Source organism: Canis lupus, chromosome 12 (assembly GCF_011100685.1).
Source record: "Canis lupus familiaris isolate Mischka breed German Shepherd chromosome 12, alternate assembly UU_Cfam_GSD_1.0, whole genome shotgun sequence".
Lineage (NCBI taxonomy): Eukaryota > Metazoa > Chordata > Mammalia > Carnivora > Canidae > Canis > Canis lupus.
In genome coordinates this window covers 12,697,223-12,836,130 of record NC_049233.1, presented here as the reverse complement: position 1 = coordinate 12,836,130, position 138,908 = coordinate 12,697,223, and the positions used below count along the sequence as shown (strand labels likewise).

At 51.1% G+C, this 138,908-nt stretch overlaps 5 protein-coding genes and 2 long non-coding RNA genes across 14 annotated transcripts; 3 read left to right on the top strand and 4 right to left on the bottom strand.

The window, feature by feature from the left end:
• Window positions 1-1,965: 1,965 nt before the first annotated feature.
• Window positions 1,966-8,525, bottom strand: SLC29A1 (solute carrier family 29 member 1 (Augustine blood group)). The gene is given in 12 exon segments (NM_001003367.1): window positions 1,966-2,678; window positions 3,016-3,215; window positions 3,606-3,691; window positions 3,952-4,060; window positions 4,274-4,371; window positions 5,024-5,102; window positions 5,234-5,331; window positions 5,431-5,565; window positions 5,873-6,012; window positions 6,127-6,329; window positions 6,448-6,529; window positions 8,466-8,525. Coding segments are annotated over 12 exon segments (1,371 nt in total). The 5' UTR covers window positions 8,495-8,525; the 3' UTR covers window positions 1,966-2,566.
• Window positions 8,526-16,497: 7,972 nt separating this feature from the next.
• Window positions 16,498-20,088, bottom strand: MYMX (myomixer, myoblast fusion factor). 4 transcript variants are annotated; one of them, XM_038553333.1, is made up of 2 exons: window positions 19,274-20,088; window positions 16,498-17,303 (listed from the first exon to the last, which is right to left on the bottom strand). In XM_038553333.1, the coding sequence occupies exon 2, from the start codon at window positions 17,247-17,249 to the stop codon at window positions 16,995-16,997; it is 255 nt and encodes an 84-aa protein (XP_038409261.1). In that variant the 5' UTR covers window positions 17,250-17,303; window positions 19,274-20,088; the 3' UTR covers window positions 16,498-16,994. The 4 variants fall into 4 exon arrangements, with proteins under 4 accessions (XP_038409261.1, XP_038409260.1, XP_038409262.1 ...); XM_038553332.1 differs by having other exon boundaries at window positions 19,349-20,077; XM_038553334.1 differs by lacking the exon at window positions 19,274-20,088 and adding an exon at window positions 17,769-18,071.
• A 9,799-nt stretch (window positions 20,089-29,887) lies between these two features.
• LOC119874169 lies at window positions 29,888-39,962 on the top strand. The gene is made up of 3 exons (XR_005367756.1): window positions 29,888-29,931; window positions 37,776-37,878; window positions 39,561-39,962. It is a non-coding gene; the product is annotated as an uncharacterized LOC119874169 (long non-coding RNA).
• A 7,100-nt stretch (window positions 39,963-47,062) lies between these two features.
• Window positions 47,063-65,634, bottom strand: CAPN11 (calpain 11). Its single transcript, XM_038554191.1, has 22 exons — window positions 65,553-65,634; window positions 58,950-59,200; window positions 58,505-58,574; window positions 56,390-56,508; window positions 55,304-55,437; window positions 54,949-55,117; window positions 53,121-53,204; window positions 52,943-53,028; window positions 52,642-52,716; window positions 52,307-52,467; window positions 51,987-52,165; window positions 50,572-50,583; window positions 50,094-50,305; window positions 49,852-49,891; window positions 49,685-49,753; window positions 49,545-49,602; window positions 49,342-49,406; window positions 49,011-49,079; window positions 48,514-48,592; window positions 48,307-48,423; window positions 47,614-47,672; window positions 47,063-47,501 (listed from the first exon to the last, which is right to left on the bottom strand). The coding sequence occupies exons 1-22, from the start codon at window positions 65,566-65,568 to the stop codon at window positions 47,475-47,477; spliced, it is 2,151 nt and encodes a 716-aa protein (XP_038410119.1). The 5' UTR covers window positions 65,569-65,634; the 3' UTR covers window positions 47,063-47,474.
• A 5,428-nt stretch (window positions 65,635-71,062) lies between these two features.
• On the bottom strand, window positions 71,063-96,204 carry TMEM63B (transmembrane protein 63B). Of its 3 annotated transcripts, none has more exons than XM_038554186.1 (24): window positions 96,073-96,204; window positions 89,070-89,252; window positions 88,706-88,785; window positions 88,414-88,455; window positions 87,368-87,458; window positions 85,894-85,931; window positions 84,841-84,983; window positions 84,680-84,731; window positions 84,107-84,215; window positions 83,098-83,168; window positions 79,702-79,782; window positions 79,121-79,244; window positions 78,425-78,558; window positions 78,141-78,278; window positions 77,880-78,033; window positions 76,615-76,721; window positions 76,282-76,368; window positions 76,018-76,083; window positions 74,634-74,796; window positions 73,960-74,065; window positions 72,804-72,971; window positions 72,385-72,500; window positions 72,123-72,203; window positions 71,063-71,866 (listed from the first exon to the last, which is right to left on the bottom strand). In XM_038554186.1, exons 2-24 carry the CDS (start codon window positions 89,226-89,228, stop codon window positions 71,675-71,677), a joined length of 2,502 nt encoding a protein of 833 aa, XP_038410114.1. In that variant the 5' UTR covers window positions 89,229-89,252; window positions 96,073-96,204; the 3' UTR covers window positions 71,063-71,674. The 3 variants fall into 3 exon arrangements, with proteins under 3 accessions (XP_038410114.1, XP_038410113.1, XP_038410115.1); XM_038554185.1 differs by lacking the exon at window positions 96,073-96,204 and adding an exon at window positions 95,320-95,433; XM_038554187.1 differs by lacking the exons at window positions 88,414-88,455; window positions 96,073-96,204 and adding an exon at window positions 95,320-95,433.
• On the top strand, window positions 94,674-108,608 carry MRPL14 (mitochondrial ribosomal protein L14). Of its 3 annotated transcripts, none has more exons than XM_038554189.1 (3): window positions 94,674-94,838; window positions 106,084-106,162; window positions 108,127-108,608. In XM_038554189.1, exons 2-3 carry the CDS (start codon window positions 106,092-106,094, stop codon window positions 108,491-108,493), a joined length of 438 nt encoding a protein of 145 aa, XP_038410117.1. In that variant the 5' UTR covers window positions 94,674-94,838; window positions 106,084-106,091; the 3' UTR covers window positions 108,494-108,608. The 3 variants fall into 3 exon arrangements, with proteins under 3 accessions (XP_038410117.1, XP_038410118.1, XP_038410116.1); XM_038554190.1 differs by lacking the exon at window positions 94,674-94,838 and adding an exon at window positions 95,582-95,664; XM_038554188.1 differs by lacking the exon at window positions 94,674-94,838 and adding an exon at window positions 97,117-97,184.
• A 10,253-nt stretch (window positions 108,609-118,861) lies between these two features.
• LOC111098266 lies at window positions 118,862-124,086 on the top strand. The gene is made up of 3 exons (XR_005367755.1): window positions 118,862-119,646; window positions 121,657-121,797; window positions 122,633-124,086. It is a non-coding gene; the product is annotated as an uncharacterized LOC111098266 (long non-coding RNA).
• The last annotated feature ends 14,822 nt before the right edge of the window (window positions 124,087-138,908 follow it).

Below are 138,908 nucleotides of genomic sequence, written 5' to 3'. Positions count from 1 at the left end.
GGAGCCTGCTTCTCCTCCCTCTGCCTATGTCTCTGCCTCTCTCTTTGTGTCTCTTTTGGATAAATAAAATATATATTCTTAATTTTATTTATTCACGAGAGACACACATACACACACACACAGAGGCAGAGACACAGAGGGAGAAGCAAGCTCCATGCAGGGAGCCTGATGTGGGACTCGATCCCAGAACCCCAGCATCGGGCCCTGGGCTGAAGGCAACTAAACCGCTGAGCCACCCGGGCTGCCCAAATAAATAAAATCTTTAAAAAATTTTTTTTAAAAATGTAGACCTTATCTTGCAAAACAGGAGTTCTGTTTAAGTAGCTGGAGTACAGTTACGAGCATGATAAAACTTAGGTCACAAAGCTATCAAATCTGAGGTGCAGAAGGGGAAGGAATTGCATAAACTAGCTGTCCTTGCTGGCAGTGGTGGGAGATCAGGAAATGCTTGGAATACTCTGGAGAGAGACCAATGTAACACTAAGTTTGGTTCTGGATTATTCTGTGGCCATGTGTGGGATGGACTGAGGGCATCTGGGCTGGAGTCCTGAAAGAGCAGAAGGCAGTGGAGGGACCCAGGGAAGACACAGGGTCCCTGAAGGGATCTTGGTGCCAAGGAGCCCAGTAGGACTCTCAGGTTGGGGATGCGTGGGTGGCTCAGTGGTTGATCATCTGCCCTTGGTTCGGGGTGTGATCCTGGGGTCCTGGGATCGAGTCCTGCACCAGACTCCCTGCAGGGAGCCTGCTTCTCCGTCTGCCTATGTCTGCCTCTGCCTCATAAAATCTTAAAAAAAAAAACAGACTCTCAGGTTGGGGTAGCACAGGAAAGTTAAGAAGGGCTGAGGGAGAGAAGACAAAGAGCACAGGTTTGTTTCAGCCTCGTTGCCAAAGGGCACTGCAAACACTGGAACTTCAGGGAACCCTGCTTTTGAATCCGACAGGAAAGGAGTACCTCATTTTTCCACCGACCTCAGGTATATACCTTGGTTTGACAGGTACCCCTGCAGTACACAGACTCCAGTTCTCCATATAATGATAATTTAACTCCCCCCTGAGAACTTCAGAGCTCTTCAAGTAGCCTTAAAAATGTGCTAAGAGCCCTTAATGAGGCCTGAAACCTTCAATTAAATTAAACTGAGAAACAAAAGCCCTGACAGAGGTGCCAATTTGTAGCTATCTGCTGGTCAGGGATTAGTGAGCCGTCTGGGCTGTAGCCAGGGTCAGTATGTATGTGTGTGTGTGTGTGTGTGTGTGTGTGTGTCCACTCTGGCCAGCACTCTGGTCCCACTTTCAGGAAGAGTCAATTTTTTAAGAAGGGGGGGTCCAGTGGTACGGCTCCCTCCAAACTATAGAAATGATCCCTGAAAGTATAGTCTTTGGTACGGCTCCCTCCAGAGCCACTCTGAGAGTCCCACACCATCCCACCCCTCCCTAGGTGAGCTGAAGAAGGAAAGGGGAGGGCCCAGTTCCAATGCAAGGACACATGGGCGCTGTGAATACCAGGCAGGGGACAACCCTGGAGGTGTGGGAGTGCAGCCAGGGAAGGGGACTGGGGGGAGGAGGGCAGACCAGCTTTTGTAGGTTTATCCCTGAGGCTGAGGGGTGAGGGGTGACGACAGGTGGAGAAGGTGGCAGTGAAGACAAAAGAAAGATGGGGCTCTACCCCCAGTCCTGTGAAATAAGGAATAGAGCAGCAAAGAAAAATGGCCTTTTATCAGGCTCAGCCAGCGGTCTGGGCATCCTGGCTCCAGGCCTGTCCCTCCTCTGTGGCCCCAGCAGGGGGCACTGCAGCCCCTCTGAGGCTAAGAGGACTAACTGCCCCCACCCCCCATCTTTGGACCCAGGCCCAGGGCTGGCGGAGGCTCAGCTGGGTCATGCTCATCCCCCAGATTCAGGCTGCCATCCCGATGCCCTCGATCTCGAGGGTGTGGAGCTGTGGCTGGAGGACACAAGGAGCCGCGGAGAAAAAAAAAAAGATTTATTTTATCAGAGAGCCTCCAAAGGCACCTGGTTTCTGTTGAATATAAAAAAGGGCAGTAAAATGGCAACTGTACAGGTTGTGTGATTGGTAGGAACAAGGCAAGGGGGAGCAGGAGAGGGACATGGAGATGTGGGGGCAGGAGGTACATGGGGAGAAGGCGGGGTGGAAATATCAGATCGGACCTTAGACAAACAGTCCTGGCCCCTAGCCACCCCTGGTATATATACGCAGATGAACAGACAGACAGACAGACACACACACACATATACACACTCTTTCTCTCTGAGCCCAGAAGCTTCTGCTGCCCTGCTCAAGCAGGGATCCTTCAGAGCCAAGGGGGTTGGGGGGTTGAGCAGATGCAGAGCCCACATGCCCTCCCCCTTGATTCTGACCCTCAGGCCCACAATGTCCCCACTGTCCATCCATAGAGGCTCCCTCCTCAGGGCCTGGACACCTGGGCCCAGAACAGGCCGTGAGAAAGCAGAAGCTGGCTAAAAGAGAAAACCTCAGACCACCCTAGCCCATCCCTGAAGAAGAAAGGGGGCAGGAGCAGGTGGTCAGTGCAGTCCTTCTATCCATCCATGGTCACACAATTGACCGGCACAGGAAGGAGAAGACAGCTCCCAGTGCCAGGCCCAGAGACAGAAAGAAGGCCATGATGGCTCCAGCTGTCTCTGCCTCGGCTGGCTTCACTTTCCTAAAGGCGGGAGGGCAAGGCTTCCTTAGAATGGCCCCTACCCCGGCCCCACCTGGAGCATCTGTGATGGGCCGACAGCCGAGCACAGAATTTTGCTGACAGCCATCCTACTTCCCCACCCACCCCCACCCGATCTGGGGGTTTCCCTCCCGGGGGACTATGTCCCCAGGGCTGTCGCCCGTCTTCCTGCATCTCCATCTAGGAGTCTGGGTGCCCCATTCTCCACCACGACTCCTTCACCTCCATGCCCCTGCAGGATCGGGGAGTCTCTCCTTCCACTGGGCGCCCACCACTGGAGCTCTAGACCCTGCCTAGTGCCACCCAGGTCTCCACTCACTTGGGCCCGAAGCACATGCAGAGACTGGCGAGGTAGCCATTGGAGAAGGCGAAGGCGGCCATGAAGATGATGAACCAGGCGTCGTGCTCAAAGACCACAGCCAGGTGGCGGCGGGGCTGGACATTGCACAGCAGCAGCAGAGGCACGAACAACATCCGGGCAAGCACCAGGCTTGGCAGCCAGTGGCTGTCCTTCCCAGGCTACGGAGAGCCAGGGGGTGTATCAGCCTGGGCTGCCCTGTCCTCCTCCACTGGGGCCCCTCACGATGGGAACTGAATCTGGTTACCCCTAGGACATACTGACTGTGAGGGAGCCTCCTCGAGCCTTCTGGAGTGCTAGAAATGTTCTGTATCTCAACCTGGGTGATGATTATATAGGGATGTGCACGCACCTGTGTGTGTGTCTATGCAAGTGTGTGTGGACATTAAGCTGTACATGTAAGACTTGTACAATTTAACTATACGTAGATTTTGTCTTGTTTTGAATAAATCATGGTCCCCTTACCACCATACTTTCTGATTTCCTTTCTGGGGTTCTCAGGCTGAACTCGACCCTCTCACGGGGGCTGGGTGCCCCCATCCCCCACTTACCCATGTAAATATAGCTGTGAGGCTACGGCCCAGCCAGTCAAAGACATTGAAAGTCAAGAAACAAGACACAGGAATGAAGTACTTTCCTGGAAGAAGAGCAGATTTGGGGGGTGGTTATTAGGGCCAGAGAGACAGATTTAGCGACCCTAACCAACCCTCCTGTTGGAGGATGCCTGGACTGTTTCCCCAGCTATAAAATGGAGAAGATGCTTTCCAGCCCAGGGAAGGGCAAATGGGCCAGGAGAGTTGAGTTAGGGAGATAGAAGCCCAAGTTCCCTCTTCCCCCACCCCCAAACCCGCTCTAGCACTGGTCTGTCCCCATCCTGGGAACCCACAGTGTCCTCACCCCAGGCACTGTTGCCCGCAATGGTGGACTGGACCTCAGCGGTTACGGCGGGAAACACTCCAATGGTGACCGTGAAGATGAAGCAGACGGAGAGAGCCGGGACTAAGATCTGGAGAAAAGGATCCAGGACCGTGTCTTCATGGCAGCTGTGCATTAAAAAGCCCAGAATCCCCACCCCCAACAGACAGACACACACACAGGAGAATCCAGGAGAGGTCTCGGGTAGGAAAGGGAGCAGATGGACAGTACACGGGTTGGGAGGGGCACAAGTAGGAGAAAAAGAGGGTAAGGGGCAGAGAGCAGAACACCGTGCCCCACGTACATTTCTGAGGATGGCTCGGATAGAGTGGCTTTGCTGGGTGGGCTGAGAGTTGGGGGCTGGAACTCTGGATTCCTCTTTGTTTCCCACTGGCTCCTCTCCTGGAGGGTGGGGGATGACAGGTTGTGGAAGCATCAAGTTGTGGGTAGGTCAGAACAAAAGGAGGCCACGCCAACATTCCCTGAAAGAGCTGGGGCTAGTTGGGGGTGAACCACCCTGACCCGGGGCACAGCCATACCCTAACAGCCAGCCCAGATCTGCAAATCCCACAGCACAAGTCCCAGGAGCCCTCACCTCTCCCAAGAGCTTCACGTCCTATTATAAGGATCTGAAATTGCTTCCCATGCCACTCAGACATTCAAGGGCATCCAGAATCTCCCATTTCATTTTCTCCAGCCTTTGTTTTGTATTGTTCTCATCACAGCCCCCAGTCCCTCAGGCTTCTGGCTACCAGCAAATTTGGCACGTTCATTCTTGTGCCCTGTGTGCATGCTGCCCCCTGCTGGGCAGGCCACCCTCCACCCCAGCTTCTGCAGGCCTAGTCTGACCTTTATCTTTTTTTTTTTTTTTTTTAAAGATTTAACGTATTTATTCCTGAGACACAGAGAGAGAGAGGCAGACACACAAGCAGAGGGAGAAGCCGACTCCCCATGGGGAGCCTAAAGTGACACCCAATCCCAGGACCCCGGGATCAGGCTCCGAGCCGAAGGCAGCCGCTCCACCACTGAGCCACCCAGGCGCCCCAAGTCTGACCTTTATTAATGAGGTCCAACTTGGTCTCCTGCTCCCCAGGCCCTTCGAACTTGAACTGCTGGTAGTAGCGGTAGAACTCCTACCAAGTGCAGAACACAGGGGAGGTGGATTCAGAGGTGGAAGCTCCAGACCTCGTTTGGGTTCTCAAAACACCAGTGGTCTGGAGCCAGGGACCCTCCACCCCACATCCGGCTTTCTCCATTTGCTTACCAGTCGGGGCAGGACCAGGTAACAGATGATGGTCAAAACAATAACCCCACAGGCTGTGATAAAATAGCCGAAGGCACTTTCTGATAGCTCTGAGCCACCTGTGTGGAGCGGCGGTCAGAGGTCAGAGACTGGCATCGCCCCCTGCCCGCCCGCCCCCAGCCGGCAGGCACAGCAGGCACACAGGCTGCATTACTTACTGGCGATGGCGCAGATCATGGCCGCGGAGGCGAAGAAGCCTGCCAGGCCCTGGCCACTCATGATGGGGGCAGTGTAGCTGGTGGGCAGGAGGCCAGCCAGACCAAACAGGCTGCCCTGCAGGATGGCACCGAATGCTGGTGGCACAAGGTGGGCATCAGCAGGAGAGAGGGAGCAAAGTGGGACTTGCTTCCACTGGGGGTGGCTTGGGGGCCCGTGGGAAAACAGGTCCAGGGAGTCTTGCCATCAGATGGCCCTCTCTGCCCTGACTCCTGGCCCGGGCCCCTGTCTGCTCAGGCCTCTTGAGCCCTGACCATCTGCAGCATCCATTTCCACCACGGGGAGGAATGGGCTCCTTTCCTGGCTGACTGTGGGTCTGAAAGAAGGGGTGGGGGGGCGATGTGGGAAGATCTCTGGCCCAGGTCTCCTCCCAGCCCTGCTCACAGTTAATGAGAACGATCTTGACCATGGTGATGATGAAGAAGGGCACAGCATCCAGTTGCACCTTCACCAGGATAGCAGTGATCAGGAACACCAACAGGATGGCTATCAGGCTGCCCAGGATCCGAACGGACTGGGGGATCCTGCCAAGAGAGGCCGGGAGGCCGAGGCAGCAGAGGGAGGGGCGGTGAGGTGTGGGTGGGGGGCGGCTCAGCCCAGGGAGAGCGAGGGGTCAGGCCAGGGGCCTGGGCGCTCACCTCTGATGCAGGAAAGAGTTAAGGCAGGTGAAGACCAGCAGGGGTAGCATGGCACATAAGGTCATGACATTATTGAAGATGGCGCTGAGAGAGTTCCGCTCTGGGGAGGGCGCTGTGGGGGTGGCTGAGGGCTGGGTGTCCTTGCTCAGCTCAGCAGTGACCAAGGACATATTCTGGGACTCGTCCAGGCGGTTTGTGAAATACTGTGGGATTGCAAACAGAAGCCTTGAGACTTCTCTCCCGGTGCTCCCAAGTACACATCCAGGCCCTGTGTACCCTGGGGACATGGCCCTTGGGAGCCCAGTCCCCCCTAAGTCTCACCTGGGTGGCTGTCATGAAAAAATTCCATGGGAGCAGCGTCCCCAGACCCAGCATGAAGAAGATAAGCCAGACAGCTTTGTACCTGAGGATGGGAGAGGGAAGAGGGGCCAAGTGACCCTCTGTCCCACCCTCCTTCCCAGATCAAACCTAAATTAAGCTCCTCTGGCTCCCCAACTTGTGGGCTCTCCAGGTGTCCCAGGGCACAGGCATCTGTGTTTATGTCCATGGGCCCCAGTTCTCCGATGGGTATATATGGAAAGGGAAGCGTCCTGGGATAGGGGCCAGGGCACGGACAAGTCCACAGGGGGCAGGGGACCAGGAACACAGGACTGAAAGGCCTGGCCAACAGGACCTTGGTTCTCAGCCCCGAAGACTCGGGGGACCCTGCAGGCTTGGGAACCAGTGTGACCCACACATCCGGAGGTGGTTTGGGAAATCCTGCTAAAGGCTGGGGGTAGGCGGGTGAGCAAGAAAGCAAACAGCAAGTGTCTTCCACCCCCACCGGGCAGGATGGAAGTGATTATGCCGTCTGGGCAGGGACTATGTGGCTCCCCAAAGAGGATTTTGAGGTCAAGAAACTCCCAGACCATTCTGGACCTGGTGGGACAGAAGGGTGGGGTGACTCGGGGTGGCTGGGAAGTGAGAGAGCTGTTTTTAACGCCGGCCCAGACAAAACTAGCTTTGTAGGTCACACTGCGTAGCATAGGTCAGGAGGTATGGGGCCATCAGACGTCATGTGGGCCACAGAGAGTAAATAAGTGCCACCTCAGCCGGTAGGGGCATTGCCCCCAGTCCTGCACCTCAGGGCCTGTCTGGGATGGGCCCTTCCTCCCCACCCCCCTGGTCTCCAGATGTGTCCACCATAGCCTCCGGGCAGCCAATGCTTGCTTTCTTCAGACTGGCAGGGACAAAGCCTGAGGCAAGGAAGAAACAGGCCTGGCCGGCCTGGCCTTTCAAGCGGCCTGGCCTTTCAAGCAGGGAGGCCTGAACCACTGCAACTACAGCTCCCACCCCCACCCCAACTCTCAACTTTGAGGAACACAGCTAAGAGCTTGATCCAGAGGCCCAGAATGAAGGGAGAAACTCCTGGCCAAGGCTGCCCAGAACAGATGGTCAGAGTAGGGCTGGGTGAGGGCACCAAGGTGTATAGAGATGGGAGAGGGTCGACGGAACTGCTGTGGGGAGGGGAGGCCAGGCTCTGACAGGCCGGGCAGCCGGGAAATGGAGGAGACAGGGAGGGAACCAAGCTACGGCCTATACTCACTTTGTCTCCTAAAATTCCCTCCAGTCCAAACAAACCCCACCTGGATTTCACAGGCAGGGAAATGGTCCCAGCATGACTAAACTAAGTGCCTGAGGTCACACAGCCAGAAGTGGCCTAAATCTGGACTTCTGGCACAGGGGAACTGGATGGGCAGGGGTGAGGGGATGGGGTTGGATTTTGGACCACAGGCATGGCTTCATCATCAACTTGGGTCCCAGACTCCTTGGAGGGCTTACACGGAGTCAGGGCCTCTCCCGCCGCCAAACACATATGCACAATCATGGTAGTGGGTCTAACTTATAGGCTCCGGGGGCGGCGGAGTGAGAGGAAGGTCAGCTCAAGGACCAGGGTGGGCCAGGGTGATCTGAGGCAGAGGCTCGAGGCCAGGCCTGACAGAGAGGGCAGTTTTGCCAGATGTGCTCTGGAACGAGGGGTGCCGCCAAATATTTCCCCAGAGTGATGGGAGGAGCTGGAAGCTGCTAGCTGGCTGGAGAGCAACAGTGGAAACACTGAGAGGCCAGGGCAGGGCTGCCACCGCCCACCCATCCTGGCCCTCCCCACAGGCACCCCTGTTAAGGTACACAGGGCCCCCGCCCATTAGGCAGACCTGACTCATAGCTACTTTTCTGGGAGGCCAGTCAGCAGTGGAAACCCCAAATTCCAAAGGACACCGCACCCAGCCCCTTGGAGACCCATTTCCGCTCCCCTGGATCTGCTGCCCAGGATCCTCCTCCCCCCCACACCTCCCCCCTACCTGTCCTGAGGCTGGTGACTGGTTGTCATGGTGACAGCGTTCTCGGTCTTGCCCGGTTGAGAGCTCCCTCCTTCTGGCGCTGGCTGGGGGCAGAAGCAGTGAGAGGCCACGTCTTGGCCCTGCTTCCCCATAGGCCTCTTTAGGCTCTTGTAGGGGCAGGCGGCAGGCAGGGCACACAGATTGGGCAAGCTGAAGAGTCCAAAAGGACCCCCTCCTGGCCCTGCCCTGTAGGACTGACTGCTCGATCTGACCCCTGTGGCCAGTGCTCTTGGGCCCCCTGGCTGCTCCGGCTCTACCTGGCTCCCAGCCTGGCCACCGCTATTTTTATCCGGCCGCCGAAGCAGTTTGTAAGCTGGGAAACAGGAGAGTGGCGAGCAGGAGAGGAGGAGGAGGAGGAAGTATGAGCCAGGGAGGGAAAGACTGGCAGAGAAGAAAAAGAAGAGGATGAGAGAGGTCAGGGACTGAAACGATAATAGGAGGGAAGGAGGGACAGGAGGAGGAAAAACAGGAGTCAGAGCTAAGAGGGCGAGGGGAGGGGAGGAGGGAGGGCACAAAACAAACAGATTCTCAGCAGCAGCAGCAGCAGCAGCAGCAGCAGAACCACAGGGAAGAGGACTGAAGCCAGAGATGTCCCTCAACCTCCCCGCCTGCCGCCACCCAGGTCCCTCTCTGCGAGTCTGACCTCCACACCCTCTGGGGGGGCCTCCGCACTCATGCCAAGAGTGGGGCTCTGGGGAGCCTGTCCCCTCCTGGAGGCACCCCAGATTCCAGCCTCCCTGTGGCATTTTAACCTACCTTTCCAGTCACTGCCCAGGGATTTCCTAGTTCCTGGCCAGTTTTCTAGGAAAACACTTAACCATGATGTGGGGACACAGTCCTTCCCATAACTAAGCATGCCCCTCCCCCTAATCTCCAGCCCTGGCCCCAGGGTCACCCCATCCCCCCTTGGTTCCTCTCTGACTCACTCCCAGGCCCCTGTCCTCTTCCCCTTTCTGTGAACAGACTTGGAGAGAAGACTGGAGGAGCAGAGGCACAGGCCAGGCCTGACCTAAAGCTCCCAGCCTCCCTGCTCAGTATCCCCCTCCTGCTTCCCGCTCGTGCTGGGGAGGCATCCTGGCACCAGATGAAACAGCCTTCCCTTTGGATAGCATGGAAAGCCAGGCAGGCGTGTGCTGGCGCATCCCCCACGTGCGGGTCTAGCTCTGAAGCCAGGTCTGCTGTTTGGGGTGAGCACTGGTTTCCCCACCCACCTGGGCCTGGGCCTGGGCCAATACTCACCGGATGCCCAGACTTGCCAGCAGAAGGGTCCGAGCAGAGGGGGCCTGGGCAGTCTCTGGGAGGTGGTCCTAGCTGAGGCTCTGGCAGCAAGCCTTGTCCATGGGCTCCCCCTGGGTAAGGGCGCGGAATGAAGAAAGTGGTACAGGGCGTCGTCTGGGGAGAGAATCCCGCGGGCCTTGCAGTGGGAGGGATCGGCCCCATTCGGAGAAGCCTCTTTTGCACGCGCACAATCAGAAGATAAAAACCGGGAGATAGGGGTGCCTAGATGACTCAGTCAGTTAAGTGTCTGCCTTGGGGTCCTGATTCTGGGGTCCTGGGATCAGCCCGCTTGGAGTGGGGGGTCCCTGCTTCTTCTGCCTGCCACTCCCCACTGCTTGTGCCCTAGTACTTGAGAGCTCACTGCTCTCTCAAATAAATAGATAAAATCTTAAAAAAGAAAAAAAAAAAAAAAAAACGGGAGATAAGAGACCCAGCAGTCTCAGCAGGGGAGCTGAGGAGGCAGGGCAAGTCACAGGTACAACCATTGCTCCAGGTCCCAGCCTGAGACGGGGTGATACATCAGGGCCCTCCAACACCCTCAGTGGCCTTTTCTACTCCTCCCCATAATTCCTCTCAACCCCTCCCTGGGTAAATTCCAGACTCTCCAAAGTCCTCCCTCAGCACCCTCCCCCGCCCGCCAGCCCACACTTGGGTTGCAAGGCAGGGGACAGGAGGAGCACAACTACACACCTCCAGATGGAGGCAGAGGGCTTCTTCCATTCATCTTTTCAAAAACTATTTACTGAGGATCTCTGTTCTAGGCACTGGGGGCTGGTGGTGAATGAGTTTTTCTGTTTTCAAGAAGGATGGGAGCAAGAGGGCTCTACCTCGGTGGGGTGCAGGATGGGAGGCAGTGGGGGATAGGCAAAGAAGGCTCAGGACTCAGATATTCTATTAGGTAGCAGGGAAGGGGAACTCCCAGCTTCACACCTCAGCACATCCCGTGCTCCACCCCCACCCCCCCCCACCTCCACAGGCAAGATTCCTGGCAGTGAAAGAACTGGTATTGCTTCAACCCAGATGGGAGCTGGGGTGGAGAGACTAAAGTATCTTCCCTTCCTTAGTAAAATCTGCCTTAGGCTCAAGAAAGTATTCATTTCTGCCCTCTCCCCCAGCTATACTCCCACGTTCTATTCTGGCTGCAGCAGTCCCCGCCTCAGTCCTGAGCACAGTTCAACTGGGGGCAGGGGGCTCCCTCTGCCCATATCCTGACTTTCAGCCGGCCGCTCAGGTATTTTGTCCTTGCCTGCCTTTGCCCGGCAGCAACCAGGGATTTGGCACCATCAGCTCAGAGCATCTGGTGCCCCTCAAGGTATGCCCTGGCCTGCCAGGATGCAGCCCTGAAAATAACCATCAGATCCAGCACCTCCTCACCTCCAGGCCCCCAGCACCTCCCATGCATCCGAGCTTCTAGACACACCTTGGGGGTAGCATCAAATTCTCTACTCCCTGGGATTGCATGTGGGGCCAGCCACTATCTGCAGATAGTCCCTCTTGCCCTCACAACGGCTCATAAGCTAGTACTAAATTGTCTCCATTGAACAGACCGGCAGGGCTGACAGCTGAGGTTCAGAGATGTTGAGTCACTTGTCTAAGATCACAGGGCTACCGAATGGGTGCGCTGGAATTCCAACTCAATGTGCAGCTTATTCTAACCACCTTTGGGGGTGGGAAGGTAGGTCTAAATGCTGCTTCTCAGCTAGCCCCGTAACTGGGAGATGAGGCAAAAAATAAGGTGGAGGATGAGGTCATCTGCAGCCTGACAAGAGCTTCAGGTGTAAGGTAACCCCCCCCCCCCAAATTACATACACATCCTGACACTGACAGCTCAACAGGCAGGAGGACAAATGGGAACCTACCGAGAGGAAAGGGCAAGGGGCGGCCCCGAGAAGAGTGAAGGGCAAGGCTGAGAGCAGGCTGGACCCACCACTGCTCTCCCTCGGGAAGGAAACCAGGGCTTCTGGGTTAAGGTAGGGTCTCCTCTGGGAGTAAATAAGGATGCGCCCAGAAGGGGAGGCCAGCACCACGAGTTCGGCCAAAACCCAGGCGGAGGTGAAAGGGCCGCCGGCTTCACCTCCGAGCCGCGCGCCCTCGTCCCCAGTCCCCCCGCCCTGCGCAGTCCCCGGCGCGGCCCCTCCGCTGCGACACGGAGATTACCCATCTACTCGCCCGCCCCTCGCGGAGGTCAGCGCGGCGACAGCCGGTTTCGGGCCCGGGAGCCAGGCCGCCCACGCCCCGCTCGGGTCGCGATTTCCGCAGAGTCCCCACGCGCCCCGGGCCCGGCGCGCCACGTGCAGCGCGGCCCCGCACGCTCGGCGCGGGGGCAGCGGGGCCCCCATGCGGCGCTCCCTGTGCGCGCCGCCCAGCCGCAGGCCCGACCTCCCCGCCCTCCTGGCGGCGGGAAGGGGCGCCCTCCAAGCCCGCGCCCGCGCCTCCCCGGGCAGCACCTGCTGGGAAGGCGTCCTCCCGCGCCCAGATCCGCGCGCCCACTCGGCAGCTTCCCGCGCCCGCCGAAGCCCATTCAAACCCGCCCTCCGCTGGGCCCGCCCCGGCCGGCGTCCGCAGCCCGCTCCCCCCCCCACCGCCCGCGTCCGCTTCCCCCCCGCCCACGCCGCCCGCGCCCCGCCCCAGCTGCCCCCCCACCCCGGGCCCGCGCAGCTCCGGATGCGAGCCCCCCTCTCCGCGGGCCGCGGCGTCCGCCCCCCCCCACGCCTCGCGTTATTTCTGAAGCCGGGACCCCTGCGCGCTGCCGCGCCAAGCCCTGCTCGGTTAACGAGCACCCGGGGCTTGGAGGGGCGGGCCCACTGGCGGCCCTCGTCCCCTCCGCGCAGGGCTCCGGAAACCCCTCCAGAACTCGTCTCCGGGCTCTCTCGGCAGCAAACCTTCTGCTCAGACTGGTCAGGACGCCCTCCCGTCCATATGTCCACAGTCCCTCCCAGATACTCCGGTGTCACTCTCCCAGCTCCCTCCACCCACGCCACGTTTTCCAACGCTGCACCTTCTTCCTTTCTAGCGCCCGCTCCCTTTTCACTGCCACCTTCTGCTCCTCGCACCTCTTCTCTGCTCCCCCAACCCTCAAGCCGAGGGACCCCTCGGTATAATCCGTATAATCAGTGACCTGAGTCGTGAGTTTTCCCGCCTCCAGCACACACAGACCCGCACACCCGCGCACAAACAACCCCCCACCCTCAACTGGGACTTGGGGGCGGGGGATGTGTGTCTGGGACGGGTGGATGGGGTAGAGGCACAGGTCTGGAGGCCCCTCAGGATTCACTCTTTCTAAATCCGTAACTTTGGAAAAGCTAAGGAACAGCCGGAGAAGAAGAAGAAGAGAAGAAGCCCCAAACAGCCTTATATCCTGAATGAATCCTATTGTCCTGATACTCCGAGGCAGAGGCCAAGCCTTGCTGAGCCCCACATCCTCTACGGGCTGAGGAGGAAGGGGGTGGGCATGCCTTGGGGTGGTCAGCCCTTCTTGCACCTCCAGCGGAGGGGGAGTGATTCCCTTCCTTTTCTCTGGCCAGTAAATTAGGGGGAGGGAAAAATCAGAGCCCCTTGAGCAGCTCTCAGTGCTGGAGGACAATCCGAGGGCTGGAGAGGGGTGAAGGAGGAAGGTCCAATCCAGCGCACCCCTGCTCCCACCACCCAACAGACCTGTCCCTAGGGAGAAGCTATGGATGCCAATTAACAATTAGGGATATGGGACGCCTGGTGGCTCAGCGGTTGAGCTTCTGCCTTCCACTCAGGGCATGATCCCTGGATCCAGGATCCAGTATTGAGACCCACATGGGGCTCCTTGGGGGAGCCTGCTTCTCCCTCTGCCTGTTTCTCTCTCTCTCACTCTATCTCTCATGAATAAATAAATAAAATCATTTTAAACAAAACACAATTAGGGGTACTACCATTATGAAGATGAGGCAAAGTCGCATCTTCTTGCCAGGGAACAGACTGGACCCTGAAGGGAAAAGTAGCTTTTCTATTTAGGATCCATGAATTGTCCCCAAGCTACTCCAGAAGGGGTGTTCTCAGCCTTCCCGCTCTTCCCACAGAGACATGACACACCATCATCCCTCAGCCTTAACCAAACAGAGGGCAGGAAGGGGGAATGGGTGGTATTTTCTTAGGCACTGCCCCATGACTTGAGGACAGCTTCATGTCTGGGTCTTCCCACCCCCATTCCCATCCTGTGTTTGTCCAGTCTCTCTGTCTTCCTCTCCCAGCCCTCCTCTCCCCTCTCCCTTGTACCCTGTCTCTCTCCCTACCTTCATTTCCCATCTTTGGGCCTGTGGGGGTGGCAGGCCTTAGTGGTCAGAGAGATTGCCAGGCCTGGCCAGGCTGGTGACCAGAGGCTGTAGTTGTGTGCAGAGGGGGCTGGAAGTGGAAAGAAACTGGAGGGAAGTGGTGAGGGTCCCAGGCCAGACAGGGGAAGGCTGTTTCCTCTCCCCCACCCCCCACTGAGGCCTGGCCTGCTCAGCCGATGGCAACAGCCAGGACTGTTATTGCTGGAGAGAAGCCCATCTGGCATTCACTCTGCCTGGGCCCCCAGCCAGCATCCACGCCCCTTCAGAGCCCTTTCCTGACCAGAGAGGGTTGCTGGGTGCCAGGGCCCTCTGCTGGACAGCCTCAAGGCCTCGACTCACAATCACAGGTGGGGAGTCTGGCCGGGCTCAGCCAGTCCTGCCACCCTCTGCCCAGTCTTCTGTCTTTCTCCCTCAGGTCCTTAGCACAGGAATAGGGTAAAAAGGGCTGATCCAGCTGCACCTCCTCCTACCCCATCCCCCATGCTACAGGAGACTCCCTGTTCTAGGCCTCAGGCCTGCCCCACCACCTCACGTACGTTTCACTTTTCCCAGCTTATGTCCATCTGTGTTTGTTCTGTGTTTGCTTGGCTTGGCTGTTTGTCGCCAGCACCTGTCTCATGATTGTGCGTTCTCAGTTGCATTACTGTGTCCATGGCTTTTTGGCAGGGCTGGGACTGCGGACAGGCCAATGAGGCGCTCTCCTGAGGAGCACATTTTAAGGGAGTGGCAAAAAATTCAGGAGTCATGATACATAATATTTTACTGCGATATTTTTAAAAAAATCAAAGTTAGCACAAAAAAATATGATGAACAAAACCTCAATATTTAAAATAAAGACGAGATCCAGCCCTCCATAACCAGACTCATCTCACTTCCCTCATTTTCTTAGTGGGTATGTCCTTGAGGGTGAGAACGAGAGTCAGAGTTCAAGATTTGAGGTCGACTACCTCTGGCCTTGGTCTTCCCAGCCCTAACTTCTCAGACCTCTCCCCCTAGCCTTGCTCAGGGCAGGTCTGCGAGCCTGGGGGCATTCTGCAGAAGGCTGGGGTGGCGCAGCGGGGGCGGGGGTGGGGGAGGGTGGCCTTCAAAGTCCCGGAAGCGCATCCCCCTCGGTGGGGAACGGCAGATCCCGACCGCGGGTATTGCACCCCCCTCCGGCCGCCCAACTAGGGCCCTAACCCCGCGTCTCGCGACCCGGCCCGCGGGGCGCTCGGGCACCGCGCAGACTCCGCCCCACCGCCCAGCGGCCCGCCTCCGCTCCCCGCGCACCTGCCGGGGTTGCAGTTGGGGGACGAAAATCCCCGGGCTGGCAGGCGTCCGGTTCCGGGCGGCCTCCTCCCCTCGAGGCTGAGGCCGCGGCCCGAGCTCGCAGCCCGCGCCGGGTCGGACCGGTCTCGGCCGCGGGCGGGAGAGGGGTTGCGACCGGCTCCGCGGGCGCCCGCCCCGCGCTCGACCTGCTCGGTCCCGCCCCGCGCCGTTCCGCGGCGAGGAGCGCTTCGGGAGGCCGGCGGCAGGCGAGGCCGGGCTCCGACGGGAGAAGAGGTGCCCGTGACCCCAGAGGGGGACGGGGCTGGGGGACCCCGCGCTCCAGCCGCCTTCGCTTCGCCCCTTCCCCCAGGTGGCCTTCCCGAGAGGGGCGAGCACGTGTGCTGACTTTTGAGGACGCCGGGAGGAAGCAGATGGTGCCCGGGGGGGCGGGGCGGGGTTCTGGCCGCAAGCCCCGCGGGGCGGGGGCGCACAGCTCCGGCCTCCTCTCTAACCCCCGGGTGGGGGCCGGATCCCTCCTGGTCCCCCTCTGAACCTACGGCCCCTGGAGGGAGGGCTATTGCTTGGGAACAATAAGCAAATTATCCGGAGGCTGAATGCAAATGAACCTGACAACTCATTTGACCCCTCAGGGGATGCTCTTTGAGGCGGCGGAAATACTGAGGTGAATGCCTCTGGTCACTTCCAGCCCCACCCCGCCTAGATCTCGGCGGGGGGGGGGGGGACACAGTGCCCCTCGGGGGAAGCATTTCTGCATTGCTCCCCAGGCTGGCGGCCCGCAGGGTCCCTTAGCAAGCCAACCTCCTTCTTCCCACACCACGGGGTGAGAAGAGTTCCAGCCTGGCTCTAGGGCGTGTTTCCCCCTACCTTGAGCTAGCCAGCCCAAAAGGGACCCAAGACGGCTGGGTCACAGTGGGACATACTGCCTGAAGTCACACAAGAGAAACCATCTCCAGGAGATGAGGACTGCTGGACGATGGAATAGGAAGCAGAAGGAAGCTTCAAGTGGCTTCCCCACCCCACCCCCACCCTTATCCCCGCCCCAGCCCCAGCCCCCTCCCCCTGGTCAGGTTAGTTAGTCTGTGTCGCTCTGCTCAGGAGTGTAGGAGCTGCGTGGGTGACACGACTTTCAGTGGCATCCGGAGAACTCAAATCAACAAACGTTTATTGAGCACCTGATGCATGCCAGGTTTTGGGCCAAGACTGACTCCCTGGGAACCAAGGTCCTATTATTTTAAGTTAAATCCTGAGTCTGGAGACAGACCGTCGGGGTTAAAAATCTTGCCTTTCAGAGAAATTGTCAGTTACCCCTGGGTAAGCAGTGTCCCTCATTGGACCTCATGTCACCATTCGAGCATGGGAGAGGAGAGTCACTTCCTTGCCCCCAACTTAGACCCAGATGTGATTAGGAAAGGTGTCTTGGCAGGAATTCAGAGAGGGGTAATGATCAGTTTTCTGCTGGGTGCTGGGCATCTTCCAGGCATTCCTGCTGGGAGTGGGGAGGCATTCCCAGTCAGACCCTTGTACTGGGTCCCCCACCGTGTTTTCTGCACAGGGGACAGGCTGCACTCAGTGATGGTGCCAGGACTGTCTTACTCCAAAAGAAAGGCTTTTGATGATACTGCCAGTAGCAGGAATCGTAGCCTCATTTGGGGGGAGCTAGCCTCTCCTTCCTCTCCTGGCCAGCCACTCTGGAGGCCTCCTCGGCGTCCGGCGGATGTCTCTGGCTGAGGATGAACAACAGACAGCCCAGCAAAGCCTCTCGAACCTCCTGCGAGCCTAGGCGGCGGGCCAGTCCACGCAGCAGGGGCAGGAGGTGCCGCCGGGCCAGGCGGGCAGCAGGCAGCAGCAGGCGAGACACCAGCGTTCGCAGCAGCAGTGGGAGCAGTGGAGCAGGCATGGCTGTGAAGGCAATCCAGGCTGTAGGCTTGCCCCTTTCCTGCTCCCTCCTCACCTGGCAAAAAAAAAAAAAAGGGATAGGCAGACTCCTCTCCACTTCAGTTTCTACACTTATGTTCCCCCCACCTCAATTCGTGGGTCATTTTTGCTTTCCAGAAGCCCTTGCTCTTGGCAAGGTAGCTGGGGCAGGAGGATTCTTATCACATGGAACCAAAGCATGAGTAGAGCTGGGCTAAGACCTACAGGTTGCCCCTCTGAGCCCCCGGGGCTCCTGGTGTTCCCTAGATCACCCCTCCTTTAGCCAGGCCCCCCCACCCCCCACCCCCACCCCCCCCCACCCCCGCCACATACACTTCATGCACACCCTCAATCTCCTTGGCAGTCCCCAACTCTTCTCACCCCAGCAGAAGTTCTTCCCCAGGCAATCGTAAGTTTTCTTCTGAGGCCCCTTGGTCCACCCTGACCCGATACTTCCGACCCTCCCAATCCCCCACACCCACCCATCAGCAGCAGCTCTCACCAGTTGGAACTGTTGCTCAGAATCAGTCTCTGGAGGAATTTGCCTACAAGGGCACAGCCTCCCCAGACACTCCACCACTGCCCCACTAAGCCCAGCCCCGCCCTAGGACAGCTTGCCTGGGTGGAGGGAGCGATGAAGAGGCAGCTGTGTTCTGGCACCTGGTGCATTGAGGGGAGGGGGCAGCTGGGCTGGAAGAGGTGGGAGGAACATATGCAGGAATTGTCCCTGCTGAGTGTAGACCTCAGAGTTGGAACCCAGACTGCGCTTTCTTTCTTTTTTTTTTTTTTTATGATAGTCACAGAGAGAGAGAGAGAGAGGCAGAGACATAGGCAGAGGGAGAAGCAGGCTCCAAGCACCGGGAGCCCGACGTGGGATTCGATCCCGGTCTCCAGGATCACGCCCTGGGCCAAAGGCAGGCGCCAAACCGCTGCGCCACCCAGGGATCCCCCAGACTGCGGTTTCTAATAGTGGGACCTTAGGCACATTGATCCTACGGGTCTCCAGTCCTATCCTCTGTTAGCTCAGTAACTGGGAGTAACTGGGAGGGGTAACCGGAATGGAATGATGTGAGACCCCCACTTGCCGGAACCTCAGCAGCGGGAAGGCTGCAGCCTAGACACACCACGCACACCAGCAGAGTGTGGCCCACTCGGGAAGAATAGGATCTGGGCAAGCACTGGTGGGCCGTCTCCCAGGGACAGAGGAGAGGGGTCACAGTCCATCTGACACCTGGGCCCAGTTGGACACAGCTGGGTGGCACTCCCACTCAGGGCAGGAAGAGAGATAGCCACTTTAGGACCATCTTTACCCACCTTTGCCCCAAGATTAAATGAAGTTCCACAGGGGTGCCTGGGTGGCCTGGTCCATTACATGCCTGGCTTCTGCCTTCCACTCAGGTCATGATCCCAGGGTCCTGGAATCTCGCCGGCATGGGGCTCCCTGCTACCCTGGGAGTCTGTTTCTCCCTCTCCCTCTGCCACTTCCTCCCCCATTCTTGCTCTCTTTCTCAAATAAATAAATAATCTTTAAAAATAAGTAAATAAATGAAGTTCCATGAGATAGCCTGACAAAGGGACAGCCTGGGTTTGTTTTGTTTTTAAATGCCTCATCCTCCTACTTCCTAAAATGGGGCTACTTTTTGTCTTCTGGGACTCAGAAGAGATAAGGGCCATGAAAGTATCTTGTAAACTCCAGGGCCTCTAGAATATCATCTGTCCTCATTCCCCCGCCCCCCCCAGCCTCCCTTGGTACCATCACCATTTCTAAAACCATCAAAGACCTTGAAGAAAGGAAATGTAAATATCAAAAAGGCCTGTCCCACTTCTGCCTGGAGGAAGCAGAGGAGAGGAGCTAGAGCACAGATTTATAGACATAGTCTTCGTCTTTTTCCGGGTACTTCCAGAGGAGATGTGTTGGCTGTGGGCCATCCCTGGGCCATGGACAGAACCCATAATGAGTCCACACAGGTGCCAATCCTGTGAATTTATGATCTTACTAGTTCTTACCTCCACTCTGCAGGAGAGACGTTATTATAACCATTGTAAAGATGAGGAAACCAAGGTTCAGAGTGGTTAACTTACCCAGAGTCATACAGCAGATAAATGGTCTGATCTTCCCCCAGACCTGTCCCCTCCCTCGGGCCTTCCCATCTCTGTAAGTGGCAACTGCCACTTTCTAGTTCCTCTGGCCAAAATCTTAGACGTTCTCTTGACTTCTCTCTTCCCATCACAGTTCACTACCCATATTAGTAAATGCCAGTAGCCCTACTTTCAACATATTCAGAATCTCACCACCTCACTGATGTCGCCATGACTACCCTTGTGTGAGCATTCATCATCTCTCACCTGAATTATTGTAGTAGCCTGCTAACTAGTGTCCTGTTTCTGTTTTTTTTCCACAGTGACCAGAATGATCTTTATAAAACATGAATCAGATCCTGTCTTCTTTCTGTACAAACTGCCCAGTGGCTCCCATCTCACTCAGAATTAAAGCTAAAGGCTTTCATTGTGATCTACAAGGCCTTGGGTGGTCTGATCTTCCCTAGCCTATTGACTCAACTTCTCTCCTTGTCTGCCATTCTGCTCTAGCCACACCGGCTTCCTTGCTTATCCTTAACTATGCCAGACATATTTTATGCCTCAGGGCCTTTGCACCTACTGTTGCTCCTTCACATAAGGCTCTTTCTCCAGGTATCCACCTGGCTCTCTCTCTCACCTCCTTCAAGTCTTTGCTCCTATGTTACCTATCCATCCTATTTAAAAGTACACTCCTCCAGGGGATTCCTGGGTGGCTCAGAGGTTTAGCACCTGCCTTTGGCCCAAGGCGTGATCCTGGAGTCCCAGGATTGAGTCCCACATTGGGCTCCCGGCACGGAGCCTGCTTCTCCCTCTGCCTGTGTCTCTGCCTCTCTCTCTCTCTGTGTCTCTCATGAATAGGTAAATAAAATTAAAAAAAAAAAAAAGTACACTCCTCCATCTTCTCTCTATCTAACCTTTGTTTTACTTGTCTCCACAGTAAATCATTATCTGACATGCTATATAATTTATTTTACTTCCTTGTTGATTATCGGCCACCCCTCCAAGAATGGAGGGACTAAACTCTATTTTGTCTGCTGCTGTGTCCTCAGTGCTTGGCAATAAACAATGCAAGTATAAATCAATAGAGGTTCTGTGCTGGGACCCAAACTCAGGTCTGCTTGTCCAGACCCTTGTGCTGCAGAGCCCCAGAGCTCCATTGATCTGAATATACACCCCAGTTGCCATGAACAACTGGAGAGAGCCTTTTGGAGAGGGGGAACTGATCCCATGAACCCAAGGGAGAAGAAATCAGACCTCAATGGTTCCCTCTGGGACCCTCTGAAAAGCGTAGTTTTAGGGTACCCTGTAGTCTCAACCAAGCACTGGCCCACATAAACTACTGCTGTGACCTCAAGTAAGTCACACGGCTCTCCAATCTCAGTTTCCACAGCTGCAAGATCCTTGGACCCTGGACCTGGAGCCAGACACCTGCCCCCATCCTCCATCCCCATCCCCCATCCCCTCTCACCATTCACCACTGAGCAGAGTGAGGGTTTCCAGAGCAAGCAAGGGAAACAGGCTGTTGTAACAATGGGAAACCCCAGAAGGGGGGTGAGAAGGGAGGTGAAGAGGGGAAGCAGTTGCCAGAAGGACCTGGGTCTAGTCATAGTTTACTCTCTACTCCCTTTATCCACTCTGATATTAACTTCCCTGTCCACCTCCTTCCCACTTTCACCTGGATTAATCCTTCCCTACACCCATCAGCCTGCCCCATTTTATCCAAGGTAGAAAACCAAGGGCTCTGCTAAGGATTTCCTCAGCCTTTCCTGGAAAGATTACCATCCTCTCTGGCAAAAGGGCTACACGGAACAATTCCTTCTAGTTCCTGATTTAGCCTGTGTAATGGATCCTGCCTGTACCACCACCCTGACCTCTACCCTTCACCCTCTGCTGCTGGGGATAGGCCAGCAACTTTGAGGAAATTGGCTAAACCTCCTGTTCCTTAAAGTTAATTAAAAAAAAAAAAAAAAGGGATCTGAGTGCCAATTTGTGAAGCTGAGGACTGTGGACTGGACAGTAAGTGAGCCCTGGAGTCCTCCTCCCTGGTCCTCTTCCCAGACTTTCAGGGCCTTCCAGAAGCATTATGGAGAGCACCACCCCTCCACCTCACCCCTGCAATAGGCATCAATTAATTGGACCATTCATGTCAACAACAAGCACTGAAGTGCAAGCAACTGTATGCCAGGCCTGTGCAAGGCAGTGGGACACAGGACAGACACACTCAACAGATAAGGTGATAGACAGGCAGCCGGTAGACCAAGGATGAGGGTGGGGTGAGAGTTGCAATATAGCTGAAGGTTTCTGTTGTTGTTGTTTTTTATTTTTTTAAAAGATTTTATTTATTTATTCATGAGAGACACAGAGGGAGAGAGAGAGGCAGGGACACAGGCAGAATGAGAAGCAGGCTTCATGAGGGGAGCCTGACATGGGACTCCAGGATCATGCCCTGGGCCAAAGGCAAGCACTCCTGAGCCACCCAGGCGTCCCTGTTTTGTTTGTTTGTTTGTTTGTTTGTTTTTAAAGTAATCTCTACAGGGCAGCCCCAGTGGTTCAGCGGTTTAGCGCTGCCTTCAGCCCAGGGTGTGATCCTGGGGACCCAGAATCGAGTCCCGCGTCAGGCTCCCTGCATGGAGCCTGCTTCTCCCTCTACCCGTGTCTCTGCCTCTCTGTGTGTGTGTGTCTCTCATGAATAAATAAATAAAATCTTCAAAAAAAAAAAAAAATGAAGTGATCTCTACCCAATGTGGGGCTTAAATTCACAACCCCAAGATTAAGAGTCACATGCTTTACTGACTGAGCCAGCCAGACACCCCGTATAGTTAAGGAGTTCTGGTGGGACCATGGAGCACTGGGCCTCCTGCTCCTCCTACCGCTTTCTGCTCCCCATCGAGGCAGCCACAGCACTCTACTGCATGGCCTCCTCTGCCATGAGCTGCACAGACAGGTGAAGAATGGATTCACATGCTGGCTGCTCTGGGACTCTCTGTTAGGGCTGCTAGGGATGCCTGAGAAGCCTTTTTTTTTTTTTTTAAGATTTTATTTATTTATTTATTTATTTATTTATTTATTTATTTATAAGATTTTATTTATTTATTCATGAGAGATACAGAAAGAGAGGCAGAGACACAGGCAGAGGGAGGAGAAGCAGGCTCCATGCAAGGAGCCTGATGTGTGTGGGACTCGATCCTGGGAATCTGGGATCCCGTCCTGAGCCAAAGGGAGACCCTCAATTGCAGAGCCACCCAGGCATCCCTAAAACATTTTATTTATGAGAGAGAGAGAGAGCATGAGCTGGAGAGAAGAGGAGAGAGAGAGGGAGAAGAAGACTGCCTCCTGGGCAGGAAGCCTGACCCCAACATGATGTGGGGCTCCATCTTAGGACCCTGGGACCTGACCCAAGCTGAAGGCAGTTGCTTAACCCACTGAGCCACCCAGGAGCCCCATAAGCAGACTATTCATGGAGCTGTGCTGTGTGGGGGCCCTGTTCTCTACCATGGGAATTATCATAACCCCTACCTCTGACAGGATTGAGGCATGGGAAAATACTAGGTCCAGAGCTGGCTCCCAGAAAGTGTCCAGTAAACAGAATCTCCTTCCTTTACCTCCCAACCCACCCTATGTCTGAGGTCAGCCAGATTGGCTATGCCTCAAAGGCCTGCTATGAGGCACTGATGCTCACAACCAGCCTGTGAGAGTGGATGCCAGGCTTTAGTGAAAGCTTAAAAAAATCGATGGACCCCTGAGTCCCCTTGAAGCCCCTGGGTCTGTCAGGTTTCACTGTCTTGTTGTCTCCTCTCAGGGATCAGCATTGGCCTGGAGCCCTTCCCATTTGTGGGAAGTTGAAGCCAATGCTGACTCCCAAACAAAGGCTGGAGAGGCCTCATCCAGGGCAGGGGTGCTGCGGACGCAGGTGCTGAGGGGCAGGTGTGGAGGCCAGTCAGGTGTAGGAAGTGTTGGCAGGGAAGGGCAGACTACTGGCCTGGAATTGGGAGTTCGTTCATCCCTGTTACCTATCACACCTCCTCTTGGCTGGTGACAATAGTCACTCAACTATCTGAGTGGAGCTGTTGTGAGTTGCTGACTGACACCTGGTTGTGGTGACAACTCAGAGAATGTTTTAGGAACTTGTAGCTCCTCCAGAGTAAGAGATCATGCCCTTGGGAGGGATAGTCTTATACCCAAGACCACCATTCCTCTGCCCACCAATTCCAGGCAATGATAGGCCCATGAACAGGGAACTGGGTAAGAGAACACATACTAGATATGCTTACTAAGCATGAAGAAATGGGTCAGGGAGTTGGGTGTTGCCTGAAGAGTAACTAGAGCTGACAAGTGGGGCCCTACCCTATCTGCAAGAACAGTTGCTGGGGCCAGTGAGAAGAAGGCCCAGAGAGAGGAGTCTATACAGAATGCAGCCCATTGTCCCCACTGAAACAACTGTCACTCTCCCCAGAGTCAGCTGATGGGACCTGAAGTGGGAGGTGGGAGCACCACCCACTCTGGGGAGGCCTTACCAGGAAAGTCAGCTGTTGGGCCAGGACAGCTGCTCCCTGGACGGTGGGAAGGAGGGGTGTGGACCAGAAGGCAGGAGGAGGAGGTGAGGAAGGACATGCCTGGCATATCTGATGGGGGGAGGGAGAGCACCAAAACCCACAAACCCTAGGAAAAAATCTAACAAGGATTGAGCAAGACCCGAGTGGTGAAAGCAAACAAAATGTTTACAGTGGGACCAAAAAGAAGACCTACATATATGGATTAAAGTACCAAGGTAATAATTGTCAGGAAAGTATCATGTTATACAAATGTTAGTTCTCCCCCAAATTAATCTGGAAATTCGATGTGATTCCAATGAAGACCCCAACAGTGTTGATTTCTTCCTTCTCTGGAATTGAGTAAGCTGATCAAAAAATGTATATGGAAGAAAAAAGGACCAAGAATAGCCAAGTCAATCTGAGAAGAAAAAGAAGAGATGGTACCAATGTGGCCAATCTGATAATATGAGAATTACAACGATGTGGCAAAATGCAAAAATAGACACAGTGACTAAGGAACAGAATAGAGAATTTATTTTTTGTTTTTGGTCCTCCCCCCCCCCCCCAGAAGAGAGAATTTAGGAATAGATTCAGGAATATATAGGGCAGAGAGAGAATTTCTGATCAAAAGAGAAGGGACAGGATCAGAATACAGGGTCAGAAAGGGGGCTGGGACAGTTGGTCATTTATGAAGGGGAAGGGAAGGTTTTGGGGGTTTTTTTGGAAGGTAATTTTTGATCATCTGGAGCATCAGCTATAAAAGTATGGGGCACCAGGCTGGCTCAGTAGGTAACACATGCACCTTTTTTTTTTTTTAATACTTTATTTATTCATGAGAGATACACAGAGAGAGGCAGAGACACAGACAGAGGGAGAAGCAGGCTCCATTCAGGGAGCCTGATGTGGGACTCGATCCCCGGTCTCCAGGATCACGCCCTGGGCTGAAGGCAGGTGCCCAACCACTGAGCCACCCAGGTGTCCCTTGTTATGGCCATTTTCAAAATTACACAAAAGTAGAGATAATGGTATAACAAACCCCTATGTATCAATCACCCACCTTCAGTGATAATTCAAAAACTTTTCATCAACAAAAGATATTATAAACAAAATGAAAAGGCAGTCCATCACAGACTGGAGAAGACTTTCTGCATAACTGAAAAAGATTTAGTATAAATCATAAATAAAGAGACTTTTTAAAGGTTTTATTTATTTATTTATTTATTTGTTTGTTTGTTTGTTTGTTTATTTGAGAGACCACAGGCAGGAGAGGCAGAGGGAGAGGGAGAGAATCCCAAGCAGATCCTGCACCAAGCATGGAACCCAACATGGGGCTCAATCCCACAGCCCTGAGACCATGACCTGAGCCGAAACCAAGAGTTGGATGCCCAACTGACTGTACCACCCAGGAGCTCCAACGGATTTTCAATGTAGACAAAACAGCCTTCTATTAGAAGATGCCATCTAGGACTTTCAGAACTGGAGAGACGAGGTCCGTGCCTGGTTTCAAAGCTTCAAAGGACAGGTTGACTCCCTTGTTAGTGGCTAATGCAATTGATGACTTTAGGATGAAGCCAATGCTTATTCTATTCTAAATAAATAAATAAATTCTTATTCTATTCTAAATATTCTAAGACCCTTCAGAATTCTGCTGCCTCTGCTCTATAAATGGAACAAAGCCTGGATGACAACACATCGGTTTGAAACACAGTTGAATATTTTGAATACTGTAAGCCCACTGTTGAGACCTACTGCTCAGGAAAAAAGATTCCTTTCAAAATAGTACTGCTCATTGCTGATGAGCCTGCTCACCCAGGTTAATGTTTTCATGCTTGTTAACACAACATCCACTCTACAGCCCCTGGATCAAGGAGTCATTTCAATGTTCAAGTCTTGGTATTTAAGAAGTACATTTCATAAGGCTATAGCTGCCATGGATAGTGATTCCTCTCATGGATCTGGGCAAAGTAAGTTGAAAATCTCTGATAAGCAGTCACCATTCTACTTTTTTTTTTCTTTTTTAATTTCCTTAAGTAATCTCTGTACCCAACATGGGGTTTGAACTTACAACTCTGAGATCAAAAGTCACATGTCCTACTGACTGAGCCAGCCAGGTGCCCCCTGGATTCACCCTTCTAGATGCCATTAAGAACATTTGTGATGCATGGGAGGAGGTCACATATCAACATTAATGGGTGCTTGCTTCAACAGCACTTGTACTAAAATTGGAACAATACAGAGGTTAGCACGTAAAGACATGCAAGAAGGACATGCAAATTCATGAAGAAAAAAATAAAACATTAAGAGGAGTTTGGAAGAATTTGATTTTAACCCTCATGGAGGACTTTGAGGGGTTCAAGATTTCAATGGAGGAAGTGACTGCAGATGGGGTGGAATTAGTAAGAGAACTAGAATCAGGAATGGAGACTGGGGACACCCAGTGTGGGTGGCTCAGCAGTTTAGCGCCTGCCTTTAGCGTCTGCCTTCAGCCCAGGGTGTGATCCTGGGGTCCTGGGATAGAGTCCTGGATTAGGCTCCCTACGTGGATCCTGCTTCTCCCTCTGCCTCTGTCTCTGCCTCTCTCTCTCTGTGTCTCCCATGAGTAAATAAATACAATCTTTAAAAAAAAGAAAATTTTAAAAAAAGATTTAGAATATTCCATAAACATAGTTGGGAAAGCAGCAGGTGTGAGAGGACAGACTCCAATTTTGAAAGAATTTCTGCTGTGGGTAAAATGCTATCATACAGCATTGCATGCTGCAGAGAAATCATTTGTGAAAGGAAGAGTCACTCAGTGTGGCAAACTTTACCGTTATTTTTTAAGAAACTGCCACAGAGGCGCCTGTGTGGCTCAGTCGGTTAAGCATCTGACTTTGGCTCAGGTTGCGATCTGGGGTGGGGGAGGGGTCCCTGGGAGTGAACCCTGAATGGGGCTCTCTGCTCAGCGGGCAGTCTGCTTCTCCCTCTTCCTCTGCCCCTCCTCCTGCTCATGCGCGCGCGCTCTCTCTCTCAAGTAAATAAATAACATCTTAAAAAGAAAAGAATCTGCCACGGTCACTCCAAGCTTCAGCCACCACCACCCTGATCAGTCAGCAGCCATCAGCATGGAGGCAGGATCCTCCACCAGCAAAAAGATTACAGCTTGCTAAAATCTCAGATGATGGTTAGCATTTTTTTAGCAATATAGTAGTTTTTTAAAAAATATTTTTAAAAAATATTTTATTTATTTGAGAAAGAGAGAGTGAGCAAGAGCAGGAGTGGGGGGAGGAAGCAGACTCGACCCCAGGACCCTGAGATTATGACTCAAGCCAAAGGCAGCTGCTTAACTGACTGAGCCATGTAAGCACCCCAGCAATAAAGTAGTTTTTTAATGAAGATATGCACATTGGGGTTTTTTTTAGACATAACGCTATTGCACACTCACGAGACTATAGTATTGTGTAAACATAATTTTTTAAAAGATTTTACTTATTTATTCATGAGAGACAGAGACAGAGACACAGGCAGAGGGAGAAGCAGGCTCCATGCAGGGAGCCCGACATGGGACTCTGGGACTCGATCCAGGGTCTCCAGGATCACACCCTAGGTTGCAGGCCGCGCTAAACCGCTGTGCCACCAGGGCTGCCGGATTAACGTAATTTTTATATGCACTGGGAAGCCAAAAAACTCATCTCACTCACTTTATTGCAATATGTGCTTTGCTGCACTGAACCTGCACTATCTCTAAGGTGTGCCTTTTGTTGGTCTCTCTAACCTCTTACCCCTTTTCTCTGGATCTCTCTCTCTTCACCTTTTCCTCATCTCCTTCCCTCCCTACCTCCTATCAATTTCTGGATCCCCAGCAGTAGAGACAATGAGGGCTGGCAGTTAGGGAACATGGTGCTGGGAGGCAGGCCTCTCACTTCTGGCTGTCCTTGGGGGGTGGGGGTGTCCTTCTTTCTGTGCTCTCCTTAGCTGTCTAGAAATGGTACCTTTCTCTCCTCCCTCTGTTCTCTGGCCCCCCTAGGCAGGAGTTGGCACTTTGTGCCAGGGTTAGGGCTGGCATCAGGAGTGGCAATAGGACAGGCAAAGGAGGGAGACCTGGGGAACTTACCTATGTGGAGGCGACATTGCCATGCCACCCCCATGGCAATCCAGGGGAGCACAGACTGCGCCCCGAGTCACAGACCTAGAAGGACTATCTGGCCACTAAACCTTTATCTCTCTTCTCCTGCCCTTTGTGAATGCAAATGCAGAGGCCCACTTCGGCTGGCCTCTTCCCTCTCTGCCCCGCCCCCATCTCTCTTTCTTTCTTTTTCTCATTCTCTCTCTTGGTGAGGAAATTCTGCAAATATGAAGGAAGGGACTGGAAACTCAGCCTAAACGTCCTTGGAAGACCTGCAATGGTGGGTTTGGGGAATAAATATTTTCAGGACTTCGAAGGTAACTCCCTGTAAGTTGTAACAGAACAGATGCTGTTAAACTCTGTGCAGCTCAGCTGAGGGGTATTTATTCTGTTTGAATCTGATAACACAAATGTTGAAGAACAGAAAATACGGGCATAGTTCTTTTCTGCATTTTAAAAATGTTTCCAAAAAAACAAAACAAAACAAAACAAAACAAAACAAAAACAAAAACATTCCATTTCCATTCTTGGGATAGTCAAATAGATATGTACACAAAAATTGACCTATAGAATGGCCGTTAGAGTTAGAATCATCCCAGGAGAGGGTGGTTGCGTGACAGATCAGTTTTATTAGAAGACGGCAGTTCTCCGGCCAAATAATACTAACATATTATATATTATTTAATAGGAATGCAGTATAGGGTGGTGGTGAAGCACATAGTTTCTGCCTGCGTTCAAGTCTCAGCTCTTCTACCTCCAATGTAGAATCTTAGGCAAATGAATCATTAACTGCTCTGTGCCTCAGTTTACCTTTGTTTGAAACAGAGCTGATTTGGATGAAAAGACCTTAATACCAGTGAGATATTAGAACTTTGTCTCATATAGGGGCGCCTGGTGGCTCCAACAGTTAAGCATCTGCCATTGGCTCAGGTCGTGATCTCAGGGTCCTGGGATCTAGCCCTGCATTGTGCTTCCTGCTCAGCTGGGGGCCCGCTTCTCCCTCTCCCTCTGCCTGCTGAGTGTGCACGAACACTCGCTCCCTCTCTAATAAATAAATAAAATCTTAAAAAAAAAAAAAAAAAGATGCCGGGGATCCCTGGGTGGTGCAACGGTTTGGCGCCTGCCTTTGACCCAAGGCGCGATCCTGGAGACCCGGGATCGAATCCCACTTCGGGCTCCCGGTGCATGGAGCCTGCTTCTCCCTCTGCCTGTGTCTCTGCCTCTCTCTCTCTCTCTCTCTGTGTGAATATCATAAATAAATAAAAATTTTAAATAATAAAAAAAATTTTTAAAAAAGATGCCTGGTATAGAAAACAAGCTCAGTGAATGGCAGCATTGTTTTTTTTTTTTTTTGCAGCACTGTTTTTAATAATGTACCCACTTCTCATATTCTTTTATCACATTGTCATTTACAACGTATATGATTCACGTGGCCCTTATAATTATCCCCTTAGTGTTCTCTTCCCTAGACAGATGAGAAAACTGAGGTTCAGAGAGGGCCTCTGTCAGAGTCCGAAGAGGGAGGGCAGGAAGACGGTGGAGGTAGAGGAGTTTGCACATCAGACCCAGGAAGGTTCCAATTCCAACAGGGCCCGCTTGGCCCTCCGGGAGGTTGAAACCTTCGAAGGTTCCAGCTGGGGGGCGATGGCGTTAGCTGGGAAACCCACCCGTGGTGTCCTCGGTCCACACACGCGGTCAGTGCTCCGGCGCCTGCACTTGAAGCGCGTCAGTGAAGACAGCCCTGCCCCCAGCGTAGGGAGGGGAGGCGGAGGGGTAAACAGGAAGTTGCAATAGGGAGACACAATTGTTCTGCAGGGGAAAGTGCCAGGCACCTTCGGAGCCCAGGGGCGCGGCCGGCGCGGGGCGGGGGGGCGGGCCCGGGGGAATTGCCCAGCGCCGCCGCCTGCAGGGCGCGCGAGCCTGGAGTCGGGGCCCCAGAAGGCGTGGCAGGGGTGAGGTCGGGTGGTTGGGGGGCGGGGGAGGGTGGAATGGGGGGCGGCTTCCGAGCGGGATGGCCCGGAAAAGCCCGAGGGCGGGGGACGGTGCTCGGGGACAGGGATGGGCGGAGGGTGACAAACGGTGGTGGGAGGCCGCCGGGGAGGGCGGGGGTCAGAGTCCAGGTGAGGCCGGGCTGGTGCGCCCCGAGGCCCGGCGGGGGTGGTGCTTCGGGCCGGCGGGGGCTCGGAGGCCTGGGCGGAGAACCGTGCAGGGGCGAGGCTCGGCCGTCCGCGGGCCGGTGCCGCCGGCAGGAGCGGGGCAAGCCGGATCTTTCTGGGGGGTGGGTTGATGGACCCACGTTTCTCACTAGGCGAAGGTGCTTCTGAAGACCCGGAGACCTAGGGGCTGCCGACTGCGGCAGGGCTGCGGGCTTGGGTTAAGCTTGGGCGAGGCAGGGCCGCCTGGCTGGCTCAGGGCTTGAGCATCCAACCGCCTTTGGCTCAGAGCGCGATCCCGGGCTCCTGGGATCAGACCCGCATCGGGGGTCTCTGCCTCCCTCTCTGGGTCTCTCATGAATAAATAAATAAAATCTTAAGGAAAAAAAAAGGCTTAGGCAGGGCAGGAGGAATGGGAGAGAGGCGGAGGGGGGTCCCGGGAGAGGGAAGGTCACCACGGGTAGGGATGAGCAGGAGGGCCAGTTGCTACCCACGCTGCCGTCCTGCCAGCCCATCTCCATCGCCGCCAGTTGACAGGCCTGGGGGAAGAATATGCACCAGGAAAACTCTGAGAGGCGTGAAAGCGCAGTGATAATCGGCCCCCGGAGGGACTGGGTAGATTTCTTAAGTTTCTTTCATAAATGAACACACACACACACACACACACACACACACACGCCTTGAGAAGCAGGAAGTGGTTTATCCTGAGAAGTGGACTAACAGGTGAATGTTCGTTTTCTTCTGTGTGCGTTTCTCTATTTTCTGTGTCCTAATGAGAATACGTAATCCCGGAAGCCAGACAAAGGACTCCGTAAATGTTTTTTACACACAAGAGGAGTCTTCAGTATAGAGCCAGATGTCACCAGGAAGAATGAGGAACAAGATGGGTTTTGGGATGTGGCTCTGAGAGGGGTCAGGCGACCCGAGGAAAGCCGAGGAGTGAAGGAGGGGTGGAGTCCATGTGGCTGGCATTAAAAACCTAGTGGAAAGACAAATGACAAAGTGGAATATTGGCAGCCCCTATGGCAGGCAAAGGCAAATCTTCCTAAAATATAAAAAGCTCCTAGAATTTTATACGGAAAACCACAAAAGCCCAGTATAAAAATGGACTATGAATATAGAGAGCCGGCTCACAGAAAGTGAAATGACATGCAAGCAAATGAAGCAAGCATGGATATTTGCTCAGCTTCAACTGCAATAAGAGAAATGCAAATTACAAGCAAACTGAGAAGACATTTTTCTTCTATCAGATTAGAAATATATAAAAGTTTAACCACAGGCTGCGTTGATGAGGCTGTGGGGACGTATGTGCTCTCTTATATTGCTGGTGGCAGTGTAAATTTCCCCTATATGGAGGGGAGTTTAATGTATGAACTGAATTACTGATGTATATACTCTTTTTTTATTTTAAACATTTTCTTTCTTTTTTCTTAAGATTTATTTATTTATTTATCATAGAGAGAGAGAGAGAGAGGCAGAGACACAGGAGGAGGGAGAAGCAGGCTCCATGCCGAGAGCCTGACGCGGAACTTGATCCCAGGACTCCAGGATCGCCCACTGGGCCAAAGGCAGGCACCAAACCGCTGCGCCACCCAAGGATCCCCTCAGTGGAGAATCTACTTCTCCCTCTCCCTCTGTCCCTACCTCCAGCTTGTGCTGGGCAGGTATTTTGTAAAATGTCCAAAAATGGGATTTGTCTGATGTTTTTTTTTTCTCATAATTAGACTGGAAGTTTTGGGTTTTGAAAATGAAGCCACAGAGGTAAAATGCCATTTTCATCACATCACATCAAGGGTACATTCTATCAACATGATTTATTACCATTGATGTTGACCTTGATCAGCTGTGTGAAGTGGTGTTTGTCATGTTTCTCTACCATAGAGAGTCTTTTCTCCCACTTCTCATACTATCCTTTTTATTTTTATTTAAAAAAATTTTTTAAAGATTTTATTTATTTATTCATAGAAACACAGAGATAGAGAGGGGCAGAGGCACAGGCAGAGGGAGAAGCAGGGAGCCCGATGTGGGACTTGATCCAGGGTCCCCAGGATCAAACCCCGGGCTGCAGGAGGCACTAAACCGCTGCGCCACCGGGGCTGCCCTATTTTTATTTTAAAAATATTTTTTATTTTTATTTATTCATGAGAGACACAGGGAGAGAGAAAGAGAGAGGCAGAAACATAGGCAGAGAGAGAAGCAGGCTGCATGCAGGGAGCCCAATGTGGGACTCCATCCTGTGACTCCAGGATCAAGCCCTGGGCTGAAGGCAGGAACTCAACCGCTGAGCCACCCAGGCATCCCAAGATGCAGATTTTTTTTTTTTTTAAGTTACAGATTTTTTAAGTGAAAAAAGAGTGTAGACTGATGAGTATAATATGCTACCTTTGTGCAAAGAGGATGGAGAAATAAGAATATATGTTTGTAATTGCACAGAGAAATTGTAAAAGGATGTATAAAAATTTACCGAGGGGCTCAGTCAGTTAAAGTATCTGACTCTTGGTCTTGGCTCAGATCATGATCTCAGGGTTGTGGGATTGAGCTCCACATCAGGCTCCACACTGGGCATGGAGCCTGCTTGGGACTCTCTCTCTCCTCTTCTGCTCTCCCTACAAATAATAAATAAATAAAATCTTTAAAAAATGGTCAAGATGGGAAATTTTATATTCTATTAAAATTATCATTTAAAATGTAGAAAAAAAAACTTGTGTTCATTTTGCTTTATTATATTCCCCCCAGCATGTTTTCAGGATCTTGTGGCTGTTGCTGTGTGGCAGTCCACTGCTTCCAAGTGCTGCATGATAGTCCATGTTTTTTCTAGCACACTTAATTTTATATATTTTTTTTTTAATTTTTTTTTTTTTTTTTTTTTTTTTTTATTTATGATAGTCACACAGAGAGAGAGAGAGGCGCAGAGACACAGGCAGAGGGAGAAGCAGGCTCCATGCACCGGGAGCCCGACGTGGGATTCGATCCCGGGTCTACCAGGATCGCGCCCTGGGCCAAAGGCAGGCGCCAAACCTCTGCGCCACCCAGGGATCCCCTAATTTTATATTTTAAAAGATTTTACCTATTTATTTTGAAAGAGAGAGAGAGAGCACAAGCAGGGGGAGCTACAGAGGGAAAGGGAGAAGCAGGCTCCCCACTGAGCAGGGAGCCCAATGTGGGGCTCTATCCCAGTACCCTGGAATCATGACCTGAGCCAAAGGCAGATGCTTAACCAACTGAGCCACCCAGGCACCCCCATTTTTTTAACTGAGAAATCACTGACATATAACATTATATTAGTTTTAGGTGTACAACATAATGATTTCATGTTTGTAGATATTATGAAATGATCACCACAATAAATCTACTTAACATCCATCACCATACATAGTTACACGGTTTTTTTCTTGTGTTGAGAATTTCTAAAAACTGGTCTTGCAGGGTATCTGGCTGGCACAGTTGGTGGAGTGTGTGACTTTTGATCTTGGGGTTCTGAGTTTGAGCCCCATGTTGGGTGTAGAGATTATTCAAAAATAAAATCTTTGGGATGCCTGGGTGGCTCAGTGGTTAAGCATCTGCCTTTGGCCCAGGTTGTGATCCCGGGATCCTGGGATCGAGTCCAACATCAGGCTCCTTGCAGGGAGCCTGCTTCTCCCTCTGCCTATGTCCCTGCCTCTCTCTGTGTGTCTCTCATGAATAAATAAATAAAATCTTTAAAAATATTTTTTTAAAAATTAAATCTTTAAAAAAATATCTATTCTAGCAACTTTCAAACATACAATACAGTTTTATTAAGTATAGTTATGATGCTGTAAATTACATCCCTATATTTATTTTATAACTGAAAGTTTGTACCTTTTGACCCCCTTCATCCATTTTGCCCACCCTCACATCCCTGTGTCTGATAACCAGTAATCTGTTCTTTATATCTTTGACTTAGGTTTTTTTGCGGGTTTTTTTTTTTTTTTTTTTATTCTACGTATAATTGAGATCATATAGTATTTGTCTATCTTGGTCTGACTTATTTCACTTAGCACAATGCCCTCAAAGTCTATCCATGTTGTTGCACATGACAAGATTTCTGGCACACTTTTAGACCCCACTTTCTCGGAAACTAGGGTATAAAGCTATGAGGGACCAGAGAAGTCTGGCTGAGGGTGCTCCTCTGATGTGGCCTCATCTTTGCAGAAAAATCGGAGGCTCTAGGGAGGGGGTTCTGAAGGAAATGGGCCAGCAGCTGTGGAGAATGACAGTCATCAAGATGTGAAATCTAGATTGCCACAGAGCCTCAGTCAAAATCACCCGGCATGAGCTGCGCAGGTTGCAAGCAGCATGGGCTAGTGCCCCTCCCCAGCAAAGCCCTACAACCCTGTGCTGTGAAGAGAGGAAGCCACCCACACCGAAGACCAAAGACCGTAAGAGAAGGGCAGCAAGTGTGGTTACAGATCTTCGAAGGACAGCAAGGACAAAGTGGGAGTGGTGTTCCAGGACATCAGACTGGGGAAGGAGGCAGATGAAATTGAGTTGGAATGGAGCCCACAGGGGCTGGAGAAAAGGTGAGGGGTGATGCAGATTTTGCCAGCAAGAGGAAGGACCAGCCAGGCCTGGTTGGAGCTGGGGGGCACTTCTCTTTAGATTGTGGATGTGAAGGGATGTGACATATGCATGCTTGCATATGTGGTGGATACATATGTTCATTAGATATATTTATTAAATGTATGCTAATTCATCTCACTTCTCAAATACTGGGCTGTCGCCATGTGGTAACATGCTAGGGATGTCCTTCACGTCACAATCCAGGTGAATGACACTCCCTTTAGTTGTTTAGTGCACAAACTGCAGATGGGGCTCCTTGGAATCTAAGCGTGATGATGAGTTTACCAGCTGGGGAGTTCTGACTACGGTCCAGGCATAGAGCACACTTTCCTCTCTGTGGACACCCCCTGAGAGAGCCACTGTCACCTCGGTTAAAAAAGAAAACCACAGGTCCAAAATGGAGTCACTTATGTTAAGGCCCCATATCAGCAAAACCAGACTTAATACCTATCCTAGGGACACCTGGGTGGCTCAGTGGTTGAGCATCTGCCTTTGGCTCAAGGCATGATCCCCGGGGCCTGGGATAGAGTCCTGTGTCAGGCTCCCAGTGGGGAGCCTGCTTCTCCCAGATTTCTGCCTCTCTGTGTGTGTCTCAAATAAATAAATACATATCTTTAAAAAAACAAAACAAAAAACCGAACCTAACTGCAGTTGCAACCCCTCCCAGGAATGTGACCTTTAGTCAGTCAACCTAGGATTTCCTGGACAGCGCTAGGAAATTGAAAGATAGACCCATTCCGTTTCCCTTGCCTAAAACAATACACTCTGCTAATAATTTCCTTTTCCTGCTTCCTCTCTGCCTTGACAAACCTTTCCTTTTCCATAGCTGGACGGAGCTTTTTTTTCTGTTGGCCTGGTGGGATGCTGCCCAATGCATGAACTGTTCAATAAAGCCAATTTGATCTTTTAAACTGCTGGAGTTGAATTGCTGTTGTTTAACAGATTTGGTGGCAGTTGCAGACTGCAGAAGACTTCTGATAGGCCCGGTGCCTGAGAACCCCTTTCTGAGTTCACTATCTTTCTCACCATTTCCCAGGGCTGTGGGTGAATCTCTTTTGGGAGCTAGGCTCTCTTTACCACAAGCTCCTGATCTAACTGGCTTTCCAGTCCGGGGCTTAGCAGCTTAGCTGGAGTTGGCAGATGGTTCCATCTGAAACCCGAGGCCCTCGCCCTTGGTTCAGTCTGTAGGTCCCCAGTTGTTTGGACCTCCTTGCCCCAGGTCCAGGCTGAGGTCCCCATGTCCGCCTGTGAAGTCCACACTGGTAATTGCCGGTGGTGCTGGGGGCCTTGCTGTGGGCCAATGGGCTGTGACATCTGAACGCCAGCCCTCAGTTCTGTCCTCAGGTTCTGTGCTGGGAGCTGCTGGTGACAGCTGGTCTCCATTTGCTGGGAATCAATCTACTTTCCCATTGTTTGGGTCTACTGGTTCCGCCCCTTCCCCAGTCCCTATTTCTTTGGGTATTGCTTCTGTTCATGTGCCCATGAGGTAAAGGCCAAATGCTGATGGGGATCTTGGAGGCCAAAAAGCCAGAAAAATTGATGGGCACAGGTCAGGTGCTTAAGAATTGTTAGAGCACGTGCCACCTGACCCAAAGATCCCTGTGTTAGGACAAATTGGTCACAGAACGGGTTAGGTTGACACTAAGTCACCTGCCAACCCCGAGAGAGTTTCTGTGCAATGGGGTGACACAGTGTGAAACCTCACACAACCCTCATGCCATGCACAGTGCCTCTTGCTTGGGTACAAATCTGGCTTTGAGAAACCCAAAGGCTTCACTAAAAAAAGAAACAATAAAAATAAGGAGATAAGTAATGAAGATGGGATCCTTTATTTCTAGAGAGTCAAGCGTACACCATCCAGCACACCTGCTTATTGTATGTCTAAGAACTGCAGTTCCGGAAGCTAATAACTATCTATGAAAATGGCAACATCTTAGGAAGCATGATTTGTGTCCTGAAGAACGTGGCTTTGTAACTGCCAGATTGGGGCCCCTGAAATAAGGCCAGATGGAAATGTGAGTTGTACCTCATTTACCATTTAGATCTTGCTGGACAGAAATGTGGGCTAAACTCCATTTGCGGCTAGGGCCCTACCGAACTACTCTCAGCCCTCAGGGGGAATCACAATCTAGAATTACAATGGCCATTATGAAGAATGTTCCAAACTGATAAGATCATATAAGAAGTGCATGTAAAAACAAAAGCTTCAAAACTGCAAAAATAGCTTTATGGAAAGTTTCATTGCAAAAGAGCTGATAAAAAATTTAAAAGACCCAGAAGTTTATTTATTTACTCATGTGAGACACACAGAGAGAGGCAGAGACACAAAGGGAGAAGCAGGCTGAGGGGAGCCAGATGTAGGACTGGATCCCAGGACCCCGGGATCATGATCTGAGCCAAAGACAGGTGATCAACCACTGAGCCATCCAGGTGGCCCAAGACTGTCATAATTCTTGTGGTCTCTCTCTTTTACTTGACCATTCATTCTAGTTATCCTCTGTCTGAACTGTCTCTACATGACTATAGACAAAAATCCACCAAGTTGATGACCTCATAGAGAGCCACATATCAACCTTCAAAGGAGGCCGCCCTTCCCCGTGAGCCCCTCCCAGAGCTGATGGGACTCTGAGGGATTTTCTGCTGAATTGCTACATTATTCTCTTAGCCAAGGAAAACTAAAGCAAAACCAAACCACACCTTGCCAAATTCTAGTAAATATCAGAGTTATACCCTTTGCTCAGACTGGGTGTTACATGCAATTTTTAAAAAAATATTTTATTTATTTATTCATATGAGAGAGAGAGAGGCAGAGACACAGGCAGAGGGAGAAGCAGGCTCCATTCATGCAGGGAGCCTGTCGTGGGACTTGATCCCGGGTCTCCAGGATCACGCCCTGGGCTGAAGGCAGCCCTAAACTGCTAAGCCACCGGGGCTGCCCTGTTACATGCAATTGATGAGTCATTTGAACTTTACTTCTGAAACTAATAATACGCTGTATGTTAATTAATTGAATTTATTTTATTGAATTTAAACACAATAAAAAAATTAAAAAACCCGCTCAGAAACTTCAGATGGGATCCTGGAAAAAAACTGATGGAAGCTGGCTAATGGCTGTTTCATCTCAGCTAAATGTGCCCAGAAACAAACAAAAACATTCCAACATAGGTGAGTGGCTATGTCAGTCCTTCAAATCCAAGCTACAACCTAGTTCTTTAAAAGAGGGAGTAAAGGCAACTGTCCTTAGACATGCAGGTTTTGAGGCAAAGTTCACCTATTTCTTTATTCATTTCCATACTTCCCTATTTATCTCAAGCGGCTCATAAATTATTGACATTGAAAAACCAAAGTCCTCGTTGGAGGGATGTGCACTCTCTCCCTGGGACTTTGAGATAAAAATAATAAAAGTCCGCACCTCAGGGAGGTAATTCTTTTTATTTTCCTCCCTCTTTTTAAAATTTAATAACTGGAAGTATGTAGTCTTAATTCCCTTCACCTATTTCCCCCAAGGTAATTCTTTTTTTTTAATTTTAAAATTTTTAAATTAAAAAAATTTCCCCCCAAGGTAATTCTTACCAGAAGTAGAACAAAAGGGATAAAAGGCCATTTGAAATTTAGACAAATGAAAAGTCATGTGTTTTCTCTACAAATATTGGTAAAAGAATCTTTAGCCGTCTGAGCAGGTGACCTTGACTTATTCTATCTGCCAGAAAAACAGTTTGAAAAAAAAAACAGTTTGGATCCAACTGTTCTTTTAAAAACTAGTGGGTTAAAAAAAAAACAAAAAACAAAAAACTAGTGGGTTTTGCATTTTCATATCCATAGCATGGCTAAAAAATTTAAAACAATAAATATAAGGTCTCTGTTTATTTATTTATTTTATTTATTTATTTATTTATTTATTTATTTTTTAAGGTCTCTGTTTATATGTTTATTGTAGATGAGTGACATTTTCTACCTCTGGACGGTATTGCTAGAATTAATTTGTAAAAGACTTCTTTTTTTTTAAAAGATTTTATTTATTTATTCATGAGAGACAGAGAGAGAGGGGCAGAGACACAGGCAGAGGGAGAAGCAGGCTCCATGCAGGGACCCCGATGTGGAACTCGATCCCAGGTCCCCAGGATCACGCCCTGGGCTGAAGGCAGCGCTAAACCGCTGAGCCACCCGGGCTGCCCTGTAAAAGACTTCTATTTAAAAATAAAAAGACTTCTAAAAAAAAATAAATAAATAAATAAAAAATAAAAATAAAAATAAAAAGACTTCTATTTAAGTGGTTTACAAATAAGCACTTAGTAATTAAAAATTACTAAATCTCAGAAATATAATAGAAACTAACCCAAATGCTTTTCAGGTTCACACAATCTGGGAAGATATTTGGTATTATAAGTTAAGGTTGTTGGTTTAATTAAAATAGACGTATCTTTAAAGCTATTAGCATTAAATATAATACTTTTCTCTCACCCGGGCTAACTCATCAAGTAAGGTCATGTTATCACTGTTAGAAAATTTGTCATCAAGAAGAATAGCTTGAGACAATGGTTGATTTTATCTAATGTCTCGTGAAGTTTTTGTGGGTAATCTAAATATAATTGTTAAGAAAAAATAAATTGGATAGATGTAAATAAGATTAAAAATTTTTAGGTAAACTTTTAAAATAATTTCCTCATGAGGCGCCTGGCTGGCTCAGGCGGAAGAATGTGTGACTCTTAATCTCAAAGTCTTGAGTTTGAGCCCCATGTTAGGAGTAGAGATTACTTACATAATAATAATAATAATAATAATAATAATAATAATAATAATAATAAAATTTCCTCAAGTCTTTTAAACATCTTTGTCTTGTTTTTAAGTAAGCTCCACACCCAACATGGGGCTAGAACTCTCGATCCTGAGAACAAGAGTGGCATGCTCTACTGACTGAGCCAGCTACGGACCCTTTCCTCAGGTATTTTTGGTAGAAATCTTAAAGCTTGCTAAGTTAAGTGATGAGTTAAGTTAAATTCATAGACTATCCAGATCATTTCCAAATAAGATAAAATACTGAAATGTTAATTACTGAACATAGGCTTATCTTCTTTTTGCTTCCTTTTGCAGAAGAACTAAAGGTAATTGCGTCTATTGGTCAACATGTTTTATACCACGTTGAGAAATTTCCTTTAAAAAAAGTGTGTTTCTAGGGGTGCCTGGGTGACACACTTGGTTGAGCATCAGATTCTTGGGTTCAGCTCCAGTTGTGATCTTGGGGTAGTGGGATTGAAACCCAAGACAGGCTCCATGCTCAGTGCAGTCTGCTTGGGACTCTCTCTGCCTTTCTCCCCTGCTTGCTCGCTCTCTTTCAAGTAAATGAATACATCTTTTAAAAATTCTTTTTAGGGCAGCCTGGGTGGCTCAGTGGTTTAGCCCCTGCCTTCGGCCCAGGGCCTGATCCTGGAGACCCAGTATCGAGTCCCACATTGGGCTCCCTGCATGGAGCCTGCTTCTCCCTCTGCCTGTCTCTGCCTCTCTCTCTCTTCCTCTGTGTCTCTCATTAATAAATAAATAACATCTTAAAAAATAATAAAACGAGAAAAAAAATTCTCTTTTTTAAAATAAAAAGCCTGTTTCTATAACTCATAAGAAGTATTTATCAGTCTGACAATTCACAGTATGTTAATGTAGAAGACAGTTCACAATCATTTACTTATTAGGTAAGGTTCATACAGGTTAAGAATTCTAATTAATATGTGTGATTACTGCTACTAGAAATAATAATGATCATCTCTGTATGCAAGAAAAGCAGAATGCGTGCTTTCAGTAAAAGAAGTTATGAAGAGGGCAGCCCTAGTGGCTCAGCGGTTTAGCCTACCTTCAGCCCAGGGCGTGATCCTGGAGACCTGGGATCGAGTCCCACATCGGGCTCCCTGCGTGGAGCCTGCTTCTTCCTCAGCCTATGTCTCTGCCTCTCTTTCTGTGTCTCTTATGAATAAATAAATAAAATCTTTTAAAAAAAGAAGTTATGAAGAAAAGTAATGCAGTTTTGCAGATGGAAAATATAGTAATTTTGTCCTCGAATGAGAATATTTAAAGAGGGAAATATAGGACAAAATTTGAATGTAAAACAGAAAGAAAAAAGTGGTTTGTGGAAGATTTGTGGAAAATGAATTTTAATGTGTGATCAAACTGGTTAAGAGTAAAATGAAATTATTTAAAAATGAGTTTTAGGGGTGCCTGGTGGCTCAGTCAGTTGAGCCTCTGACTCTTGATTCTTCTCAGGTCGTGATCTCACATTTGTCAGATGCAGCTCTGCCTCCAGTTCCACGCTGAACATGGTGCCTGCTTAGGATTCTCTCTCCTTCTCCCTCTGCTCCTCCAGCCCCATGATTGTACACTCTCTCTTTCACTCTTTTTTTTTTTTTTAAAGATTTTATTTATTTATTCATGAGAGAGAGAGAGAGAGGCAGAGACACAGGCAGAGGGAGAAGCAGGCCCCATGCAGGGAGCCTGATGTGGGACTCGATTCCGGGTCTCCAGGATCACGCCCTGGGCTGAAGGTGGTGCTAAACTGCTGAGCCACCTGGGCTGCCCTCTCTCTTTCACTCTTAAAAATAATAATAATAAAATAAAAAATGAGTTTTAATACCAAAAGTCCAAAATCAGAAGTTGTTTTTTCTGTCAAAAGAACAAAGTTTTCTTGAGGCACCTGACTGGTTCAGGGGAAAGAGCATGTGACTCTTGATCTCAGGGTTGTGAGTTTTACGTCTTGGAGTCATGGGTTTGAGCCCCACGTTGGATATAGAAATTATTTAAAAAAAAAAAAAAGGATAGGGGACACCTGGGTGGCTCAGTCAGTTAAGCGTCTGTCTTTGGCTTAGGTAGATTCCAGGATCTTGGAATGGAGCCCGGAATGGGGTTCCCTGCTCTGTAGGGAGCCTGCTTCTCCTTCTCCCTCTGCCTGCTGCTCCCCCAGCTTGGCTCTGTCTCTCCCTGTCAAATAAACAAACACACACAATCTTTAAAAAATAAAAATAAAAAAAGATAGTTTTCTAGATTATCACTCTTTTTTTCAGATTATTGATCTGTGTTTCATAAGACATTGCAAACAAAAGTTTTTCATTACCTTTAAAGTAATCTACCTAGAAACACAAAGGTTCTGTTTGCCTTTATTGCCTTGATTACAACCCCCCCAAAACACAAACCTGAATCTTTTTAATATTAAAAGAGCCAGAGTTTTTTTTATAACTATTTAACTTTCTGTATTTGCCTGCAAAGTCCTGTCACTTTGATTAAATGGATAACTAAGTATTGTGAAAGTGACCTATGATTCTATTTGATCAAGTGCTTTAAAACCTTTTTGATATTTTTAATGAACTTCCCCCAAATCAAATCCTAAGTAGTCTTTTTGACCTTGAACTAACTTCAGATTATTTCAGAAGTTTCCTAGAATAACTCAAAGAATTTGTTCTCTCTCATAAAAAGGGAGATATTAAACTAATTAGGTTTATTTGCTATATTAAAATACATGGGAACGTTGTCAAATAAGTAATACTAAACCTTCTTTATATTATGTCTGTATACATGTTCCGGAAATTATGTAAAATTCCTGGAAATCTGATGTGTCCTAATATAATATCAGTGCTTGTAAGTCTAATTACTGTCTTAAAATGTATGTCACAAAAATAACCAATTTCTTTGTCAATTGCATTATAATGAACTCTCATCAGATCTTTATCCAGGTCATTTTTAAGTCTTTTATCATTTATCAGTAGTTATTGCTATACTCAGATACTTTTTAAAAAGCTTCCTGCAACTGTCCTTTATCTTCAGGGAAATTTATAGAAAGGAACCTGACAAGTACACTAGAATACAGATTACTTTCAGATCATACAATTGAACTCGTTAAGAACAAAGACTGCCCTTGACTCTCCTTGAAAGGGACCAGAGCAGATCCTCCTCACTAGACAGATGGCAGTCAAACTTTACGGGCTGAAATCTTGCCTTTCGGACTGCTGGATTTGTCATCCAAAATTCCTATCTGTCCATTCACAGTGCCACCGTTAGTGGAAGTGGTTTGTACCCCGACTGGGTTTGTCCTTTGTCTTAGGTGATTATCATTCTCTTGGGCCTATGAATGTTGAGGTGGCTGGGACACAGCCAGGCAATGCCTCTTAGGGTACCTCATGTGCCCTCAATTTTTTACAAGTGAAATATGACATCTCATTGACTGATTTCCCTGGATTTACACCTTCAAGCTAGAAAAGACCTACCAGGAGGCATTCACAACTCAGGATCTTCTTCCTTTGGCAGAGCCATACTTCCCTCTTTAAGAGGAAATGTAGGTATGAATATGATCAGGGGCGCCTGGGTGGCTCCCTGGGTTAAGCTTCTGACTTTGATTCAGGTCATGGTCTCTGGGTCCTGGGATAGAGCACCGCCACCCCCCACCCCCCAAGTCTCCCATTGGGCTGCAGGCTCAGGCTCAGCAGGGAGTCTTTCTCCTTCTGCCTCTCCCCCTCCCCCTGCTCATGCTCTTTCTCACTCTCTCTCTCTTAAATGAATAAATAAAATCTTTTTTTTTTTAAAGATTTATTTATTCATTCATTCATTCAGAGAGAGCGAGAGAGAGGCAGAGACACAGGCAGAGGGAGAAGCAGGCTCCATGCAGGAAGCCCAATGTGGGACTCGATTCCGGGTCTCCAGGATCACACCCCGGGCTGCAGGCAGCGCTAAACCGCTGCGCCACCAGGGCTACCCAATAAATAAAATCTTAAAAAAAGAAAAAAGAATATGATCAGAAACCTCTCCTTAGCTCTTAAAGATATTGACAGAACCTGTCAGTAAGACAATAGCTGCCCAGCAAAGCTCCTTCAACTCTCCAGCCAAAGTTGTCCTTGATAATAAGCCCCTGATTATCTTTTAGTGGAGCAAAGAGGTGTCTCTGCTGTCTGTGCCAACACCACTTGCTGCACCTGGATTAACACTTTTGGGGAGGTTGACACTCAGTTGTATGAGATCACTGAGCAAGTCCGCTCAAAATGGTGACTCCTTCAGCGGGGTCTTTCTTTGACTTAGTTGATTTTGATTGGTTTGGGTCTTGGAGACCATGGCTCCGAAGTGCACTCCAGACATTGGGGATTATCCTGTTTATAATAATCACAATAATCTCCCTGGTACACTGCACTCTCTCAAAAGCTTTAAATACATCTTCGCAGCTGCTAGCCACCAAGCATGTGATCTCCTGAAGACTAGACTTGGGAGTCTAGAAAAAGAATGAAGTCAGAAAAAGAATGAAGAGGACAACTGACTTAAAAATTATGAACTTTGGGACACCTGGCTGACTCAGTCGATGGAGCATGCAACTTTTTTTTTTTTTTTTTTTTTTTTTTTTTAGCATGCGACTCTGGATGTCTGGGTTGTGAGTTTGAAGCTCCACATTGTGTGTAGAGATTACTTAAAAACAGTTGTGAGGGTAGCCCCGGGGGCTTAGCGGTTTAGTGCCGCCTTCAGCCCAGGGCATGATCCTGGAGACCTGGGATCGAGTCCCGTGTCGGGCTCCCTGCATGGAGCCTGCTTCTTCCTCTGCCTGTCTCTCTCTCTCTCTATGTGTCTCTCTTATAAATAAATAAAATCTTGAAAACAAAAAAACAATTGTGAACCTGAAATTGTAACCTGTGTCTAATCATAGTCATAGAATGCCTTACATTCTTTAAGATTTTATTTGTTTGACAGAGAGAGAGAGAGTGTGTGTGCGTGCGCATGCATGAGCAGGGGGAGGGGCAGAGGGAGAAGCAGACTCTGCTGTATGGGGAGCCCAACGTAGGGCTGGATCTGGGGATGATTCCAGCCCGAAGACAGATGCTTGACCAACTGAGCCACTCAGGCACCCCGAATGCATTACATTTTGATCACATCTCTCAGTTAAGCTTAGAATCTAATCAAAAGGGAGATATTGCTAAAAAGAAAACCACAGCCCCCACATGGAATCACTTATGTTTCGGCCCCACATCAGCAAACCAAGACTTAACACCTAACCTACTTGTAGTTTCAATCCCCCAGGAATGTAACTTCTAACCAGTCCACCTGGAATTACCTGGGCAGCACTAGGGAATTTACACATAGACTCCTTCTGTTCCCCTTAGGAGGGAGACCCACCTGAAACAATACCCTCTTTGCTAATAATTCCTTCCCCTGCCCCCTCCTCTCTGCTTTCACAAACGTTTCTTTTTCTACAGCTGCCCAGAGCCCTTTTTTCTTTTGGCTAGGTGGTGTGCGGCCTGATGCATGAACTGTTCCATAAAGCCAATTTGATTTTTTAAATTACTCAGTTAAATTTTTGTTGTTTAACATTGCCAGTCCACAAATGTGAAAAAGGAGACTGTCAGAGAAGTAAAATAACTTGCCCAAGCCGCCCAGACAGAAGGGGGTAGCATATTGTGCTAGTGCAAGACACAAGTCCCAAGTGGGACTGCCCAGGACCTCTCAAAGGCTCAAAGGACCTGCTAGTTTTCCAGCCTCTCCAAGTGATCCCTGCCCTGCCCGCCCCCCAATTCCACGGAGCCTTTCTTTGATCCTTTGAGAGCAACCTTGTGGAGAAAAGGTGGCGGAAGCAGTCTTTAAGAGGCTTCTCAAGAGAGTGTGACCTCTCAGACAGGATTTGTAGAAGGCAGAGGAAGGAAGAGGGAGGTGGCTGGTGGAGATGATTTCTGGGAAGCAGTGAGAGTGGCAGAGGAGTGAGAGGGTAGCCGACTCTGTTTAGTCTGTGGGACCACAAAGGAGGCCTGGGGCAGGGCTGGTGCAGAGAATCAGTCACTGGATCAGGGGACATTGGAATCCCAGCCCCTAACTAAGCATTAAGAGGGGTGGGTGGGTGTCATGCAAAGGGAAGGAAGCCTCTGAGCACAGCTGCAGGAGGACACTTGAAGCCAGCCATCCGGAGAGGACAAAAGTGCACATAGGCACAGGAAGGATCTAGATGCATTTAAGGTAGACAGGTCCCTAAGCTAAGGGTATTTGGAGACTGTCTCTGTCCAATAGGCTAAAAACCTTGATGCACAGGATGGGTGTCCAGGCCAGTGAGACCAGAGGGGAAGCCACAGAAAGATCTGTAAATGGATGCCTGCTCAGCAATTGAACATCTGTCTTCAGTTCAGGGTGTGATCCCAGTCCTGGGATCGAGTCCCATATCAGGCTCCCTATAAGGAGCCTGTTTCTTTCTTTCTTTCTTTCTTTCTTTCTTTCTTTCTTTCTTTCTTTCTTTCTTTCTTTCTTTTCTTTCTTTTTTTCTTTTTCTTTCTTTCTTCTTTCTTTCTCTTTCTTTCTTTCTTTCTTTCTTTCCTTCTTTCTTTTTTTTTTTTTAAGATTTTATTTATTCATGAGAGAGAGAGGGGCAGAGACACAGGCAGAGGGAGAAGCAGGCTCCATTGCAGGGAGCCCGATGCGGGACTCCATCCCAGGACCCTGGGATCATGCCCTAAGCTGAAGGCAGATGATCAACCGCTGAGCCACCCAGGCGTCCCAAGGAGCCTGCTTCTCCATCTGCCTGTGTCTCTGCCTCTCTCTGTGTATGTCTCATGAATAAATACATAAAATCTTTTTTTTAAAGAAGAAAGAAAGAAAGAAAGAAAGAAAGAAAGAAAGGAAAAGAATAGAAAAGAAAAGAAAAGAAAAGAAAAAAAAGAAAAGAAAAGAAGAAAGATCTGGAAGGATAGGTGATGTGCAGTTCAGGGGCCACTGCAGGTGGTTTGTGCTTCTCACTGCAGCAAGAGGCTGGGGGCTGGGATGGGGCATTGGGGAAGAGACTCCAAGGTCAGTAACTGGCAAACCATGGGTCCTTTGATCCTTTCTGTGAGGGCAGTAGTTTGGCAGGCAGCAAGTCTCTAACAATAAAAATGATTTGAATCAGAACATGTTTCAGGCAGGAAGGAACTCACCTGTGGCCACAGTCCTCAGCCCTCTTGGCCTCACACCTAGGAAGGTCAGTTCATTTCTAGGATCTGCTAACTGGTGTGGGTGTTGGATTCTTGGTCCTTGAGACACCTGCACTGCTACCTTTGGAGATCCCAGTTTGGGTGAGGGGATGAGAGAGCAGGCTGGGACCCTGTGAGCCCCAAACTTTGCTCAGTGCTCTCTCCTCCGATGCTGCTCCTTGGAAGCATACTCCGCACAGTCCCCAGGGAGGGACTGTTTTGCCTTTAGCATCCCTGGGACTGCACATAAATGTCAACAGTGCCCTCTAGTTTTTGTGACAGTCACACACTCTTCCCTGGAAGGAAGGGGGTGACGCCCCAAGAGCTACTGGGACCCCTCTTTGGTACCGGGGAGGTGATTTCCACCCCCGCCCGGATTTTCTTGGCATAGAAACATGGTGACACATTGGCCAGTGGCATGGGGTGTTTATTATAATAATGCCCCCAAATGAGGCAGAGAAGACAGGCTGGGAGGGGTGGTTAGCAGGCAGGTGTGAGCAGGAAAGTGGAGAGCCTCCACAGTCATTGGGGAAGCTATACTTAATCTTGGGTAAAATATACTCAGAGAGAGAGAGAGAGAGAGAGAGATGGGGAAATGCAGCTGCCAGAAGCTGGCTGGGGAAAAAGAGAAACACTTTGGGCTGGGAGGGAGGGCAATGGAGGGCCTGGGCTGGAGTAAGCATGTCACCTGGGGCCCAGGTGCCACTACCTGGAGCCCATTCTATCGGCAAAGACTGCTCAGCCGAGAGCAGTGAGGAGTCTCCCGCTCTTGGGCCAGAAGCCCCAGGGTGGTGGTGGTGGGAGCCAGGCTCTGTGGCCCCTCTATCCCCACATGATTGTCTGCAGCCACTGTGGGGAGAAGAGATCCAAGGATGGGGAGTGGGGGGTGGGCAGGATGGCTGGGGGAGCAGTGGGCGGGGGCAGCCGTGAGTGGGGGTGCCAGAAGATCCTTTCCGTGTACCTGGTTCAGATTCAGGTGAATATAGCCGGTATTCTTGGGGTCCATGGATAGAAAGTATGCTGTTTTGGAGAGAAAGCAAGGGGAGGGGTTTGGGAGCTGAGTCTGGGGTCTGCAAGACCCACTCCCAAAGAGGTAGGAGGTCAGAAAAAGCATAAGAAGCTACCCCTTGCTGCTTCCCAGCTAGCCCTCAGACCAGGACGGAATTCATGATAACAACTCATGGCCTTGCTATGAGACCTATACTGAGTGCTGTGAACTCCTGTGTTCTGTACCTCTGTCCTATGATGGCGCTACTGTTATTGCCCACATTTTATAAGATGAGAAGAGAGGTCAGAGACACAGAGAGATAAATGACTTGCCCACGGACGCCTGGGTGGCTCAGTGGTTCAGCGTCTCTCTTTGGCTCAGGGCGTGATCCTGGGGTCCTGAGATCGAGTCCCACATTGGGCTCCCCACAGGGAGCCTGCTTCTCCCTCTACCTATGTCTCTGCCTCTCTTTGTGTCTCTCATGAATAAATAAATAAAATCTTAAAAAAAAAAAATAAATGACTTGCTCAAGGCCCAGAGCCAACAAGTGGAGCTGGGATTTGAACCCAGATCATCTGTGCTCTTAAGAGGGGGTGGTTAGGGAGCAGGGCTCCTCATGTGCAGGTCTCTAGCCCAGGGTGGGGAGTGGGCAGATGACTGACTCACTGAACATGGCCTTCAGCCTCAGGAAACAGCTGATGAAGCTGTCAAAATCCACAATCATGTCCTCATTCGAATACCTGGCCACCAGCACCTGTGTCACCTTGTTACTCAGCTTGATGCCTGGGAGAGAGAGGAGAGCGGAGGGGGAATCTGGCCCTCTGACCACTGCTTCCCCCCGCCCTCAAACCCTCTCTTGACCCCCCTGCTAACCTGCTTTCTCAATGGCCAAGCGCATCTCATAGGAGTTCAAGCTGCCCGAGTGGTCCTCGTCACACTCTCGGAAGATGTCCTGAAGGGAGACAGGTGTGGTAGGGCTGTGTGTGTAGTGTGGTGGCTGAAATAATGCAGGGCTCTACTATAGTTAACCTACAAGGCCCACCCATGAACCCAGGTTGCCTAGTATTCCTGTATCTAATGACTGGAGGGGGCCTCTGGCAAGGGAGAGGGTTGGAAACTGAGTCAGTGGTCTCAAAGACCCACTCCCAGCTGGGGCCTTCTGTGTGAACCCTTTACACTGGCTGATGCCTGGACTATACTGGTTTCTAACTCTTTTGACTAACCAATGTCCCCACTTCAACAGATCCTGCCCTGTCCTGTGTGTGTGGTGCGTGTCTAGTCTGGGGCTCTAGCATCACCCTTACTAATCCCCATCATTCTTGAGGATCTCTCTTTTCCCTGCCATAAACTGCCCTTTCAATGTTTTTTACCGTCCATTTCTTGATTTTTTTCCACAGGATCTGGAACTCAGGAAGCCCCAGCTTGCCAGAGCCATCTTTCTGGGGAGAGGTCAAGGATGCCAGAGGAGAGAGTGAAGAGGGCCTCTTGGGGTCAGGGAAGCAGAGGGGCTCACCAAATGGGGGCCGTGAGACCAGAGGTTCCTGTGTAGTCACTAGGGTGATAGCCAGAACTGGCTTTTGCTACCTCAGAGCCTAATCCCCTCCCAGTAGGAAGGAGGGCATGGCTGGCCAGAGAGAGGTGGCCACCTGGGGGGCAGGCTTGGGAATGGGGGTGGGGGGAGAGCGCTGGACAAGAAGATACATCCATGAGGTTGACCATACAGCGGCACACGTCTAGGCCGAAGCCCTGGGTTCTGAAGTTTCTGACTGTGAGGGAAGGAAGGGACAGGAAGAGAGAAGGAGTGAGCAGAGCCTTGTAGGGCACACGGGGAGTGGTCAAGGTGAGGCACAAGCAGTAGGGGAAAGGTTTCGAGGCAGAGTTGGTGGGGGGATTGGAAGACTCACGTTTGGTGACCACTTTGTTGAGCAGCTTCTGTAACTCATACATGCCTATCTCCTTGCCCTAGGAAGGGAGAACGTAAACCCCTGCTCCCGCACGTTCACCCTGTCCACCTCCTTTGGGCACCCTGCCCTCAGCCTCTCACCTCTCCTCCTGCTACGATCTCAAACAAATGTATGAAGTCCTGATCTACGTCATTCTCAGAGAAGTGCTCCTGGAGGAAAAGCAGTGGGAAAGGGTCCCAGTCTGGAAAGTTCCTTCACACTCCCCAGATGCTTCCTCTGATTCCTCGACCCCACAGCGTCCCCTCACCTCTTGGAGTAGCTCAGCATAGTTGGCTTCGTCCAGTTCCCTGAGCAAAAAAATGAAGGAAGTCTTGGGGGTTATCCAGGATCAGGGAGATAGATTTTAGAGGGGTGGTTGTGAGGAGATCGTGTCATGTATCTGAAGCCTCAGTTTCCCTAACTTAAAACAGGGACAGAATTGGGGAGGACCAGATGACTGCTCCAGCTCTTGGGCGGGTGGCCTTGGAGCAGCGAAGCAGGGCTCCTCACCAGGACTCGCTGTGCTTCTCTGTGAAGACCCGAAGCAGGAAGTCAGCATCCTTGTGCGGCTCAAAGGTGGAGGGAATGATGACGTATTCCCCCGGAGGCAGCTGGAGATGGCTGCTCACTTCCCGTGAGTTAGTGAAGATCTCTGAGAAGCCATGGTCCTGATACTTGAGGAAGAAGTCCTTCTTGAAGTGAATATCCTGGACGTTCTGAAACTATATGCGCCTTGGAGGTGGGTACAGGGCTGGCTGGTAAAGAGACAGGGACCCCGAAGGGGAAGCCTGGCTGGGCAAGGCCCACAGGCAGGTAACTCCAGTATGATCTGCCCCAACTCCCACCCAGGGCCCCAGGGCACTGGAATCCTAACCCAGTGGCCCCCAGTGGCCCTGAGAGCCCTAGCTGAATTCCACCCTTTGCCCGTCCACATGCAGCCAGAGGTGGGGTGGTGCGTGCCCGGAATCAAGCCCCACGTCTTCTGTACCTCCTTTGGGACCTAGGAAGAGAAAAGACAGGGAGGTCAGAGCCCCAGGATGGTGAAGGGGCTCAAACCTGTTCTGCCGGTAGAGAGAGAGAGAGAGAGAGAGAGAGAGAGTGTGTGTGTGTTGGGGGATGTTAAGGGCACTGGGACACTGGTGGGGGTGGGGTGGGGCAAGGGCTCTGATAGCTAAAAGTTCTAGCATTAAAATCAATAGTCCTGAAGTTTGGGAGACGCCTGGGGGGCTCAGTGGTTGGAGCATCTGCCTTCAGCTCAGGTCCTGATTCTGGGGTCCCAGGATCGAGTCCTGCGTCGGACTCCCCACAGGGAGCCTGCTTCTCCCTCTGCCTGTGTCTCTGCCTCTCTCTGTGTGTCTCATGAATAAATAAATAAAATCTTTAAAAAATAATCCCAAAGCTGCGGGGGGGGGGGGGGGGCAGCGGCGGGGGGAGTTGCCAAATGCAGTTTGTGCAAAGTTTGGCCGGTGGCGGCAGCAGGGAGACTTTTACCACTGCAGGTGAAGGACAAGAAACCAAATCCCAAGAGGTGAGGTAACGTGCCCAACTTCACATGCTAAAGAAGTGAATGGGATGAAAATCTAGGAAAGCATTTTCCGGAATGTGACCATTTTCCATGGAACGCTCATAGCTTGCAGGAAGACAATAGGTGATTACCGAAATTGAGCGTTGAACACAAATACTTCTGTAAAAAGGTATGTTAAACCAAGATAACTAGGCTGTTCTCCGGTAGGGATAGCCAGAACCTTTCACATGCCGATGCGCTGACAAAGCTGGGGGGTGGGGGGGGAGTAGGGCATGTGATCTCTCCCGAAGGGCCACATCTAACCTTGGAAATATCTGAGGCACGTCTGGAGTCTGTTAGCCTGGTGGGCTCACAGCCTAGGAGGAGGGTAACGATTGCGTCTCTATTTTGTCTGGTACCGAACCAGTGGAGACGGGCCTGGGGCCTGCACGCAGTCGGTGCTCCACGACTATTTGAACAAATGGTCATTTGTAGCATTTTGCAAAACACAATTTTGGAAGTGCTGCCAGGGATTTCCCCTGGCTGCTGGAGTCAGTGCTCTGTGTGGGGTATCTGGGGGAGACTCAGGGATGGTGTGGGAAGTCTCAGAGGGTCTGGGAATCAGGATGCAGCCTCGGGTGTGTGAAGTTGGGCAAGTACCTCACCTCCCTTGCGCTCATGTCCTTTCTCTTCACGGAAGGTGCAAGGTGCTTTATTATTCATGAGGCCTTTGGAAGGGTGTTGGAAGGGGTGAGGCCAGGAGAGGGAGCAAGACCAGCACGGGGGGGGGGGGTGGGGGGGGGGGGGGTGGGGGGGGGTGGGGGGGTGGGGGTGGGGGTGAGGTGGGGGGAGTGGGGGTGGGTGGGGGGTGGGGGGGGGGTTCCTGCTGGAGCACCCACCCTATAGATGACAAAGCCAATTGTCTGCAGCTGAGCTCCGTGGGGCCGTGCCCGTCGCCAGTTCTTCTGCATCAGGGCCACCAGGCAGGTGCAGATGACTTCATCGTCCTCTGGGTCGTCGTCGTAGTCGTCCTCCTCAGGGAGAGAGATCCTAAACTGGGGGTTGCTCCAGAATGTGTCTATGGAAGAAGCCGATCAGCATGGCTCTGCCCTTCCTGGGCTGGGTGGGCTTCCCAGCCCCATGCCTGTCTCCTCAACAGGGCCGGGTGGGATCTGCTGGGTCCCTGAGCCCCCGGTGGGCCCCCAATCCCCTCACCCACCAAGATGGTTCCTGCAGCCCCCCGCTGTGCTGCCCCGCCTCCAGCTGCCCTCATAGAAGGTGGTGTGCCAGTAGCTCTTGTAGTCTCCAGAGAGTGCATCCGGCGTCAGGTTGCAGATCTCCAGGAGGGTGAAGTTGCCCAGGAAGTCTTGGTAGGACATCCTGTGTGGAGGGGGTGAAGGCTCGAGCCTGCAGCATCCCCAAGCCCCTAAGCTACCCCGCCCCCCCCCCCCCCCCCCCCCCCCCGGCCTCCCCATTGAAGGCACAGGTGGCAGGGTGGCAGAGGACATGAAGGGACAGGGCATGGGTGCAGAAGGAAGCCCACCCTGTACTGACCAGAACTCCCCATCCTCCTTCCTGTTCAGTAGCTGCCTCCGGGTGTCCAGGGCCACCTTGTCCCATTCGGAGGCGCTGGAGCAGAGACAGGCAGTGGAGGGAGGGGCTGGCTCAGGAGGCATTTTGGAACCCCCCCACCCATGGGATTCCCTCATCCCTGATTGGCTGCCTCTGGGGGAGTGGGCCTGAGTTAGATAGGGAACCTAGTGGGGGAGGGGCTGGCCCTGGTCCACCTGCCAGCCTAGGTAGGCCTGCTGGGTGCTCTGCCCCTCACCTGAGAGTGCTGGTCAGGGCCACTCACTTGTCACTCCAGGCTCCATTCCACTCGACCCGGCCCCAGGGGTTCCGGACCCGAATCAGTGTTTCTGTCCTGCCCTGGTACCAGACCTGGTGGGAGGGGTGCGGCAACAGGTCAGGGGGGCAGGAGGGATTCTCTTCCTCCTCCGGGGCTCAGGTGTGGGCACGGTTGGCAGACTCACCTCCTGGAGGTCGGTCACGGAGTAAGCATGCCCTCTTACCAGCATCTTTTGAGTCATGGTCTCCAACTCACTCTCGCTGACGATCTACAGAACAGAGAGGGAGGAAACAAATTCAGATGTGAGTAGGCCCGGGTTCAGTGTTTTTACTGGTATTTGCAAATAATTGCAGATTACCATGCAGTTGTAAGAAATAATCTTGGGAGGGGCACCCAGCTGGCTCAGCAGTTTAGGGCCACCTTCAGTCCAGGGCCTGACCCTGGAGACGGGGGATCGAGTCCCCCATCAGGCTCCTTGCATGGAGCCTGCTTCTCCCTCTGCCTGTGTCTCTGCCTTTCTCTCTGTGTGTCTCTCATGAATAAATAAATAAAATCTTTTAAAAAAAGAGACACACAGAGAGAGAGAGAGACAGAGGGAGAAGCAGGTTCCATGCAGGGAGCCCGATGGGGGACTCGATCCCGGGTCTCCAGGACCAGGCCCTGGGCTGAAGGTGGCACTAAACCGCTGAGCCACAGGGGCTGCCCTCTCTCTGTGTCTCTTATGAATAAATAAATAAAATCTTTTTAAAAAAAGAAAGAGAGAGAGTGTGTGTGAGTGAGCGCTCATGTGCCTGTGAACAGGGGTAGGGGGACAGAGGGAGAGAAGCTTCAGGCAAATCTCTTCCCCTTGCCAAGCGTGCAGCCTGAGGTAGGTGGGATCCACCTGAGCTGAAATCAAGAGTCAGATATTCAACCAACCAGGCCACACCATGCCTCTGCTCCCTACTTTTAAAAATTTTTGTCATTTTGGGGCACCTGGCTGGTTCAGTTGGTAGAGTGTGCAAGTCTTGATCCTGAAGTTGTGAGATCTAACCCATGTTGGGTGCAGAGATTACTTAAAAGTAAAACTTCAAGGGGCATCAGGGTGGCACAGTGGTTGAGCATCTGCCTTCAGCTCGGGTCATAATCCTGGAGTCCTAGGTCATGATCCTGGGGTCCTGGGATCAAGTCCTGCATTGGGCTCCCTATAGGGAGCCTGCTTCTCCCTCCACTCTGACTCCACCCCCTACCTGCACTCTGTGTCTCTAAAAAAATAACAACAAAATAAAATCTTAAAAATTGTCATTTCAAGATTGTCACGGAAATGGAATCATACAGTAATGGAGCTCTCTTGGCTTTTTTCATTTAGCATAATTCCCTTGGGACTCATCCAAGTAGTTGAATGTATCAATAGTTCACTTCCTTTTATTGCTGAGTCATGTTCCATGGCATATGTGCACCACAGTATAACGATTCACTCCTTGAAGGACACCTAGATTGCTCCCAGTTTCTGGCTACGATGAATAAGGCCGCTGTGAACACTTGTGTGCGGGCTTTTGTGTGGACATAAATCTTCATTTCTCTGGGATAGAAGCCCAAGAATGAATTGCACGGTCATACAGTTGCACTCTGGGTTTATTTATTTATTCAAATAAATATTTGCTGGGCGTCTATTGCATGCTAAGCAGCACCCTAAGTCCCGGGGTTTCCAGCAGTGGATGAGCCAAGTCACCACCCTCAAACTGTGAAACAGGGGAAAACGGGCTGTGAATAACGACGTTGATAAATAAGACCATTTCAGATCATGGTAAATGTTGAGGGGAAAATAAAAACAAAGTAGAGAGCAAATGATGTTAAGAGCAGCTGGTTTACATTGGGAGGCAGTGAAGAGAAGCCTGAGGAAAGGGCATTTGAATTGAGATTGAATGAGAAGGAGCTAGTCATGCAGGGATCTGGGCAAAGAACCTTCTAGGAGAAAGCAACAGCAGGTACAAAGGCCAGGAACAGGAACAAATATAACAAATATAACTTACTTCGATGGAGCAGCCCATGAGGGAGGATCGCTCTACGGCCTTCCTAAGCATCCTCAACAGGTTCCGAGGGGGCTTCTGGAGTTGGATGGTATAGGTTACACCTCCGGTGAAGTCCTCAAAGCCCTCCACTGTACTGCCCCCCGATAGTGCTTCATAGGACCCATTCAGCCTGCAGGCACAGAGAGGGCACTTTTGTGCTCCGGGATAGAGGTGTCAGCTAGGACATGGGAGGGTGTGGCAAGGGAAGAAAGGGACGCCCTGACCTCCCTCTGCTTTTTCCCCTGATTCCAGCTGCCCCCATAGCTGCCAGCTGTCAGGACAGGCTTGGAGGCAAGCCCAGGCTCGGGGCACTCACTTGGCATATGCCTTCTCTAGCAGGGCACTCCAGAACTCAGTGCGCTCAGCTGAATGCACGAACACCAGCTTGCCGTTCTTTGTGGGCAACCGGTCATCCACCACCACGTCCACCCACTGCCCAAACTGCCAAAACTGTGGGCAGCAAGGTGGACCTCAGTGGGGCTTAGGGCAACTGTCTGCCCCACGCCTTCCTCCAAGGACATGCATGAATACATGTACACGCTCCCCACCCCCTGCCCCCTCACCCCCCTTCACCCCCACAGCCCCACACACTCCTCGTATAAGAACTATGTTCCATGAGCACCTCCTGGTGGCCAGGATCAGTGACGTGCCAGTGTCAGAGAGCCCACTCCCCAGAATGGCTCAATAGCGAGGGAAAGGCAATGAAAAGCCTGAACCACTCCCCCTGCTTCATCTCCAGTTTCTGCCAGGGCCCCCAGAAAGACACCACCCACATTTTGACCTTGGCTGAACTTTCAGGATTTCTGAGGTTTTACAAGCTCTTTTGATTCTCAGAAATATTTTGATGTGGGGAATTTGTCCACATGTTGCTAAATTTAAAGAGTAGATTACATAAATTATGTGACCGTGACTCCCAATGTCACTGTCTCTCTCTTTCTCTCTCTCTCTCTCTCTCTCTCTCTCTCTCTCTCTCTCTCACACACACACACACACACCACACACACACACACACACACACACGTTTCCACCAAGAGAAGGAGGGAGAGAAAGAGAGAAGCTGGAGAAGGAGAGCTGCAAACTGATAACAATGATTTTCTTTTTGGGCTTTAAAAAATTAGCCAAATGATTTCTTTAGTGAGCAGATATATCTCTGATAATTACACAAAAACCCACCCTAATAAATGTCATTTTTCAAAAAGAAAAGAAAAAAGGTAACTTTATTTTAATTTTTTTTAAAGGTAACTTTAAAGCATAAATAATTCTTCCTCTTCCTCCCTCCCCTCTTTTTCTCTGTCACTCTGTCTCTGTCTCTGTCTCTCTCTCTCTCTCACACACACACACACACACACACACACACACACACACGCCACCAAATAACTTGGGCTTGCAAATCATCCTTCACCTGAAAATGGAAAATGCCAGCATAGTTTTTCCTGAAGCTCTGCCCCTTGGGTACCACACGGTGCAGCAGTTTGGGGCATGTGGTAAGGGAGCCAATGGCAGCCAGCAGCCAGCAGTCCCCTGGAAAGACAGGAAGGGGGTTGCCTCTCCCTCCCTCCTCTAGGTGAGTATGGGTCCCAGAATCCAAGCCTTAAAGGAGCAGGACTGGCTCTGTGGCCCCTCCCCCACAGAGACGCACCTCCCTTGGCCCTCCCGCTAAGAAATGTTCTGGAAGGAATCTAGTAGGGAGAGACAGGGCTGAAGGAACAGCCTCTAGGGGATGATCCTCTTTACCTTTTCTATTAGGTAAGAGAGTCACAAATTAGAGCCCGATGCTTTGGGTTTTGGATTTGGGGAGGAGGTATTTGGCCTTTGTCTTGCTCCCTACCCTGAGATCTGCTTCTTTGGGGAGACAGCTAGTTTTCACCCATCCCTTGAACAAATCCAGTTACCTTCTCCCACTCCCCCTGCCTTCTACTTCTACTCCATGATTACATTGGTGTAGCAATCAAAACATCTCTCCCTGATGTCACCCACATAATACTGAAGCCCCAAGGGGCTTAGTCTGTACCCCAGCTGGGTCCCTGGGGCTAGGCATTGATGGGGGCATAGGGGCAGTATCCCTAGGCTAAGGTCATCCATTGTGATCTCTCTCCTGGGTATCTCGGATCTCACTAGGGGGGCTGTGGGCAGGGTGGTACCCGGAGTGAGATCCTGGGGCTGGGCTGCGGCTGAGGTCACTAGGAAAGCTCCTGTGGCTACCTCTTGGCACCCGGGGGGCCCTTTGGGAGTGGCAGAGGGTGGAGAAGGAAGGTTAAGGACACTCCAATCCTCCATTGCAAAAAGGACACCTAAATAGAAAGAAGCCAGTTCTCCTCCCGCAACTCCATGAGCCACAGTGGCAGACATGGGGCCTGAGGTCACCTGGGCTTCTGCCCTGCCCACAACCTGCCCTTTTCTCTGCCACAAATATGATAGAATCATCCCCAGAGAAAGCCCACCCTGCTCCTATTCCTGAAAATACAATGAAGGCTTTGGAGGAACCCCTCCTTAGGAAGGAAGCTATCCCTTGGGGCTGTCACAGGAGCCCGTGGGAGAGTGGGCTGGGGAGCCTAGTGCTTCTCTATCTGATATGTCAGACTGAGGAAGTTCTGGCACCTGCAGTGGCTTAAAAATATGTCCACAAGCTCTTTGACAATCCTCCCCTCAGGAGGGGGAGCCTAATTCCCTCCCCTTGGGTTTGGGCCAGATTTGGAGCTTGCTTCTAACAAATGGAATATGGCGGTGGTGACTGTGTATGTTCTCCTGATACTAGGTGGTAAAAGACACTGTGGTTTCCAGGGAAACCGACTACCATGTTGTTTGGACACTCAAGTGGTCCCACAGGGAAGCCTATGTGGCAGGGAACTGAGGCCTCCTGGCCCGTGAGTGCGCCATCTTGGAAGCAGATCCTCCAGCTCCTGTGAAACCTTCAGATGAACACAGCTCTGCCTCACATCTTGACTCCAGTGTCATGAGACACTCTGAGCCAAACCCACCCAGATGTGCTTCTTACGAATTACTGACCCACAGGAATGGAGATTGATAGATGTTTGTCATTGCTTTAAATCACTGAGTCTTGGGGGAAATTTATTGTGTAGCAACGGGTAGCTACTATGCCGCCTGGCTTACACCCAGACCCAGATAGCACAGGATGGGCTGGAATCACATTGGGGTAGGGCATGGGGTGAACAGACCTGACAGTCTCACTACCTTCTCCTCAGAAGGGGAGGGGCAGGGGAAGAGAAGAGATCATCCGAACCTAGCTCCCCAGCCTTAAAAGATATTCTGGCACTCCCCCTGCCTCAGCCTTCTTCCTCAATTCACCCCCTCCCTCCACACAAGCTTTCTTTTCTTTTTAAATTTTTTTATTTATTCCAGAGAGAGAGAGAGAGAGAGAGAGAGCGCACAAGCAGGGGGAATGGCAGGCAGAAAGAGAAGTAGGCTCCCCACTGAGGGAATCCCTGAGCCGAAGGCCCATGCTTAACTGACTGAGCCACCCAGGCGCCCCACACCAGTTTTCCAGCTCCCCACTCACCAAGGACGCCTTGGCAGATGTCTGTTGGACTGAATCCGTTCACAATGAAGTGAGGACTGCTTGTGATTTGCTGCAGTGGAGGAATAAAGATTTTAGGGGGCCCAGGACATCCCCTTCCCGACCTCCCTCTCACCATTTCTGGGGAAACCATTTCACATCCAGGTTCTAGGGGAAAACATGGCAGGGGAGGGGAAGGTCACCAGACCGGCCTGGCTTGGTTGTAGGATGTGATAGCAAAGGTCAGTGAGGGACTTTACCAGGAGTTATCTGAGAGGTTTTTGCTTAAGCATGTCCAGAACTGTCCCCAGCCCTGATGGAGGTGGAGCCTGGCAGAGGGTCAGGATGGGGGGCCGGGGGAATTGGAGATTGCAAAGTGACTAGGACATCATTACAAACAGCCCTCCCGCTCCCCCAGTGAGCCCATGCCTCCCCTCCCAGTACCCACACCGGGCCGCTGCCAGCAGATGTTCTGCACGTTTCTGGAGTTGGGGCCCAGATCCTTGAAGCCCAGGGAACTGGGTTCAGCAGGGAAAAAGGAGTCTTCGAACAGTTCTCCTTTCCTCAGACAGGCTGCTTGCAGGTCTTCAAAGTTCTGGTTATTGTAGTTCTGGGCGTTGTGGTGTTGGCCCAAGCCCTTGGCTTTGAGTCGGCTGTGACTTATGTGAGCCGCCATTCCCTGATCCGCAAAAAAGGCCTCTGCTCAAGAATGAAAAGACAAATAACCCAATTAAAAAAATGGACAAGGGATCAGGATAGATTATTTTTTTTCTGAAGAAGATCTACAAATGACCAATAATCACATACACACAAAAAAACGCTCAACACCAGTAGTCACCAGGCAAATGCAAATCAAGGCCACAATGATCCACCACTTTGCACCCACAGTGTTGACACACCCACGTGTCATCGGGGATGTGGAAAAATTGGAACCTTCATCCATTGCTGGTAGGAGTATAAAAGAATGCAGCCACTTTGTAAAACAGCCTGGCCGGTTAAACATAGAATGGTCACCATATGATCCAGCAGTTCCACCTCTAGGTATAAACCCAAGAGAAAGGAAAACGTATGTCCACATAAAAAACTTGTACATAAATGTTCACTGTATTATTTACAATAGCCAGAAAGTGGGAAGAAACCCCAAGTGTCCATTGGCTGACAAATAATAGACCAATACGACAAGAAACACACATACAGTGGAATACCATTCATAGAAGAATATTCAAAAAGAAATAAGGTACTGGGGCACCTGGGTGGCTTAGTCAGTTTAATGTCTGACTCTTAATTTTAGCTCAGCTCATGATCTTAGGGTCGTGGGATTGAGCCTCACATCAGGCTCTGTGCCAAACGTGGAGGCTGCTTGAGATTCTTTCTCCTTTTCCCTCTGCTGCTCTCCCTGCTTGCTCATGCTTTCTCTCTCAAAAAAACAAAAACAAAAACAAAAACAAAAAAAACAAAAAAACAAAAAAACAAAAAAAAGAGAGAGAGAGAGAGAGACATCTGGGTGGTTCAATGGTTGAGTGTCTGCCTTTGGCCCAGGTCATGATCCTAGAGTCCCTGGATCAAGTCCTGTGCCCTCTTCTCCCTCTGCCTATGTCTCTACCTCTTAAGATCTTTTCTTTTTTTTAAATAGATTTTATTTATTTTTTCATGAGAGACACACAGAGAGAGGCAGACACAGGCAGAGGGAGAAACAGGCTCCTCACAGGGAACCCGATGTGGGACTTGATACCCAGACCTGGGATCATGCCCTGAGCTGAAGGCTCAGCCGCTGAGCCACCCAGGCATCCCATACTTCTTAAGATTTAAATAGATGAAATCTTGAAAGAAAGAAAGAAAGAAAGAAAGAAAGAAAGAAAGAAAGAAAGAAAGAAAGAGAAAGAAAGAAAGAAAGAAAGAAAGAAAGAAAGAAAGAAAGAAAGAAAGAAGAAAGAAAGAAAGAAAGAAAGAAAGAAAGAAAGAAAGAAAGAAAGAAAGAAAGAAAGAAACACAGTACTGATCTACCCTACAATATGGATGAACCTCAGAAACATGATGCTGGGTGACAGAAGGCAGTCACAAAGGACCGCATATTGCATGATTCCATTTATATAAAATGCCCCAAATAGGCCAGTCTATATAGAGACAGAGAGTAGTAGAAGGATGTGGTCTGAGTTAAACAGAGCCCAGTTGGTGCCGCGGTGTGGGAGGAATCCAGAGTGAGGAAAAGAAGGGGCAGTTACAGGGAGGGGCAGGAGAGTTCTAGGCTGTCTAGAGGGGGGAACCAGATTGAGCCCACAGAGGGCTAAGTTCAGCAGAGGCAAGAGCAAGGTGGGTGGCCCAGGAAATCGTCATACCTCCAGCTGACAGACCAGGAGATTTATAATAGCAAAGCTAAGAGTCTTGTTGAGTGTCTGCTCTGTGCCAGGCACACCAACCTCCAGAAAGATCTCAGCAATATCCTCAATTACTGGAAGAGGAAGCAGGGACTTGGAGGTCAAGGAGCATGCCCAAGGTTACAGAGTGAGGGTTGGGCATGGGACAGTCTGACTGCAGCCTTCAGACAAGGCCTGTGACCTTTCCCTGACACTCCCTTCTGAGGAAGGTGCCTCTTCTCAGCAGGAAGTCCTGTGCAACTAGGGCCATCTTCCCATTTTCATCAACAAAAGGGGATCATGGGCCATTTGTGGCTAAACTTCTCTGATGCCCCTTGACTCCTCCCACTAAGGAACCCACTCTTTGGTCTCACATCAGTGTCCCCTTGGGACTTCCCTAGATCCAGTAACGCCCCTGTGATCTCCCCTTATTAGCCTGACAAACCCAAACTAGGCTACCACCAAGAGGCCTAGCGCCTTTGAGCACAGGCAGCTTTCTCAGCTGCCCCAGACTGCTCCTGCCTCTGTGCCTCTATCTGGAATCACTCCTGCTCTCACGCACCTACCTTGCTCACTGGGCAAGTCCTGCTCAGCCTTGCAGGACTGGCTCAATGCCACCTCCTTGGTGAAGCCCTTCCCTAATGTGTCCATGAAGAGTTTGAGGCCACCTTCGTGTCCAGCACTTTCTTTTGTTGGGACACCCATCACTGCCTGCTGGGTCTGAGTTGGCTTGTCTGTGAGCTCCCAAGGGTGGAGATGGGGGATCCTCTGTCCACCTCTGGGTTCCCTGTCTCAAATGGCATCTGGCCCCAGCAGGGGCTCAGAAATGCTTTCAGTGGATGGATAAATGAGTGAAGGGTTGGGTGGGATGCCTTGCATTGCACTGTAGTGATTCCTCATCTATGTTTGCAAATCTATGTTTTTTCTCTCCTGCCCTGCCCCTCAACTCCCTGTCCCACTCTGGGCCCCAATGGACTATATATGTTTTACTTATTATTTGTCTCCCTTACCAGAATGAAACCTAGTGAAGGCAGGGGTTTTGTTTTCTGCTGCATTGAGCACATAGTAGGTGCACAATAGATGTTTTGAATGATGTTCCCCAGTGCTCCTAGAAGGGAAAAGGGTCATGCATCTTAGTTTCTCCCCATGAAGGGATGGATGGGCATGTGGCTCATCTCTGGGACCCTCCATTCCACTCGGGAGGGTCTCCCTGGAGGGCCCACTCTAGAGCAGGTGTCTGGTAAATGGTGGGATGTGCAGATTCCAACCCAGCACTGTCCATAGGCCATGCCTGCCTGGGCTGGGGACCAGAAAGAGCTCGCCTCAACCCAGGGACGCCCAAGCGTTGGTGCAGGCCACAAGCAAAGGCCTTGGGGCCACCGCATAAAGGCTTCTCTGGTGTCCCCTTAAGGTTTCTGGGACTTAAAGCCTCCTGGCCCCTGCTGAGAGAAGTTCATCGGCCTTAAGGATTAGGGTGAGTTTGCTGGACAGACTTGGGATCCTGTCCTTTTGCTTCTTCCACGGAGCCTATGGTTTGTGATGAGAAGACATAAGGAATCTCTCCCAGTGGTAAAAGGGACTCGCACTCACAGAGCAGTTATAAAAATACTAGTTAACAGTGTTTGAGGACTCAGTACGTGCCTGGCTCTAAGTGTATTACATGCATTAACTCAGGGAATCCTTACAGCAACAACACTATCGACTAGGTTTATTATTGTTACATCTCCCGGCTACAGAGGGAAGAACCAAGGCCCAGAGAGGTTGGGCTTCAAGGCTGCACACCTGGTGGGCAACAGAGTCAGGCAGGGTCACACCTGGGCAGGCTGGTCCAGGCTCCTACCCATCACTTCCCGCTTTGCTAGGAGGGACCCACAGTGCAGGGGAGAGGCCGTGCTGGAAAAGATGAATGGTCCAGCCCTTCCTCCGTTTTGCTACAGCCTCCAGGTGGTCTTTGTTAAGTCACTTCCCCTCACCCAGGTGAGGGGAAGTGAGGATGGAGAAGGTGTTGGAAGAGAGGTCAGGAAGGCAGCGGATTCCTCCTTAGCAGAGCTGGCGCCCTGGGCTGCAGCACCGAACCAGGGTGGGTAGCTGTCTAACCATGGGCACGTGGCTTTATGTCGCTGAGCCTTGGCTTCCTCATCTGTATAAAGAGGCTGCTATCTCCCCCTTTTCCAGATTAAGTGATGCAACATACATGAATTGGCATCCAGTCGGTGCTCAGGAAATCTTGGTTACCTTTTCCCCTCCTACCTGGCTGGTAACTAGTTATGTATGGAGTTCCTACTAGAATCACATAGCAGTCCTCTTCTTGGGACTCAGTGATCATAAGGATGCAGCAACATGTTGGGATCATCTGTGTGCCTATCTGGGTCTGAGCTCCTTAGAGCAAACTGTAACTCATCTCAGCCACCTTTGTGGAGCATTTATTCAGAGGTGAACACTGTCTGCAGGGAGCCCTGACAAGACCCTCCCCAGACTATCCCTCTTCGGGTTTAGCTTCATGGGCCACAGAGGCAGGGGGAAGGGCCCAGGAAAGGAGGCCACCCAGACTGGGTGGGATAATTGGGAGGTTCTTGTGGGGGTGTAGGGGGGGTGACTGCCTCCTTTTTCCTCCTCGGAGCTCACTCCACTCTCAGGAGGATAGGGTACACCCAGGAGTTCCTGGTTCTGGAATAGTCAGGGTTGGGGGCAGGGAGGATGGTGTGTGCCGCTGGAATCTGGGGATTCTTTCCCTTCCTCTCCCTCTCCCCCCACCCTCTCTCTTCCCACCCAAGCTCCCTGGCTTTCTCTTGGAGATGATAGAGGAGCTCCTTCCCACTCCCTCAGGTCAGGGGAAAATGAATAAAGGGGTGTGTCTCGGCAGCAGGGGAATAAGTGGGTTATCTCTTTGCTCAAAGGGCAGGGGAAAGACTTGGAGGGAGGCCTGTGGGGGCAAACCTTGGAGCCCCCTTCAGGTGAGGAGGGTCCAGAGAGACAGGCCGCAGAACATCTCCGAGGAGGGGTGAGAATCAGAACTGGTCTTGTTTCACCACTTGGTCCTTACTCTGTGTCACCAGCAGGTCAGGAATGCCTGTCCCATGTGACCTAGGCCTGCCCCAGGGCTCACCCAGAGGTGCTAGTGTTAGGGATCCTCAATGTGGGAGATCACGTCTCCAGGGAACAATGGGCAGTGTCTAGAGACATTTTGGGTTGTTGTAACTGGGGAACATGGAGGGGCTGCTGGCATCCAGTGGGTAGAGGCCAGCGATGCTGCTAAACATCGAGACAGCCCCATGACAAACAGTCTGTCCAACCCGAATGTCAAGTGTCCAAGTTGAGAGATACCTGCGGTAAGTGAGGGGCCCAGGAGCACCCACAAAGTGAGGCCAATCGCTCTATGCCCTCCCACCACGGGGTCACCTTAGGGAGGCCTCTGACTTGGCTGCCTCTGGGAGCGACTCCGCCGGCCTGCCCTGGGGGTCTGGAAGGACCACAGGAGGGGGCCGTGTCCAAGAAAGCTGCAGAACATCAGAGGGCAGACCGAGGCTGTGAAGGTTAAATGTCCTTAGCCCTCTTGCAGCCCGCCGTCCCCTGGCCACCACCCAGCCTGAGGAGTCACTTCTCACTGTCCTGCCTCCAAACCCTGCCTGACATCTTGCACACCCAGCCTGCGAAGTCTGAGCAAATTACTCAGCTGGTTGGCAGGGGGACTTCACACACACACACACACACACTCCACCACAGCTATCACCAAAAGAATCTCCAGAGCAGGTGACAGACCTGAGCCTGTCAGGTGGGCTAGAGGCAAGGGCAAGCTGAGACAGACAAGGCTGGCTGTGGAAAGGACAGGCAGGTGGCCAGACAACACAGTAAAATGAGGCACGAAGGGCTAGGAAGCTCTCTGGCCCAGGCGTGTATCTGGTCTCCTCTACAGATGGGGAGTCATCCCTGAGGGTGGGGGCTGCAGCTCCCCCCCAGATGGAGGCCTGTAGATTTGTGGACAGCTGAGTTTCCAAGGCTGGCAGGAGACAATGTCGTTGCCTGGACTTCTCAGGGAACTTCTGAAGAGCCAGGACTGGGTTTAGTCCTCTCTTAGGCCTAGGCCTACACTTCCAGGGCCCAGGCAGATGGTGAGGGCCCGAGAAGCCAGGATCGGGGGTGCCCCTTATAGCTGAAGCCAGCTGCCCTCCTAGGCTGGGTGAGAGGTGCAGGGCTGAGGCCTTCTGCTGGCTGGAACTGGCTGCTCCCCTCCACTTAGCTCCCACTCCACAGAACTCCCGTCTCCCAGTGCTGCCTCTCTCAGGCCTGGAGGTCAGGTCCCAGGCCTGCATACAGAGTCCCATTCCTGTGGCCCTCTTAGGGTCTGGTCTCTTTGGACCAACAGGCTGGCTTTTCTGGGCTGGAGAGAGATTCCCTCTGTTCCCTGAGTTTTATTTCTCTAGTGGCCGCTCTGGCTTCACACAGGCCTTTCCCCCAGGCAGCTATGATAGTGGGGTGACTGGTTCGTCTCCTCTCCCCGACTCCAACCTCTCAGTGGAGACAGGGGGAAGGGCTCCTGTGAGTCTGGCCATCAGCGGACCATCTGAGGAAGAGGCCCATCTGCTCCTAGGGGGCATCCAGTCTGATGGAGGAGTCACCCTCCAGGGGGCACAGCCCCTTCCCTGAGGGGAGGCCCTGGTCTGCAGAGGTACAGTAGTATAAGGCCCATCTGCGCCTACCTGGGGAGTACAGCATGTTGGTGGCTAGCGTGGTGCTTGACAGTTGAAGGTTCTGGCAGGGAGGGGGAGGAGAACCCCCACCCCCACCCAGAACTCTCCAATTACAGCAGGAGTCCTAAGGCAGTGGCACGATTTCTTTTTTTAAGATTTTATTTATTTATTTATGAGAGACACAGAGAGAAAGAGAGAGAGAGAGAGAGAGAGAGAGGCAGAGACATAGGCAGAGGGAGGAGCAAGCTCCCCATTCAGGGAGCCTGATGTGGGACTTGATCCTGGGACCCCAGGATCATGCCCTGGGCCAAAGGCAGGCACTAAACCACCCAGGCGTCCCACTGGCACATTTTAATACATGCCTTCCTCTTCTGTCCTCTTTCCCACTTCCCACACACGCTGGCACAGTCAGTAACCTGGTCACTTTTGATCTTCCTGGTCCCCACCCACCAGCCCAAGGGCCATCTCTGTGCAGGGGGCAGGAGTTCCAGCACCCCTACCCAAGGGCACCTCTACCAGACTTGGCTGTTCTCATTGTACTGTCCAATCAGGATGAGTCTGAGTCTCTCCCCTTCAGCCCACAGCTTCCAGGAAGGGGTTGTCCCTGACACCCCAACTTGACCTTTTTATCTTGAAAGTCCCCTCATTTCCAAGAGGCCCCTTCCCACCGACATGGCACTCCTCCTGTATGTCTCTGTGCCTTCCCATGGCATTCTCTGTGTCTCTCCTCTTCTCATACAGACGCCAGTTGTATTGGATTAGGGACTCACCCAATTCCAGCATGACTTCATCTTAACTATTTACTCCTGCAGTAACTGTATTTCCAAATAAGGTCACATGCTGAAGTCCTGGGGATTAGGATTTCAACATCTCTCTCAAGGGGACTCAACTCAACATTCTGCTTGGCATGTTTAGGCCACTGGCCTGGCTGTCATGTCTATCCAGGGGCAAGTGTGAACTCTTTGACCTGAAAAACTCACCCTATAGTGTTGTGTATGGCCATCGACGATGGGGACCGTTGGGGTCATTGGGGTGTCCCTCTGCCCAGCCTGCTGGAGTGTTAGCCACAGAACAGATGCTCAGGCCACTGAGTGGAATCAGAGTCTTGTTCCAAGCCAACTTTGGACAAGTCCTCCCCAACCCCTTTTCTGGGTCTCAACTTCCTCATCTATAAGAACATTATAGTTAATTAAGTTCTTATTATGTGCCAAACACTGGGCTAAGGACTTTACACTTGTTAAAGTCTTAAAACAGCTCAAGGACACGGTATCATTATCCTCATGTAATAGAGGAGAAAGATGAGGGCCAGAGGTGACAAGAAATATATAGTTGGTCTCTTCTCCTGGCTCCTTGGAATTTTTTGAGTGATAATGGCATCTTTTGTTCTAATGAGGCCATTCCTGGAGTACTTCTGGATAGCCTCAGGATGGGGGCTGGTGGCCAGGAAGACCAAGCCATGACTGAAAGCCTAGAACTTTTAACCCAAGGAGAGAACAGGGGCTGGAGATTAATAATCAATCATACTCCTGGGTGGGTGGGTGGGGTCTCCTTAAACACTCCTAAATGGGGGGGGGGGGTGTTATTTTTTTATTATTTTTTAAAAAGATTTTATTTATTTATTCATGAGAGACAGAGAGAGACAGAGAGAGAGAGAGAGAGAGAGAGAGAGAGACAGAGACACAGGCAGAGGGAGAAGCAGGCTCCATGCAGGGAGCCCGATGCGGGACTCCGTCCCGGGACTCCAGGATCACACCCTGGGCTGAAGGCGCGCTAAACCGCTGAGCCACCCGGGCTGCCCAATGGGGGGTTTAGAGAGTTTCTGGGTTGGTGAACCCATTTATGGGCTGGGAGGGTGGTGCACCCCAACTCCACAGGGACAGAAGCTTGTATGCTTGGGACCTTCCTGATTTCACCCTACGTCCTTCCTCATCCGGCTATTCATCGGTATCCTGTAGCACATCCTTTTGCAAGAAACAGATGAATATAAGTAAACGTTTCCCTGAGTTCTCTGAGTTGTAGCAAATCGTAAAACCTGATGGAGGGGCTCATGGGATCCCTGACTGAGAGCTGGTTGGTCAGGAGCACAGGTGACAACGTGGGACTTGTGACTGGCGTCTGAAGTGGGGGCAGTTTGTGGGATGGAGCCCCTGGGGGTTCTGACGCTAACTTTAGGTAAACAGCGTCAGAACTGAATGGAATCGAAGCGCACCCAGGTGGTGCCTGGAGAGCCAGAGAAATGGTTGGTGTGGAGAAAGCCTCCTTTCCCTCATTTAGTGTCAGACTGTTTTGTGTATAAGGACAACAGGTTTCCTGTTCAAGAGGTGTGATACAGGGCAGCCCCGGTGGCTCAGCGGTTTAGCACCGCCTTCGGCCCAGGGCGGGATCCTGGAGACCCAGGATCGAGTCCCACGTCGGGCTCCCTGCATGGAGCCTGCTTCTCCCTCTGCCTGTGTCTCTGCCTCTCTATGTCTCTCATGAATAAATAAATTAAAAAAAAAAAAAAAAAAGAGGTGTGATACAGCTGGCCCAACATCACCCAGCTGGTATGTGGCTGACCTGGGATTTGAACCTAAATCCTCAGTTCTTGTCCATGATCTTCTGTTGGCTGTAAAGGGAGGAAGAGAAATGGACTCTGGGTCTCCCTGTGGCCTCCCTCCTCCTTCTGGGATTCCACCGTGACACCTTGCAATCCCTTCCAGCACTCTGCGTGGAGCTGGACACCCAATCCTGGTTCAGGAAATGTTCGTCAGATGAGCAGATTGTAATTCCCTCTTTCTGACCTGGGTTCCGCCTGTGAGGAGCACCAGGGGCAGGGTCTGGGTGGGTGTGGGCGCCCTCCTCTATTCCAGCCTCCCTCCTTGGGGCTGTGCTCGTCCCAGCACCTGTGTTCTGTCTGCTGTTTGGGCATTATCTGGAGTTTCACATCTGGAAACACTTGAACCTGACTTTGTGCTTCATGAGGAGGGTAGGGGAGAAGACCCTATGAGGTGGGATTAGGGGAGACCTTGCCCCAAGAGAGGCGGAGGCGTGCCAGGCAGGTGAGGAATTCAGGGGTCTAGGCTGAGGTCTGTCCAGGCCATGCTGTGCAGACAATGTGGCTTGCCAGGCAAAGTGGTGCTGTGTCTGCCCACTCATACAGAAAACAGGCTTTGGGGGTGCTGAGGGGCCTTCATGAACCAGGGTGCTTGGTTCAAGACCTTTCTTGGCTGCTGAAAGCACCCCCTCTAGGACCTACTCTGAATCAATACCACTGGTCACTCCCAAATGACCCAAAACACATCTGGTTTCTTTCTTCCTCAGCTTATGTTCCCAAGAACTGATCGGAGCCCCTGGGACCTTCAGAGGCCAACCCCAGGATGTTTCCCTGGTTGCCTACAGCCCCTGCAGACAATGCCAGCTGGTTCTTACCTGGGCCTCCCATCACTTTGCTGCCCCTTAACCCAGGTCCCCAGCCTTATTTGGCCTTTTGGACTTTTCTGTCTGACCTAAGGGTCCCCTCACTGCCCACTCCCCATTCTCAGCCTCAGAGGAGTTGATGGGAGTGTTTCTGACTTAATCCAATGACCCTAGGGAAGGCATTTGGTACCACGCTGACCGTTTTGGACTTAATAATTGTGAGTTCTTTCATTCCTCCTCTTTGGATGTCAACTTTCTTGGCTGAACAGTAAAAAGTTTGAATGGGCAATATGTCTTGATTTGAGGCTTCCATACCATCCTAAGATTTTTCTCATCCTTGTCCTAGCACCCCTGCATCCAAATTGTGGAGCAAGGGATATCACCTCTGTGTGTCCTGGGTTCCTCATCTTGAAATTTGGGATAGGGCTTCTATGAGGACTCAGTCAACTCATAGAGGGTGGTAAGAAGGGTGCTGGACCTAGTGGGAATTCAGATCTGTCTCTGGCTTGCCCACTGGGCCACAGGTACCTAGGATCAGTCTTGCTGTTGTGTCATTGGACCCTAGCTCAGGGCCTGGAGCACAGGAGGTGCTCAGAAGGGTTTCATGGAGGGATCAAGGGCCAGACTGCAGTTTGCAGCCTCTGGGGCCTGCTGTGTGTTCCCTGCTCCAAATTTACAGCCAGTTTCTGCCCACCCACCGGCTGGCACTCTGCTCTCCAGCCCTGAGACTCTGGGGACTCCACTCGGAGGTCCACATTTCATAAGGCCGTGGATCTGTCATACATGTGAAGGCTAAGGCCTGGACCAAGCTGTCCACAGCTGGCCACCAGGGCCACTGTCCTTCCAAACTATGTTAATCAAGTAGGGGGCATCTCTCTGTAGCTTGGGGGTGGGTGAACCTCACACACAGAGACAGATCCCATCGCACATGCAGCATACACTGCATGTGACCATGTGGCTGACTGGGCCTCCGGGGAGTGGGCTAGAGTGGCCACAGGAAATTTCTTACAGAGGGTAGATTACAGGGGTGCCTGGGTGACTCAGTCAGTTAGGTATCTCCCTTTGGGTAGGATTGAGCCCAGAGTTGGGCTCCCTGCTCGGCGAGGAGTCCGCCTCTCCCTCTCCCTCTGCTCTTTCCCCTGCTCATGTTCTCTAATAAATAAACAAAATCTTAGAAAAAAAAAAAAAAGTAGATTACAGTAGAGCCTGGGGATGGGTAAGATTTGACTGGGCAGGAGACTTGTCTGGAAGGAGGCTTTTTGGGGAGGCCCTCAGGCACTCCTGAGGGGGAAGGGACAGGTTGGTTGGGGGCCTGGGCTGACTGAGATCCTCAGAAAGGCTTTTCCCAGACTCCTCCCAGGCCAGTAACCTCAGACAAACCCCTAGAGCCTCACTGAGCCTCTGTAGAGAAACCATTTTCTGAAGAGAAAACCACACTGCTTTGGAGTACTATTAATGGCTACAGCATTAATTATAGTTGGCATTTATTGGGTGTTTTTCCTGGGTCAGGTGCTGGGCCAAGGGGGCACTTGGCATATCCCATCTTATGGAAGACTCACAGCAAACCCATGCCTGACCCTGGAGCAGACTCTCTGAGGAGTAAATGCCTTAAAACACATAATACAGTCACTTAGCCTAATTCCAGGCACATAATAACTGCTCAAGAAGCTGTAGCAACAATGACAACAAATAAGGATATTATTTGGTGGGCTACTGTGGCCCCACTTCCTTGCCTCTTCCCCTCCAGAACCACCTGCTGAGTCTTTTAGAAGCAACCCTCCCGGGATCTTCCTCCTTCAGGAAGCCTTCTTCCTGGGCCAGTGGGGAATCTGTGGTTTTGCGCGGCCTTTCTCCCTGAATCTCTGTCCCACCTATCTGTGTGGCCCTCGAGGATTCAGAATCTGTGTCCCATCCCAGTTTCCTCACGGCAGGGGCTGGGAGCTGACCAACTCCGGAGTGAACACAGCAGCCCCTCCTGCCTGAGACTCCCCCAACATCTCCTGTGCCCATTCTCTCCCTGGAGAAACTGAGGTCTGACACCATAAGTCTCTTGTCCAGGCACCGAACAGGTCCTCCAGATATAGAGGACCCTCCAGGGCAGCAGCACAAATCGGACACCTGCCTCAGAGCTTTTCTTTTCATTTTTATTTTAAAGGAAAAAAAAAAAAAACAGTGCAAAAACCCATTTTCCAGTGTCAGCCATGCCCACCCCCCACCCCTAGGTCACGTCCCTGGCTGGGGGCCTGACTCTTCCCCCCTCCACTCTGCAGCCCCTCCCCTCTCATGCAACCCACAGGGCTGGAGGCTCCACTTCTCTGGAGTGCCAGGACCCAGGGGGCTTGGGGGGAGGGAAGAACTAGGAGGGCAGCCCCTGGTCTGCCTGCCCCGCCCAGGTCTCCAGCCATGGCACCAGGTACCCCTCTTGGCTCTCAATAACCCTCTCCTGACCACACTACTCGCGTGGGGGGCACTGATCTGGGGAATCCTGTCCGCACCCCTCTTTGCCCCGGGTCCGGCTCGGGGCTCTCCTCACTGAGGTTGGGGGGGGGTCCCTCCCTCCCTCCATGGTGGGGGAGAGTGGTGAAATCCCCAGGTTTAAATACCTTAATGAAAGCAGGGATGGGGGAGGAAGGGGCTTTAGATCTAATAAATTATTAGCGTTTTTTTTTTTTAGTGTCCGTGGGGGGTGGGTGGGGTGGGGGGCAGGGCGTGGCCTCCAGGGCCCCTCCCTCCCCTTACTGGTGAATCTCATTCTCTATGAGGCTGTCCTCATAAGACTGGAAGTCTGTGTCCGTGAGGCCATCAGGAGGCATCAGCAGCTCCTCATCTTGGGACGAGGACAACGGGGGCTCATCCCCCGAGCTCCCGGGAGCCCCATCCCCATCCCCGTCCACCTCTGAATCCTGCAGCACCTGAGCGATGTATTTCTGGAGGGCAAAAGGGGTAGAGGGTGAGGAGGGACAGCTGCACCTCATGGGGGGTTCTCAGGGCCTCCAGGGAGCAGGATAGTGATCCCCCCGCCCCAGGAGGGGTGGGCAGCCCCCTCAATGAAGCCAGATCTTTCCCTGGCCCCCTGGGGGCTGGAACAGGCTTGACTTTCTGGAGGACTGATGGGACCCCTGGCTTTGAGTTGAGCCTCGCTGGTAGGCTCCTCCCCACCAGGCCACCAGCCAGTGTACTCACCGCAGATTTCGGGACAGCGGCAGCAGTGGGGGGCCGACCGTTGCTTCTGGGGTCCACGGCATCTGTCTCTGTGTGCTCAATCTTGGGGAGCCCAGAATGAGTCAGGGAGTGGGGAGATGTCCTCACCCTCAGCCACGAGCAGGACCCCGTGCCTTCCTGACACCCTCACTGCCCCTGCCCTCAGCTCCCACCCATCCCCCTGCTCCCCTGTACCCCCTTGAGCTTCTGCCCTCAGCCCTCCCCTGCCCCCCTCGCCCCACACCTTGTAGTTGTGGGCACTGAGGTATTTGAAGTGTCCGAAGCAGACGTGGCAGAGACAGATGACGATGGTGATGACCAGGACCACGAATGTGAACATGGACGTGGGGGCTAGGAACCCTGGGGTGGGGGGGAAAGGATGGGGCTGCTACCTCTCCTCTGGGCACCCCCTCCAGGGGCCCACCACCCCACGTCTGCCACCTTCTGAAAGTACTCTTGCATTCCTCTGTGCTGTGGCCTGACCTGGCTTCTCCTGGGCTCCTCGCCTGTGACCCTTGGGCCATCACGGCCCCTCCCCTGGCTTGCTCTGCCTTGACTCTGGATGGAGCCCCCCCTCCCCCCCCCGCCCACCTCCCCCCCGCCCGTCCCTGGTGCTCCGGGAGGTGTGTGTGGATGGCGGGGGGGAGGGGAGGTGGCCCTCACCCGTGCGCATGGTGGAGAAGAAGAGCAGCCAGAAAAGGCAGAGGATGGGTGCGGCCACCACCTGGTTCACAGCCCCTGAGTGGATCTTCTTGTCCAGCTTGGCCGGCAGGTAGGCGTAGTAGAGATTGTACCTGTCTACCAGGTGCTTCAGCAGCATGTACATGAGCCCTGGGGGAAGCCACATGGGCCCTGACCTCGGAACCCGTGACACCGGACCTGTGTGCCTGTCATGGCTCATCCTAGTCCTTCCAAGACGGCTGGGGGCTGGCTTCCCTCCTCTTGCCCCAGCCCCCAAACAGGACAGAGCCCCAGCCTGTCACAGGATCACACAATGTCAGTTTCCTCAGCTTCCCTACTTCGTTCCGCGGCCCCTCAGTGAAAATCCTATTAGAAGTCTATTCATATGAGTCAACAAGCTTCTCCTCGAAACCCTTGTTTTTTTCTCTACCCTGTCCCTTAACAGATGGGCATAAATTAGGTGGTAAGTTCTGTTTTCCTGGAGGCTTAGGGAATGGGAGCTTCTGAATGAGGACAAGGAGGTTAGTTTGGGAGTTTGGAGCCTTCAGCAACCAGGGAGGGTGGTTAAGGGGTTAGGATGTTATGAGGGGGAAAGCAGAGGGCACCAATGGGGTGACAGGTGCAGGGAAACTTTACTAAATTTCAGAAGGAAGAAGGGCTTGTTCAAGACGCACAGCTTAGCTACAGTGGGGTATCTCCACGAGTGGCAAGAGCCCAACCCCACCCTGGAATCCAAAGGTCTTTCCTGAGCATATGGGATTGTGTCCAAGTGTACCCGCAGACCTTGTGTAGGTGTGAGTGTGTGTGGGCGTGCGCGAACACCTCTGTGGGTATGTGATGTGTGTCCAAGTGTATCAGTTGAGTGAAGGCACTTGGTGTGGATGAGTATGGCCATGTTGGGGTGACTTTGCCCCACACAACAGCACAACAGCTGGGGCCAACCTGAGCTGAAATGGTTTTCCCCCTCCTCCCCCCAGGCCAGGCCCCAGACTGAGGCAGGGACCGGGCGGGAGGCCCGAGGGGCCGGTCTCCCAGCCGGGGCCCTGTCCACTCAGGGTGGCCTTCCTTACTAGAGTGAGGCAGGTGAGGTCCTGGGTCCCCCCGAGCAGGGCCCAGGTCCCGGCGCGGCGGTGCCTACCGAAGGGCACGATGATGGGGCAGGTGATACTGTAGGTCATGACCACCGTGAAGACGCACATCATCCAGGCGTAGGCTGCGCCAAACTGGAACTCGTAGGCCTGATGCTGGGGGGGAGATGGGCAGGAGGGTGGCTCAGGGAGGGGAGGGACAGACTGGAAGGGCGCAGGGCAGGTGGGAGGGGGCAGGCGCCTACGAATGAAGCCATGGGGGAAAGGAACCCGATATCTAGGGTGGGGCAGGGGAAAGGAGATGGAAAGAGGGGCTGTGGCTGAGATGGGGTTAGGGTGGGTACAGTGACGGGTCATGGGTGAGGGGAAGCTGAGAGATCGGGGGCTGGCAGGTGGGTAGGCCTGGGGATGGGATGCCGAGAGCCTTTGTACGGGGTTAGGGCGCACAGACCCTAGGTCTAGGGACCCGGACCTCCCCCAACTCCCATCAGAACACTAGACTGTCAGGACTGGCAGGGGCCTTCAGGGTTGTCTATATTGATCATCACTGCCCATACGGGAAGGCTGAGGCTCCAGATAGGAAGGGGCTAGCGCAGGGCCACGGAACCGGGTCCCCCAAGTTCCAGCACCCCTGAGTCCCCACACCCTAGCATGGCTGCCGCTGTTCCTGGTTGGGCCCACCAGGGGGCGCTGCGCGGGCCGCGGCGGCCCCAGGCGGCCATACCCGCTTCACGTTGCGCCTCTCGGCGGCAGAGCGCGCCAGGCAGAGCCGGATCATGTACATGAGCAGGCCTGGGATGCGCAGCAGGTCCATGGCGTTGCCGATAAAGGCTGAGGCAATGACGTAGTTCACGAAGAAAGCGCCGTTGTCGGGCAGGAACACGCACCTGCAGGCACCAAGTGCTCCAGCACTGCACCCTTGGGTGACCCAGTGGCTGCCGACCCACTGCCGGCACAGCAGCACACACCTTCACCCTCGACGTGCCTCCCTTCGTGGGGACACCCCAGCTCAGCTCTTAAGCGCCCGTGTCCCAGTCCCCCCAGGGTGTGAGCCCCAGGAGCAGATGTCAGATGTCAACAGACACCTTCAATGCCCTCGGTGTGAGCTGATACAATCTGAGAGTGTGAGCCCAGGAGGGGTCTCCTAGAACTTGTACCCTAGGAAGACCCATGGAGAGTGCTCCAGATCCCTAAGGCCACCAGTGTTCAGGGTATGACTGCCTGAGATCCCCACAGACAACCCCCATGAGACCCTCAAAGACCCCTACGGGTGTGAGCCCTAGGAATACCCAGAAAGTACTCCCTTCGACCTTAAATTCATTCACAGTTACCCTCCAGAATGTGAGCCTCAGACACCTCCAGAACATAAGCCCCACAGACCCTTCTTCAAAGATCTTCAGGGTGGGGAGCCCAAGAATCTTTGTCAATGCCTGTGACCCCCCCAAACGTGAAACTATCATAGATGGCCTAAAGCAAGACCCCCTAGAGCTTGTGCCCACATATATAGCCATGGTAAGTGGCCCTCCATCCTCCTGACCCCAAACAGCCTCACTGGGCTTCCCAGGATAGGTACCCCATAAATACCCCAAGTATGAGCCACAGAGTCCCCTGTAAATACTCCAGAGTTGTAAGCCCAAGAGATCCATAGATACTGAAAGGTATCCATGGATATCCATGGGCTCCAGGGACCTTCAGGGATAACCCCCAAGTCACTCCCAAAGTATGACCAAGATCCTATTACAGACACCTATTCAAACCTCTTGGGTGAAACTTGACTCCTAGAGTGAGTCCCAGAGTACAAGCTCTATAGGCTCTCACAGAAATCCCCCAGTGTGGGTCCCAAAGCCCCCAGTGTACCCTGAAGGTGACCTCTAGAGGGGTTCCCAGAGAATGAACCCCAGCACAGACCCCAGGGACACTTCCATGTCCACAACCGAGCACTGTGATGTAATCTTCGGGATGACCCCCACCACACCATGTGAGTACCCCCCTCCCTGCCCCCCGCAGCAGGGTGGGAAGCTTTGCAGCACCCTCCCATGGGGGAAGGCGGTGTCTCAGGCATGCCCACCCGTCTTCTGGTCTCTTTCCCTGGGGCCCAGGTCACTCACTCAAACCGAATAGCTGCCTCAGCCAAGAATTTCTTGTCAAAGAGCCAGCGGAAGAAGAGGTCCAGGCTAGAGAAGAGGAGCGGAGAGATCTGTGTGAGGGCCTGGAATGGCCCAGAACACCAGGGGAGGAGTCGTCTAGTCCATGAGCCTCTGGGGATGCCCCCGCAGACATGGGTCCCCCAGCTATGTAAGGGAAGTGGGAGCTCCCCTTGCTCATCCATCCACCCCCCAACCCCAGCTCCCATCCCATCCTCTGCAACCCACCTGCTCAGTCCCAGCGAGGGCAGAAGCAGCACCATGAAGATGAGGAAGGTGTAGCACTTGTGCATGGTGGTCCTGTTCTCCCCGGAGCTGAGGCAGGGGGCACGGGGCTCAGGTCAGGTGAGCCAGCCCCCCTGCCTGCTCCACCAGCCAGTATGGTGTCCCAGGCTGCTCTGCTGGGATGGGGGCCTCCTGGTGGGAGCATGCTGGCCAGCCTCCCTTCCCTGACAGCTCTGGGACTCCCTGGGGCAGGGAAGCCAAAGGGGCAAGGGCTGCCCAGTAGGGATGACCATATACCTAGGAGGGCCAGCGTGCAGGGCGTGTGAGGCCACTCACCGTGTCCAATGAGCTTCGAAGAAGGCTGAGTAGTAGACAATGGTGGGGAGCAGGGCCGAGAAGCACCACAGCAGCAGGGTGGGGAAGAACTGAGTGATGATGGGATTCTGCAGAGGGGCACAAGGGGACCTATCAGGTGGGGGCCGTCTAGTGGGCCCCAGTCTGACTGGCTTTGCTTACCTGCCCCCTCCCCTGCTAAGCCCAGGCCCCATGGCTCCCAGGGCCCCGTGGCAGAAGTCCAGAACCCGTGCAGGACCGAGGCGAAGGTGGGAGCCGGGGTCATGAGGACCATTGCAGGGTGAGTAACGCTAGTGGTTAGCATTTCCTGAGTACCTCCTAAGTGCCAGGCACAGATCCTGGGCTTTACATGTGTGGATGTCACAACAACGCTATTACCCTCCTTTACAGATGAGCGAACTAAGGCAAAAAGAGATTCAGTAGGTTACCCGGCTCGTAAGCAGTGGGGTGGGGATGTGAACCTGGGCAGACTGGGTCTGATATATTTTGCTCTTATCACTCAGTAATTTTCAAACCGTCTGACTTTGGACCTTGAGGCCCTAAGGAGGTATGCCATGTGCATGGCAGGAGGGGTGAGGGAAGAGCTGGTGTAAGTGACCCTCACTCTACTGCCATCTGAGCAGACTTGCTTTTCCACACAGGGTTTCATGTAAAAGTCTGTTCAATAGGGACGCCTGGGTGACCCAGCGGTTGAGTGCCTCTCTTTGGCCCAGGGCGTGATCCTGGGGTCGCAGAATCGAGTCCTGCATTGGGCTCCCTGCATGGAGCCTGCTTCTCTGCCTGTGTCTCTGCCCCTCTCTCTGTGTCTCTCATGAATAAATAAAATCTTAAAAAAAAAAAAAGTCTGTTCAATAAAGGCATCAGAATCTAAGTTGGGAAGCCAATAATGGAGTCTGAACCTCCATTCTTCTGTCGGGGAGACGGGGTGGGGGGATGAGGAGAAGGGGCTTGTCTGAGGTCACATGGTCAGTTAAAACCGGCCCTGGGCTCTCTCTCTTCCCAGGTATCTCTCTAGGTGTGTGCAAACCCACGGGTGGTCTTGCTAGAGGGAAGGCAGCACGGAGCTCAAGGGATGTTCATAGGGGGCTCCGCAGCCCATGGTTGTGTGGGAATTCTGGGTGGGGCTGGGCTGGGCTGGGCAGGAGGGCATTCTGGTTTCCCCCTAAAGAGGGATTCGAGGCCTGGCATCTGTATCTCGTGAGCCAGCATGGAGGGGTGGGGTGGGGCGGGATGGGCACGGGCCTCACATTGAGGTACTCCACGGGCTTGGTGACGTTGAACTTGTCCATAGTGGTGATGATGATGGCCGGGGTGGTGAGGAAGAAGAGGAGGATGAAGAGGACAACATTGATGACCAGGCAGCGCAGCCACCAGATGAAGCCTCGGATGGAGAGGTGTTCCCTGGGAAGGCAGGGGAAAGGGACACCTTGGACCCCCCCTCTCCTCCCTGTACCCGCTGAAGCCAGCAGGCCCCATGAAGCCTGCCCCTGCCACCCTGTTGTGCTCACCAGTAGATGTTCTGGGGGTCGGGGGCATAAGATACGGTCCAGTTGGAGATATGCAGGGACTCGCTGCAGGATGAGGAGCGTGGCTCCCCGCGGCAGGTGCAGCCCTGGCACTTACACACATTGAAGTCCTTCAGGATGCTGGGGGATGGGCACTGGTTACTGTGGCACCAGCCGCTGGGGGCCCCCCTGCCAATAGCTGGCCATGAGCGCAAGGACCCAGGACCCCCGGCTGGCTGGTCACCGGGGGGCAAGGACTGGGATGGGCAGGCAGGGCAGGGGCTCACATGGCGGTGATGGTCTCATTGTGGAAGGTGACAAAGGCCATGCCAAGAGGCTTCTCGTTCACCTTCTCCTTCTCCCGCTTGTAGTCCTCCTTCAGTTTCTGTTCCAGCTTTGTATAGTACTCAATGGCCTCCACCTGTCGAGGGCAAGCGAGGCAAGGGCTCTGGGCAGAGAGCCAGGCTGGTCCCCGGTACTACACCGCTTTCAGCTTTCTATGTGTTAACCCTCCTGACAGTCCTAAGGAAGGTACAATTAGCCCTGTCTTAGGAAGAAACTGAGGCACGGAGCAGTCAAGACACTCGCCTAAAGCCACAGAGCTGGCAAATACAGCACAACACTGTTCTCTTGACTGACCTCTTCTGATTTGGGGCTTGAAAACTTGGCCACTGTTGGGATAGGGACAAACCCAATGGGGGAACTGGGGCTTCAAGGGCTGTAGGAACAGCTGGGGGTCTGCTGAGGGAGGTGCTGCACTCTGCTCTCAGTCCTGGCCGCCACCCACCCTGGCATGGCCTTGCCTGCTCTGGGAGTCTGTTTACTTTTGGCTGTTTATCTGCAAGGGCCGTTTGTGTGTGTTCCTGGGGGTCGTGGGACATACACCTGGAGTGTCTGCCTCTACTGTGACCTGTCTTCCCAGGATCTGTCCGACTCCTCCCTATACCCAGCAGGAGCTCTGGCAGCCAGAGATCACCTCATACCTGCTCACAGCCTCGCACCACACAACAGCAGAGGTGGCCACAGGGCTTGGGGTTGATCATGGTGGGGACATTCTCCTTGCTCTGGAGGTTTGTGAAGTAGAGCTTTCCCCGCTCGGCCTTCTTCCTGTGAGAACCAGGCGCCCAGTCACCCGCCGCCCAGCTGGGACTGCGAATGACTGGAAGGAAGGGTCGGAGCTTGGCTCAGGGGTCATCTAGGTCCACTCCCTAAGGACAGGGGGGTGAGCTTGGAATGCATGGTTCAGATATGTCCCCATTCAAGAGTCTTCCCACCCATCCCTTGAGGGCCAAAAATTCTTCCTATGGTTTGACCTAAATTTCTTATACTGTAGCTAGAGAAGGGGATGTCCTCAGATGAGGTGGGGATGGTGGACACCTTGCCTCTTGCAACAAACTCGAATCTCCAGGGCTTGCTCTTCCCAGAGCTGAACTGACAGGCACTCCAGGGGTTGAATTAAAATCACATGCCCTGGGAAAAACCTGGAAGGGGAGCCAGGTGCCTGTGGCAGCCAGGATGCCCTCCACAATAGGCAGGGGTCCCTCCAGTGTCATCCCCCCATTACCTCTCTGCATCGAGGAACATAAGGCGAGCCACATTGTAACACGGGCGAGCTTCAAGAACCGTGCAGTTGGGATAGGCCTCCCTGAAACACAGTCCACCATCATCTTCTGCAGGGACTCTGCCCAACAGCGCCCCCTCCCGACTTGCAGCCGTGACCTCATCACCTTTAAGACCTACATCCCCAATTCAAGCTCCCTCTCTCTGGTCTACAAATATGGGAGTTCCATATGAATAAACCTTTGAAATTCTTCCCCATGTTTATGTGAGTAGCGGGAGGAAATAGGAGGGCACGGGGACTTTGCACACTCCTTAATGACCTGGGATGACTGTATACCTGTGTGGTGCTAGGGAGGCCACGGCTGGGGGCTGATTCCATGTCCAAGCTCTAAACTTCCAATTGAGAGAAACTGTTTCTACTCATGGGTTGTTCTCTTAACCCTGTTTCTAGAATACCTGGTTACAGACCAACACAGCCTTGACCATGAACTGACTACAACTTACCCATAGCCCAGTCTACAGAATGACTCCTGCCCCAAGACTGACCAAAGACTGATCCTGAACCCTGACCTGAAACTGACCCTTTACCTGGATCCAAATCACCCATAACCTAGACCCAAGACTGACCTTCTAACCCTGACCTGAAATTGACCTTAATCTTGCCTTGAAACTGAGCAGAGGGAAACTGTGACTCTCAGTACTGGTACCTGGCAGGACTCGAGAGGTGCTTGTTGATGGAAGGAGCAGTTCCTTTTTACTTTTCATCACACACTGCTCCCTCCCTGCTCTCTAATCTAGACTGAGCCACATATTTTTTTTCTTAAGATTTTATTTATTTATTCATGAGAGACACAGAGAGGCAGAGAGACAGGCAGAGGGAGAAGCAGGCCTCTGCAGGGAGCTTGATGCAGGAAGACCTGAGCTAAAGGCAGATCCTCAACCACTGAGCCACTCAGTTGTCACTGAGCCTTGTCTTTAAAAAAAAAAAAAAAACTTTTTAGGGGCATGTGGGTGGCTCAGTTGGTTAAGCATCTGCCTTTGGTTCAGGACATGATGTCAGGGTCCTGGGATTGAGCCTCATGTTGGACTCCCTGGCTTGTGGGGAGTCTGCTTCCCCCTTCTTCCTCCCCCTTCTTTGTTCCCCATCCCCCCAAATGAATAAATAAAATCTTAAAAAAAAAAACCTTTTAAATAAAGAACCACCAAGTGTCACAGAGGTATAAGATCTAGTTCTAAAGTGGACCATGCAAATCCATGAGAATTTGGAAACTTCAATCTGGGATGGGGTCCTTGAAATGCACTGTAGACCTTTTCCCTGTTGCTGTGTTGTTCCAACTATTTTAGGGTTCTTCTTCAGAAGGACCTTCAGCCCTGTGGCAGGCTGAGCCCTCATTCTCACCCAACTAATCCCTAACCCTCTAATCCCCACCATGCAGGCTTTCTGATTTTGCATACAGGATCTTCCCTAGTTCTGCTGGGGCAGCCTTCCAATCCAGACAGACCCCCAGACTTGGATCACAAACCCTACTCATACATCACCATACATCAAGCCTGGGCCAACAGCTTAGACACAGTAGGTGCTCAATAAACATGTGCGGAACGAATGGATCAATGAGATGATTGCTCCCTGATACTCAACTCCTTGGGGATATTCTCCAAGCTCCAATTAGGACTATAGTCTCCCCCACTCCTGTTCAAAGGCTGACCACTAATTTTAATCACAGTTTGCTTCCTAAACGAAACCACAGACTGACCCCTGAAACAGAAAGCCTCAACCATGAGCTCCCCACAGGTACCCATCAGGTCTGGTATAAAGTAGGTGTATGACAAATGTGTGCTGAATGGATGCTTGGTTAGCAGGGTTCACTTCCTCATGGCATGCAGGGCCCTGTCAGAGACCCCCTGCCCACCCCAATGTTTCCCCAATGGAAACACACCTCTTCCTGACTCTACTCTGTTTCTCTCACTGCTTTAGTTTTCTTCTTGGCACCTGACCCTGCTTGACATGGTACCTATTACTCATTCATTTGTTTCTTATCTGCCTCGCCCACCAGAATGTGAGCCGATGAGGGCAGAGGCTTTTTCTTTTTTTGTTTACTGCTGTAACCCCAGCTCCGACTCCGGTGTAGGCACATGCCAAGTACTCAGTAAGTATTTGTTATTAAAGGCTTACCAGTACAAGCTGACAACTGATCCCAACAGGACGGTCATATTAAGATGTCGCCTAATTCTGAGCACACACTGTCCTTAATCCTGACCCAGACTGCCCCCTAATGCCGATCACAGCTTGGACTCCAGATAGGATCCCAAGTCATTCTCCTACCGACCGAGGATAATCTAAATTTGATTTCTGTTCTTTAACTTCTATGAGGGTCTGGCCTGTTTCTAATTTGTTAATACTTGGGGTATAGAAGGTGACAATAAATGCATGTGGAACAAATGAGTATCCATTCACTATTGCGGATCACAAACCACTCATTTACCTGCAACAAAGGGATCTGTGATCTGAACCTGACCAGAAACTGACTCTCAAAAAAAAAGAAAAAAAAAAAAGAAACTGACTCTCGATCCTGTTCTGATCCAGGCCAACTGACAGTGGATCTAGACCTCACTGAGTCCTTGATTCTGACCACCAATGTCCCTTATCAGGGCCACTGGCCAACTCCTAATTCTGGTCACAGACCGACCTCAGACCAAACTCTGATCAGACCTTGCATCAGCTCCTAATGCTAACCGCCACCATGTGAATCCCGTGAGTGCTCAATGATCTTTCATTTATTTCTAGGGTCCCAAGGCTCACCACAGTGACTTAGCCCTAATATTGTTTGAAAAAGTCTGCTGAGTGTACAGATAAATGTATGACAGGATCCCTAATCCTGTACATGCACTGTTCCAACCACCTGGCACTCCTGGAGATGTATACTCCCCTCTCCACAAAACAACTCCAGAGGTGAAAAGAGCCTCAGGGAACATGTAGCTCAGGTTTTCAGGGCTCCCTCAGGACCCAGTGAAAACCAAGGAGCTCCCCTCTGCCAGTCTGCACACAAACCCCAGCATGTCACATAAAAGTTTGAAACCACACATCTCAAGGGGCCTATGGATCCTGGTCAACAACCCATGACCCAGTTCAAGCCAGGAGGGGAGATGGGCATGGGAGGGGGTGGATATGACACACACTTTTCTCACTTTGCAAGTATTTCTTGTATTTCCCCTGTTCTTGCAGAGGCCTAACACCCAGCCCAAGTGCCAGAATGCCCTGGACTCATGTTATTCTTCTGTGTTCTCACCTCCACCCCCACTGCAGCCCCAGACCTTGGTGGGAAGGCGTGAGAAGTCTGAGGGGCTGGATAGCAAAGGAGGGCCCTTGGAACCTGGGCTTGGGGTAGGAGTGGCCACTCACTCAAAATGCTTCTTGATCTTTTCTGACTCTGCATATTTGGAGATTCCATTGATGAAGAGGGTCCGCTTCACCTGGGGGTGAGAGGGGAGTGGGTCTGCCTTCCAGAGGAGGAGGCTTGAGAATGCTAGGAGAGTGTGGGGCACAGTGAGTTTAATGGGTGGGAGGAGGCCTTAGGAGTAAGCCAGGTACCAGAGAAAGCAGGGAGAGGAAAAAAACAAAAAACAAAACAGAATAAAAGCAAGCAAGCAAGCAAGCAGGGAAGAGTAGATCTAAATGAAATCAGGCAGCAAGCTTAATCAAAGAGCCATTTGGCCCCTTGATCCCAAAGGGGTCATTGAGGAACAGGGAAGGGGGAACAACTCTCTGATCCTTGGGCCATGAGGACTGGGCACAGTGGCTGGCATGGAGCGAGTGCTCTGTGCCGGGTCGGGAGATGAATGCAGACAGGGCACGTCACTGCCATAGCATCATCACAGCTGTTTCCTGAAGGCCAGGCACAGCATGGGTGCTTCCCACTGACCTTAGGAAGATTTTATTGTCTCATTTTATTTTTATTTTTTTTATTTTTATTTATTTATTTTTTTGTCTCATTTTAAAGATGAGGAAGCCAAGGCTCGGGGAGGCAACTTAACGTGCAGCATAGCATTTTTTTTTTTTAAGATTTTATTTATCCACGCGCGCGCGCGCGCAAGAGAGAGAGAGAAAGAGAGAGAGAGAGAGAGGCAGAGACACAGGCAGAGGGAGGAGCAGGCTCCATGCTGGGAACCCAACGTGGGACTCGATCCTGGGTCTCCAGGATCACGCCCTGGACCGAAGGCGGCGCTAAACCACTGAGCCACCCGGGCTGCCCAACAGCATAGGGGGTCTTGAGCTGCCGAGCCAGGCCTGGAACCCAGGTGCGTCCCCCCCCACCTGCCGTGCTGACACCCCTAGAGGCTGAGGCAAGCAAGGCCCGGAGGGAAGGGAGGAGGCTGGAGGCGGGCTAGACTGGCCCCCCTACTCCACTCACCAGATCGTCCTCCTTGTAGCGCATCTTGGAGGTGTGTCTACGCATGCTGTAGACGGTGAGCAGCAGGTACAGGAAGGCGAAGGAGGTGTGCAGCCATAGCAGGTTGTTCCTGGGTGTGGCACAGGAGTACATGGAGCCACCCTCAGACAACCTGCAACCTCCCAGTGTGAATTCAGCCTGGTACGGGGCCCCTCTCCTGCCACCTGTCTTCTGGGACTGACCCCCTTACAGGGCAGGGCCCATACTCTGTATAGTTGAGGCCCCAAGATTATTTGGCTGCAGTTGAAATGTCCCCAGGAGGTCATCTCTTCCTGCCCTGCCTACAGGCTACACTGCCCCCCAATTATCCTGTCATCTTTCCCTGGCCTGTGGTCACACGGCTGCTTCTTTACCTGGGCATCCCCAGGCACACCCAGCAGACATCCACCTCCTCTGTCTCTAATCCAAGCCCTCAGGGCCCCACAGTCACCTCTGCAACCTCAGCCACCTCTCCCCCAGCACTCCCCTTGCATCCGTATTATGGCTGGACTATGGCGCAGACCCTGACCTCACCAACCGGCTTCCCAACCTTACCCTGATTTCAGGTTGGCAATGGTGGTTCTCCCGAAGCTGTAGGCATTGTTCTCTGGGGAGGGCAGGAAGAAGGGGAGGGAGAGGACGACACTGGGGTCAGGGCACGTGTCCTCCTGCCTCTTCTCCCCTGCCCCGCCCTCCCCATCCTGGCCCTCACTGACCCAGCAGGTCCCCTGAGAAGTTGACAGGCAGCACGATGCCCACAGAGAGGACACCCACGACGACCAGCAGCCCGATGATGTGCCGCTGGAAGGACAGGTAGTGCACAGCATCGCCCCCACATTTGTCCCGGATCTCATCGTCCCTGCAGGCACGAGGCGGCAGAGGAGCCAGGTGAGGACCCAGGCAGCAGAGGGACCAGGGTTTGCCTGCCTTGCCCGCCCCCACCCCATAGCCACCCTAGCCCCTGCCAGTCTGGCAGCAGTATGGGGGTACAGTGGGTCTCTGGGCCCCCTTTCTGGGAGGGGAGGGATGAGAAAGGGAGAGGGAAGGCGAGGGAAAGGAGGAGAGAGAGAGAGGAAGGGAACAGGGGCAAAAGGGAAGACTGCAGAGAGATGAAGAAAGTGTGAGAAAGGTTGAGAAGAGAGGATATGGAAAAGAAGGGTGAAGAGGAAGAAAGGCAGGTTGATGGGGGAGGGAGGACCGTGGTTGGGGACGCAGTGGTGCCTTATGGGTGCTGAGAAGCGCATACATGGTGCACCTGGGCAGGGGCCCCAGGGGCTGGGGTGAGGGCAGTGGCAGTGCTGACCTGTCCGGGCTTCCTGCCTCTCTCAGCGCTCACTGCCTGCCTGCTGCACTCTGGCTCGATCTCCTGACTTCTGCCTGCTGGATACTGGCTCCTGCCTGTGGCTGGCTGGCTGCTCCCAGCTTGCCTGCTGCCCCCACCCGCTGGCTGCACCCAGGCTCTGAGGTGGGGGGCTCCAGCCTCTGCCCTCATGGGGTGGCAGGGGCGTGGAGAGCCGAGGGCAGAGCGGGCCCGCCAGGCAGGGGGCAGCAACACAGGAGACTGTGGGGTAAAGTGAGGCCAGCTCGGGGGGGAAAAACAGAGGCCAGGACTCCAGGGCCTGGCCTCTTGGAGGAGGGAGGAGGGTGCTGGGCTGGCTAGGAGCGCTAAGGCCTTCATAGCTGCTGGCCTCTGGATTTTGTAGGGAAATGACAGGTTCTGAAGTTTCTCTGTTTTCTCTTTCCTTAGAGTCTGAAGACTGTTCACTTACTTTATCCTGAAGATGGCTGTCAGCCAGGAACAGAAACCCTGGAGGGACAGAGGGCTATCAGGTGGAGTTCTTACCCCACCAACCCAAACCTTCCCCCCCCCCCCTTGAATCCCACCCATCCCTTCCTCACGATCACCTCCAGGTTGGGGCCCATCTTGGCATAACTTCCACAACCCCCCAAAGAAAGTAGCTCATTCCAGAGGGGTAGAGGGAAAGTGCTAGCCCTCAAAGGAGAAAAGGACTAAGGCCAAACTGGCCTATCTGTGGATGCTCATGCTCAAAGCTGCAGGTCCCTGCAAAGAGCCAATGGGGCAGTGAAACCAGAGGAAAGCTTGAAGCCTTGTGGGTCAGGGTAAGGATGGGTGGGATTCAGGTTTCTAGGACGGGCAGTGGGGACCTCCAGACCTGTAGCTAACAAGAAGAATTTGCCAACAGCAGAGAGTAGGCCAAGCTGCCTGAGTTCCTGCCACCTTTCTTCTAGTACACACCAGAGGGACCAGACCCCCAGTCCCCTTGAGCTGCAATCTCCTATCCTCAAGACCCCAGGCCTGACTTCAGACAGAGACCCCACTGAGAGCAAGGTGGAAATATATGGGGGAGGGGTAGGCAGAGAGAATCCTCCTCCACCTTCCTTCCAGGAGAAGGTCCAGGCTTAACACAGAATTGGGGAGAGAGGTGCTTTCCAGATAAGATGCAGGACTGCTACCTGTTGCCAACATCACCTGAGTCTGGGGAACCATCTGGACACCTCTGGTGGGCAGAAGTGATACCTTTGCTTTGCTACTTACCAGTATGAGTCCAACTCAGGAAGCTGACAGGCTTCTTCAACTATGGCTCCTATAAGAACTGCTGTCCCCAGGGCCCCCAGCCCAAGTTGGACTGATGGGGCCATCTCAGGGCCTAAAGATTAGAGTTCTGTCCAGGACCCTGATCCTGACAGGATGACAGGGGCCAGGGAGGTAATGCCAGAGTACTGGGTCTGACATGAATGAGGGTCTGGGCACTGCTGTGAACCACCAAGTACATGCCTTGTCTACAGGGGCCTCTGGCACTCAGCTCCCCTCTACAACTGGCCCCACCCAGCTAGGACTACCAGCTTGCAATCTCTGAGCAACAAAACGAATTCTAGGTTTTGCTACTTGGGCCAGAAAGGCCTGTTAGTACTTCTAAAACCCTGTCTAAGGGAAAGAGGGTCCTTGGGATTAACTGTGGAGACAGGCACAGAGTTCCACGTGGGACAGAGTTTGGGTTTCATGATGTTAGGTTGGTGCTAGCTTGGAGGTTAGAATGGAATACAGACCATCCAAGTTTGGGTGGTCATCTTGTGGCTCTTAGACAAGCATTGCCCTTTGCTGAGGAGGTCACATTCCATAGGTCCTGACTCTGTATCACTGGAGGTTAAGGCTGCTGAGCCTCCTGCCCTGGAGGAGGAGTGGGTGGGTAACAAGTCTGCAGGAGGCAGGAGGGCACTCACATTGTCTCTTTGGTCAAAGTCGACGGAGCTGGAGACAGACGTGAGACGCTCATACCGGTCATGACTGTCCCCATGCATAGCTGAAGCCACACTGGAGGTGGGGGAGGTGAGAAATCAGAGAGCTTGGTGAGTCTGAGCTCTTGGGGAGCAGGTCTGAAGTGAGGGGCTCCCACTCCAGAGCTCCAGGGACTAGACAAGGCACAGAAAGCGCAGAGGCTGAAGCGGGGAGGAATGATTGCCTTCTCCCTGCCTCTTTCCTTCAGGGGACCTGGGGTGAACCAGTGCAGGTCAGAGAGTGAGGGGAGGAGGGTGTCTTCATCATCACCCCCTGGAGGTTGAACTAAGAATAGGAGCAGGGCCTGCAGTTCTGGAGCTGACCAGCAGGGGACAGGAGAGGAGGGCAAGAGAGCCAATATTATAAGCACAGGGCAATGGGGTGCTGAAGTAAAGGATGGATTAGGAGAGCCCTGGTAGGGCTTGTGGGTATTGGGGGCTGGGTGATGTCTCTCAGGGGAGTCCCTACCCTCCCTCTGCCCTGACCCCAGCAGCTGCTGCAACTCCAGCGCCAGTCCTAGAGACAAGAGACCATGATGTGACACAGAAGGCCAGACTCGGGGCTCCTTGGGAAGCCCCCCTCCCAGGCCTCCAGAAGGGGTGAGCAGGGAACCCTGAAATACGAAGAACTAGTTGTTAGGGGATGGCAAGCCACTGGTGACACCCAATCTTGTCTCTGTGACCAACAAGTGAGTGTTCTATAAGTGTCCAGGAGGACAGTCCCTCCTGCCCAGCTACCCAGAGAGCAGGGCATGTGAGGAGGGGCTTCTCCCATGCTTAAAGCCAGAGGGAGAGATGGGGGAGTGAGGCAGAGACAAGTTGGGGAGCCCCTGCTCTGCGAAGCACACCGCCTGCGTTAATCCGAAACATGAGCCTGCAGAGGAGAAAACTGCAAAGAGAAACCAGTAACTTGGCAGGAAGAGAAGAGAAGCATGAGAGAAGAAAAGGGAAAGCTGGTTTAGTGGGGATGAGGGGGCAGGTGCCCCACATACTATTCTTGTTCCACTCGCTCCCTCTCCTGCTGCCGCCGACGCCTGGGGACAGAGAACAGACAGGGTTAACAGGGGTGGGGGAGGGTCCCTGCAGATTGGCAAATGACAGAGGCCCAACAGTAGGCCTTCATGTTCCCTCATGTCTGCTCTGGGACTGGTCCCTCTTCATCCCCCCAATAAAGGGGGATGAGAGAGGGCTGGTTCTTTCCTATCCCCGAGGAATGAGTGTGTGTGTGAGTGTGTATGTGAGTGAATGAGTGTGTAGGGCTAAGGGAGAATCCCAAAGTCTTACCTGTCAGCATCTGTCACCAAGGCCAGCCGCCCATAGTCCCAAGCCACTTTCCGGAGGATGGAGAACAGGAACAGCAGTGCCTGAGGGCAGAGAGAACAGTTGGCAGGTAGACAGACTGTCCGCCCAGCAGACTATCCAGGAGGGCAGTGGTAGAGGGGCTAGGATCTTGTCTTACAAAGGGATGACCCTGGCTTGGGTGAATGATCAGAGGCCAGGCTTTTTGGTCTGGGTGATATGGACCCCTCCTGCAGTTAAGCCCCAGGGAGTGAGGGTCAGGTGGAAGAGTGGTTAGAGCTGCAGGTGTTAGCTAGCTGCGTAGAGGGTGCAGATGCTAAGTGAGGGGTGATGGTGTGTGGGCACTCACAAGGAAGCACATGAAGTCAAGAGCCAGCACGGTGGGGACACCCCCGAAGGGCAGGCCCTGCAGGACGGTGCTGCGGATTCGGGCACTGTAGCAGTAGTCCTTGGGGTTACTGTTGTTGAGGGCCGTGGTGCCCAGAGTGGCCAGAAGGAAGGGCAGCATGGCTGCTACTGCCGCATGGTCCTCCTGGGCAGAGAGCGCAGTGGTCAGCTGGGCTGGTCCCCTCTTCCCTTCATGGCTCCCATCATGAGCATGAGGCGAAGGAGTGAGGGCAGATCACCCGGCAAGCCTGGGTGGGTGGAAGCACTGGCTTCTAGAGATAAGGGCCTGGGGAGGGGAGGGGTGAGTCACATGGATTTACCTTCATTGGCTGTAAGGCTGAGACCCCACCCTGGGTCTGGGGAACTCAGCCCAGATCTGGACTGGGGAGACTGGTTTTTCTAAGCTGGAAGTTGTGAGTCTCTAATGTCTACCTCCCACCACCTCCATACCACACACACACACACACACACACACACTTTCATGCTTGCTTTTTCTTTCTCTCCCTCTCTCTCTGTGTCCCTGTCTCTGGCAACTGAGTATGAGGGAAGATGGGGAGAGGTCTTAGGCCTAAGGATTCAAGGCTAAGAGGTGGGGTCTAGAGGCCAGGGGAGGATGAGTCAGGAGCCAGCTAGCTCATCCTGATCTTCTCTTCCTACCTCTATTAGAAAAATGGCATGCTTTCATTTGCTTAGTTTTCAACTCTGTTAATCACTTTCTCAATAAAATTAGCTTCTAAAAAAAAAAAAAAAGAAAAAAAAAAAAAGAGAGATTCAGCTTCAGAGCTGGCCCTCTGTGCTCAGGGTAAGGACCTGAGCACAGAGGGGTCAGAATGGGAAGTCAGTTAAAAAGTACACTTCTGGGTTTGTTACCTGCCTGGTCTCAGCTACTCCTGCCTACTCTCATTGCTTTTCTTCTGCCTTGGAAGCAGCTACACCCTCCTCCCCTCTCCAGCTTCCTCACCTCTCCAATTATCTCAGCACAGGGGTCACCTGAGTGGCATGAGGACTACAACTCCCAGAGTGCCCTGCTCCTGCCTCCGGAGCAGGGCAGGCTGGGAATGCCGTGCCCTCCAGAGAGCTTTTCCATTGGCAAAAGAAGAGGGAGTAGGCGGGGGCCTCTTAGCCTGCCCCAGCCCTGGACTGCCAGGGGAGTAGCCTCCTGCCCCGACCCCAGCGCTGCCCAGGCGGTCCAGCCCTACAGTCTGGGTGGCTGGGGCGGGGAGGAGGAGGAGGTAAGGGGCAGCCAGCCCAGATACCTGGATTCTGGAAGTGCCTGGGGAGAAAGCCTAGCAGGGCTCTGGGGAGGCTCCCAGGGTGGAGGAGACACATGGCCGAGGCGCTGCTGCCCCACCCGCGTCCTACTGGGGGGCCCCTGGGGGCCCCTTCTGCCGACTACACTGAAACTCTGCCTTGAGGCGGGGGTTCCCCAGGGAAGAGAGGAAACCAGACAAAGAGAGAGAACAACAAACCTAGAATCGGTGACTGTAACTCTGGAAGCAAAGCAACCTCCAGCCCCCTGGGGAGACTCAGAGGGTTTCTCCTGCCCACCCGATGCCTGCTTTTCCCCAGCCTCTTCCTAACACTTCAATTACAGGGCAAGAGACACCAGCTCTCAGATGGATGGGGGAAGCTCTGGTTATGTTTCACTTGGTCCCAAGGAGTCTCTGAAAAACCTGTGTTAGGAAGGCTAAGGTAGTAACTGCCCGGTGTGTTATGCCTGCCTCTTCTCTTCCAGGCCACATTGCCTTAAAAAAAAAAATCCCAGGGGCGCCTGGTTGGGTCAGTCAGTTAGGCATCTGCCTTCAGCTCAAGTCACGATCCCAGGGTCCTGACTCTCTGCTCAGTGGGGAGCCTGCTTCCTCCTCTCCTGTGTGCTCGCCTGTACTCTCTCTCAAACAAATTTTTTTTCTTTTTTAAGATTTTATTTATTCATGAGAGATACACAGAGAGAGAGGCAAAGACACAGGCAGAGGGAGAAACAGGCTCCATGCGAGGAGCCCGATGTGGGACTTGATCCCGGAACTCCAGGATTATGCCCTGAGCCGAAGACAGATGCTTAACTGTGGAGCCACCCAGGCGTCTCTCAAATAAACAAAATCTTAAAAAAAATTCCAAAACCAAAAACCCCATTAATTTAGTGATTGCAACAGGCACCATTTATTGAGAGCCCACTGTTTCAAGAATAACACATACATAATTTCACTTAATCCTTAACAGTCTTGAGTTGGATATTATTGCCATTTTAAGATGAGGGTACAGGGGCTCAGAGAGGTTAAGTAACTTTCCTTAAGTCACACTGCTAATAAAATGATGGTGTTCAAACCTAGGTCAACCTCTTTTTAAAGCTAGAACACAGTTCAGGGCACCATGCTTTTCTCATGTGCCTAGAACAGTACTCTGTAGAACATGAAACCTTCATAAAAGCTCATTAAATGTTCCCTGGCTAGAAAACACCAGAGCACTGTGGGAATGTGTATGCTTAGGTGTGTAGATGTGTGCTGATGTGTCTATTTGTGTGTGTGTTGGGGGGAGACAGGAGACTGGTCTCTAAGTTGAGGTGTGTGTGTGGGTGTGCCTGGGAGGCTGGGTATGTAAACAAAAGGTGCATAGAACCCTGGGGCACCAGAGTTAAAGGTAGCTAGGGTCTCTGGTATTTGGGGGCCCTCTGCATTAGCGCCTCCCTCGTCAACTCCCAACTCCAGTGTACTCCAGCAATAAAGACAGTCCATTCCTACTTTTTGCCTGTCTTCCTAATTCCAAGGCTCCACCTGATGAGACTGCGATGGGTATTAACCTCTGAAGCGTCCCCCTCCCAGTCCTCTCCACACCAAAGGAAGGTGGAACATTCTGGGAGCTTCTATATTAAGGAGACCCCATAGGATGGGTGAAGGTCCAGGTAGATGCTTAGTAACTGAAATTATTGTGCCCATCTGCTGCCTCCCTCTTCACAGTCACAAAACACTCTTCCCTCCACAAGTGCATTGATCTTATTCTCCCCAACCCCGGCCCCTCTACACCAATAACCCAGGAAGGCAGGGCACACTTGCAGGATCAGATCACTGTCCCCACTTTACAGGGGAGGAAGTAGGGACCCAGGGAGGAGAAGCAACTCACTGAGAGGTCACAGGGCAGGTAAAGGGTGGAGCCAGGGCTGGTGGCTCTTCAGGCTGACTGGGTTACTCTGAGCTCCAAATTGTGAGGGCGGGGTTGCTGGGCTGAACTTCACCTAGGGCAGCTGTTCAAAGCTTTTCAGTGAGAGCAGCTGGGAGGAGGGAAGAGACTGAGGCAGAATATTTGCGGGGAGGTGTTGGGGCGGGGGCAGTTCATCCACTCAGCCAGCTGTATCCTGGAATTTCTCTAGTCCTGGAATTTAGCTAGCAGTGTGTGGAGGGTGGCAGAGGACTTTATTTCCAGCTATCTAAAGGTTGTTATTTTACCATTAAGAAGTGTGTGTGTGGTGAGGGTGGGGGGAGATTTCATTTAGGGCCTGGGCTCATAGGAAGGCAGTGAGGTCTGTAGGGAGGAGGTGATGATGGAGGCCAGCTCTGCTACTATGTAACCTGGGCCTCAGTCTTCCAAACTGTAGCAAAGAAGTATTAATATCCTTGTTCCACCCCTCCCAACTTCACTGGCCTGGCAAAAAAGTATCCACAAATGAGAATAAAGGTAGTAGGAAAAGAATGCATTTAAAAAGTATCCACAAGTGAAAATAAATATAGTAGGAAAAGAATGCATTTATCAAATACTTGTTTTACTCTGATTTTGTGCCAGGCACAGTTCTAAGCGCTTTACACATGTCAACTCATTTCCTCGCCATCAGGATCCTGAGAAGAAACTGAGGTACAGAGAGGGTACATAACTTGCCCAACATCATACAGCCTGTCTGTCGGAGATCCAGATATAGACTCAGGTAACTTGGTTTAAGTATATGCTCTTGACCACTGCATTTTGCTGCCCCGCCAACAGAGTAGCTGCTTCCACCAGGGGCCTGGGGGGTGTCAGCTACGGCTCTGGAGAAATGCCACACCCTATTTCTGTTTGTCTTCCTTCTTGCCTGTAGCTGCCAGACCCTCCACTCAGACCCTGTGGTTGTGATTTCAGGTTTCGAGAGAGGGGCAGATGACAGGCAACAGGGCCTGGTGGTTAAGAGTTCAGTCTCTAGGATGAGACAGATCTGGCTACTGACCTGGGCAAATTTACTTCACCACCCTGGGCCTCAGTTCTTTCATCTGAAAAATGGGAATAATTCAGTAGTGTGGTTGTTTTGAGAACGAAATAAGATGATTTATGTAAAACTCTTAATACAATTCAAGTCACGTGATGGATTCTAAAAAAATAGCTACTGTTATTAATAAAGTGTGGCTTTAAAGGGTTGGTTTAGTGGAGAAAAATTGGTCAAAATCAAAATAAAGGAAAACAGACTTTAATATAATAGAGCCTCTCACTCAGGATGGGTTTCTTGTTTAGACCCAGGGGCTCATATGGCATTTGGGACCCAGCCTCTAAGTGGCAGGGTGTGTTTCCAAACTCTTCAAACATACCCAATCCATCTGTAGCAGGTTGGAAAGGTTGGGGGAGCATAGGAGGGTGATGCTATGCTAGGATGGGTCAGAAGTTCAGAGAAGAGAACCTGTTATTGATCAACAACCAGGCAGGGTGCCAGACTCTTTACCTGCGTTATCTAGTTGATCCCCATGACAAATCATGTAAGGAGGTGGTAGTAAACACACTTTTATATTAAAACTAAGGTTCAGACAGGTTAAGTAATTTGTCAAGGTCACACAGCTAAAGAATGGCAGAGCTGGAATTTGAACTGAGGTCTCTAAGACTCTGTTACAATTGGAGAGAACTTGTAGAATGTCCAAAAGGGGGTTAGCTACCCTAGCTACCTTTAGCCACCCACCACTGGCCTTCTGCCTTGCTACATCCCTACCCACCCACCTACCCACAGGTCAAGCCTGAGTTGGGTGAGCCAGCAGCAGGCCCCAGCATGTGCCACCTGGAGCAAGCCAGGGCCTGGACCCTCTGGTGCCCTGGAGGACAGTCATGCTGCCAGCACATCAGGGCTGGAAGCCTGGTAGACACTCCCACTCCTCTCCTCACATGCACCTGCGAGGCAAGACTAAGGGTCCGACCTCAAGAGGGGCTGTGCACAACCTCATTCTTCCTGGGCAGACCCAGGGAAAGGCGAGAGGATGGTACTGGGTAGAGAAGCCAGGGCTCTCCTGCCCCCCAGGGAAGTGGAGTGCTGAGCCAACAGACCTCCCCCCAGGGGACCCTGGCAGGTGGCAGGCACAGAGCCCCAAGGGCAGGCAGCCCCTCTGACCTCTCCTCTCCAGTTCCCAAGTGTCCTTCTCTTCTGAAGAACAAGGCACCAAATCTTTGGGACTGTCCTCCCTAGACGGTCAGGAAGGCCAGGAGGGACAAAGCGCGCCCCCTCCCCCCAACAGGGCCTTTGCCCCACTCCTGGTTCCGCGTCTGAATCCTTTCCCCACCGCACCCTCCAACGCAGGCCCGGGCGGCTCATGAATGAACTGCACTGTGTGGGGCGCAAGGAGAGGACACGCTCACGGGGCCAGTCGCCTCCCCGGCCCGCGACCAGTCCCCAGACGGGCTGGGGGCAGCGAGCGGCCGGCCTCATGCCAGCACCCGCAGACCCTGCCCTTGCACGGGCCGAACCGCTGCCCCGGGCCGGCTTCTGGGGTACTCAGCCCCAGGAACAGGAGAGAAGGTAAAAGAGACCGAGGGCGCTGGACTTGGCGACCCTGGGATCCAAAACTCGGGGGCGGGGGCGGCAGGTTCCCCCAGCGGCAGCGGGCTGGTGGGGGCGCAGCTGGAACCCTGGAGGGGCGCGCGGGGGACGCGCACCTGGACTGGGCAGGTGGGAGAAGGGAGGCGCTAGGGGGCCGGGGCCGGGGCCGGGGGCGGGGGGGGGGGCGGGGGTCCCACCCCTCGGGGTCTCCCCAGGGGTGGGGACAGACGGCGGCGCACATCTGGACCCTCGGCGGGGCTCGGAGGACTCGTGTTTGGCTCAGGATGGCGCGGGGTTGGGGGCAGCGCGCGGCACCACTGGGTCCCGCGGGCCCGGGCACCTCTGGGTCCCGCAAGGAGGCTGAAGGGAGGGGACACGCAGCTGAGTCCGGGGTTTTCTTTGGGTGGCGGTAGGATCCTCAAAGAAAAGAGAAGGGGTTGGGGAAGGGTCGCGTACTTACCCCCAGGCGCAGACTCGGCTCCGGCTCGGAGCCCCGGGCTGGGGCGGGGCGGGGCTGGGGGAGGGGGAGGGGGAGTCGCTGGGCGGCTCGAGCTCCGGGCTCCTGCGGCGGCCGCGGCAGTGTCTGGGGGAGGGGGAACGGGAGGAGGGAGGGGGACGAGGAGGGGGCGGGGCCGCGGACGCCCCGCCCCCCACGCCAGCACACGCAAGGCGCGCGCGCACGCTCAGACGCCGCTCGCCCGGCCGGGTCGGGCGCGCAGGCGCAGTGTCGCGGCCGCGCCGCGGGGGGAGAAGGCGGCGCTGGGCCGGGGAGGCCGCGGCGGGCCGTTCCGGGGCGGCGAGAGCGGTACGGCGGGGTGGCGGTGGGGAGTGGGCACTAAGCTCCGAACTTCTCCTCCGCTCTCTTTCCTCCCCGCAGCAGGGAAGGCGCGCCCCCTCTCCCCCGGGGCTGGGTGGGAGGTTAGTGGGCCCCGCGGGGGCGGAGGGGCAGGGGAGGGGTCGCGCTGAGCCGGGGCGCCCCGTGACCCCGGTGACCCCGGCCTGACCCCGACCCCGCGGGGCCGGCCGCCTGCGCTCGCCCGCCTTCTAGGGGTGGGGGGCCGTGCTGGGAGGGGGGCTGCGCTGCAGCCTTGACCCGCGGCCTCAGCCGGTCGCTGTGCGGCGCGCGGCTCCTCGAGTTTGTCTGCTTCTCTCCGCTTCCCTCCCTCCCCTCCCCTCCCTCCCCTCCCCGTCTTCCGACGACTTTGGGACTCGCCTGCCAGGCGCTTCTGTGGTGTGGAGAGCCAGTCCGCTGCTTTCACTGTCGAGCGGATGCGTGGCTCCCCCGGCTCCAGGGGCTTCCCTGGTTTCTCATTTCACCAGAGGCTGCATCAGCCTGGGACTAAGCCTGGAAAGATGGAGAGAGGGGAAGGGAGAGGGAGGGACAGGCTTGTGTGTGCCTGTGGCACCCACGCAGAGATCGCAGAGGCACGCAGAGCACCACCCTGTGCACTGAATTTGGGGAAGGCTCTTTTCCTCCGGGCGTGAAGGGGGTCGGTCTGGGGACAAAGAGCAAGTCTTGCTTTCCAGAGTGGGCAGTCAGTGAACTTTGCCGTCCTAAGAGATTGGACTGAATTTACAAACAGGGTAACAGAAGGGCATGTGATGGAGTCCCGTTGGGTGACTTGGAAAAAGCTGGGAGATTAGGAGCTACTTACACCCCGGCTCGGCTCGGCTCGGCTGCTGGACGGAGGAGGAAGGGCATTGCCCACCTGGCTGTGTCTGGTTCTCGTGATTGGTCGTTTTTCTCTGCTGGCCGCTGGCTTTTTGAAGGGTTCCTTCAAACTGCTTGTGGAATGCCCCTGGGGGGTGTGACTTGTTGCAGTTCAAACTGAACTCCCATTCAAACTAAGTCCCATTGGTTAGCTGGGATCCAGTTTAGTGCATCATGGCCATCATTAAAAAAGAGAAAAAAAAAAAAAAAAGAAGAAGAAGAAAAAGAAGAAGAGATCACTGTGCATCGTACCTAGACCAAGTATTATTTCTTGATGCTTGCTTCAGGTGCACATACGGATGTGAATGTGTTAGGTGTTATACCCTAACCTGTGCTTTTTGTGTGTCACGGAAAACTTCAAAATGTATTGATCTTCTGTATCCTCCTGTTTGCTTTCTTGCCTTCCTCAGTCTGAATGTTCAGTCATTTAAACTGTACACGAGGATTCAGCACCCTGGGAACATACCGTAAAGAATAGAGTGTGTCTCTCTCTCTATTTTTTTTTTTTTTTTTTTTTTTTTTTAGGGAGATAACTGTCCAGGAAGAAAGACTGTTTACTCTTCATTCATGGAAGTTAATGCAATTTAAGAACAATCATTTTGTCAAGATAGGAGGTGGGTTGGCTTACTTGGGAAGGGTAGAAAGGAGTGTGGGGTGAAACTGTCTTTGGTAGACTTCCTGGTGGGAAGGGTCATTGTAGATTTGAATTCTGCAAGTTGTTTTGGGTAGGAGCAAGCAGTTTAGATGACAAGGAATCTACTCTTTTTTTGTTTTTGTTTTTATTTTTCTTGGATGGAATTGTCCATTCAAGCCTTAGAGCTTCTTGGAGGCATATTTCCTATGGAGCTTCTTGCTTATTGTGTTGATTTTGTGGTTGTAAAGCTGGTGTGATCCATTGCCAATAGCACTTGTAATGGAAGTGGATCTCTGAGGATCACTGCAAGGTATTTCTTATGTATCACTATTTTTTAATCTGAACATGTGGGGGATTCCTGGTCTATTTCTGTCTGTGCCTGATTAAGATTACCACATATTAACAGACAGAAGAGGGAACTTTTCAAAAACCCTGAAATGATAATTGAATCACATGCACTGTGGAATCCATGAAGAAACAGTGGCCAAAATAGTTTATTGTTGCTCCTGAATATCAGGGGTAAACACCTTGGCATGGAATTCATTTTTCAGGTGGCACTCTGTTAGGCACTGAACATTATTTATTTATTTATTTATTTATTTATTTATTTTTTATTTATGATAGTCACACAGAGAGAGAGAGAAGCAGAGACATAGGCAGAGGGAGAAGCAGGCTCCATGCACCGGGAGCCCGATGTGGGATTCGATCTTGGGTCTCCAGGATCACGCCCTGAGCCAAAGGCAGGCGCCAAACCGCTGCGCCACCCAGGGATCCCTGAACATTATTATTTAGACTCTCCTCAGCATTTAGAATTTTAGATGATATAAGAGTCCTTTAAAACCTGCCTTGCCCCGTTTTTGTGTTCGGGGATCCACATAAAATGGATTTTCCTATTTGTTACTTGGGTAGTTCTTATGGTTATGGGGGGACTAGCTATAAGTTATCTTTCATTTTATTTTATTTTTTTATTTTTATTTTTATTTTTTTATCTTTTTTTTTATCTTTCATTTTAGAGGCTGATTTGTTTTGGGTTGTAGCTCACCCTCGTGCAATTGTACAGGCGTATTAGCAGTGACAACCAGTTTGTAAGAGAGGACTGATTCAGAGTCCAGCAATGTTGCTCTGGCTCAGATGATCCACTCTCTTGTTAAGAAAGGCACTAGGTAGCTTACTCTTTATTAGTGAAAAACAAGTCAGAGTGAGAAAGTCCCCATCAAAAACTTTCTAAAAATCATTTGTGTCTTTAGAAAAGGGAAGAAGCACTTCGTCATGTCTACTTTAGCTGAAAAACACTTTTAGGAGTGAAGAATCTTAAGACACACCCATGGTGCCTCCCTGAGAATTAGGGAGTGAAGCTCTTCTCCCTGGTCAGCATCCATGGGAACAGACTGCTTATGCTGCAGACCTAGTCCCTACTGGTTAATTCAGAGAGGGATTCCTCACTTGAGGATGACCCCTTTCTTGAAGGAAGCCAAAGCATTTTCATTTGCATGCTTCATTGGTCTTCCCTAGGACTCCTAGTTGACAGAGTTTCTGAGGCGCCAGAGGATGGAAGTCAAAGAGATGTGCTTTCCATTAGCAGCATCCTGTCTTTGAGACCAGGGGCTCCTCTAGGCTTTTCCTTTTCTCTACTGCCTGCCTGCCCAACTGACATCTCCATAAACCCGGCTCCTTGCCACTGGCCCAGTAGAGGTACTAATGGGAAGGATTAGTGTATGTGATTAAGTAGAACTTAATTTTGCCTTGTACAGTTTTTCTGACTTTGACCATACCAAGATTGTTACAGACTTATTTCTGGGACACTTGCGAGGTAGGGATGGTGTGTGTGTGTGTGTGTGTGTGTGTGTGTGTGTGTGCGCGCGCGCGCATGCAGCAAAACTAGAATAGATAAAATCCACACACTGAAAAACCAACTTGAATAATTGAGAATTATCATGTATATTAAAGAACCACTATTTTAAGTACTTTCTTAACCAGGTGGAACATAAGGTAAATAAATAAGCATGGGACAAGAACCCTGGAAACATTTTATCTTTGTGAATGAAATTGAGAAATGGGGCCCTCACTGGTAGCCTTGGTAGAAACAGCCCACTGTACCATGGAGGGATGCTTTGCTTATTGATAGTGATGCTGTGAAAACTGACACCTTGGTAGGAGAATCAGATCAGTTTCAGCTTTGGTCCTGGGCTGGGTGTAGTGTAGATATTTATTGAAAAGACAGGGGGTGCCTGGGTGGCTCTGTCAGTTAAGCATCCAATTCTCGGTTTTGGCTCAGGTCATGATCTCAAGGTCATGGGATTGAGTCTGCATGGGGCTGTGCACTCGGTGGGGAGTCTGCTTGAGATTCTCTCCCTTTGCCCCTCCCCTCACTTGTGCATGCATGCTCTCTCTTTAAAGTAAATAAACCTTAAAAAAAAAAAAAAAGCTTTTTACGTAGGTGGGGGATTGGCTAGATAGACGGTATTAAACACTGGGTGTTGTATATAAGTGATAAATCAGTGCTAATTCTATTCCAGAAACCTATACTGCACTGTATGTTAGCTAAGTGAAATTTAATTTAATGAAAAAGCTTTTTAATACCTGAATTTTAAAAGATTTGGCAGAAGAGAAAGAATGCTTGCCCTCTGTGAGGTGTGTTTCTGTGAAGTTTATTAGTGATTAGAGCAGCCATCTTAGTTGTATAGGGTAAAATAGATACAGACTTCTGACCTTGGACAGTCAGCAAGTTGCTTAGTATTTTGGACTTCATTTCTTCATCTGCAAATGGTACTTTATTGAGCCCTCAGAACTATTCAAAAACCCTTAGCAGATTCAGCCCCTTGCAGACTGTTCCTTTTTGTTACTTGTCTATAGGTTTCTCTTGGGTGCTCATCAAGGGAATCATCCATTGGCTCAGTCAGTAGAGTAAGTGAGTTCGAGCCCCATGTTGGATGTAGAGATTACTTAAAAATAAAATCTTGGGACGCCTGGGTGGCTCAGCGGTTTAGCATCTGCCTTTGGTTCAGGGCATGATTGTGGAGTCCAAGGATCGAGTCCCATGTCGGGCTCCCTGCATCGAGCCTGCTTCTCCCTCTGCCTGTGTCTCTGCCTCGCTCTGTGTGTCTCATGAATAAATAAATAAAATCTTAAAAAATAAAATAAAATCTTTAAAAAAAAGGGAATCATCCAACAAAGTGATCTATGAAAGTACTTTGAGAATTGTAATATATTCTACTTGGATGAGGTTTGAAAAAAAATGCACAAAACTTCCTAAAAGGGACTACTTGGACAACAAAACAATGAGTTTTTTTTTTTTTTTTTTTTTTTTTTTTAAGATTTTACCTATTTATTCATGAGAGACACAGAGAGAGGCAGAGACACAGGCAGAGGGAGAAGCAGGCTCCCTGTAGGAGCCTGACATGGGACTCGATCTCTGAACTGCGGCCACACCCTGAGCCGAAGGCAGACGCTCAACTGCTGAGCCACCCAGGCGTCCCAAATAATGAGTTTTTAAGCAACAAATAAGAGTACTTTTTGGTACAGAAGAAATGGGTAGGCTTCTGCCTTTCCCTGCTTTAATTAAGAGGGATGCTTCTATCTTTACACTAAGTGTTTTTCCTTTTTGTGGCTAGACCTTGCATTTGTGTAGTGTTTCTTTTCAGTTACTGACAATGTCCTTTGAACACACCTTTGTGATTGTGCTGAACTTTTTTTTTTTTTTTTTGCTCTATTTTTAGAGTCTATTCCTCTTGAGAGTCCTTTAAAATGTACTTAACATGTTCAGGCACTTAAAGATGGAAATTGTTCAGGTGGAGACAATATATATGTATGCATGTATATCTCTCTCTTATTTTTTTAAGATGTTATTTATTTATTCATGATAGAGAGAGAGAGAGAGAGAGCGCGCTAGAGGCACAGGCAGAGTGAGAAGCAGGCTCCATGCAAGGAGCCTGATGTGGGACTTGATCCGTGGACTCCAGGATCAGGGCCTGAGCTGAAGGCAGGCACTAAACCACTGAGCCACCCAGGGATCCCCTGTATCCATGTATATATCTCTGATACTAAGTATACCATTTTGCTGATCCTTGCTCAAGTGGTACATTCTTGCTTTCCTGAAAGCACCAGAGGTATAGGCTCTTTCTGTCTGCTTTTCCAGCTGAGTCTCTGTGTGTTAAAATTCACTAAACATGAGTTCTCCTTGTCTAGGAGGCTTCCCCCAAGTCACTGGGAGCCTGAGTGAAGGACACAAGAAAGACCACCAACCCCTCCATTATGGAACCTCTCTGGAACTTGAGCATGAATTGCAGTTGCAGATTGAATTGTATTCATTTAATAGATACTTAGTAAACTCCATTTGTGTGCAATTACACTGAGTTTTCTAGTGTGTAGCACTGACCAGTGCAGACCTGGTCCCTGCTCTCACTGAGTGTATTTCCAATGGGACCTATAAGGTGTTGCCAAGTAAAATATTCACCTGTGTGTCCCTGAAACTTACAGCCCTCCCTGGCCTTCAAAATGGAAGGGAGATCTTAAAGCTAAACCAGGATGGAAAATGAACACAATTCTTGGACTGTATGAAGTAATCTCTCTCTTTCATTCCCTCCCTCCCTCCCCTTCTCCCTCCCTCCCTCCTTTCTTCCTTCCTTCCTTCTCTTGCTCCCCCCACCCCCCTTCCCTCTCTCCGGAGAGGTTGTGATTCATACCCTAAACCTGGAGGGCAATACTTGATGCTGACCAGGAAGTGGCATGAAAAGCCATCTCTGGCACTGGAGTCTCCTGAATAGTTGACCTCTGAGTGAGAGTGTTGTGGAGAAGGAAATGTCATTGGGGTTTTTTTTCCTGTGCAAATACAAGACTCAGAATGACATTGCTTGTGAAACAAAGCATTATATATAGACTGCTCTGAAGTGAATCAGGGCCTATGTCTGCTGATGGATTTATGCTGGGAAATAACATCAAGGTCATTCAGAGTTGCTTTGAAGTATATTGCTGCCTCCATTACTCTTGTCTGATCCAAACCAGTTATTTAGTGGTGGGATGAGGTGTTTTTCCTTTGTCAGGGAGGCTTCCCCAAGTCACTGGGAGCCTGAATGAAGGACACAAGAATGACCAGTGGGCATTGTAGGCCCACTGAGATGATTCTAGGGGCTTGTAAACATGGCATGGGCTGATCCTCCCATGACTGGTGCTGTGGTTCTAAAGTATGCTTGCATGTGATGTCCCGGTTCCTGATACACAGGTAAGAGCTCTACAGGGTCTGGCTTTCCTTCTGTGTGGAGCCACAGGTGAAGGGATTCTGTTTTTCTGTTGGCTACCTCATTTATTTTATTCAACAAATATTCATTGTGTTCCTACTCTATCAAGACTTGCTGGGGTCTTTTGCTGGAGTGGGAATGGAGGGGACCATAGGTTTTTGTTTTTGTTATTTTAAAGAAACAAGGGACATGTATACAGTAAGTGAACATATTTGGTTCTTCTGTGCTTTCTTGTTTATGAGAATGCTTACTGCTGTTCACTGGATGTCTTAAGTTCTTTGGGTGTGGCGGCAGTCACTATCAAATCCACTAAAGAGCTAGTGAAAAGTCTTTGAATTGGACCTTGTGAAAATGGAAGCACCCCCTGGAGATATGAGTGTGTTGCTCCTGTGTCTGAGGGCACTACACATAATCCTTATGATCTGAGTCTATATGATCTGTGAATTCTTGTGTGAGTTCAGATGCCATGTTACCAAGATCTCTGGTTCCTGAATTTTGGAGAATGAATAGCAAGAACTAGAATGTTAAGTGTTATCAGCCTTATCTCAAAAAAAGTATCTAAATTTATGCAGTGACTGAGTTTGGATAGTGAACATTGGAGCTATGAGAGTTCCTCTGGCACGGGATCCCCCAGTGTCCTCAATGTACAAGAGGGGTAGCAAATGATGCTGCAATTTTACACAAAGCTTCCTGGAGGAGATGCATTTGGCGCTGGGTCAGATTTAGCTGGGCAGAGATGGGCATAGGTTGTGGGGGTGGCTTATGAGCAAGGCATGGAGAAGAGGTCTGGGTTTGGGTCTGTGCCCAGGCTGCCCAACAGATTGGAGAGAGGTGCCTTGAATCGTGGGTTTGTTGGACCCAAGTCGGGAAAGTTCTGGGAAGCCCCCAGCACTTTGGCAGTCCTTGGATTAACATAAGTGTTATTGAGGAAGAGGTGCAGTGTGGAGGGGGAGGGTGTTGCAGTTCTCAGGAGAGGGAATGTGGGTGGGTGGTGCTGGGCTAATCTTGAGGGTTCTGTGGAGGAGCTGAGGAGCCTCTTCCTGGGAGTGAGAACAAGGGCCCGCTAGAGTCAGATGGGAAAGCTTAGCTGACATCAGAGGTCCCTGCAGCCTGGACCAGACGGACTGCTTTTCAGAGCCTTTAAAAAAACTTTTTTTAAGGCTAGTTTTTAGTTATTGTTCAGTCTGGAGTTATTCTTGCCACCTACACTACACATTGTCTTCAAAACTTAAATCGGATTAAAGTGAGTAATTTTCACCTGGTGTTTATACATTTCAGTTGATTCAGCAAGCGTTGAGTTGGGCAAGAGAAAAATGTGCCTGTGATACCAGTGATGGAACAAAGATGAATTCACAGTTGGAAAAATATTAATATTTAAAGTTAAACCATGCATGTTAGCTGTTGAGTAAGAGCTGTTGGGTTTGGGAAGCCCAGCTACTGGGGTTCAGATTTCACCTTTGTCACTCCTGGCTGTGTGACCTTGGGCGAATTCTCTAACCTCAACGGGCCTTATTTCCTCATGTGTGAAATGAGGCTAATACTAATGCCTGTTCCATAGAGTTTTTGTGAAGCTTAAATGAGAGGATAACGTAAAGCCCTCAGTCTAGTGCCTGGTGTGTTATAACTATTGGCTTTCAAAAAGAAAGAAAACGGATGCCTGGGTGGCTCAGTGGTTGAGTGTCTGCTTTTGGCTCAGGGCGTGATCCTGGAGTTCCAGGATCGAGTCCCACATTGGGTTCCTGTGAGGAGTCTGCTTCTCCCTCTACCTGTGTCTCTGCCTCTCTCTCTCTCTCATGAATACATAAGTAAAATCTTAAAAAAAAAAAAAAAAAGAAAGAAAAAAAATAAGCAGACCAGATGACCCTTAAATCTGCCACTGCTCACCCTGAACTCTCCTGCAAGAAGTGAGCATTATATGGCTGGGTGAAGCTATAAGGTGTTGGGGAAGACCCTTGGACTGAGGCTAGGCCTGGTTCTGGGTTTGCCTGTGGCTAGCTGTGAGTCTTCACACAAGTCACTTCATCACTCTGTAGTCTCTCTGTATCTCTGTTTCCTCATCTGTAAGACGAGATGTAATTGGATGGGCCATGATGATGGTGACAGAGACAGCCAGTAGGTTCTGAGTGTCAGGGACTGTGCTCCGTGCTTCATACAGCTTATCCCATGACCAGCTGTGAGTAGTTATTGCAGATGGGGAAGTCAAAGCTCAAGAGTTCTTGTCCCAGGTCACCCAGCTTTAAAGGTAAAGCTGAGGGATCCCTGGGTGGCGCAGCGGTTTGGCGCCTGCCTTTGGCCCAGGGCGCGATCCTGGAGACCCGGGATCGAATCCCACATCGGGCTCCCGGTGCATGGAGCCTGCTTCTCCCTCTGCCTGTGTCTCTGCCTCTCTCTCTCTCTGTGACTATCATGAATAAATAAAAAAAAATAAAATCTTTAAAAAAAAAAAAAAAATAAAGGTAAAGCTGGCCTGGTCTGCTAGTCTTTGATTCAATGTGTCAGATGTTGATAGTTCTATAAGTTCACTGCTGCCTTTTGCAATTACTTTTCTGATCATAGTTACATTTTGGCCAGTGCTTCCTGAGTTGTCTTATGGAAAACACTGGTGACTAAGCTTGTGATTTGAGGCTAAATTGTAGTTAATAAACATTTCTGGAGTGTCTGGATATTTCTTTGGAAGTAAATAGTGGCTCCCTCTCCCACCCTTATTAAATAAAATCTTATCTGAGGTGCTTTGAACTTAGGTGAGGGAAGGCTGTGTGTGGTAGAGGTCTTTCTCAGCAGAGTTCTCCATGAGGCCATGTGCAGCCAAACGTTTGGATAGAACAGGCATGTTTTGCAGCTGGCTGTAGGATTTTCTTACACATGGCCCTAACTGATGCCCAAGTGTTGGCCGGCAGCTGGGGTTGCCATATTTGTTGGTGCTAGGGAGCCACAGGGTTGGGGTTCTCCAAGTTGGAGGCATTGGTGTTGGGTTGGGGTTTGTCCTTTTATCTCCAACTTGTTCTCCCAAACTCTGCTTTCAGCTGTAGTGTGGGGCAGGTAGTTTTTCCGTGTTATATTGTTGTTTGGGATACTGACCCAGATAGCGGCTTTGGTGATTGACTTGGCAAGGACATCCTTTGGCTCTACTTGGCTAGCCCTGAGCTACCCAGGTGTTCTGGCTTTTATATTTGGGGAAAGGTAATGTGGTGACAAGACAATACAGCCGCTGCTCGGGCAGTTTACCTTTAGGGAGTAAAGTTCAGACTTCAGGAGGCACCTGAGTGTCAATGGTGGCACTAGTATGCAGGCCTCTGGAGGACTTGGGGAGGGGTCACTAGGTGGGTGTATACCAGAGGATTCCTGCTTTCTTCCTGTCTGTGGAAGTGATGTAACCAGGAAGGCATCCTCTGTGCTATTGTATTATAGCAAGAACTGCTGTGGGCCGTTCCAACTCTCTGACCCCAGTTAAAATATGAATCAGCAAAACTGTAGCTGGAGTTCGATCTAATCATCTGCGTATCTTTTAACCACTAAGATTTATATTTAGTGACTAATGATCTTACGCTAGAAGTACCATCTCCCACATGAGTCCTTGGCAGGCTGGCTCTGAGTAAGGAAGGACACTGATTTAGAAATAAATCCTTTCCCCCTCTTTTCCTGCAGGATTTGCCATGGCTTTTTTTGCTGGGCTCTGGGGCCCCTTCACTCATGCAAGCAGAGCATTCAGCCAGCGCAGTTTCAGGTAACTTTCCCATTCAATTCTTAGAGCTGTGTCTTGGAGTAAACCTCCCATCAGGGATGGGTATTATGTGACTAGAAAGGGAGTGGGAATGAAGAGAGGTAGGCTTGGCATCTGGGAAAACTAAAGGGGCCAGAGCAGCTGGGGTTTGGTCAAGTTGGGTAAGAGGATTGGTAAGGAGGTGGCTTTGCTATTGGAGAGGGAATGGCCTATAGTAGATGAAACTTCAGTCTTTGCCAGATTTATAGTGACCCCAACATATCTCAACCCTGTCATTCCCCCCATGCTTGAAAACCCTCTTTTAAAAACAGAAGCTCTTTTTAAAATGTTATATGCTTATTACCAAGACTCTGGCATGATAGAAGTGTGACAGCCTCCCCTCCTTTTAGATGCTAAGCTAGGACACAGAACATGGGGTTCGTTCTTGTTGGCAAACATGCCTCCTGGCCCCATTTGTGCACTTACTCCCTGGCATTTACTGAGCACTGCGCCTAGGGTTGGTCATAGATGAATAAGAATTGCTTCCTGTGCTGAAAGAGTCTTCACAGTTGGCCACAGGAGCAAACTTGGAAACAAATAAGTCTGAGGAAATGTGACCAGTATAATAATAGAGGTTTGTACGGTACTTTGGATAGCTTGAGACCCGAGCTGCTAATGGAAGAGGAGGAAAGGAGAGCAGAGGCAGCCTTCCCAGAAGGGAAGTGGGAGCAGGCCCTGTCCAGACCTCCAGGAAGGTTCCAGACCTCCAAAGAGGGCTGAGAGGTTTGGCGTGCCTGGAGGGCACAAGGTACTCTATGGTCCTCAGAGGGCAGGTAAGTGGGGCCAGGTCAATAGTGTAGACAATGGTGGACCATTCAGCAGTTCTAAGGGGAGTGGTCTCAGTTTTATGTCCTAAAAGAGCTCTTGGCTGGCAACACAAGACACTAATGTAACAGTCTTGGTGTAAGAGAGAAAGCTGCCAAACAGAAGTATTGGTGGAGGTGGAGGGAAAGGACAGAAGAGCTTCACAGGTAGTATCAATAGGACTTGGCAGCCAGAGTGTTGATGGAGAGAGAGATTTATGGCTTGGAGGCTAGAGAAACCATTATGTAGATCAGAAATGTAGCAGCATGGGGAGGTTTGCAAGGGGAGATGATGAGGTCAGCGTGGGACCTAGTGAGTCTGCAGTATCAGTGGGACATGTTGGGAGCTGAGAGTGGAAATGTAGGGCCAGAATATAGGCGAGGAGTAAGGCTAGAGATGGGATTTACTAGTTGGAAGCAAAGGGAATAAATAAAACTTCCCCAGAGTAGGCATGTGGGATACGAGGGGAGAGCCTAGGATTATCCTGGAGAATGCTAGCACTTAAAGTGCTAGCTTTGGGAAAATAGAAATCCCACTGTTATCAGATTGCTTGACAATAGCGTCTCTGCCTTTAATAGGTACTGCTTAAAAAAAAAGTTCCATTCTAATGGGGGAAAATGCATTGAAACCTTGACTTATTTCTGGTTTCTTCCATCATGTCAGGGGACTCCCTTAGCCAACCTACTTAACTCCTATCACCTGGTTCCCAGCAACACATAGATGGGAAGTTTGGGAATCAGTTTATTCTGGGGGAGCAGGTTTTACAGGCTAGGCAATAGGTGTGGCCTGGCCCATAAAATATTCCCTTAATCCTCAGAGTTTTTTTGGATACCAAAGGCTTTCAGTTAGGCTGCCATGAAGTTCGTTGTAACAGAAAGTTGGGCTGTCTTTAAAATCCTTCCAAATTGGAATGTTGACCCAGCAACAGAAGCTTTTGATTGTGAGGAAGCTGTCTTGGGCACAGAAAAGTCTTCACAAGCACCTGATTTTCTGTCAGGGCCCTGGGTTTTGCTCTGTTCAGCATGTCATTGCTAACCTGGATCTCTCCCAGGCCTTGGCCTCAGGGGCCTCTGCACCCTGACTGGGAGAGAGACAGACCTAAGACTTTTTTTCTCTTTCCCCAGCACCACTGGGAGCTTCAGTGCAATTCAGAAGATGACGCGGGTCCGTGTGGTGGACAACAGTGCCCTGGGGAATACTCCGTACCATCGCCCTCCTCGTTGCATCCATGTTTATAACAAGAGTGGGGTGGGCAAGGTGGGCGACCGGATACTGCTGGCCATCAAGGGACAGAAGAAAAAGGCGCTCATTGTGGGGCATCGCATGCCTGGCCCCCAGATGACCCCCAGGTTCGACTCCAACAACGTGGTCCTCATTGAGGACAATGGTAACCCTGTGGGCACTCGAATTAAGACACCCATCCCTACCAGCCTTCGCCAGAGGGAAGGTGAATTTTCCAAGGTGCTGGCCATTGCTCAGAACTTTGTGTGAGTGGGGCTCAGGCCGCTGGCTGCAGGGGAATTCAGGGGAGGGCACTCTGGGCCCCCTTGGCTGGGGAACAGTGTCCTATGAAAAAATAAACCTTTTCATGAATGTTTCTTCCTAAGCTTTCTGGGATATAGTCATGAGGTGAATGGCACCGAAGCAGTTAAAAGGTGGCCAACCCTTGTCTGGCCACACAGATGGCATGAGGTATGAGCTCATCCAGGATTATCAAGCTCTGGAAAACGGAGGTACAAACCAAATTCCAGTTCATAAATGTACAGTTGGACTCTCTCATTTTCTAATCAGGCAGGCTTTTTAATTTTTTATTTTAATTTTTTTGCCACTCAGAGTATCCTCTTTCTGTGTCAGAGGGCTCAAGATACTAGATGGTTATGACGATTATATATATATTTTTAAAGATTTTATTTATTCATGAGAGACAGAGAGAGAGAAAGAGAGGCAGAGACACCGAGGGAGAAGCAGGCTCCATGCAGGGAGCCTGACGTGGGACTCGATCCCGGGTCTCCAGGATCATGCCCTGGGCTGAAGGCAGCGCCAAGCCGCTGAGCCACCCGGGCTGCCCCCTGAAGATTATAGGTTAGCATGAATAACAACAGAGGCACTTGATTCATCTAGTGGAACATTGCCTTCAGGCTTCACTAGAGCCCAGACAGTGATCCTTTCTTTACTGTGGAATACCCTGTGCTAGGGGCCAAGACACTCCTCTCTGTTCTGTAGTAGAAAGCTGCTTCCCTTGACTGCTAGGGAAATGGACTAGACCTTTTGTTTTGCAGATGACCTAATCTTGGGCCTGTGTAGGTGAGTCCATTTATTTGTTCATCTGGGGGAGATTTGGTGGCTCCCTTAGTTCCTTTAATGAAATCTCATCAACTCATTTATAACATTCATTTATTCACTCAAAATATTCTGGGCACACATTCATTATATATTCCAGTGGCCTCTGAGGGTCAGAGTAACAATGATTAATAACACAGGCTCTGTAGCCAGACTACCTGGGTTTGAATCCTGACTCCACTACTTACCACTTAATGATTTTGGGCAAGTTATTTAATTTCTCTGTCTCTCAGTATCCTCACCTGTAAAATGGGGATATAATAATGGCACCTATTTGGTAGGAATGATGGGAGAATTCAGTGAGATAGTGCGTATAAGTGCCTGGCAATAAGTACTTGAGAGGTATTAGCTAATTTCTGTTGTTATTACTCTGCATGCCTGCCTTGAGAAACAGAGGTGAGTACAAGTAGATGAGGTCCTTGCCCTCATGGAGCTTACAGTGTTCCTGGGGAAAATCCACACAGGTCACATAATTACTCAAATGCAAATCCTCAAGTGTGAAAGTGCTTGTGCTAGCAAGGTTAGACTTTTTCTGAGGGATTAGAGGCAGCTTCCCTGAGAAAGGGTTGCATCAGCAGCTTTCTGAAGAGTGAATAGAAGTGATAGAAGTCAGAATAATGGTTACCTAGGGGCTGGGGATGAGGAGAACTTAAGGATATTGGAAGTGTACATAGATCAATCTAGATCTAGATGAGAGTTACGGGAATGTATACATCTGTAAATAATTATTGACCTGTACATAGCAGTGTACTCTGTGTACTTTATACCTTAGCAAAAATGAATGGTTAGGCATTAGGTAGTCAAGAAAGGAGGGGGAAATGTTCCAGGCAAAGGGAAGAGCATGTGCAAAACCCCTGTGGCAGCAGTGAAAAAGCCAGTGTGGCTGGAGCAGGGAGAGTGAGTCAGGGTGTGGTGTAGGATGAAGGGAGGACCAGGGCCAGGCTGTGCAGGGCTTCATAAGCCCTAGGCAGCTTTCCTTGTCCTGAGGGCATTGGCGTACTGTTGTGGGAAATTTAGCATGTGGAGTAGGGGTGGTGGGAGATATTGGCCTAGATTTGCTCTATGGACAGGCTGAGGGAGGCCAGAATGGCTAGCATAGGCTTTGCAGCAGACCCTGTGAAGATGACCACGAGTTGGAGAGGGATGGTGATGAGAGAGGGAAGTAGAAGTCTTTAGGAGGTGCAGTTGACTGGGCTTGGTGGTACATTAAGACGGTGGAGAAGAGGAATGGGTTCCAGGTTTCTGGCTGCCATCCCTGGATGGTTAGTCTTACCAGGCAGTGAGGGGGGAGGGCCCTAGAAGAGGTCTGGGGGGGAGGGTGGGAGCTGTTGGGGGCATCTGGATAAGGGTGCCTTTGAGACATCCAAGAGGAATCAAGTAGGTAGCTGGATGCAAATGATCTCTTAAATTGGAATGGCACTTAGTATCTGTTTTGAAAGTATTTACGTATATGTCTATTCGTGGGTCCCTCCCAGTCCCTAGGTTTGGCAGGCACTGGTCCTTTAGATGTTTTTTAATATTTTAGATGAGGACACTGAGTTTCCTAGATAATTTCACAGGGTCTTAAAACTAATAGGTGGGAAAAACTGGTCTTGAGCTTAGATCCTGGGACTTTACCTGAGGGGTCTTCTCACATTATGGAGTCTGACTTTTGTGTTTGATGAGACCTTTCCACCTTGAGTTGATCTCTAGCTATGATCCTAGAGGAGAATTTGTTTTCTGAAGTCACTGGGTATACCCTGGAGCCTGTTGCCTGCTAAGGCCCGACTGCAAGGAAGGGAGGGCTAGTAGTTTTCTGTCTTCCTAGTTGAGATGGGCACCGCCCCCCCTCCCCAGGGTTCCTCTGACTGACTCTGATTCAAGGTACCCATGGGTACCCAAGGTTCCTTTCCATCTGGCCCTCTGAAAGGGCCGCTAGAGTCTGTGGCTTTGCTGCAGTGGGTGGCCGTGGAGGAGGACTCACACACAGACCAGGACCTGCTTTGTCAGTGGTGAGTGTCTCTGCAGCTGCAGTGGCTAGTACTCAGTGAGCTTGTCACTTCTCTGTTCTCCAGGCTGTTCCTAAAGGTTCGCAGGAGAGGGGTAGTGGTGGGGAGAACCCTCCTGGAAAGGAAAACAGAATTGTGATTCTCAGGCAGGCACCACCAGCTCAGGGCCTGGGCCTTTGCTCTTTCCTGAGCTGCCCTCTTGCTTCACAGGTTCCCTGCTTTCTGGAGTCAGACTCCTTCCTGTGCCCTTAGTCAGTGGAGAGTGCATGAATCCTTTCATGAGTGTGCAGGGTTCTGCAGCTCTGCCGCATTCTTTCAGTTAGTTACCCGCTGCCACTGAGGCTACCCAGGTCATTCAAATGATTGTCCTTGCTGTCCCCTCCTCTGGTCTTCCATGGGTTTAAACACTCCTCCCAAGGTGATCTGTGCTGACCACTGGAAGGCTGTGGTTTCTACAAAGCCGAGTGGCCGGAGCCTGCTCTCCGTCTGTGACGCAGGCCTTTCTAGAGCCCAGCCCAGAATAGCCTCAGCTTTGCAGTTTTTCCAGCTGCCCTATCACTTTGCAAACTGGGATCTAATTTGCTGTCCACCCTCCCCACCCCAGTGTCTCAACCAATACCACTTTCTTTGCTCATGAAATATTTATAATCACAGATTATGTTTCCCTATGAGTCTAGGCTGGCTTTTGTTTTTTTCCCTTCTTCACCCTTAAGAAGCTATCCCTGACAGGACAAAGAGCCTCATGTCTCTTGGTTTATAGGCTTCATTGCTGTGTCTCCTGAGGGGTCTGGTTCTCCCCACAGTTTTACTCCCTCTGCTATAGCACTGCGAAGAAATGTGGAAGGGGCTGTAGGCCTGTTGTTGGGGTTGGGAGATCTGGGCTCCTGTTGGGCTTGTGCTGCTACCTAGTTGTGTTGGGCAAGCCAAGCCTCAGGGCAGTTGCACAAGGGATGAGTGCTCAGGGGACCCAGCTGATGGGGGGTGCTTCTGGAGTAGTCTGGACATGCTTCTGGCTGCCACCCCTGCCCCAGCCACTTTGAAGGGCGTGCCCTTGGCTGCAGGTGGGGACCCGGCCAAAGAATGTGCAGAGATCGTCTTGTCACCACCAGTGCTCCTGGGAAACAGAAGCCAAGCACTTGTGGCAGGGTGGCCTCTTCCTGGGTGATAGACAGTTCCCTCCTGAGACTCGAGCCCAGCCTTGCTATAGCGCAAATGGGCAGTGGAAGAGAGTCCATCATGAGGCTGAATTCATCTGAGGCCTGCCTCCTGCGTCTGAGGGGAGGAGCTCCTCCCTCAGCAGGGGATCTAGCCCCAGGGTGCACCTCCTCTGGGGCCCAGAGGCTCTGTCCTCTCTTGGGTGCATCCTCTTTGGCTTCCCTCCTTCATTCCCTCCTTGCCTTCCTTGGCCTCTTCTCATGCTCTCTCATTTTCTTTCTCAGCTGCTGAGAATTCTTGTTTTTGATGAAAATTGCGTGATACTGATAACTGAAATTCATATCTGTCCGGGCAGCTGCATTTCTTTCTTCCCTCTGATTTTGTAATTCAATCTTTAACAAAAAGTTTTGGGACTCTATTTTATTCTCTTTCACCTGGAGGATGGGTACAGATCACAGTTCAGTTCCTCTCAGCATTTTGGACATTTGCTGAATTGTTTTCCCAAATGTTAGTCATGTGCCAAATTATTTGGACTTCCCAGGTTCACAGTGGTCATAAGTTTGCTTCTCAGTTTTTGGTATCAAGCCAATGTCTTTATGATTTTTTAAAGCCAGTAGTTTCCAGCCAGATTCAGGAACAGTGATGCCTGTTGTCATTTGTTTGGTATTGTGACAGGCTATCTCATAAGATACAGCACAAGATTTTTTTTTTTTTTAAGTGTAAGTGACCTTAAACATTTTGGGAATTTCACAAGAGTTCTTGAATAATTGAGATACCCTTGGATATTATGAAACCCTGATTGGCAATTGATCTTAGGGCAAATGTTTGCTTGCCAAATAGAGGCAACTCTTGGTCAGCCAGGACTGATGATCCAGCGTGGGTCAGAGCCATCCTCCTTGCTCCTGGCTCCTGCTCTGGGATTCTAAAGGCAGGAGGGCCCAGCACTGAGTACAGGAAGAGGGCAACAGAGACCTCTCCTGCATGCCAGTCCTTTTCAGATGCTGCTCCGGGCCTGGGTCTGTGGGGGATTTCCCGGACTGGGAGTGGTCTCTGCCCACCCATACCCACGGGCTGACCCAGTACCCTTCCAGTTCCTGGTTGGCCCCATCCATAACTACAGTGACGCACTGGTTTGCTGCCAGCGCTGGTTAAAGGTTTGCTGGTAAAGGAGAATGAAACCCTTGCCTGAAATGAGGTTTTAGGGTTACCTGTGGATTTTGTGTCTCTAGGCTTGTCCCCCAAATATGTGAACGGTTGAGAATTAGTTACACAGTCATCAGACTTTGCCACAAATCTTCTGTCCTACAGTCTTCCCTTTGTACTTAACTAAGTTGCTTTTCAGTAGGCAACTTCTTGCAGAGATGGTGTATGTATGTGTGTTTTTTTCTCTTTTGTCCATATAAAAGTTAATTTTAGTCTGACTACTCTCTTTATAAGAGCATGTATTTATGTTTAAAAAGCCTGATGCCAAAGTACTTAGTGAAATGTCTTGATATCTGCAAAAAATGATCAGTTGATGAATCTAAATGAGTATATGGCAATTGTACTATTACTATTTTTTAAAAAAATTATCTATTTGAGAGAGAGCAAGAGAGCATAGATGGAAAGGGAGAGGGAGAAGTAGGCTCCTTGCTGAGCAGGGAGCCTGATGTGGGGCTTGATCCCAGTACCCTGGGATCATGACCTGAGCTGAAGGCAGATCCTTAACCGACTAAGCCACTTAGGGGCCCCTCTTTTCATTTATTTTCGGTTTGACATTTCCAAAATAATGATAGGGATAAAAGAAATAAAGGAATTGTTGCATATCTTTCTTTTTTTTTTTTTTAATTCGGAGGATAAAACCAAACCTGTATTCGAAATGTGTTCTCAGTGGTCGGTGCCTAGCCTGGGCCTCTGAGCCTATGGCATGGTACTGGCTGATGGGGACTGGACAGTTCAGATGGCAAGAGCTGGAGCTGTGCAGTCCACTTGCTGCTGCCCACGCTCCAGCTTCTGGGTGGGCCTTTCTCACTGCCCCTCCCCTGTCCTCATGGCCTGGGCTTGGTTTGTCTCCTTTTCTTCTTCCAGGAATGTGGCGGTAGTGTTTCTAACTCTGTTCTAACATCTGGCACAGAGTAGAAATGCAGTAAGTGTTGAATTAATAAATTACTTCTATTTAAGTTCATGTTGAGTGTTTAAAGGAAAGAACTTTGTGCTTCCTAAATAATTACTGTTCTTTGGTACGTACTTTGAGTTTTCCTTTTTGTGACACATGGCTGGGAATGTAGGGTGCTTTTCTCACGGGGCATGTCAGATGTAACCCACCTGTGGCTTGAGTTTATTTTAAAACAGAACTGGTACGGATTGCACCTTTCACTATGACCATGTAGACTTGGGGGCTGAGGAGCTCCCCAAATTTCACAGATGAAAGAAGCAGATTCAAGATGAGAACTTGGATTTTCTGGTTCCCAGTCCAGTTCTTTTCACTGCACCTCAGCATCACTGAGCATTTCCTTTCGCTACTGAGCTTAGAAATATCATGAATTTTCTGAAAACCACTTTTGGAAGGTGTCACACCTACTCAGCCTGTCGAGGCAGAAAGAAACATTAGTGTGAAGAGCTGAGTGAATCCTGTGTGCCTGGGCTGGGGCGGGTAGGGGTGCTGTGGGGCTGGTTGGGAAGGAGGAAGGAAGCTTGTGCTGTGGTGGGCTGAAGCCTCCTCTGGATCCTGCTTCTGCCACTGAGTCCCAGGGCTTCAGAGCCTACTTCGCTGCTGTCTCTCTTCCTTCGTCTGAGTAGCAGGGCGCTTCCTCCTGGGGGGGTCTGCCTGAGTTGTGCACACCACCACTAGCAAACCTCTGCCTCTTCAGACTTTCACTTTGCAGAGTGTTCTCATGTTTGTGGTCTTACCTCATGCCTACTACTAAGGTGTCTTCCAGTCTTGAATTCTGTGACTGCAGCCCTGTTGACAACTCTGGGTGGTTAATGTCTTTATTTCATAGATAGTAAAAATGAGTGAGTATGCAGTGGAGTTGGGCCCAGTGTTCTTTTTATGCTCTTTGGCGCCTCTACTGTGCTTTGTACCCATCCTTAGCATGGTACTTTTTATACCACATTGTAATTGGGCAGGGCCCATGCATTCAGGAGTGTCTGTCCTCTGCTGTCTCCCTGACTTGGTAGGTACACAAAACATATCGACAGCTCAAAGGTTAAAATTTGGATTCTTTTTTTTTTTTTTTTTTTCATTTTACAATTTTGTTTGTTCAGAGGGAAAGACAGCAAGTGGAGAGGAAGGGGCAAAGGTAGAGAGAATCTCCATCAGACTTAGTGCTGAATGTGGAGCCTGACATGGGGCTCGATCCCAGGGCCCTGAGATCATGACCCAAGCCACAATCACGACTCAGACGCTTAGCTGACTGAGCCACCCAGGTGCCCCCAAATTTGGATTGTTAATTTAGGAGCCTGTGTTTAGATGTTTAGTATAGGAGTGGGCAAAAATTAAGACGTTACAGAGTATTTCCAAGGACCAGTGCTGGACAGGGTTGCATATTTCTGTGCAAATCTTTACCTGTGGACTTCACCCATACAGGTCAAATGCCCAGTGTTCCCTGCTCATAGGATTCCTGCCCCTGCAGAGTCTAGACTGTTAATCTTGTGAAACCAGAGTTCATATTCATGTCCAAAGTGTCAATATGTGGTTTATGGGAGAGAACCCGTGATGAGTGAGGCTTTTGGCCATACCTTTGATATCTCTGCCAGGACTAGCCAGGATGAGAAAGGAGCCCTTTACTGGAACTTTTTTTTCCAAACAATAAAATACTATTCCCTTTCCTAAACATGGCTTCATTCATATGAAAATTTTAGTACCTTCAAATGTTTAGGCAACAATAAAAAAGAGTTACAAGGTGGCTTATGAGGCAGTTGTTTGTACAGGGATTCAGAGGACAGCAATCCCTTCAGGCTGGGGATAGATGGAAGGAGTGAGATGAAGATAAATGGCTCAAGCCTTGGTGCAACTTCAGTGGGTTTAAATGATGTCTTTGGAAGCAGTCAGCAGTCCTCAGGCTCTGGCTGGGGACAGAAAGAGTGGAAAAGAAAGAGGAAGAGATGCATGTGAAGAGTATCATCGCGCCACCATAAGTTGGCTTCAGCCCTGAGTGCCAGGCTGTCAGTCGCTTTTTGTTGACAAAGCTTTTCCACCTCTGCCATCTTGTTTCCTCTACCGACCCCACCCAGAAAGATACTGGAATAACAAGCATCTTACTAAAGTTGAATTTTTAAATCTTTACCATGATTAGGAGAAAATAAAACTGTGCAAGGGATAAGGCAGTCATGCTCAACTAGGGACATTTGTCAATATCTGGAGGCGTTGGTGGTTGTCACACCTGTGGGTGGCATCTAGCAGATAGGGACCAGGGTCAGTGCTAGACATGCCACGATGAACAGGACAGCATCCATAACAAAGAACCATCCGGCCCCAAATGTTGATAATGCCAAAGATAAGAGAGAAACCCTGGGGCAGCCCAGTGGCTCAGCGGTTTAGCGGTGCCTTCCGCCCAGGGCATGATCCCAGGGACCTGGGACCGAGTCCCACATCAGGCTCCCTGCATGGAGCCTGCCTCTCCCTCTGCCTATGTCTCTACCCACCCCCCCCCCCCGCTCTGTCTCTCATGAATAAATTAAAAAAAGAAAAAAAGAAAAATACTGGAGTAAGATTAGTGTGTAAGGGGACATAGGACATCTGAGAGTCACAGTCCACCATTGGTCCCTAAATAATGGTGTTGAATTAGAGGAGCGAAACCCTCTAACACTGAAATCCATGAAACACTGTACTTGGCCACTGTTTAGCTGCCATTGCCCTGGCTTGAGCCATAAAGGTAGAGCAGCAGGTAATGGGGGAATTTAGAAGGGCTGCAGCTTCCCAAAGGGTTGAGAAATATACCAGCAGAGTCAAGGCCATCAGAGGACTAGGCACTGGGCTCACAGACTGTGGATGGAGGGTCTCAGACCACATAAGAGCTGTAGGTTGGGCACAGCCATTGCTCATGGCTTGGGTCACCGAGGCTAGTCACTTTTCTCAGAGCTTTGGCTTCTGCCCCTGCCCCCATTCTCCACAACTGTCTTAGTGGTGGCACTAGCAGCCTTCTTACCTTACAAATCTTACAACTTTGGAGTCCCTTTGGGTTTACCCTGCTTTTCCTGTCCCATTATTAGTTTTCATAGAGTGCTGCCCATTTTCTTACAGTAGAGTAGCACCCTTCCTCCAGCCTGGGGCCCAACATGGTGCCAGCTCATTGCTCTCTGCTACGGGGTCACTGTGACAATCCAGCTGCCCACCAGAGACAGCTCTCAGTGTAGACATCACATCTCTTTCAACTTGGGATATGAAGGCTGGTTCTGGGCCAGTTTTGTGCCAGGCACTTTACACATTCTGTTCCAAGTAGTCCTTGTGATGACACTGTGTGACTGTTGGGCCTAATATGTGAGTGAGCAAACCAGGCTGGTGGCAGGCCAGGATTTGAAGTCATGTCTGTCTGACTTCATAGCTTCTGCTCCTTCTGCTACACTGATCTGTGGTGGAAATCTTTCTTGGTAATGTGCCCTCCCTCAGCTGTTAAAGTCTCCTGGAAGCATCAGTTGGATGGCCACTGCAGATACCCACAAGTTGCTTCCAGTTTTCTCTGAGGTCAGTTCCTTCCAGCCAGCCAAGGGCAGCGCTTCCCTCTGGAGACCTGCTCCCTGCCTTATTTATCAGTACTATTTCCTGTCCCTTGAAACTTGAGCTTTGACTTTGGCCAAGGAAGTGGGCCACCCTGTGCACTCTGCGCCCAGCTGACTGTGGGCTCCCTGCACCCAGCTCTCAGCACCCAGGACCAAGTGGGTGCTCAGTGTTTGTTGAGTGATTGATCAAAATGAAGAGTGCAGGGGCAGCCCGAGTGGCTCAGCGGTTTAGTGCCGCCTTTGGCTCAAGGCGTGATCTGGAGACCTGGGATCGAGTTCCATGTTGGGTTCCCTGCATGGAGCCTGCTTCTCCCTCTGCCTGTGTCTCTGCCTCTCTCTATATATGTCTCTCATGAATAAATAAATAAAATCTTAAAAAAAAAAAACAAAATGAAGAGTGCAGATCTTTCCCTGCTCCCCAAAAAGGTTGTCTCTGCCTCTCCATCTGGAGAAGCCAGGCCAAGGAAGTCCCGTATAAGCTGGCTAAACAGCTCTGTTTCTCCAAGCGCTCCCACTTGCCTGCTGCCTTTATGGGCAGGGGAGCTTTGTGAACCCACAGCTATGCCTTTGCACCTGTTTGGCTTGGAGTGTCCTTTTCTCCTGGAGACACGGTCTGTCATCCTATGGACCCCTTCTCAAATGGCTCATCAATTGAATTCTCATCAGCTGACATTCATTAAGCCCAGGGCTGGACATCTTAATTTTTCTGTCAGTGTTCCTCTTGCCCTTTTCTGGACTGCAACCAGGGGCTCCCATGGCCTCTAACTGGGTTTGGCCAGCGGGAGGTCCCAGCAGGAGCTCATAGGGAGGGTGAAAGAGAGGGCATGGGGTACTTGTTGCTGTCCTCTGCCCCTGCAGGGGTGGCCTCAGTCCCCTCTTGTAGTATCTCTGCTACACTCTCTCTCAGAGCTGTGCCCATGGGGCACTGCGGAGCCCACTGTGCTGCCCACACCTTTGTTACACCCTCTTCAGTGATGCTGGTGGAGTGGCCCACCTGTGACATGCTGGGACCCTGCCGGATTCAAGCATGGGCCATGTGAGCCCAGATGGCAAACGATGATCCCTGCCCTGGAGAAGCTCCTGAGAGGTTATGGGTCCAGTTCATTCTACAGGAAGTGTCAGGAAGTGTCTCCCTCAGCAGCCATTAGCCTGGGAGACCTAGAAAGACTCCCCAAGGAGATTCCTGGAAGCCAGAAAATTAGCTGGCCAAGCGACATCCTAAAGTGGGAGTGCCTTTCATCCTAGCCAAAGCCAGAGATGACATTGAGTGGGATGGACTGAGACCCACTAACAGTTTGGGGGCCCTAGAGGCCAGTGAGGCTGCACCAGGCCTGAGACCCAGACCTCACAACCTGGCTTTAAATGCCCAGAGGCTCCTCATCCCAAATTGCATCTGTCAGGATTGACAGGGCTGCTGTGCGGAGGACCCCTCTACTTGGCGGCGTGAGGGCAGGCAGGCAGGTAAGAGCACTAGGGTAGGGCAGGCAGGGATAAAGGTTGAGAGTTATGACATATTTGGGGGAAAATTGGTATTTAGCAGTTTGAGATAGTTTGGCATAGAGGAGTCATGTTGGGAGATAGGGCAGGGGTCCAGAAATTCAAGATAGCACAACCAAGTTATATGGGGATAGGTTATTTGAGGGCAGAGCTTTGCCTTAAGAGGAACTGTGGGGTGGGAAACAGTGAAGGAGAGTGGGCAGGGAGGGGAGGAGCCTAGCGTGGGGCAAGCTGCAGGCTGTGCCTAAGGAGGGGGAGTGAAGGGGAGTGTGGCCTGTTCAGGGGGTGACTGGCAGGGCCAAGGCAGGGAGGGGAAGATGCCCACAGCATCCCTGATATGACTGGGGGGCTGGGGCCTGCTGAAGACCAGGTCTGACAGCCTGTGACTGGGGGCATGGGGCTTGCTAGTTGCCCTCTGAGCCTCTTTCTTTCTTTCTTTCTTTCTTTCTTTCTTTCTTTCTTTCTTTCTTTCTTTCTTTCTTTCTTTCTTTCTTTCTTTCTTTCTCTTTCTTTCTTTCTTTCTTTCTTTCTTTCTTTCTTTCTTTCTTTCTCTCTCTCTCTCTTTTCTTTTCTTTTCTTTTCTTTTCTCTTTTCTTTTCTTTCTTTTCTTTTCTTATTCAAGAAAGACAGAGAGAGGCAGAGACATAGGCAGAGGGAGATGCAGGCTCCCTGCAGGCTGCAGGGAGCCCGATGTGGGGCTCAATCCTAGATCCTAGGACCACTCCTTGAGCCTAAGGCTGAGCCACCCAGGTGTCTCTGAACCACTTTCTTGAAGTAAAGTACATCTATGTATCCTTGAGTCTTCAACCTGCTAGGTCACCCAACTGTTGAACTGCCCCAAAGGTGGAATGGGCAGGATCTGGTGAATGTTTGGAAGTAGAAGGAAGTAAGGGTGTCTTCTAGATCTGCAGCTTGGTGGGGAGCTGGTGGGACCTTGAGAGAGGAAAGGAGAGAAGGAGGAGGAGCTCTGTTCTGGTTGCTGAGTTGCAAGTGTTTGGGGGAGACAAAACACAAGGTTGGGGAGAGAACAGAGTGGAAGGTTTCAGAGGCATCGGGACACATGTGGCCACCCAGAGAGCGAGAAGGGGCAGAGAGGAGCACACAGTCAGGGCACAGCCCTGGAGAACTCTGGTGTTTAAGAGACAGCTGCCTGGAGGAGGAAGCTGGGCAGATCAAGAAGAAATAGGAGGAAGGGAGGGAGGAGAGCTGGAAAGTGGAGTCCCAGAGGCGCAGAGGTGAGGTGTGAGGAGGAAATGGTCACCCCAGTTCATGGAGCAGAGACCCTTAGAAGAGAGGTCCGCAGAAGGATGGGTCAAGTGTCCACATGACTGTCACTGGCGGAGAGGTAGGGCAGAGGCAGCCTGCAGTGGAGCGAGGAAGAATGGGGACAAGCGGACTATCATGGAGGACTTTCTTGAAGAAGCTTGTCTGACAAGAGAGGACCAGGAGAGGGCAGCGTGAGGAATGCTCTAGGCTGGGAGAGATTTGAGCAGTTTGTAGACCGGTGGGTCCTCCTTTCTTTGAGGGGGTCTTTCGTAAGAAGATGCTAGCATAGGTAAAAATCACAAGCAAACAGAGGCCAGACTTGAAAAGTCCCTGAGCGGACAAAACCAGGTTAGTTGTACGAGCCATGCTTACTTTAGCTTATTTTGCACAACTAACCTGACCTGGGTCATTTCTTGCTTATGCCTCTGGAAATTACAAGCAAAACTGGAACTGTTTCCTGAAGTTGATAGGAGGTAATACTGATTAATTCCCTGTCATTTAAGAAAACTCTAATATTATAACCAGTCACTTCTTTCTCATTACATAAATTCCTTTAAAACAACATACCTGAGCCTCATTCCATGTTTTGGTTTGAGTGCTAAGTGCGGGTTTGCAAACTGTCTTTTTGGTGTGTGCACAACAAACTTTTATTAATGACTCCTTGGGTGATGCACTGCTTTTGCTTCTGTTATTTTGGAACTTTGATAGCTTTTGAGGAGAAAGACCCATTAGCACAGTCTAGATTTCACTCTGAAGACCCCCCCGGTGATACCCGGACCCGAGGAAGGTGACCCCCTGGAGCAAAGCAGAGCAAAGTTGCCTGATGGAGAGCCAGAGTCCTCAACAGAGGTGGGTTGAGGCCCCAGGAGGGATGGATTTGGGGGTCCATCCCTCTGGCTTAGACCGGAAGACAGTGTAATGGGATGAGTGAACAGCTGTTGGTGCCATCCCATGCAGGGATGCTGCATTCCTGAGCACCTAATAATCTCTGGATGGTGCCTTTTCGGCCTTCCAGACATGTGGGTGTTACTTAGGGGTTAAGGCAATTGTGATCACATTTGGTGAACCCCTCCTGCCTGCCAGACCTCTTCCAAGCACCTGGTGTGCTGATACTGTCTTGTCTTCCCAAAGCCTTAGGAGGCAAAGGTTCTGTTCGGCTTCCCCATTCTGCAGAGGTGGGGACTGAAGCTCTGATTGGTAGAGTAATTGTCATGGGTCCCAGGGCTTGGGTTGCTGAGCCTCTGCAGTGGCTGTTGGAGATGGAGGCCCCAACAGAGGGGGAAACAGGGGAGCCGGAACACGCGAAGGAGTGTTCTGGGTCCTCAGGGATGAGGACCCAGTTTGCATAAAGGTGTACTTGGTAAAGACTTTGAAGTGTTCACTCCTGAAGGCCTTGGGAGTGGGAGGCTGTCCCCTGAGAGTGGGGCCGGGGTGGGAAAGGTGGGGATCAGCTGCCCAGAAGGAGGGAGAGGGCTGAGGATGGAGAAAGGGTCGTCAGTGTACTAGGGCCCTAGGCCCCTGCCTGTGCAGTAGAGGAGGTTGCCCAGGAGGCCACATTGGGGAGGGAGGGAAGGGAGGAGAGAAGGTGGCGGGAGACATCCTGGGTCAGGGTCTGCAGGGCGCCCCCTCTCCCTGTGGGTCCGTGGCCCCAGGACACAGCTGACTCCACCCTCTTCTACTCTAGGTCTTGAGCATGCTTCTGTTCCTGGGTGCCACACATGGAGTTGTGCCTGTGGAATTACGAGTCTGACTCCAGGGGTTGGGGACAGTGCTGTCTTCTGGAAATACTGCCTGAGCCCAGCTGTTTTGCTTTTGTCCCCTCGGGAGCTCCTCAAAGACAGGAGCAGAGTTTGGCACACAGGGTGATTGCATATCATCAGCCGGGAAACTCCTCAAGGGCAGAGGCCAAGGCTTCTGCCTCTCAGGAAACCCTGGCCCCCTGCTGCTGTCTCTGCCTCTCCAACACATGTGGGCACACTAATACACACACACATCCACGTTCATATGCACGAACTCACTCTCCCATGAATCACACACATGTATTCACTACTTAGAGCTGCCCCCTGCCCCGTCTCTCGAGCAGAACCCCTTCAGGCCCAGGGCCTGTGCTATGGCATTGCTCCAGTGTGGCTCACAGAGGCAAGGCAGGGACTCTGCTCACGGTGTTCTCATTTGTCCACGGCAGATTTAGGCTTCAAGCCCAGGGGGTTTTGCAGGCTTTGGGTGAGCCTTGGTCTCTGCCCTTGAGAGGGTCCCAGTTGCCTAAGGATCTTGGCCGGAAGGAAGGAGGCCAAGGGCAGGGACACAGAGCAGCGCCTACCACTTGGCACCGGTGATTTCATTCTTTTCACAGCAATCTTTTGAGGCAGGGATGACTTCACTTTGTAAAGTGGAAACTGAGGCTCATGCTAATTAAGTGCTTGCAGAGAGGGGTAGAGCCAGGATTTGGCTAGGTCTGCCTCCAGAGGTCATCACAGCAGTAAAAACTGCTGGGAAGGAAGAGGCTTCATGGTACCCACCTTGTCTTTTTTGAGCATGTAGCATGGTATTTTGCAAAGGCACAAACGTTCACACAAGTCACTGCTTCTTAGCTTTTGAGGCCCTCTGAAAACCAGAAAACCTGTGAGGGTTATTGGCTCCTCTCCCCAGAATAGTCCATACACACAGAGGCATGCATGGATAAACTGGGGTATGATTTCAGGGGTTCAAGGCCTCCCAAGACCTCCAGTGGCTCCCAGGTTGAGACCTCCCCTTAGATGTGTTTGTAAGTGGTGTGAGAGACAAGAAGAGGTGGTGTCCCTGCCCTATACAGGGCACTGTGCTCAAGGGGGTCTGTACAAAGATGTTCATCTCAGCCCTGTTTTTAGTAATGAAAATTGGGAATAATTTGAACAGCTATTAGGAGGGGCTGATTTGATCAGTAAAGCCTATCCAGACACAATGATCCCAAGAAAGGATGGCATAAGTATAAATAGACGTGGCTCTCCAAGACATACTGTTGAGTAGGGGAAAGCATGTTGAAGAATGACATACACACACGCATCATTTATGTAAAATAAAAGCACTCAACAATATTATTTATTTCTGCACATGTGGAAAAATGTGTGTTGAATGCACAGAAAAAGGATTGAGATCATATCCAGGATATCCAGTATATTGTATTTTTTAAAAAAATATTTTATTTATTCATGAGAGACACAGAGAGAGAGAGGCAGAGACACAGGCATGGGACTTGGTGGGTCCCCGGGATCACACCCTGAGCTGAAGGCAAACGCTCAACCCTTGAACTACTCAGGTGTCCCTCCAGTATAGTGTTAGTAGTGGGTAGTAGGGGTACTTTGGGGAAGGTAGGAAGTCCTGGTCAAATATGACACAGCCCTACCTATAGTGCTTTAATTTTTTTGAGAATATACCCCTGTATTATTTGTATACTTTAAACTAATTTTATTTAATTTATTTATATAGTTTAAAAAGATTTTATTCAGGGATCCCTGGGTGGCGCAGTGGTTTAGCGCCTGCCTTTGGCTCGGGGCGCGATCCTGGAGACCCGGGATCAAATCCCACATCAGGCTCCCGGTGCATGGAGCCTGCTTCTTCCTCTGCCTGTGTCTCTGCCTCTCTCTCTCTCTCTCTCTCTCTGTGACTATCATAAATAAATAAAAAAAAATTAAAAAAAAATTAAAAAGATTTTATTCATTTATTTATGAGAGACCAGAGAGAGAGGCAGAGACATAGGTATTGGGAGAAGCAGTCTTCATGCAGGGAGCCTGATGTAACACTCAATTCTGGGACCCTGGGATCATGACCTGAGCCAAAGGCAGACAGACGCTCAACCACTGAGCCACACAGGTGCCCCTTAAAACTAATTTTAAAATGCAGCACACGGGTAGCCCCAGTGACGTAGTGGTTCAGCGCCGCCTGCAGCCCGGGGTGTGATCCTGGAGACGCTGGATCGAGTCCCACGTTGGGCTCCCTGCATGGAGCCTGCTTCTCCCTGTCTGTGTCTCTGCCTCTCTCTCTCTCTCTATGAATAAATAAATTAAAAAAATAAAATAAAATGCAGCATACATACTGGGTATATGGGGGAAAACAGGAAGGAAGAGGGGTTCTGAAGGAGGTGGTATGGGGTCACAGAAAGCTTTCATGTCAGACAATCTTGTGTTCCAGTCCTGACCTGGACAGTTACTATCAGTGACCTTGGGCACTTTCTGAGCCTCAGCTTTCTCGTCTGTGAAATGTGGATGATAATACCTGCCTTCCAGGGCTCTTGTGAGAGTGAAGTGGAACACAGCACTCCCAGCACTAGTAAGTGCTCAATAAATCATAGTCATTATTATTATTTCAAATCCCAGCCCTCAAAATATTTGAGCTCTTACTCGGGGACAGGCGACATGGCTTTGGGACCATATCTGATTCAATCAGAGATGACTTCCTGAAGGAGATCAAGCTACCCGACCAAGTGTGGGAAGGAAGACAGCAGTGAGTCAGAGAGGGCTGTGTGCAGAGGTGAGGAGGGATCATGCCTGTGTGCCCATTATTAGTAATGATATCCCTAATGTCCACGCTGCAGACCAGGATACTTGGAGAGCCTAAATAAGTTGCCTATAGACACAGCCATGTAGCGCAGAGCAGATCACACAGAAGGGATGAGCTGAGGAAGAGAAAGAGCTTGGGAAAATGCAGGAAACTGAGGCAGATCTCTGGGAGGGGAAGAGGGAGAAAATAGGCCTTGTTACCAGGAAGATTCTGGAAGGCAGGGATGTGGGGCACTTACTGAGCGCTCACCAGCATGGCCTTGGTGAGCGCTCAGTAAAGGTGGGCAGAGCAGGCCCAGGGGTGACAGTGGGACTAGCAACATGGTCGGGTTTTAAAAATATGGTGCTGAGAGAACAAAGTAAGACATATATGACGTACTAAGCACCAAATTTAAAAAATACATGCACGTGTTCTGCAAGAACACATACAAATGGTTGGCTGCGGGTGGGGGTGAGGAGTGGGAAGAAAAGCTAGATAAAGACAAAGGGTGTGCAGTGAAAATTCAGTCCCCTGGGCGGGTGAGGAGGGAGGCCGCTGGTCGAACCTACATTTCTGTGCGCATCACGACATCTAGTGGGCACCAGGCTCCCAGCTCCCTGGTCCCAGAGCCCATGCTGCGATCCAGGAAGCCAGGGGTTGCCTGGTGGGCCCCTCAGCAGACAGGCTGGCTGAGGTTTGCTGTGGGCAGGTCGGAGGTGGGGGGCTCTGCACTGATGTAGGGGTGGGGGCAGCTTCAGACAGGCTGAGCTCCTCACCACCCACTGTGGCAGGCAGGGGCAGAGGCTGAGGCTCAGATGCCAAATCTTGGCATGCATACCTCAATCCTGGCAGAATCATCAGGTGGAGTCATCATGAAAGCAGAGGGAAGATGTGCCCATTGGCCTAGGGTCTGTGAGTGTGAGTACAGAGTTCTGGGTTGATGGCACCCCTGGCAGCAGGGCCTGGGGCCATTGGCTCGGAATGGACCATGGACTCTGGCCAGGCCTGGGGTGGGTGGAGTGAAGCAGGGTGCATCCTAATGTGAGGGCCCGCAAAAATCCCTCCTTATCCACCGCCTGAGCTCCTCTGCTCTCCCAAACACCCACCAGCCAGGCTGTGGAGGTCATGTGTGATCAGGATAATTATGCCCCTGGCTGGGAAGCAGCGGGGAGGGGTGGTTACCAGCAATGGCAGTGCTCTCAGGGGTTTGAGAGGCCCTACCCTGCTCCACCTCCCCCTGCAGTTCACGACTCACCCTCCCTTCCTTGTGCTTCCTCTCTTCTCCATCAGTCTCTGTCCCCTCATTTATGTTAGCTGTCCCTTCCCCCAATCTCAGCCTCTCCTGCCTCTGTACCAGAGTTATCTTCCTAATGCACAGAACAGCTTAACCTATTCAAGAGCCTTCCGTGGCTTTTCATTGCTTGTGAGTCAATTCAGACATCCTTTTTTTTTTAAAAGATTGAGTGATTGATTGATTTGTGAGAGACACACACACAGAGGCAGAGACATAGGCAGAGGAAGAAGCAGGCGCTCCATGGGCAGCCTGATGCAGGATTCGATCCCAAGATCCTGGGATCATGACCTGAACCAAAGGCAGATGGTCAACCACTGAACTACCCAGTTGCCCCCAGTTCAGACATCCTTGATAGGCACACCAGTCCCTTATAATCTGGCCCAACCTGCCTCCTCCATTGCTTCTCATCCCCCAAATAGACCATGTGTTCCCAGTCCCCAGCCTCTGCTCAAGCTCAGGCTGTTTTGAATACTCTTCCTCCCCACTCCTCTGCCTGGTAAAGTCCTCCTCATCCTTCAAGGCCCCTTAAAGGTGGTTGTTACCACCTCCACAAAGACTTCCTGGTGAAGTGGCCACCCTCATGTTCTTGTCATTCAATCAGCTATCATTAATCCCTTTCTAGTTACTGCATTTTTAAAAAAGATTTTATTTATTTATTCATGAGACACACAGAGAGAAAGAGAGACAGAGACACAGGCAGAGGGAGAAGCAGGCTCCATGTGGGGATCCCGATGTGGGACTCGACCCCGGGGCTCCAGGATGACTCCCTGGGCTGAAGGCAGCTCTGAACCGCTGAGCCACCCAGGCATCCCCCTAGCTGCTGCATTTAGGAATAGCCAGCCCAGTGTCTGTTCAGTAGGTAGAGAAAAGAAATATGGGTTCTGACAACAGACCGTGTGACATCTCGTTTGGCCACTCACTAGCTGTGTGACGGTGGGCAAGGTAGCTTACCTCTCTGAGACTTAGTTTTCTTATCTGCTAAATGCGGGTGAAGCTCTTATTACACAACCCAAGTTCCTCATCCCGGTGTGCAAGGCCCTGCCTGACCCATCTCTGGCCCCCATCCCGGTAGCTCACCACGCTCCAGCCACAGCAGCCCCACACACTCTTCATTCTTGAACACCTTAAGTCCTTTCTTACCTCCAGGCCTCCGTACCTGCTGTTCTCTGCCTGGAATGCTTTTCCTTCTCCTCCGCCTCATTTCCAATGTCGCCTCCTCAGAGAGGCCCTCTGCAACCACCCCCTGAGTCGCCGGCTCCACTCTGCTTTGTCCCACCTTCTGTTTATTTTCTTCCAGGGCTTACCCCAGTTTAGAATTTTCCTACTTTTTTGGCTTGGTTATCAGCTCTCGAGCTTCTGAGGATGAAGCTTTTGTCTCTGGGATTGTGGGATTGTGGGAGATGACCAGACTCGATAAGTGTTAGCCCTGGCTTTGCCTCTTCATCTGCTCGTCGTTGGGGAGCCATGCAGGGCAGGGAGTCTGGCTCTTTGATGATTGCATTCTTAGCACAGAGCACCAGGCCTGGCCCAGAGTAGGCCCTTAGTCCATGTTTGCTATCTGTCCGCCTATACTTGTTCTTTCTTCCTTCCTTCCTGTTTTTTTTTTTTTTTTAAGATTTTATTTATTTATTCATGAGAGACACAGGGAGAGAGAGAGAGGCAGAGACACAGGCAGAGGGAGAAGCAGGCTCCCAGCAGGGAGGCTGATGTGGGACTCGATCCCAGGACCCCGAGATCACACACTGAGCCAAAGGCAGACACTCTCACTGAGCCACCCAGCTACCCCCGGCTTGTCCCTTCTTAAGCCAAACTAGAGTTCTGGTAAATGGGGGAGTGCCATGGCTCCATGTCACCCTCTTCACTGCTGGAAGACAGGCCCCTGGTGCCAGGATGCAGGAAGCGGTCTCAGAGCCCTGGCCTCTGTGACAGTCTGGAATCAGTCTGCTGCTGTGGGGACAAGGTGCTGGAGAGAGCCTCCCGGGTAGAGATGGACCCCAGGGGCCCCAGTGTCCTCCCACCCGCTGAGCAAGTGAGGCAGGATTCACCTTCTTCCAAAAGAGAGGGACTTGAGGGGGCAGGTGAGGCAGGACTATGCTCCTCAGATTTGAGGATGTACCAATAAATTTTAAAAAGTCATTTTGGGAGCTGACATAAGAGTTGCTGGCATCTCATTTTGTCAAATAAGGAGATAAGATAATTTTAAAAATTAATTTCTTCTTCTTATTATTTTTTAATTTCTTATTATTGTATCCTAAAAAATGAACATTGGGGCATGTAGGTAGCTTAGTCCATTAAGTGTCTGACTCTTGGCTTCTGCCCAGGTCGTGACCTCAGAGTTGGGGGATTGAGCCCTGTGTCAGGCTCTGAACTGGGCATGGAATTTGCTTGTCTTTCTCCCTTTGCTCCTACCACTCCTTCAGACTTTTTAAAAAAGATTTTATTCATTTATTCATGACAGAGAGAGAGAGAGATAGAGAGAGAGAGAGTCTGAGACACAGGTAGGGGGAGAAGCAGGCCCCACGCAAAAAGCCCGATGTGGGACTCGATCCCGGGACCCTGGGATCATGCCCTGAGCCAAAGGCAGACACTCAACTGCTGAGCCACCCAGGCGCCCCCCGACACAAATAAAAAAAAATCTTTAAAAAATTAGTATTTTAATACAAAAAAAAAGAGAGAAAGTATACTCTTTCCCTAGAAAGGTTTGTAGGAAAAAAATAAATAAATAAAATAAAAATAAAAAGGTTTGTAGGCATTCTTACACTGACATTTTGGGCTGTGGACAGGTAAAATTTATTATTATTATTTTTAAAAGACTTATTTATTTTAGAGAAAGGTGGGGGAGGAACAGAGGGAGAGGGAATCCCCAGCAGGCTCCACACCCCAGCACAGAGCCTGATGCAGGATTCAATCCCACAACCCTGAGATCATGAACTGAGCTGAAACCAAGAGTTGGATGCTCAACCGACTGAGCCACCCAGGCACCCTGAGAGCTGCTCCTTCTTATCCCCATTTTCCAGATGAGAAAACTGAGGCCCAGAAAGGCATAGTGGATATCCAAGGTCACATAGCCAATGGTGGAGTCAGCATTTATATCCAGGTCTCTCTGAACTCAAGGCCCAAGCTTTTATCTCTCCAGTGGACTGAGGCACAGAAATGTTTAAAAACAATTCGGGTCCCAAATTTGTCAGCATAGTACCTGACAGATATGTGTTTTAGGGACGCCTGAGTGGCTCAGTGGTTGAATGTCTGCCTTCGGCTCAGGGTGTGATCCTGGGATCCTGGGATCAAGCCCCACCTCAGGCTCCCTGCATGGAGTCTGCTTCTCCCTCTGCCTGTGTCCCTGCCTCTCTCTGTGTCTCTCATGAATAAATAAATAAAATAAAATAAAAATACACGTGTTTTATCTGTTCTTTCTGTCTCAAAACACTGGAACTAACCCGGTGTGGGCCAGCCCCAGGCCTGTGGATGGAAGGGTCAACTAGTAATCTGGCCAGGCCCTACCCTTAAGCAACATTTTTTAAAGATTTTTTTTTTTAATTTCCGTACACCGAAGTGTGCGGAATTCAGTTGCATTTGGTATGTTATCAAGGTTCTGCAACACCACTGCTATGTAGTTTCTGTACCCATTGGATGGCCCCTCCCCATTCCTCCTCCCCCAACCCCTGGCAACTGCCCATTTACGCTTCGTCTCCATGAATTTGCCCATTGTGGACATTTCATACAAATGGCATCTTGCAACACGTGGCCTCCTGAGACTGACTTCTTGGACTCAGCATAATGTTTGCAGGGTTCGTCCACATTGTAGCACGCAGCATCACAATGTTCCTGATTATGGCTGAATAGTACTCCATCGTATGGATATACCATATTTTGTTTCCTCCTCTGTCACTCGATGGACATTTAGGGTGTTTGTACCTTTTAGCTATTGTGAATTGTGCTGCTACGACATTCCTGTGCAAGTTTCTTTTGGACACCTGTTCTTGATTCTTTTGGTACATACGAGGAGTGGAATTGTTGGGATCATATGGCGATTCTATGTTTAACTTACTGAGGGACCGCCAGACTGTTTCCACAGCAGCTGCATCGTTCTCTGCTCTCGGCAGCAGGGTGTGAGGATTCCAATTTCCCCACCTCCTTGCCAACATTGCTTTATTTTCCTTTTTATAGCCATCCTAGTGGGTGTGAAATGGTATCTCATTGTGGTTTTGGATCGTGTTTTCCTAATGACTAATGACATTAATCATCTTTGCCTTTACCTCTTTGGGGGCGCCCTCCTGCAGGTTCCGTGCCCCCTGCGTGCCTCAGTTTCCATGTGTCCATGTTGGGATATCATCAAGGGTTGGTGTGAGGGTGAAATGAATGACTTCTGCAAAGAACTTAGAACCTGTGCCAGATCCAGATCATGTCAGGCAGCTCCAGACCCAGCTGTGCTCAGCTAGGGGAGAGGCTGCTGCTTGAGGGACCCTCCTGGCTCTGACCAGCTGTGACTCTGCAGGGTAGGTTAGAGCTGTTGCCCTCTGCTCGGCAGTCTGCACCTCTCTGCCTCCACCATCCTGTTCTCCACAGGGATGTGTGACCCTTCAGAGGCTGGGCTGGGACTGGTTTCCCGTCAACCAAGAAGATATTTCTGGAATGTAGCAGATTCCCTGAGGCCCCTTTTCCATTTTTGTGTATGCTCCCTGCCCTCTGTGTGCTTTCTCTTCTGTGGGCTCTCTCTTTCCAGACTATACTCAGCTACTGCAGTGTAGTGGAAATGCCTGGAAGTTTGCACTCTCCCCCCAAAAGTGGCCCTTAATACAGACCAAAAAGCATAGATAATAAATTTATTTTTTATTTTTAATTTTTAAAAAATTTTTTATTTATGATAGGCACACAGTGAGAGAGAGAGGCAGAGACACAGGCAGAGGGAGAAGCAGGCTCCATGCACTGGGAGCCCGACGTGGGATTCGATCCCGGGTCTCCAGGATCGCGCCCCGGGCCAAAGGCAGGCGCCAAACCGCTGCGCCACCCAGGGATCCCGATAATAAATTTTAAATGAAAAAAAAAAAAAAAAAAAAAAGGAAGTGGCCCTTAGCCAATGACTGGGGTACAGGTGAGAGAGGGGTCAACTCCCTTGCCTGGCATGGGGAGAACCCTGAGGTGTAGGGTGCACTCCAGAGTCCCCCATGGGACAGGCTGAAGCCAGACTCTGCACCCTCGGCCCTCCTGCGCCCCCCAGTCAGTCCCTCTTCAGTGTCCCCCAGGAGCATTGCCTTAAGAAATCACTGAGCTAGGACTTCCCATCTTGACCTATCTTGACCCAAAACCTGGAGCACCTGTGTACCAAGCCCCTGCAAAATGCTGAGATAGATGGTGATAAAGTGTGGTTCCTTCCCCCAAAGAGCTCACAGGGCTAGTGCTGATAGCAGTAGTAAAGTTAATGGCCCATGTTGCACACCTACTGTGTGCCAGGCATCAAGCTGACTGTTTTATGTACTTTTTTTTTGTTTCGTTTTTAAGATTTTATTTATTTATTTGAGAGAGAGCGAGAGAGAGCCTGAGCAGGGGGAAGGGCAAAGGGAGAAGCAGACACCCCACTGAGCAGAGAACCCAATGCTGGACTCAATCCCAGGACCCCAGAATCAAAACCTGAACCAAAGGCAGATGCTTAACCGACTGAGCCACCCAGGCAGCCCCTGCTTTATGTACCTTACTTCATTAAAACCCTGTTGGGACAGCTGTGTGGCTCTGTCCATTAAGTGTCCCACTCTTGGTTTCAGCTCAGGTCTTGATCTCAGAGTTGTGAGTTCAAGCCCTGCATCAGGCTCTGCATTTAGCAGAGAGTCTGCTTGGGATTCTCTCTCTTCTCTCTCTTCCCCTCCTCTTCCTTGCACACACACATTGTCTCTCTTTAAATAAATAAAATCTTTAAAAAAAACCCAAAGAACCAAACCCTGTAACCCTCTGTCAGGGGATGGTATTGTCAGCACGACCTTACAGATGAGAAAACCCAGGCCCAGAGTTTCTCATGTAACTAATATGGTCTGGCATCGCACAGCTTAGAAGTGGCAGTGCTCACCCAGAGCCCCAGCGTGTTGGCCCCTAAAAGCCCATGCTCCTGACTGACCACTGCACTGTGTGTCCTTTCTTTGTAGAGGGCCAAGCTTCAGGGGGAGGGGATGGGCCAGCTGCTCCCATTCAGCAGAGGACAGAGCTTCTGCAGGGCTGCGCTGTGACTGGTCATCAGGATCCTTCACAAGTAATTTGTTACTGATCTTGGTTAACTTTCTGTGACTTATTTTATTTTATTTTATTTTACTTTTTAAAAGATTTTATCTATTTATTCATGAAAGACACAGACACAGGCAGAGGGAGAACCAGGCTCCCTGTGAAGAGCTCGACGTGGGACTTGATCCCTGGACCCTGGGATCACGCCCTTAGCCAAAGGGCGTGCTCAACCACTGAGCCGCCCAGGTGTCCCTTGTGACTGATTTTAATTAAGAAGAAAAAAGAAAGGGTAGCCCGGTGGCTCCACCTTCAGCCCAAGGTGTGATCCTGGAGACCCAGGATTGAATCCCACATCGGACTCCCTGCATGGAGCTTGCTTCTCCCTCTGCCTGTGTCTCTGCCTCTATGTGTGTGTGTGTGTCTCTCACGAATAAATAAATTTTAAAAATCTTAAAAAAAAAAAAAAAGAAAAGAAGAAAAAAAGTAAATTCAAGCCCACCTCTCTGATACAGTCGCTCCCTGCTCATTTACCTTCCACTCTGCTTTCCAGAGCAAGAGAAGAGTGGAGGCCCCACCCTGTGGCAGCGCAGGTTGCCCTAGGTGAAGACCCCATCCCATGGGTGGTGGTATAAACAGGGTGCCAGCTGCTGCTGTGCCTGTCTCTGCACCATCTGAGCCCCCAGGAGCAGTGCCTCAGGCTTTCATGGAGGAAGGAGGTATGGCTCTTGGCCCAGGCCCCTTTGTGATAGAGGGCTCCCCTCTCCACTGCTGTCAATAACCACCAGACCCTTGGGAAATCAGAAGTACTGTCTCAGGAGAAGCCAGGCTGCTGCTCTTGGAGAGTGTCCTGGGGTGAGCACAGGCTCAAGGCAGATTGTGTGGGATCAAATCCTAGCTCTGCTGTTTACAAGCTGAGTGACTTTGGGAGAGTTACTTAATCACTTGATAGCTCAGTTTTCCCATCTGTAAAGTGGGGACAATGATCGCACTGGCCCCTTAGGATTGTTGTGAGAATTAATTGAGATAATATATCATAAGGCAGGTAGAACTCTGCCTGTACGCAGCAGGAACTATACAAGTGTTGACTGCTATTGCTACTGTCACAAGAGTGTCCAGGCCTGGCTAAGATTCCTGATCACCCGGCAGCCCCTGATAAAGGCCCTGAATCTGGACATGCTCTCCTAGGCAGCCTTCCCTCGTCCCCTCTGTGTTCCTGGGGGTGGGGGACGGGAGGAGAAAGCCTCCTACCTCCTTCTTTCCCCAGCCCTCTCCTCTCTGGCTTGCATCTTACCCATGCGGGTTCCTGGTGATTCTCTGAGTCAGAGGCCCTAGCAGTGGGGCTGGGGGCCGAAGGAGATGGTCCCAGGGACACCACCCTAACTCTGGACAAGGGCACTCTTATTAGCCTACAGGCCTCATAGTGAGTGAGTGCGCAGCCGGCCAGCTCCTTCCCCTGGTCCTGGTGACAGTATGACTGTTTTTTTTTTAAGATTTTATTTATTTATTCATGAGAGAGAGAGAGAGAGAGAGAGGCAGAGACACAGGCAGAGGGAGAAGCAGGCTCCATGCAGGGAGCCCGACATGGGACTCGATCCCCGGTCTCCAGGATCACGCCCTGGGCCAAAGGTGGCGCTAAACCACTGAGCCACCAGGGCTGCCCATTATGGCTGTTTAAGAAACATTGCCTCATTTAATCCTCAAACTCACTGGTGATTCTGATCCTCATCATACAGGTGTGGAGGCAGAGGCAGCAAGAGGTGAGTAACCACAATATGAACAAAGGGACTTGATCAGGGAGGCACTGGGCTAGCAGAGGCTTCTCCCCCCCGCCCCCAATGATAACTGGACTCACGGGGCATTTCCTCTGTTCCAGGCAGACGCTGTTAAGGTGAGGCACCTAGGCCACAAGCAGTTACAGCCAGAACCAGAGCCAAGTCTGCTTAGATGTGGTACCAGTCCCTGACCACTGGGCCTCAGTGATGAGGTCTAGGTTCCAGGGCTCAGCCCTTGGTGCCAGGACCGTGCCTCTGTCCACATGTGGCCCCTGGCTAGATAGACAGGCTGAGAAGATATAGGAAGGCCTTGACCACTCAGAGGGTAGGGAGGGGGCTGTGTCTCCCCTATCAGACTGGGGGGACTCCCTGAGGTCAGGGGCTGGTCTCTTCAAATGATAAACTCTCTTACTGGGAATGTTATCTTTTTTAAAGTTGCTGTTAGAGAAGCTCGCAAACCTACAAAAAAGTAGAGAATAGAGCATGATCAACTCCCATAACACCCATCCCCAGACTCAGCAGCTATCGGTTCATAGCCTGTCTGGTTTCATCAACTCCCCATCCACTCTCTCCTGCCCCTCTCTTAGGTGCTTTGGAAGCACACCTCAGGCTGCATGCATACCATTTCACAGATTTTTTCTGCATGTTCATCCAAAGAGAAAGACTCTTTTTCAAGAAAAGGACAAAACCCCCTTAATTATGGAGACTTTTGTGAAGGAAAGGACTCGCTTCTCATTTCCTCCTTGTATCCAGCTTGGGGGGTGGAGGGGCATTGCTCTAGATTTGAGGTTCCTTCTGCTTCCATTTCCAGGGAACAGAAAATGCAGGTGGGCTCTGAGTGTGCAGTGGGTTGATTTTCTGCCAGCAGAGGGCAGGGGCCACCTCTGTGGGCAGCCAGGCTCTGACGCACCTGCATGAGGTCCTGGCTCCACCTGCGGCCTGAGTTGAGGACTTTGGGACCGCCCTCTTTGTGGCCCCCAAGGGCACTGAGTGGGCATCACTGGCTTGTCTTGTTTTGTGTGTTTATACCTTACAACCCCTCATAGTGTTGGATGTGGGTCTTTCCATTTGTAAGTTTCCTGCAAGTGGGCACTGCTACTTTGAAAAAAGAATTTAAAAAAAAAAGGAAAGAAAAATCAATTATTTTTAACTTTGGTGACTGTCATTGTGTTCATTGTGTTATAACCTTCATTCAGCACTATATTTCTTTTAAAGATTTTATTTATTTATTTATTTATTTATTTATTTATTTATTTATTTATTTGAGAGAGTGCGTGCACATGAGTGGTGGGGAGGGGCCTCCCCACTGAGCAGGGAACCCAATGCGAGGCTCCATCCCAGGACTCCGAGATCATGACCTAAGCTGAAGACAGATGCTTAACCGGCTGAGCGGCCCAGGCGCCCCAACCTAGCACCGTTTTAAAGATCTAACCTTGTGGCTCCAAACTGCTGTTTTATGTCTCATGATGTGCAGCCCGGCAATTTTCTGCCCACCCCCCTCATGGGGACGAGCTGTGGGGCTCTCCCTGCCTGGCTTGTGGGGACCTGGCTGAGATGCCTTGGATGAAGTCATGAGTGGCATGGCCGGGTCACAGGGCACCTTGTATTTCATTTGATTAAGTACGGCCAACCAGAGTCCACCGGGTGCCGCCTAGCCTGCACCCACCGTGCAAAGGGCTCCTGTGTCCCCACATCCCCACCAGTGCTGGGCTTTATCCAGCTTTCTCATTTTTGCCTATCCATTGGAGGTAAACGATGTCTGGTGATTTTCAGTACCTCTTTTCATGTATGTTTGCTTTTGGGGTCTTGTCTCCTTTCACTGCCCGTTCATGTCTCTTGCCCATTTTGGGGGTAGGGTTGCTGTCCTCTTGTTGCTCTGCAGATGCTCCCGTGTCGTCTTGTCTAGATACTAATCCTTTGCGGGTTCTGACATGGCCAGCATCCGCCATCACTCTGTCATCTTCGGGCACTTTGAAACCTAACTCCTCTCCCTCCTGCCGGCCACCCGGCTCCTTTCTGAGTGGATGGCACAGGTGAGGCCCTTCTCACTGTCTCTGCCCTTTTGGTAAATGCCAGGCATCCGGGACAGGGTACATCCTGCACCAGGAGCTTGCTCTTAGCACAGGGCTCAGGCCCGGGGGAGGGAGGAACTGGCCAGGACGGGACAGCAGCTGCCTCAGCTCCCTGTCCCTGCTTCTCGGATGCCCTTGCCCCTGGTAAGTCTGGGTCCAACCAGTTCCTTCATTCACACACATCAGCACTAGGCTAGGCTGGAGCATGATATGGGTTCTGGGTCCTCCAACTTGATTAAGACCCTGCTCCCTCCCTGGCCTCAAAAGCTTCAGTTTAGTAGAGGGAAAAAAACACACCCATTGGCCATGGAGGTGGCTCGTGGAAGCCTGAGAGAGAGCACTCCAGAACCCAACTTGGACTGCTGCCATAGCTGGTCAGGGAGGGCTTCCTAGAGGAGGTACCTTTGGTCTGGGCTTCAGAAGAGCATGGGCATTCTCCAGGGCTCATCAAGGTCTTAGTTAAAGCCCTTAGTGGGAATGGGAGTGGAGCTTTTCACCTTTATTTCCAGGGAATATGATTTCTAGGTCTTTCCCTTTCATAGAGTTGAGGGGATCTTTGCCCCTAGCTTCTTCTGAACAGCGGCCAGGATGACTCACAAGGGAAAGGAGACTGCCTTGGGGATTAGCAGATCTGTCTTCTTGGACTGACCTTGGGTAAGTTCCTTTTCCTCTCTGGACCTAAGCCTCCTCATGTGGATGATGAGGACCTGGGGTAGAGAGAAACTCTCCCAGGACCCTTCAGAATCCCTGGAATGATGCCAGCATGGCAGCAGTGTCTGTCTTACCCTCTTCTTCACCCCCTATAGCCTTCAGGGGAGGCTGCCCTGGGTCCATGGCCATGGGTCCTTCTCTCTTTTGGAAGCTCCCTTTCTACCAGACCCAGGGCAGGCTTGACTTCTTTTTCAGGGTTTGCTCTCAGACCCTCTTGGATTTTCCTTGCAACAGCTCCCATGAGTTGAGCAAGTCCCATGTGTTAGGCTGTAGGCTTGCTGTTTTACTTCATTTACTTTTCACAAGTCTGTGTGGGGCGTACTGTTATAGCAAGGGGCTCAGAGAGAGTAACCCATCTTCTCAAGGTCACCTAGCTTATAAGTGGCAGGACAAGGATTCCAACCCAGCTCTGCTTGTTCCAGGGTCCATTTCCTCTGCCTATGCCCCTACGGTTCCTCCCTTTCCTAAATTCCAGCTGCCCTGTTAACATTCCCTGACCTAGCCTTCTCTATACTTCTTCTTGATTCCAAAACTTGACCTCACACAGACACTTCCACCTTCCCCAGATCCACTCCTCCTTTCCCCTCTGCTATCCACCCCCCCCTTTGCCCCCTTTCCTGCTAGAGCCTTGTTAGCACTTCCAGGCCTCTCGTTGTTACTCTATATCTCCCTGGAGTGCACCCAGGAGTGGGTGCCTGCACTGGAGCCAGAGGGATCCCTGAGGCTCCTCATTAGGCCCCAGCCCTGCAGCATATGCTAGCCCTGAGGAGGGGCTAAGGTGGGGCCTCTAGGCCTCACGTCACTTAGGGTCACTCACTTTCCTGAGGTTGAACAGGGTGAGCCACGGAGGAGGTCACGCTCTAGGGCCCAGCAGGGGTGGAGATCTGGATCCTGGCAGCTGGCCTGGCATGTGCCCGAGGTGGCCAGCCTGAAGGTACGTGCTTGTCCTGCTGGAAGCTGCTGGAAGGGTTATCAGAGGGGAGTGAATGAGCTGGGACACCCCGTCTCCTAGGACGTGCAGGGACTCATGCCACCTGGGAGTGTGTGTGAGTGTGCACATGCATGTACTGGCTGTGGTAGTCCCCATTGCCAGGCCTGGCCCCTGAGGAGGGGTGGTGGGAGTTCTGGGTTCAACACTTGACTCCTCTGCATCTAACAAATTCAGCATAGTGTCTGGAACCCAGCAGGCCTCTGACTCATCTGCACTATTATTTTTATAGCTAGGAGCCTAAATCACATTTTCTTCTCCCCTGGGCAAAGCCTGTCTCCCACATTTGAACCCCAGCTGGTGGAAAGCTGGGAGTGGGTGCGTGAAGTGGGTGCTGTGCTGGAAGCACCGCTACCCAGGCTGTGTCCCAAAGCCACCTCTCTCCTAGATGCAAAGGCATT

Coding starts and splice junctions, on each gene's coding strand:
- MYMX (XM_038553333.1), bottom strand. CDS start 17,249: ATGCCTGCTCCACTGCTCCCACTGCTGCTGCGAACGCTGGTGTCTCGC.
- TMEM63B (XM_038554186.1), bottom strand. CDS start 89,228: ATGCTGCCCTTCCTTCTGGCCACTCTGGGCACCACGGCCCTCAACAAC. Junction 85,932..87,367: donor ACTTTGACCAAAGAGACAAT/GTGAGTGCCCTC, acceptor CTGTCCCTCCAG/GGTTTCTGTTCCTGGCTGAC. Junction 76,084..76,281: donor CCCTCGCTGGGACTGAGCAG/GTGGGTTGCAGA, acceptor CCTCTTCTCTAG/CCTGGACCTCTTCTTCCGCT.
- CAPN11 (XM_038554191.1), bottom strand. Junction 56,509..58,504: donor CATCTGCCAAGGCGTCCTTG/GTGAGTGGGGAG, acceptor CTGTCTTTCCAG/GGGACTGCTGGCTGCTGGCT. Junction 47,673..48,306: donor GAGGCTGAAGGCCATGTTCA/GTGAGTCAGTCA, acceptor TCTCCAAAACAG/CATACTTTCTATCCATGGAC.
- MRPL14 (XM_038554188.1), top strand. CDS start 97,148: ATGCAATTTAAGAACAATCATTTTGTCAAGATAGGAG. Junction 97,185..106,083: donor TCATTTTGTCAAGATAGGAG/GTGGGTTGGCTT, acceptor CTTTTCCTGCAG/GATTTGCCATGGCTTTTTTT. Junction 106,163..108,126: donor TTCAGCCAGCGCAGTTTCAG/GTAACTTTCCCA, acceptor CTCTTTCCCCAG/CACCACTGGGAGCTTCAGTG.